At 34.7% G+C, this 109,552-nt stretch overlaps 2 protein-coding genes across 6 annotated transcripts; both read right to left on the bottom strand.

Moving 5' to 3' along the window:
- Window positions 1-10,855: 10,855 nt before the first annotated feature.
- Window positions 10,856-17,450, bottom strand: LOC126810763 (trace amine-associated receptor 2). The gene is made up of 2 exons (XM_050536013.2): window positions 17,293-17,450; window positions 10,856-14,451 (listed from the first exon to the last, which is right to left on the bottom strand). Exons 1-2 carry the CDS (start codon window positions 17,303-17,305, stop codon window positions 13,514-13,516), a joined length of 951 nt encoding a protein of 316 aa, XP_050391970.1. The 5' UTR covers window positions 17,306-17,450; the 3' UTR covers window positions 10,856-13,513.
- Window positions 17,451-26,006: 8,556 nt separating this feature from the next.
- Window positions 26,007-85,908, bottom strand: LOC126810756 (uncharacterized). Of its 5 annotated transcripts, none has more exons than XM_050535994.2 (18): window positions 85,778-85,908; window positions 75,324-75,546; window positions 49,963-50,055; window positions 48,528-48,662; window positions 44,285-44,398; window positions 40,051-40,130; window positions 39,701-39,806; window positions 38,458-38,515; window positions 38,092-38,186; window positions 36,770-36,919; window positions 35,648-35,795; window positions 33,664-35,226; window positions 33,106-33,168; window positions 32,536-32,658; window positions 32,010-32,184; window positions 30,625-31,661; window positions 29,601-29,659; window positions 26,007-28,169 (listed from the first exon to the last, which is right to left on the bottom strand). In XM_050535994.2, exons 2-18 carry the CDS (start codon window positions 75,468-75,470, stop codon window positions 27,570-27,572), a joined length of 4,746 nt encoding a protein of 1,581 aa, XP_050391951.1. In that variant the 5' UTR covers window positions 75,471-75,546; window positions 85,778-85,908; the 3' UTR covers window positions 26,007-27,569. The 5 variants fall into 5 exon arrangements, with proteins under 5 accessions (XP_050391951.1, XP_050391953.1, XP_050391952.1 ...); XM_050535998.2 differs by having other exon boundaries at window positions 28,033-28,169; window positions 30,887-31,661; XM_050535996.2 differs by lacking the exon at window positions 29,601-29,659 and having other exon boundaries at window positions 30,887-31,661.
- Window positions 85,909-109,552: the final 23,644 nt, after the last annotated feature.

The following is a 109,552-nucleotide window of genomic DNA, read 5'->3' as shown; positions in this document are numbered from 1 at the left end:
TTAATTTCATGTGTGACATATGAACAACAATAGAAAAAATCGTAGACTAATTTAACATGTGACAAATAAATAACTCTTGATCATTTGGAATAAATTTTAGAACAACAAACAAAAAGTACACGAAACACATACAGCGCTTTAACCCATATGGCCACCAAACCCCCTTATAACAAATCCATATCATTTAAATCCATGATAATGTCTCCCCACACCACATTCGAAAACCACACCGCCGCATCCCTACCCCTTTACCATTACCTTAGTCTTTTTGTATTACTATTATAAAAAACACAGCAGTGATCAGCGTCCATGCGCTAAAGAAAATTAGAAACAGGATCATAATATTCAGAGTACAGGAAAACCCCGCACAACATGAGCGCGTCTTGTAATTTGGATTCTGTTCAGATGGCAACGGGTGAATCTTTGCACTTTGAAATACATCTGGAACTCTAGTCTCATTTCGTGGTTCCTTTCTTGATAGTTTCTTTTTTCTGTGATGGTGGACATATAGTAGAACGATGGATGCTATTGATATTAAACAGCTGATTACCAAGAGACCAGTCATATACAAAGATATGTAAGCTATGTTTACTGAATTGGCGGGCAGAGATTCACGTATTGTACTCAGTAAAAACTGTCTCAGAAAGAAGCACGGTCAGGGAGAAGGAAATCTTTTCTCCGCAGTCATCCGGAAGGCAGAAAGTAAACAAATTTAAGAAGGACAGCATCAAGATGGGTATAATCATATTTAGGAAATAGAAAATATGTAAACGATTCAATTTGATATTGACTTTGAACAGGTAGACCCAAGATGTAGAATCAGGTGGATATAGCTCTGTGTGGAGGTAAACACCATTTAATTTCCATTCGCCATTATTAGAATCAAAAAGTTTATCATCTGCCTCCGGTGAATTTGACACCAAAACAACTTCATCTGAATTATACTGAAGTGTATAAAATATAAGAGGACATGATTGATTGTCCTTCGGGAAGTATTGCATATTAAGTGCACAGATAAAATTCAGTGAATGTTGGACTCGCCAAACAACTTGTCCATCTGAATGAACTCGAGCCATATGCCAACTGTCCTCTAATATATTCATTTTTCCAACATATTTAAAACAGGAAAGTGCTGGCCGCCAAAGCATGTCATTTGTTGGTACGTATGATTTGATTCCTCCAAATTCCTCCTCCTTCCACGTCAACAATTCATCTCTCCAAGAAATATTAAATATAACACTAATATGCAAGTTTTGTTTGACGTCATCTAATTCAATGACATTTAACAAATAAAAGTCAATGTAAACAAAGAGTGGCTCACTCGTATTCACTAAAGGTCTGAGTTTCCTGGGATTTCTTTTTGTTAAGTAATCATGAAGTCTTGATAAATCGTCTGTTGAATTCGCTAAAATACCATGAGGTATGAATAATAAATATAAAATTGTTAATCCAAATAAACGAGCTATGCAATTCATGTTGAATGACGTTCTGTATTTCCTGTATAATGTAAAAAGTTGAAGTAAAACTTTCTTTTCTAGTGTAGATGGAAGAGTGGAGTGACTCGAGATTGTATCTTGGTCTCTGTCGGCTTTAACTTACTAGCAGTGATATTTATGATGGCTATGTATTGATTTGATCGGATAAATTCACATATTTTATCTGCTTCAATTTACTGATTGTTAATTTTAAAAAAGTGAAATGAATCCTCGTCATAATAATATTATAGTGAGTCATTATGTGAAATAAGTTCTGAATTAATTTCACGAAGAAGTGGCGGCTCCATGGGTAAGTTAGTGTTGTTTTGTTTTCGTATTAATCTGATTAAAATACAAATCTATATTTCGTTTCGTCTTTTTTATACTTTTGACGGCCTCTACTTCATGAAGATCTGACCGGTTGTTGTGAGAGGTCGCGTCAAGGCTCAGACAAGCGGCTTTTGATACTATGACGTCAGACATTTGATTAACCAATCAGCGTTGATGTTTCAAGTGGGTATTTGGAAATACAGCTTTTGCTTTGTCTTCGCGATTAGATCTATTTCTTAAGGCCCAGATTTGGTCAAAGGTCACGAAATGTAAACAAGGTTAGCGCTAACCCCAACCAAAAATTAGATGTTTCCAAGGCAGTCGGTCTTGATTCAACTTTCTGCTAGTCTCAAGCGCATAAATCATAACATGTACCCTTTTTTAATTAAACAAGCTAAAGTTATTCCACTTTATAAAGGAGGTACCTCATAATTATAGGCCGATATCAATTCTTCCAAATATATCAAAAATTCTTGGAAAACATGTTCAAAAGCATCTTAACAATTATCGAAATAAATATCAACTCCGTTCATCTATCAACAATTAACAACAATCTCCTTTGTGGAGCAATATACTTTGACTTTAGTAAATTATGACATTCATATCAACTTAATGTAAACATTTTAAATTTTCTAGAAAATCAATTCTCTTTCTAGAACCATACTTAAAAACAGAAGTCAGTGCACATCTGTTAATGACATAATATCTGAGACGATATCTATAAGATATACCTTTACCTTTATACCTATCCTCTAAAACTGACCTCTCTTCGGATGACACAGCCGTCTACTGTCAAATAATAAGAACCTAAACTTCAACTTGATACCAATATAGTATTAGCCTGGTGAGATTAAATATATCGAAAACAAAAAACTATGCTAATTACGACAAAACAAAAAAGAAATATCCTCCCTGCTACTTTGAATATTAAATTACGTAATGAACCATTAGAAGTCGTCTCTTCGGTAACAATATTAGGTGTTTTTCTCAATCATAATCTAACTTGGAAAGGTCATATAGAGTATATCTCTAAAAAATTAAGCTAGAAAGTTTTTCAACTCCGTCAAATTAAAAAAAAATATCTTCCAACTCCGGTCCGAATCCATTTCTATAATGCCCACTTTCAACCACATATAGATTATTGTTCCTAAGTGTGGGACCGTTGTGGCGCTAAATCTCTTGGCCGTCTATCTCGACAGCAAATAATGGCATTAAAATTAATCTTAGATGTAAAACATACTGCCGACGTTTACCCTCGACCAGACAAATTGAAAATTCTAAGCGACCTTGACGAAATCTGGAGGTAGCCTTAGGAAATAAATCTAGCCTTGTCTGTTTACCCACAGTTCCGTGCACCGCACGCCAAGAACTGGCCACAACAGACAATTTCATTGGCTAAACCCCTCCCCATCAACCAGAACGCGGGTTATATAAAAACCCTTCTTGATAGAAGTGTGGTAGAGGAACTTGAGGCAAATAAAACGAAATTGAACTATAAAAAACGAAACGAAATAGCATCTTCGATTTTTGTATCATATTCTTTATCCTTCAAATTGTCCAATATTTACAAGATAGAATCTGTTTAAAGCAATCTGTTGACTTTGATGGAACGGAATTGTAATTACAGAGTTGATTTATAGTTCTACAGAAGGTAAATATCGGCAAATGTTTGATATCAGTAATGGTGGTATATTTATTAAGTAATAAGATATTTTAACAGTTAAAAGCTTCAACATCAATAGTTTATATAACTAAAGAATGAATAAACACACAATAATGTTTTTGCTGAAATGTAATATAACTGATTTGCAGGATATGTATTAACCTATCTATTGCATAATCTGTAAAATAAGTAACCTGGATTAATAATGGCTAAAGGATAATAAATAATATTTCGATATCAGTTTTTTTGGTTTGTTTTGTTTTGATTTTGTTTTTTTAGGATACGCATTAAACTATCCATCACATAATTGTATTATTTGTGAACTGAGTAACCTGGACTAATTGTTGTTAATGGGTAATATAAGGCATAGTTAAAGCATTTAATGTTTACACGTCATGTTTATACCTTTTAACGAAATAAGGATCTGTGTAAACCAAACTTAATTGGAACATGAAATGCATATTTTCTCCCAAATTTATTGACTTTCCATTATACCCCACGATAGACGGTGCAGTTCTTGCGCAACTAAAGAAAGAGAGATCAAATTCTGATAATTATGATTAATGCTATTAGTAGCCTTGCCTGTTTGAATAGTTTTTGTTTGTTGGTGATGATGTTACAAAACAACTTCCTCGTGGTATTTCATTAGACAGAAACTTTGCATATAATTTTAAAGGTTTTTTTTAAAGTGGGACCTCGGTTTTCGTCCTATCCGAAAGACTGCGCACTATTCCCTGCCCTCCATCCTGAATCAGAAAGGGAAACCACACTGGAACCTCAGAGCAACTTTACAGCCAACACCAGGATCGAACCTGGGACCCCCTGGTTAGTGACTTTGATAAAGCGTCCCTTTACAGCTTCCCCCTGGGAGATAAACACCAATTATACGAACAAAACAAACCATTGTTAGATTTGTCAAAAGTTAGTGTTGAATCTGCGGTGAAGTAGATAAATTGAGTTCTGAAATTTTTGATAGGATACTGTTTGATATATTTTTTGGAATAACTTTAGTCCTATTGTATATATAGTCATTAGAAAATCTTGTGATAGCTTTTAATTGTGTGTTATAAGGAGGCTAAGAGATTTCAAAATATGATAAAAAAAATAATGATTTTAGATTATGATTAAGGACATCATGCGTCAGTAACTGCAAGAAGCTCCATCATAAAGTAACAAATGTTTCTCATGGCTATGACCCTGGGGAACACTAAGTGATAGCTGCAAATGAGTTGTTAACTGAATTCGTTTGTAAAATATGATGAAGACCATTTTAGAACGGATCCAATTGATCCAGCGTTTGATTCCAGTTGATCCAGTCAGCTACTGTGGTCAGTAATATCGAAAACTGACTATACCCATTAAGTCACTGTGGTCAGTAATATCGAAATCCGTCAACCCGGTAAGTCACTGTGGTCAGTAGTATCGAAAACTGTCTATTCATTAAGTTACTATGATCAGTAATATCTAAAGCTGTCAAAACAATTTACTATGGTCAGTAATATCGAAAGCTGTCAAAACAAGTTACTGTGGTCAGTAATATCGAAAGTTGTCAAACTAAGTTACTGTGGTCAGTAATACCAAAAGCTGTAAAAGGACAAACACTTCGATATTTCCAGAATCAAGACCAGGAACACAGAGTTATAATGTTTCTGTGTTATTAGCTGATCGGAACTTACCGAGAAGTTACAATTTCTATGCTTAACAACCTACACCAGAACACCAGAAGGAAAGATCAAATTTGACACATTAGTAGTTGTGGGTCGAGTGTCGACTTTTTTGATAAGCATTTCGACCACTTCAGCATTGAAGCTTTTGGATATTAATTCAGAATGTTAATAATACTGGGTAAACAGAGCCAGGGGTTTTGGAAATCATATTAAGTTGTGTGGTCGGATGCATGAGTACCTTCTGGTTACGCCCCTTGCTGTTAAAGCTGTTGCACACATAGATACCAGTACCACCAGTTTATGCCTGGTGAAAAGTAGCTTTAAAGTATGGCACTATGAGCACAGCTTAGTAAATCTCAACATTTATATTCATTGTGTGCACGAACTTCAATTTTTAACAAAGAGTAGGAAAAACGATGTAGCTTAATGGGGAAAGTTAGGAAAAGGTGACCACTTATAATTTGAAAAAAAATAGTATTTAATTATTTTATATTTACATTATATTTCATACACACAACAAAAACAAAATGTTTTATGTCGAATATAATCCGTTAAATTAGAAATATAATCCAAAATAGTATCTAATCTTTTTTATTATGTACATTATATGTTTTATACACTGCACACAAAATATAAATATTGTATGCCGTGTACAACCCGATAAATTTGTAATGAATTTAGGTATTCAAAACTATAAAATAGATCATCATATCGTAACGTTGTTCTTTTTACTTCTTATTTCTTCCTCAACCCACAACAAGATCGGAATGGCTGAACTAATACATCTTTTAATTCTTTAAATATAATCCGAATTTTTCTGGTAAATGATTGATTTTCAAAATGATCTGAAAATAAAAACATAAAAGAAATAACACATTAGTTATTGTAGATTACGTTTATAAAAATAATACATCTTTAATATAAGACTTGCTCAATAAACTCTCCATATAAGAAATATCCCCTCAGTGACACACAGGGAGGAGGGGGCAAACGACCACATTCATCCAATTGGCTCACCGAACTTAATTAATGCGGGATATTTATATTTAATTGAATAAAAGTTTATTTCATCTGATTTTTAAATTCTTAAAATGTTTTCTTTCTTTTCTCATATTTATCAATGGGGGGGGGGGGGGGTAACGCGTACTCCATTGATCATAGAGTCTGTCATTGAGTCAAGTGGCATGGTTTGAACTTTGAAACTCGATTATCACAGGTAGACATTTTACCTCGAAAGTGCGAGACTTGAAATTCGCGATGATCGATTAATCTGATAGGCTCTTAAGGTTTGTGAATACCCAATCAAAATATAAGATGTACGGAGTTAAATCGAGATCAAACCTTCTATTGAAGATTGGGGTCAGGTGGTCTAGTGGCCTGTCATTTGAGCCAAGTGTCGTGGTTTCGATTCTCCGCTTGTACGTGACAAATAGTAGGGTCATCTGTCCAACCCTAGGGGTTTTCCCACACTGCTAAAGGCTCCTGCGCGCTACCGATTTATTCAAATAAAATTGAACCATATGTTAGTCCCGAAATGCCATGGTATGTGTTGAGTGGACGTTGAGCCTCATTTCTGCGCCCCCCACCCCCACGATATTTATCAGTACTAATCCCTATACTTGTGTCTTAGGCGATTACAATGGAGACGTTGTTCCTGGTGACCCCCTCAATGATTGACTGAAAATAATCCATACCTGGATCATAGGAGGAAACCGAGCAAGCGTCAACTTCAATATCTACGTCTTCATCATCAAAAAACGGGTTGAGGTGTTCTGGGTATGTTTCTGTGGTTGTCTTTTTGAATAGACGTGGGCTGGTTCTTATGTCTGACTGACTGTAACAGTAAGTAATGTCGTCGCCATCACCAGCAAATGGGTTCAATTCTTGGGGATACGTATCTGTGGTATATTCTGTTGTCACATCATGGTCAGCCACGGAACAGGTATCATCATTAAAATCTGTTTCGCTGTATAGGAATAACCTAGGTGGCTTTAGAGGTGAAGTGTGTGGTCCATCTCTTGCTTCTTTGCGGCAATCCTCTAAGGCAAGCACCTCTAATCTAGGTAGCTTTGGAGGTGGAGTTTGAGGTGCATCTCCTGCATCTTTACGGCAATCTTCTAATACACGCTCCTCTAATCTAGGTGACTTTTGAAGAGGCCCTAAAAATAATAATTTCCAATTTTAGTTTAACAGATTTAGCAATTTGATTAACCGAAAAATTATAAATCTAATAAATAAAACGGAACAACAGTTGATTTTCAACGATAAATATTGGTAAATGACGGTACTTACCCTCTAGTGGAATATCTGGCATATTCATGATATATGGTCGAACAAAAAGTTATTAAAAAGTTCTAAAAGTATCCAGAATTGATGTAGAGCTCTGCAAAATGTTGTTGCTACTCTAGTAGAAAATCTCCTAGGAACTAGTAAAGACAATAGATATACCATAATAAGGCAAGACAATAATGGTGACGTCACAATACCATTACTTGCTTCTGATGTTCAAGCGTTCTTTTACAGATAGTTGATGTGTCTATGGACGAACATCGGATTTTCATCCTATCCCAATTACTAGTATACTTTATTTATTAGTCCTACAGACGCTTGAAACATACAGTCGACAGATAAATCAACTGGGACAGACTTTGGGCCGGACGCCTCTGTGTCAGGTCCCGTGAGGTGCTCCCACTCTAAGGTGGTCCGGGGTGAAATCCCCTCCCCCGAGCGCAAGACATTTTGTTTTTAGAAAAATGACTGATATGTTTCTAGCTTATGCACATAAGCCCCCATCCCTTAACTACACGAGAACATTCACTACTTTACACGCATACTCCTTATCAGCCCATTCCTGTAAATTTGCTACAATGGAAAAGGTTTCAGTATGTGTTATAATAAATTTTATTCTTACACTAAGTACAATAAATATGAAAAATAATACATATCAATGCAAGTTCTCAATTAATACAGAGTTGATTAATTATTTTATTTAAGATTATGTATTCAGATGGTGTACAATCTTTTAAATCTATGTATTCTCGTATAGCATTTCCTATTCTCTTATCATTTTCCTTCCAAGAACTTTTATCGTGACATTCTATTCAATAAACTATTGTGGGTTCTTGGGGAAAATATTGAATACTTCCCTAACCTGTTTTCTCCAGACTACATAACCAGCGGTTGCCAGAAATTTTGCAAGAGATGGATTAAGAACAAGCTAAAAACAAAAGCGATTTTCGAACAATCAGGGGCCATAATGCAGAAAGTTATGGCCTGAAATGCGCAAATATTAAACGGGGCTGAAATCTTTGGGAAATAAAGAAGTATTTTAAGTTTCATCAAAATCGGATAAAAATTGTAACCTCTAGAGGGTTCACAAACTTCGTATTACATACTTTTACACAATTTGCGTATACAGAGCGGACATTTTGTCAGGTAGTTTCATTTCGATTTTGCCGAAAATCGAATTAACCATCCTTATGGGGGTGGAATGGTCATATATTGAAACGGTTTTTAAAATCGGATAAAAAAAAAATGCCGCCTCTAGAGAATCAACAAGCAAAAAATGTGATTTTTCGAACAATCAGGAAGTTCGTTCGGATATGCGCGATTATCCAAAGGAACCAAGATCTTTGTGTTATAAACACGTAATTCAAGATTCGTCAAAATCGGATCAAAATCGTAACCTCTAGAGGGTCCACAACCTTGATATACCAGATGTTTACATTATTTGCGTACGAGGGGTGGACATTTTGTCCGGTAGTTTGGTCCGATTTTCACGAAATTCGTATTTAGTTATTTGTAGATTTGTATGGTTTCAAAAATACCTTATAATTCATATCGTCACTGTTAATATCTCAAATATATTTGGGGTTTTTTAAACTCTGATTAATTATTATTCAATCTTTATATAAAGCTGTAGTTCGATCGTATTTGAATAAAATTATGCATCAAAAAACCTGGGGTCTTAGATTACTCCTTGTTGCCGACAATGTTTTTCGTGTGACGTGTCCGCACAAGCTGTATGGAATTTGTTTTTAAATAAATCTGCTTACATTCCTAATCTATTGTGAACAATGTAATAGAGCAATTAACTACGGCCATGACATTCTATAATTGGAAAATTAACAACGGTCATGAACAGAAAATTAAACTGTATCGTAACCCTATTTTGACATTCAGTTTACACCCGATTACCCACGAATTATTGTATTGTAAACTATTCATAACTCCTTCGCAGCAATTCCTGATTCCACGCGATTGTTTTGCCCAATCACCACGAATTTTATTCGCGACGATCCGTGACAACTGCCATGTGAAAGCGGGGAATAAGACGCAGACAACCAAGTCAAAACTGTATCGTCAGCAAAGACTGCCCCCCCCCCCCCCCCCGTTCCTATTTAAAAATAACTGACAGATATATATTTGAAACCACGCGTTTCTCCGTTGTAGGAGGTTGGGCAATTCTCGAACTTATAGTTACATTTTCCCCTTTTACTGCAGACACGTGAACAGTAGCGTCCAATCAGAAGTTGTGACACTAACACCCTCAAAAAAATATAGCGACCTCCACGGAAATCTTGACATTGAACAACCCTTAAACATTGCGACTCGATTATCACAGGTAGACATTTTAGCTGGAAAGCGCAGATCTTGGAATTCACGATGAATCTGATAGACTCTAAAGCTTTGTGAATACCCAATCAAAATTAGTACCGAAATATGCAGGGTATTAAGCGAAGTTAAAGTGAGATCAAACCCTCTATTGAAGATTGGGGTCGGGTGGTCTAGTGGTTTAACGCTTGAATCATACGGTATGTCATTACGCCAAGTGTCGTGGTTTCGATTCCCCGCTTGTACGTGACAAGGAGTAGGGTCGCACTGCTAAAGACCCTTACGCGCAAGCGAATTATTGAAATAAAAATTGACCCATATGTTAGTCCAGAAATGATCTAGCTTGTGTCGAGTGGGCGTTAAAAAAAACTCCATCTCAACACATGAAACCTAAGAAGCAGAAAGTGACTGAAACAACTGATACTAATGTTGATCATATATTATTATAATGATTGATGATAGTAAATTATTTCAATTTCTTCATTCAGTCTTCTGAGATTCACAAGTCACTACACACTCAGATATACTATTCAAGGATAAACATTAGTTTTCTGAAGCACGTATTCCAGATTTTCAAAGCACAGAATGTTTATCCCAATGCACGCCCTTGTATGTAAGAACGTCAAAATAGGTCTTGCCTCTCCATGGATCATCAACTTCACGCACTCCTGTCTGGACTCGAGATATCGACTCCATTAGCCAAATTCATGACGCCGATGCCCCTCATCTCGCGTCTGATCACAGTTCCTCCGACCAGAGCGTCAGAGAAGAAGTCCGATGTGACTGACAAACGCTACCTGCACTGCAGCTGTACTGTACACACACGATACTCTGGTGAAAGTTGAGATGTACATAAAACGACGAACAGCGGACAGTCTACGCCCAACGTGCAAAACGTACGTTGTGACACATGGACGATTATGCTGGTTAGACATAGATACGCCCAACGTGCGAAACGTACGTTCTGACACATGGACGATTATGCTGGTTGGACATAGATGCAAATAATGTGCGTGATCATTCTAGTTCAACATGTTAACAGAAGTTTGGGAACAGCAGACAAAGAAATATAAATAATTGACCATTTTGTTCGAAACCATTTGGTATAATAGGTTAAACAATATTTTATTCCTTAAACTGAATTGGATTGAACAACATGCAAGAGCTTATACAAGTTCTCTCCAAAAATATGAAATAGATAAATAAAGATATATTTACAATAAGCAACGGTGAACAGTGAGCTACATGCATAATATGTTAGGATAATTTTTATATATTACATTTTGATGTTATATCTATATTAAATTAAAATCCAGGGCAAATTGGACCTGGGTGAATTTGGGCCCTGGGCGAACTGGTCCCAGTGCGAATTTGGACCTCGAACCAATTTGGGCCCGGGGCATATTAAGCCCCTGGGGAATTTGGGCACTGTGCAAATTTAGGCCCGGGGCGAAGCCGGGTATCCTTCTAAGTATAAGAAAAAAACAGAAAAACTATTGCATTGTATAAAATGTAAGAATTGGACCTGGGTGAATTTGGGCCCTGGGCGAACTGGTCCCAGTGCGAATTTGGACCTCGAACCAATTTGGGCCCGGGGCATATTAAGCCCCTGGGGAATTTGGGCACTGTGCAAATTTAGGCCCGGGGCGAAGCCGGGTATCCTTCTAAGTATAAGAAAAAAACAGAAAAACTATTGCATTGTATAAAATGTAAGAATATCTTTCTATATTTTTTATATGTATTTTGGCACTATTTCGAATATATTAGAATTTCTATCTGCTGTAAGATCGGGGTTGCCATATAACCCTAGATCTACTAAAACATTTTGATTAAGGTGGTGTACACTGTACAAACAAAATCAGTGAAAAAACGTAAAAAATTCCGGAAACAAAAATTACCAGGAAAATTTTATCCGTATTAGTTTTTCCTGTAATTTACAGAAATTCCTTCAATTAACATAAATTCCATTTTCAATTACAGAAATAAAAATCCTGGTAATTTTTGTTTCCTGAGCATAAAAATTTCATTGAATTATCCATTGACAATACATTAATTTATAGATCTTATAAATAATGAAAATTAGTTATACATGACATGTAATATACCAAAGTTTACAAAATATGATGGTTAATGAATTGAAATGAATACTATAACACGATAATTATTATAAATGATTATATATGTATATACGGTTACTTATCGTTGCATTTGCAAACAGAAATTATCTGTAAATTCCTGGTCATTACACCGTTTATCCCCTAAAATACCAGAATTCAGTGCATTATAGAATGAAATAAAACATTTTATTTTATGATCAGTAGTGGAATACCACGTTTTATCAGTGAAATAAAATGTGTTATTCCACTGGCTATGATTGTAAAATCATAAAATAAATAGAACATTTGTCGTTTTGTCGTGAATAACATATGTTATTTCATCTCTAAGCAAGAAAGGTAAGTGTCGATATAAAAGGAAAACACGAGTTATCCTTCTATATAACTGACTGAAATTGACGAGTGATAACAGATACACGGGCGAATTTCTGCTCACTAATAATTCCTTCGAAGATCAAATGTTATGTGAGGCTGTGTAAGGATATCTGATAATTCAAAAAAGTAATTGAATGTCGCTAGATAAGGGAAAACGAGAAAAATAGAAATAGTCCGTACATTCTCTTGTTTTTATTCATTCTATATAAAAGCATGGTAATGCACGGACTTTTTCTACTTAGCGAATTATTATGAATAATGGTAAAAAAGTGATGTATCATCGGCGAAAAGTCGTATGTTATTAGTAAAATATTAAATGAGAGATGAGGTTTAACGACCACTCGAGACTCCAGAATAAGTACCGGCATGTAAATAATTTGATTTAAAACCTCCTATATGCATTGTTGTCTATTACTTAATTGGTGTTCAGTCCATTTACATGCATAATATTTTATTAATTCCATATGGTTCTAAGTTTCTAAGTTTCTAATTAAGTCAAAAAATCTATATGCCAAACGCTTTTGATACATGACAAAATATAAGTCTAATGTATTTCCTTATCGAGATTACTTATCAAAACATCATAAATTTCTAAAAGTTGAATTATCTTAGACTTGTATTTATAACAAAGTTGTCTTTTATGTTGTCGAGATAATACATGTTACCCGTGTGTGATAATGACTCCATACCTCTTGTAGTACGTGAGAATGTTAATTTCCAGTATTACTGATTTGACCTTTCGGGGTTTTGATGGTATTTACATGGAAGTACACGTAAATGTTAAAGTTATTATTAGGTTATTACCCCATAATCCAATGGTGGGCAAACTACGGCCCGCACAGCCAGACCTCTCCACTACATCTGAAAATTTTATTATGAGTAATTTTATCTCCAAATGAAATACAAAATCGAAATGGCTTATTGTTAGGCCCAAACTCGAAACAAACTCTATAACTATTCCATAAAATGACATTTTATTGTCCTAATTTGACTGAAATTTTAAATACCTTCTATTTAAGTTATCTATTTTTTTTTAACTATTATAAAGAGAACAGTCAATTCTTTATCTAATCTCCCATAATGTATCTTTAAACAAGCAGGCCATTATAGGGAGTAGGGGTATAAATAAAGTATTCACACCCCTTTATCGGAGACTGTTTATAAAATAATGAAAGGTGTAATATTGTCTTTTATCAGAAATGTGTTCTATATATAGTCGCATAGATTATGTTTGACTAATTGAACTATCTGTAATAATGATCAGCGTCTAGCGTCTTATTTGGTTTCATGTGTTATGTTTTCAGACATTTCAATATTCATGTTAACAGAATTTTTACATCTGATTATTTTAGTCAAACTTTTAATCATTTCTTTACGGCTATATGTGTTAACCAACCATAATACTGGCAAAATGAAGCGTCTTGCATAAGAGCAAAAAATTGAAGTCTGATACAATGCCGGTATATAACGTACAACATCAAAATATTGTAGTAAATAAATGAGAATGGCTGGTACCTCACAAATAATGGTTATTATTGAAGCAAAAATGATGTCAGACGGAACATCTGAAATAGCGGACGTTCTTGTATTGAAAAAGGTTACAATCAACAATAAAGTAGTTATTAAAAGGAATAATATATGCGGTATTTCAGATAAACAAAAAATTATGATGTCATATGGGCTTTTGAAAGTCAAAAAGCAGGGATACAAAGATGTTTCAATATTTGGAAACATTACGGCACCCAGAATTAGGACAGTTTCAATACAGATATATAAAGCCATAAATACAGCCAGTTGGTAACGTGTCTTCTCTTGATAATTAGATACTGTCATCTTTGTTATCCAGTCAATACAAATAGCACCAACTAGAAGGATGCTAATTGAAATTTCGTACATGAATCCAACTTGTGTTACCAACAAGAGAGTGACATTGCAGTAGTTTGACATGGCTCCTACGAAATAAACCAAATGAGCAGAAATCGGCAACAAAACCAGTCCAAGCAGAAAATCACAAATGGATAAAATCAAAATTAAGAAATATTTTGATTTGTTGCGAAGTTCGGGATTTAACGAAATGGCTAAAATGACTAGGCCGTTAAAAATTGTAATCAGAACTGCCATAATGATTTGCAGGATTAAAAGAGGAATGTTCTTCTCATTTTCATTTTCGGGTGCATCGTAGTCCAAGATTGTTGAATTCATATAGTCGTTTACTGAAAAGACAAACAGATAAAATATATGTGGAGATGTATGACGTCAACCACTGAATAGAGTTCTGGACCAGATTCCATGTAAAAGCCTATAACGGTCAAAATGCGTTAAAAATAGACTTTCGTTTCAGTGCCTACATCACTACGTTAGCCGTTTGAATTTTGAAAATGGCCGTCATTTTCGGCCGTTTATTTCCAAACGATTGCGGATGTGTTATAGCCCCTCCTCTGATTTCAGATGAGTTATAAGCAAAGTGTGAATTGTACAAAGTTTGTGGACCCTCTAGAGCCAACAATTGTTGTCCGATTAAGATGAAACTTAAAATATATGTTAAGGATAAAAAAAAGGACAATCTGGTTTGATTATATGGTCTAAAATGATATTTGGTTGACCAAGGGTCGACCATCTTGACAATGGCCACTATCTTGGATTTTTGAATTGCTAATTTCAAAAGAATATCCACATTTGAAATATTCCCTGATATTATGAAGTAATTAGATTCTTATCGGCTTTTGGCCTCTATTATCTGTTACTGACTGATCCTATCACAGGAGTCTGACCTTCTATCCGTATATATACATGCATACACCATGTCCAACCAGACAATATATAATAAAAAAGAACAGGAATGCAATGCCTGTTGAAGACTCGATTTTACCTGCTTTTGCTTCGGCTCGTTTTTTTTCAACAATTCGTAATGTCGGGCAATCAAACCTCTGTCGATTCACTCAGATATGTTTTTTCTTCAATCTAGTCGTTTTCATTTGCATAAATACTCCCACAAAACGATATCATAGCCACTTGTTTCCAATATTTACATTACTTTCGTCCGTTTCCATTTTGTCACGGCCGCCATGCGCTGACGTCACTAATATGGAAATAAGGCTTTTCCCTCATCTCGGTTCTAAGGCTATTTTGGAATCCTTACCGTTTATTTTTCACCGTGATTCTTCTTTGTTCGCCAAAAGGAATCATTTCTTGCCACATCTGATAAAATTATAATCCAGCACTATTTTCATGTAGAATTTAGCGATCCAAAACCACAAACAAGATTCGTTTGAATTGATCCCGCATTATGAAACTCACGCCTGCGCAGACCCACTGATCTATATATATAGATAAGTGCGCAGACGGATGTTAAGGGTTCATAGCTGGACTTAGCCAATATTCCAAATTTAGGAATGGAATGTTACCGTAAACGAAAATTCTTGCCGTACTTCAATTAACCAATCTGATCAAAATACAGATCTATATTTCATTTCGTTTTTTTTTATACTTTCGAAGGCCAACACTACATGAAAATTTGACCGATTGTAGTAAAAGGTCGTGTCGGGGGTCGTACGAACGATTTTTGACCCTATGACGTCAGGCATTGATTAATCAATCAGCGTTGACGTTTCTAGTGGTGTACCCACAGTTCCGTGCATCGGCCGTCAAGAAGTCACCGTAACAAATGGTTTCATTGGCTAACCCCTCACGCCATCCAGAACGCAACTTATATAGCAACTCTTCCAGACCCTAGTGTAGTACAGACAAATACAACGAAATTTTGAACTATAGAAAAAGGAAACGAAATAGGATCTATGTTTTAATCAGATTGTCAATAAACGGACAAAACGGTCAATATTGATACCACTAAAGTTTATGTATACAGCACACATAAACAATTATTGCATAAAATCGATTAAGACATAATTAAGTACACTAAGAATGTTCGTTTACGATAACATTCCATTCAAAAATCTGGAAATGGAATGAAATGAAATGGGGTTTAACGTCCTACTGTTCTGCTCCTAACTGGGCAAATGAAGACGGGCATACGCCATACAGTGTGCTATGAGGGAAATTTTGCAGTTGAATTTCAACTGCCAGGGGATCATTTACGTGCATTCCAATATATACACGGGACCTCGGTTTTTCGTCTCATCCGAAGGACTAGACAGCTGTCCTTGTCAGGCCCTCCGCCCTGCAACACTGACAAGGGGAAACCACGCTGGAACAAAAATCTGGAATATTGGATGAACGCAGGCGTGATTTTCATAATGCCGGATCAATTCAAACGAATTTTGTTTGTATTTTTGGATCTTAAATTCTACATGAAAATAGTGTTGGGTTATTATAAATTTGTGTCGGATGTGGCAAGAAATGAACAAAGAAGAAAATATTTACACCGCGGAGAAAATATTTACACCGCGGTGGAAAGGTTTTTCATGGTTCTTTTTTATTTATCACAGTTTTCACTACGATTTCTCATATGAAGTAAATTTTAAGAAAAAGGTATAAATCAGTGTATGGCACTAACAAGCCACCGTAGAAAAGCCTTATATTCATATTATTTGGGTATAGGATCAGTCAGTAACGGATAAAGGACGGGGCCCGATAAGAATCCGTTGCTAGAGTAACTATGAAGTTATATGCTGCACTAGTGTCGACCATTGATTTTAACAAGTTGGAATTCCTGGTCGAAAGGAGTGATTCAGATTCCCATTGTGGGGCTACAATGTTACACGAAAGTGCCAAATGGCAAATTATTCAAATAGAATTGTCTTGAAAACATTTTGCAAACGTTTAGTTAATCAAAAAGTATATCATCTAATCGTAGAATTAGAATAGGCCTACTATAACGTTAATATTCTAATTCTTTGGTCTCAACATTTAGCTTCTATAAGAGAAATCCCTGCACTGCAGGCATTCGCCAATTAAAACACGTATATACTAAGTTGGACATTCTACCTCATTGCAGAGTCACAGATGGGCATGCGGAGGTCAATAATGCAAGTCTTTTGGATTTAGCTTAACATCTGGTATGAATAAATATGGAATATGTTTTAAAAAATACTTACATTGATAATCCATTGTGAACAAAGATTTTACAGCAATCACAGATTAGTATCGATCAGTAGACTACCCACAGTGGTTCATACAGCGACACCAATGTAAATGTTGGATCATAAATAAATCAGTTTAATATTGAGTAATTAGCAATGGTCACGGTTGTTTGTATAGCTCTTGGTATAGGAAGCAATAACTTCGTAAATGTTAAAATAATTATCAGGTCATCCAGAACTATTAGAAGTCACGTGATATACTCCCAGGAATTACTGTAAACCTCTAAATATTTGGGTACTGTAATACTATTAATGATTTAAAGAAACATTATGGGAGATTATATAAAGAGCCGACAGTTCTCACTATAATAGTTGAAAACTAGATAATGTAAAGGGAATTTGCTGAAAATATCAGTCAAATTAATCCACTCTGAACCGAGAATTTAGCGATTGAATTTTCGGCCTAGTCTCGATCATCATTAAACATAGTCTCGATTATCCACTTATCCACTTATGAAAGTTGAGCAGCAAATCGGATCCTAATCCAGTAAATATCACAGGCTAGCGATGACATCGAGAGTTGATTATGGTCTGGATACGTTAATTAATGTATAATTAATAATTTAGATAACATTTCAGGCCTAAAAATGGGCAGATTTAGCTCTTGCATAATGTACGTTTAATACCACTGGAATCAACATGTTTTGAGAGGGACTTGAACTAAACTTTTGATAGATAAATTAGTTTGAATAAGTTTAGTCTAATTATATCATCAAATCAAACAGTTTTATACACGGTAAGACATCCTTAAAACGAGGTAGTGGTGTAATTTTATCACGTCTTCATTAGCCCAATCGTTGCAGAAAAGTAGGACGTTAAACCCCATTTCATTACATTTCACGTTTCAAATTTCTCGCTTCTTTGTTATGAGAATTTGAATTTTCATTGTATGCACTTTTTATTTCTCTCTAGATTTTAGCACATTACTTTTCACACTAGGCATTTTATTTTATTTAATCAATTGCACCGAAGTATTTCGGGAGGTTGGATGGCTGAATGGTTAGCGTGCGCGCGCTGTATCATAAAGTCTGTCATTGAGTCGACTGGCGTGGTTTCGAATCCCCGGTTGTACGAGACAAGGAGTAGGGTCGCCTGTCCAACCTCGTGGGTTTTCTCTGGGTCCTCCGGTTTCCTCGCACTGCTAAAGACCCCCATGCGCAAGCGAAATATTGAAATAAAATTAAACCATATGTTAGTCCCGAAATGACCTACTTTGTGTCGAGTGGACGTTAAACCCCATTTCTCTCTCTCTCTCTCTCTCTCTCTCCGAAGTATTTCTTCCGAGATATCAACCACATAGGCCTACGATCGATCAATAATTTTCACATAATATAAAACACTTTTCGGATTTCGATCTTTCAGCATTATTCTATCACCAATTTCCAAATATGCCAAGCGCTTTTTTGAGTTTACGTTCACATAATTACTTTGCATTTACAAGTTGATATAATAATTTTGATGGAAATGTAGGTGCCCTGTGCAGCTTCACCATTCCCGGAACTATGTAACGGACTTAAAACTTTATCAATAAATCCAGGCCAATGAAAGTTTCAGGTATTCAGCTACTTCCGTATAGTAGAATAGCATATAAATAAGAAACCTCATCTCTCAACACTCCGTCTTTCGAGATAAGAGATCATCTCTCAAGTCTCAACCCTAATGTTTCGAGATAAGAGATGCTGCTATATAGTTTGTTTCAACTGGCAAACTCCAACGCTAATCACATCAGGCTTCAAATAAGCAAAATTGACAATTTTTTCTTCAAAACAATGATTATTTCTGCCACATCCAACTACAATTAAGCAGAAAAAACCCAGGAGATTAGATAAAGAGCTGACAGTTCTCGTTATAATAAATGAAAAAAAAATAATGTAAAGGGAATTTGCTGAAAATTTCAGTCAAATTGATCCACCCTGAACCGAGTATTTAGCGATTGAGTTTTGGGCATAGCTTCGATCATCATTACTAAATTCGGTACGATAATAAACATAGTCTCGATTATCCATTTTTTGATTTAATCAGAAGCAGCAGACAGGATTCTAATCCAGTAAATATCACGGGCTAGCGATGACATCTAGAGTTGATTATGGTCTGGATAAGTTAATTACTGTCTAATTAATAATTTAGATAACATTTTAGGCCTAAAGAAAGACCTGCAATTGACAGATTTATCTCTTGCATAATGTATGTTTAATAAAGAAATTAATTTTGCCAGGTGAAACTATAAAAGCACTCAATCGTAGCCAAAAACCAACACATCAGTGTATCTCGACGTTTTTAGCTACGTTCTCGTCGCCACGAGAATAGTAATCTGCATCTAATAGGTACTTTACATCTTTGGCCACTAAACCTATTTTCGCCAGTTCTCGACATCTGGATAAGCCAAGAATGTCTGTAATGTTTAAGAATAAATAAATCTAGATCCACAAATAGATTTCTAGCACTGTAGATATTTTTTGCGCCTTCTGGTGGATGTTTATCTTGGGGGACGAGAGGGGCTGTGGGAATTTGTAACAATCCTATTGGTTTCAAATTTATAAACACGTTTCATTAGATTGGACATCATGTTATGCTGCAGAAATAGGTAATACATTAATATATTAAAAAGCCTCGTCGTTTAAACATACATTATGCAAGAGCTAAATCTGTCTATTGCACGTCTTTCTTTAGGCCTGAAATGTTATCTAAATTATAAATTAGACATTCATTAACTTATCCATACTACAATGAACTCTCGATGTCATCGCTGGCCTGCGATATTTACTGGATTATGATCCCATTCATGATTTAATCATGAAATGGATAATCGAGGCTGTGTTTTTATCGTTCCGACTTTAGTGATAATGATCGAAAATTCAATCGCTAAATTCTCTGTTCAGAGTGGATCAAATTGACTGAAAGTTTCAGCAAATTCACTTTACATGATCTAGTTTTTAACTATTATTGTGAGAACTACCTAATCTCCCGTAATGTATCTTTCGCCCGTCCAACCTCATGGGTTTTCTCTGGTTCTTCCCACTGCTAAAGACCCCTACGCGCAAGCGAATTATTGAAATACAATTGAACCATATGTTAGTCCCGAAATGGCCTAGTTTGTGTCGAGTGGACGTTAAACCCCATTTATCCTCGCCCTCTCCTACTCACTGATCCACGGTGGTTCCCTTATATCAGTGATTCTCAACCATTGTGCCGAGAGCTCTTCTTAAGTGTGCCGCGAAATAATTTTGAACGGCACACTAAGAAATTGCGAAAAATCACGTGACCCCTATTGAGTGTTCACTAACGCACTCGGCAAACCTCGGGACCCTACATCTAGCCTCGGCTGTATGACAGTAAGTAATATGCATCTACGCCTATACATTTGCGATGCGGCACCGGTTTACTTATAAGGGAAACTTGCCCGCGTTTAGAAAGAAGTTCTCAAAATTGCGTCGTTCGAAGAGTGTGTAGAATTTTCAGTGCAAAGAAAATCGGATAAACTTGAAAGAAAAACAGCTTCAAACTTTGAAAATTTTGTATGATAAAACATTCTTCAAATACGCCGTCATCAATGACGTCATTAGTCGTCATGGACAACGCCATTGTAATCCGGGAACTTGAAAGTAGTTCTAATGGCGGACTTGGTCATACAGCCCAGATTAGATGTAGGGTACTGGAATCTGTTGAGGTTTGCCGAGTGTCACTAACGAAGTCACACTGATCAGCAGTGAATTTTCGCTAGGCCTCTACAATCACTGATAAGGATGACATCGATGCGACTTAATGAGCCAGAAATATTAACTTTTTTCCTGCTACAAATTAAATTCTAAAACATTTTTTTATGTATTGGAAAAATAAATAAAGGCGTTTGACGTATTTGTAGGTAAAATTATTTCCTATAATTTTAGTGTTAATGGGTTTTAAAATGACTAAAAGGCAGCATTCTCTCCGAAGCAGTAACGTCTTATGTAAGCAATGCACGCGCCATTCAGCCAGTGATTGACGCCGCGTGCTGTGACGGCACGTGTTAGGGCAGTCATCTTTGACAGAGATATTACTAGACTCGTAATTCTCTGTGAAACAGATTGTAACGAAGTGTCCTCGGATGCATGAGAGTTAGCTCCCTTCTGTCAATCACCGTAAACGCTATTTCGCCTTTAGATAAATATTACTTTTTCCACTATTCCGGGGTTAGGGCTCGGGCCCGTAGCCAACTCATAAAATTTGGTGGGGCTACGGAATGTTTTGGAGGCGGAGGGTGTGGCCGGCTAAGAACGCTCCTAAGAAATCATTATTGTTGGCAAAATATTGGGGGGGGGGGGGCTAATTCTTTTTTTTGGGGGGGGGGGGGGGCGTTAGGGCTAGGGATTCTTATAACTAGTTGATTTTATTTACTAAGGGTTAGGGCTAGGGTTTGATATATTCTTTGCTTTGGGTTAGGGTGAGGACTGGTGTTATTTAGTCTATTTTACTGTGCACTAGGAATAGGATGTCGTTCAGGTTTGTGAAGATTTTCTGGTGATTTTCTTACAGATCAGTATAGTGTTTTCTGATGATTTTGGATGCACTTGCTGCTGTTGCGCTAAATGGAACTACAAAAGGGGCTATTGCGCTAGCCATATGAATATCCAAACGTAAGGGTGCTGTTGTTTTCAATTTGTCAATCCCGAATTGTTCTCTTGTTAGCCTAAACGTTTTAATTTCTTCGGTAGTTGAGACCGGTTTGTCTTTTTTGGTGACTATGTCTTACCGGTGACAGTTAATTCTTTCCCTAAGTGCATTTCCTCACGCCCTGTCGAAGACACCCTTGCCAGACGCCCCACCCGCCCCCTCCCCACATGTCCAAGTGTTTCTGATACTTTAAAAAAAAAATTGAACTGACGCTGATAATTTAAAGAAAAATAGTATTTAATCATTTTATAATTACATTATATATTTTATACACACACAAAAATAAATAAATACTGTATGCCGAGTAAAGTATTGTATGTCGAATAAAACCCATTAAATTTTTAATATTTAGAATACATATTTATATGTAGAATAAATATTTAGATTTATATTATATTTAGTTGTACACACAAAATATAAATATTTCATGCGGAGTAATTCCCGTTAAATTTGTAATATTTAGAATACATATTTATATTTAGAATACATATTTATATTTAGAATACATATTTAGATTTACATTATATTTAGTTATACACACAAAATATAAATATTGTATGCGGAGTAATTCCCTTTAAATTTGTAATATTTAGAATTCGTATTTAAATTATATTATTTTATACACACAAAATATAAATATTGTATGCCGTGTACAACCCGATAAATTTGTAATATTTAGAATTTAGATATTCAAAAATATAAAATAGATCATCTCATTGTAACGTTGTTCTTTTTACTTCTTATTTCTTCCTCAACCCACAACAAGATCGGAATGGATTGAACTAATACATCTTTTAATTCTCTAAATATAATCCGAATTTTTCTGGTAAATGATTGATTTTCAAAATTATCTGTAAATAAAAACATAAAAGAAATAACACATCAGTTATTGTAGATTACGTTTATAAACATGTACATCTACTTTCCATATTAGAAATAACCCGCAGTGACGTACAGGGAGGAGGGGACAGACCAACGCGGTCATCCTTATTAAGGGGTCATCCAATTGACTCATGGAATTTAATTAATGTTGTCGATTTATATTTAATTGAATAAAAATAAAAGTTTATTACTTCTGGCTGACTGTAACAGTAAGTAATGTCGTCGCTATCACCAGCAAATGGGTTCAATTCTTGGGGATACATATCTGTGGTATATTCTGTTCTGGTCACATCATGGTCATCCACGGTACAGTTGTCACCATTAAAATCTGTTTCGCTGTATAGAAATAACCTATAGGTGGCTTTGGAGGTGGAGTTTGTGGTCCATCTCCCGCGTCTTTGCGGCAATCTTCTAATACACGCTCCTCTAATCTAGGTGGCTTCTGAGGAGGACCTAAATTTAATAATTTCCAAACCGAAAAATCAATAAAACTAATAAATAAAACGGAATAACAGTTGAATTTCTACAATAAAATATGGGTTATTGACGGTACTTACCCTCTAGTGGAATGTCTGCCATATTTATGATATATGATCAAACAAAAAGTTATTAAACAGTTCTAAAAGTAACTGGAATTGCTGTATAACTCTGCAAGATGTTGTTGCTAGTAGAAAATCTCCTAGGAACTAGTGAAGACAATAGATATACCATAATAAGGTAAGACAATGATGACGTCATAATACCTTTTCTTGCTTCTGACGACGTTCAAGCGTTCTTTTACAGGAAGTCTATGTGTCTACGGAGGAAACCCGGATTTTCATCCTATCCCAATTACTAGTTAATACTTTATTTATTAGACCCACAGACGCTTGAAAAATACAATCGACAGATGATTAATAAATTAGCTGCGACGGATTATGGGCCGGAGGCATATAATTCAAGACTAAAAAAGCCCGGCCCCATCACCACCACCACACACACACACACACACACATCCTAACTACTTCTATGGTGAGGCTGTTCTCCAATTCAGTTTCTGTTGGGGTTTTTTTTTTTAAAAAAAGTAAGAAAAACTACGCTAGAAACATTCACTTCTTTTGGGGCCTCCGAGCTTACAATACACGCAGGCTGCTTCTCAGGCCACTAATGTAAATTTGCTACAATTGAAAAGGTTTCAGTATATTGTGTTATTATTGCAGAGTTCCGCTAACTGTTCGAAAAAATTATTTAAAAAAAGGTTTCTTTTGATAATCTGACTATACACGTACATTATTACAACGAAAAAAAACCTATATTTTTAAGTGCATATTATATATTCTAATAAGAAAATTCTGCCAGGATTTGGTAAATATGCATGGTTTAGAGGCCGAAGAATAACAGAGGAGGTTGGTTACGGTGATACGTTTATAGTATGCTGCTTCAAGTTTGTCTATCTCAAAATTTCATTGGTCAACCTCAAACGGACTTTTTGGAGCAAAGACATGGCCAGTTGTTGCTCTTTTTGTAGTGAAAAACGTTCAACATAACGGAAATTTGGGGAAGATTAGGAGTTGGGAAAAGAGAACAGAATTAAAAATTGGGAAATTATTGGTGGTCTGTTTCCTTTTACCGATCGGTTGGTTACGCCCCTTTAGTCTCTGCATGGTTGAGTGGATTTTTTTTAGCTAAACTCTATGGTGGCTGAAAGCGTCCATTTAGATCGGCGGGTTTCTAGATACCACGCGAGAGTCGCCGTTAAGCCAGCACGACGAAAAAGGCGCCGATCGGCGACTTTTTCGTCGTAATACCTTATCGGCGACCCGCGACTTTCACAACACGAGAGTCGCCGTTAAGCAAGTCGCCGAAAAAGGCGCCGATTTTTTCGGCGACTTTTTCGGCGACTCTCGTGTTGTGAAAGTCGCGGGTCGCCGATAAGGTAAGGTAATACGACGGTAATCGAAGAAAGGGGTTTGATAATACATTTTCTGCCAGGTTTTGGTGAATATTCATGATTTTGAGAGGTCGCGGTTAGGTTGAAATGTAGGGCCGAAAATTGCATGTTTACTTGTCCCTACTTCCAGCTTGTGTTTTTCAAGTTTTTCATGGTAAACCTCATACATGCTTTTGTTCAAGAGTTTGCCACATGTTGCTCCATCTGTGGCAGAAAGTAGGCTAGCCTACAAGTCCTAACTCATCCAAAAGCTCCTCCATTTTATATACAAGAAGTAAAATGTAGCCATTGCGCATGTAACTAACTATAAACTTCCGAGGCTTAACGGCGACTCTCGTGTTGTGAAAGTCGTGGGTCGCCGATAAGGTAAGGTAATACGACGAAAAAGTCGCCGATCTAGAAACACGCCGATCTAAATGGACGCTTTCAGCCACCATAACAAACTGCTATAGAATTAATTCACATGTCAACTTTTTATTAAATCTTTTGAAATGGGAGACCTGGACAGAGTTATCCCCCTTTAGTCTTCACCGCTCCCAACTAAAACGTTCGTCACGTCAAAACGAAAAGTACACTCATAGTAGTCATAGTATAAAGTGGACAACTTGACAACCCATGCATGTAATTTCTTCTGTATAAACTGTAATATGGATAGGCCTAGTCAGAAATCCAAGGCACTCTAACTACACCTTCAGCTATCACCAGAAGGTCCAGAGAAGATTCAGACTGCTTTTTAATTTAATAATGGGGTGTGTGGGGGGGGGGGGGACATTCGTGCTACTGAGGATGAGCATATGCCATGAGGGAATCTTTGCTCAGACATCGACTATACATTCCTATTTCGAATACCACCTGTCAGGGTTTCTTTTACGAATGCGGCAAAGTCGTACAAGGGACCTTGTTTTCTTGTCCCGTCCAAATGACTAGAAGATATTCCTTTTCCGGATCTCCAGCCTGCTCTACTGACAAGGGGATAAGTTATTAAAATCCACAGCATAAGGGGTTGGGTGGCTGAATGATGTGCGCTTTAGATAATAAGGTCGGTCATTGAGTTAAGTGGCATGGTTTTGATTCCCAGCTTTTACTGACTTGTGGGTTTACTCAAGTCCTTCACTTACCCCCCCCCCCCCCACTGTTAAACTGTTAAAGACAAAGTCTCTTCCTCCTCTCTCTCAAAGTTTAAGTTTTAATGAATAAAGTCAATGAATATTTTTAATTATTTATTTTATTTCAAAGAAGCAACAATTTTATTCTAAAGGCATGTAACCATACTATAATATGATTGGTTTATTGAAGGGTTGGTGATATGATACAACACAATAATGGAATGATTCTAGTGGAATGAAGAATTATGTCAGGTAGTTTTTATAGAATGTTAAACCAAATCAGATTAAAACCATACAACATTCAATACTTATAAATTATGAAAGTTATATAATATCAATTATATTTATATTAATTATATTGCATGAAGTATTGTGATAATGAGATTTGATTTTTAAAATCTATTCTGTGTAGGGATTGGGGGGGGGGGGTCGAGAGGTCCAATGTATCTACTTTAGATCATAAGGTCTGTCATTTCGTCAACTGGCATGGTTTTGATTCCCAGCTTGTAAGTGACAAGAAGTAGGGTTGCCTGTCTAGCCTTTGAGTTCTATCCAGGTTCTTCTATTTCCTCCCGCTGCTAAAAACCACCATGTTAGTCACAAAATGACCTAGTTTGTATTGAGTGGACAATAAACCCCATTTCTCTCTCTCTTGTTTGTATGTTCATTTCTATGATAAAAAGAAAGTAGAAATAATTGCTAGAGACATTTGTTCTAAATGACCATTATTTATCTATCACCAAGCTATTATGCTCTAAATAAGGAATGCTTTCCTTGATAAATACACAACTGATTTTGGAGCCAGATATGTGTTTCAATATAAATGATATTTAATGATAATTTTGATATTGGCAGTAGATTTAAATACAAGGTTCAACTACTCTTGCGATGTGCCCTATTAAAAAATGCTGCCTTAAAGGTCACAACCATTCAATAGGAGGGAGGGAGCATATCTTCTTTTTAAAGTATATATGATTTTTTGCCAACACTAATAAAAAATAATTTAGTTTACTCCAATATGGATAGTTTTGGGACATATTAGTCAACAACATTCTAAGACTAGATCATAATAAATGATGAAATACAAAATATATGATCTACAATGTCATACCACATTACAAAATATACATAATATACAAAAAACATCTTTATCATAAATACACAAAATTTCAATAAACTATACAATTTCTTTGATATGAAAATGATAACAAATATATAGAATAATGTTGTACAACTTATAATTTACATCTTTGGTGTACAACATACAATAGGTTTATACAATTACAATTAGACAAAATCATGTTTATTGTGTAATGACCATTTGATGGCAGTGGAGGAACATTAATACATTTATCAAACATTTAACATAAATTCTTATAATGATAAATATATACGATGAAATTCCAACTTCCAATCCTGTACAATTCATTATGGATATTTACATAGCTTTCTATTAACGTGCTCTATTTTAACTAGTGTAAAATTCACAATAAATAATATAATATTCTATATTATATCTTTCAACAATTAAAAGAATAAGAGATACAAATATTTATCTTTCTACTTTAAGATTAAAAATTTAATTCATAATGAACAAACACTTTGTAATATGTCAAATGGACGAAAAGTTGAAATTAAGAAAGTTTGGACTGATGAAGGCACTCTCAACTGGAGGGCATGAATCGATGCATATAAAAACGACACTTAGAACAATAGTTTTCGTCTATTTCTATTCCCTGTTTTTGACACAATTCACAAAATCCTGCACCCGTTCCAATCGGTGGCGATTCATCACTATTATTACTGTCAATGTCTTCATCGTTATTAAAGTGTGAACGTGGTCGACGATCTTCGTCATCACTGTAATAAGCCGGATCGTCCATAAAACGGGATGAGTTTATTTCTGATGAAGACTGATATCCACCTGTTTCTCCCGCCACCAAGGCCAGATTTTCAGAAAAGGTCACAGATTTCCGAGGACGAGAACTCTTATTTTTTGTTTTTGTTAGCACAGATTTAGGTTTTTTAACAGACGACGATTCTGATTTACTACGTACACGATGTCCCACTGTAGGCTTTTCAATATCTTTCGGCACAATAACTACTTGATTTGTCGGTGATTTAGAAGTTTCGAAGCGAGAAGCCAAAGCTCGAACATTAAGTCTCATGGCTTCTGCATCTTCTCCCGACGAATCTAAATTATCATGTGGGACGATATTGCTGTTAAATCTTTCATCCGTTAAGTTTCTAAGATCTGGCTGGCTCTGAAATTAAAAGAAAAAGAACATGAAAATATGTTTCAGAAATCAGAAGATATGAGCATATCGCACAAACCCTGTGCAGTCACTTTAGCCACATGGATCTGCTAATGTATTCAACAACAAAAAGAAGACAATGTGTGAAATTAAACAAATTTTGTGGCAAGCCTTGCTGAGTGCACTTTACAAATTCCATGAAGTATTACTTTTCTAAAACAGAGTAATAAATCTATGCTTTGTAATGAGGTGTTACTTGATTAGAAGCATTAACTAAGCAAATTGAGCAGAAAAAAAAAAAAAAAAATCTTTATGCAAATAAATGAATGAATATAAGTACTGATTTCCTTCTACAAATATTTAGGAAACAAAATACAGAAACCTTATTCACAAAAACTTTAACTAAAATATTTGAAGAATTGCAGACTTTTCATTGGCTAGGACATAAATTATGTTCTAGAATTTTAACCCTCATCCAATGAAAAGGCTGCATTCTTAAAATATTTTAGTTTCAGTTTCTATGAATAAGGCCCCAAAACAAAAGATTGTAAGTAAGCAGTGTATAAAATCTACAAAGGATAACAAATTGTTAAAAATCATTCTTTAACCCTTAAATTTTGTTTTAAATACCAACCTTTGATGCCAGAAACATGTTAAGATAACTATTAATATAAATGTCTGTTGGTTTGTTAGTGGGATTTATATTATCTAATATATACAGTTATATATTAATGTCTAAACACAACAAAAATTCATAACACAACACCTTTATATAGATAATAATTACTGGTTTATAATACTAGCAACGTACTCTTGTCTATTATCTTACTTGATAAAAATGATAGAACCATCATTAAAACACTGCTGGTATATATAGAGAGAAACAATTTACGTCATTTCAGAACCTGCACTTACTAATAGAGTTCAATTTTATTTCAATTAATCGCTTGTGTGAAGGGGTCTTTAGCAGTAGGAGGAAACCGAAGTACACAGAGAAAATCCACGAGGTTGGACAGGCGATTTTATTCCATGCCATAAACAAGCTGGGGCTTGAAACCACACCACTGGACTTGATGACAGACCTTATGATTTAACACATGCTTTAAACTATTCGCCTACCTACCCTAGCCATCGTATAATAAACCAGTTTTGGTAATCTAAAGCTATATAAATGTGTTGGGCCATTACCAATTAATTACTAAAATGCCTATTAAAGACGCAGCAATAAGTTAGTCAGAAAAAATAAGAAAGCAAGTAAGTTAAGTAGAAAAGATTAGAGATAAAAGAACAATTAACAAAGCCAAAGCAATAAATAAGATATAAACAAATTGTTAAATAAATGTTCCAAAAATGAGAAAATTAAATTAATAAAGATTTGCCGAAAATAAATGATAATCCATGCAGGTACGAGATGACAATAATCTCTATACTTATACTTACTGCTGAAGATGCTCGTAGACCCTTATCTGGTTTCAATGACATAGTGTTTGATAGTGAATCTGCAGAAGCAAGCACAAACACTTTCAATTAGCAAAAAATTTGTATATCTTATCCCAAGAATAATAATTTTTAATCAACTTGAAATTATTTCAAGTTTATCCCAAGGGCAGACAATTTGCATTCAGTTTAATAACCACATTTTGTTAGCATTAAAACGGCCAAAAGCTAGCAGCAAGACACAGTGGGGATGCTCGATTGACAGTCTGGAACTATCAAATTGGCAGAATTGACACAGAATAAGTTCCGTCATCTGAGGTGAGTATGAGTAGAATCATGAAGTAATTAAACACAACAAACATGTTTCAGCTGCCGTTATTGGTTATGGTAGCCCGAAATTCCCTTTTTTACTAGTTGTGGGATTGATAGAATTTAATTCCGGAACGTTCAATCGAGTATCCCTACTATTATATGAAGACTTTTTTCATAGATTGATCAAGTTTGGTGTTAAAGGGTTACTGTTAGTAATAACAAGAGTTAGTTAAAGTGATATGTTAGAAATACTTTCATTATAAATAAAGTCATAAACAATCGTATGAAATAAATCTTTCATTTTCATCAAATATATTCCTTCTGCAACAACATGCATCATTATACTAGCGCTATTAGGCCATTCAGGCGCATATCAAGGCATTTACAAAAGTCCATGACTAAATTAGGCTTAGGCATAAAATTCTTATTTCAGAACAAAGAAAATTTGCTAACTTTTTAGAGTTTTATGTAATGGACTTTTGCAAAAATTCACAAAATACAACTTATAGCAAAACAGCAATCAGAATTTCAAAAATTTTAAAAAAATATGAAATGTTAAAATGTTACTTATTAGCTTCATCAAAACTTTACTTTAGGAAACTATGTTATCTTTTCCTGAATGATGACCAGAACATATATTTTTATACTGCTGTTATATTGATTGCTATGTTACTACAAGTTTTAAAAACGTGCTATAAACAGTGTTAGTAGGTACCTGGATTATTAAAGAATGGAGAATCTACAAGTTTCTGGCAATCGGGTTGAGACGTGCAGCGTTCCAATGCTTTGCCGCCATAAACATTCAAACAGTTGCTACTTTTCGAAAATTGAGAGGCAACCATTATGGGTTTTTGTTTTATACACGGCTTAATAACACGTGGTTTATTTCCGCCATTTGTAGTAGGAACACCAGTCGACGACAGTGGACCAGACGTCCTACATGCAGTATTAGGTACTGATCGTTGGTAACTGCCAACCTCTGGTTGTCTCGTATTAGGCTGTCGGTATGCGGCATCAGCTGACTTCACCATTGTCTGTGGTACAGGACTCTCATTCTGTTGTATTCTATTTACAGTTTGTCCTTGTTGAGTATTTCTGCTATTGGTTGAACCGTGTGCTTGTCTTTGGGCTATATTCTTCTGTAGCATCTGTCTTATATCTGATTTACTCATCCTTGGTTGACTTCGCAGATGAGATCGCAATTGCGGATCAGAACCACTATTATCTGAATGGATACTACCATCAATAGAGTTAGTCGTACTAGACCCAGACGATGATCGTGCGTGTTCAACACCTTGATGTAATGATTTTTGTTTGTTTAGATATGATTGATACACTTCTTCTTTCGGCGGAGGACCTCGCGCCGTCCGTCGTGGAAGAGAACCATACATATCACTATTGTTTGACAACGTTGAATCGCGTGAACTTTGAGACACGTGACCTGAAGGAACACATGTTCGCACTGATGAATTACTGTCCGAATAAGAATGATTGGATGCATTTTTTGAATGATCTGAAAGAGTTCGACATAATGATCGTGAATTGTCTGGAAGTCTTGAATGATCAGGTCCCATATTCTGCGTATTGTGAAGGCTCTGATTACTGCTCTGTCTGTCATGTAACGAGTTCATATGAGACACTGGTAGTCCGGGTTTATCCAGATTATCAAGTCTCTCGGAAGAACCATTTGTTCGTCTTGTCCTCTCTTGAGATGCTCTCGAAAGGTCAGAATCAGTACTGTTTATACTTGATCTGAAATGATGGGGAAACAAATTAAAAAAATCAGAAAATGGTACACAGTATATGTTTGTACTGTTTTTAAATGGAATAATAGAGATATTTTATTCAGTCACAAAACGTACAGTAGAGTATGATTTATTTTATAGTTTATAGTATGATAAATTTTATAGTTGAGTATGATATATTTTATAGTTGAGTATTATCTATTTTCATAGTGGAGTATGATTTATTTCATAGTGGAGTATGATTTATTTCATAGTTGAATAGGATATATTTCATAGTTAAGTATGATATATTTCATAGTTAAGTATGATTTATTTCATAGTTAAGCATGGTTTATTTCATAGTTTATTTACTTACCTATTATCAGTAGAACCACGTAAATCATTGACCGGCGAAAGTTTAGAGTCAGATCTGGAGGACAAGCGAACTTTTAGGCTGCGAGATTTCATCAGACAGGAACTATGTCGATTTTGGGCAAAAACGACCATTTGATGCGTAATATTCTTTAAGTTTATAGCACTCTTTAAATAACCTATAATATAAAAAGAAAGTCAGATTCGAAACTTAGAAAATTGAAGCATAATATTGAAGAAATCTTAGAAGGGTTAAATCTGAGCTTAAAAAACATTAACAAAATTTAAGCAAAATATCAAATAAAGCTTTGGTTAAATCAGAGCTCTTATTTCATCCATTTGTGACAGTTAATGACCATCTTATATTTAAAATGCCAAAATGAGAAACCATATTTTATTACAGTTATTGTCCAGCTTTCTTTTAAAATGTCCAACTGAGAAAACATATTTTATTACAGCCCTGCTTACATTTAAAATGTCTAACCAAATTTAGATTTACACTTCTATATACTAATCAGTGAAAAACTTACCAATAGCAGTATCACAATAATGTACTGCCGAGGGATAATCTTTATTAGTTTCAGCTAACATACACTGATCCATTAAATCATCAGCAAATCCAAGTAACGTCTTAAACTGTTCATTTTTCATACCTATTATAGTATATATCAATATATCATACTCATGCTAATTATTATTATATTGTTACAATGTTTGTTATCTAATTAAACCAAGGCTCTAGTTTCACTCGTATTGACCAGTCTTAACTGACTGGCAAAAGGTATTAAATGGTTGGAGAATTTGCCTGTCAGTCAATTTGCATGCCATAAAACCAGAATTTCAGAGAATTTAAATCTATAGTTTTTATGTGTAGACACACTTTAAAATATGTAAAGAGAAATGGGATAATGCTAAAAATCGTCATATTCTTTGGAAAAAATATCAAAATATTTGATGTGCAAGCCCTGGATTAAACAATGAAATATGGGGAATATATCTGATATGCTAAAGGTCATAGCCATGCTGTGTTACAATCATGGGTTCTTTATTTGTGCAAGTTAAAAATACATGTTATTTTTGGAGATTTTTAAAAGTCATACCGTCTTTGTCTAATCCATTTCCAGCAGGTATTGGTTGGGGACATTCTACCTCCACATTATAATCTAAAATACAAATAAACATATTAAATAATACACCATTTACAGACAAAACAGAAACATATCTCCATATTGTGCTGAAAACGATAAAAGGACACTTGTCGAAATGCTGTGCTTATATAACAAAAACAGTGATTTTTTTCTATAAAAATTGTGTTCTGTTCATGGGTTTCTCAATCGCTAAATGTAACTTTAAGGGAAATGCTACTTAAAGATCATATCCATATAGTTTCCTCTCTAAAATACCAAATAGAAACTTATATCTTTACCGTTTCCTCCTTAATACCATTTAAAACTACTTTTAACTTTTAATCTATAATTCATTTGAGTTTATTATAGAAACATTCTTTATATTTAACGTTCATTTGACCGGTATATATTACAAAAATAAAACCCATATTCTATAATTCATTTCAGTTTATTACAGATTTTTAAAATTTATTTTTAACTTTTCATCTATAATTCATTTGTGTCTATTACAGAAAAAAAACCCCAACTTACTTTTGACAGGAACTGGAGGTGGTACTTCACCATTTCTATTTAGTTTCAAATTTTCAAACTGACTAGTTAAATCCTGCTTCATTGAATTGGTGGAGTTTGATTTTGGCATACCATTAACAAGAGTAACCTCCCCTTTATTATACCCAGATGTTTCTTGACTGTAGTTGTTGGGGGCTGGTGTCGGTGTTGGTACAATCATACCTCTTGTCAAGAAGAACTGATTATACGGATCCATGGTAACACTTCCAGTTGAACTAGAACTGTTGCGATCACTGCTACCATAACCGGAATCTTTATGTGAACCCAACGAAACATTATCGTAGGGAATCTCCACACTCAAACCTTTTGAATTAAGCAATTTACTCATCAAGGTATCATCCGTGCCATTGACACTGCCATTACTATGAGGTGTTGAGTGTCTTTGTTGATCTAAAATATTGGCCACCATCTTACGATCAATATAAACGATTTTATCATCCACAAAATCTTCTGGATGAGGTTCCGTGTTACGGGGCAAAGAATTACTTCTCTTTGGAGGCGGAGGTTTCTTTTTATCCGATGCTCGTTTCACCTGAGCAACAGTTTTTCTAACCGGTTTCGGCTCAACTTTGGCAGCAGATGGTCCATCGACCAAATCTCTAGAAGACTGACGCGGGTGAGATCCTTGACTGCTGAGATTACCCATAGAAGATTGTCGTGTCATGGTATTCGGTTCACTAGGACTTTGTTGTTTCTTCTTTCTGGGAAGCGTTGCTATGCCGACTTCTACTGGTGTATGGGTAGAAGTGTTTATGTTCTCATAATTGTGATTACCCGTTGATGGCTTGACAACACGATGTTGATTTGGGTTCACTATGTCTGAGTGAACACTGATAGAGTCATCTAGATTAGGAGGAACTGAAAGTGCCCGCGATTGATAAGGTGGAGGTCCATCTCCTGGTGGTAGACTTGTAGGCTCCATGTGACGTGGCACTTGTCCATTATACCCAGGATGTCCACCATTATAGTCACCCGGTACGTAACGAATCACATCAGCTCTAACTTTAGTGTTACCTTTCTTGAAAGGTTCCTTTCTCTGAGACTCTGCTGTTGATCGTGATATATGCTGAGTGTTTTGTGGAGACATTGAATTTAAAGACGGCCGTCTGTATTGATCTCTGGTTGATAAGGTATAATCATCTACGTCTTCCCTACCGTATGCGTTATACTGTTGTCTATTATTTGGATGTGGATTATAACCGTAATCGGGAATATTGTCCTTTTCAGCATAAGTTGAACTTCCTCCGGGTCGTAATGGTACTCGGTTAGGACGATCAGATTTTCCTGACATGGCTATAAGAAAAGATGGCTGCCTGCGATGATCACTATCAGTACGTTTGGGCACGTTGTTAGGATCTGGTCGATATTCAGGACCAGGTGTTCTAGACCGTCTGTCTGTATCAGGCCTCATGTTGTTACCATCTGGATTTGGCGTCCTTGATCTACGTGGGGTTGAGGAATTCATACTTTTGATACTTTCTTGGGTTCTGTCATGGCCGCTATCACTATCATCCACCAGTGGAACTAAAGCAAAATAAATATATTATTTCATTTTCATGTTGTAATGAATTTTTTAAAAAGTCCATGATATCAATTTATACAAAACAACAGACTAACCAGCATTAAATTATTGCTAACAGCAATATGATAGGCAGGTGGGAATTTGAGGTTTGTGGGGCTAACAGCACTACAGTAGAAGGGTGGGGTGGGCGGATGCTAATGGGATAGAAATCAATAATACCTAATTACTATACTGGGGAAATGTCTTTTGGAAAAAGTATCTTATTGTTAATACATTATTTTGGTTATTCTGAGATTATCTACAGTTATTTTCAACAGTTGTATTTCCATCTATTCTGCTTTGAATAATTCTTTACCCTTACTTAACTGGTGGTATTTCATCCTTAATAAACCTGAGCTAAAACAATTGTTTTTTTTAACTTACCTCCTGTAAATCCTGGAGCCATAACTTTCTTCTTCATGGCTGTATCTATGGGAACAGGTACAGCATTGGGATTAGCATAGAGTAGCAGAAGAGGTTGATATCTTCCTTTAGCACATTTCTCTACGACATTCTCCCATCTTGGTCCGATCTAACATAGAAAATATCAAGACAATTAATAATTCATCTCGTCTTAGAACCATTAACAAATAAAATTATTGTTGTGTATCCACTTTCTCAATAGATCAATTTACTCTGTTTCCACGAATCATCAATAATTAATCAAGGACAAAATTCAACAAATGATATAAGATTGCAACAAATATTTTAAACCAATCGAACAGTCACACATATAGTGTATCTAGTTTTTAACTGGTCAAAATAATTATTCATACATTACTCATCCACTGTTAGACTAACAGTAAAAATATAATGTGGATCATGAATTAATGATGATGATAAAGAAAAACAGATAAACAAGTCCTTGATGAGAATTCAAGATACATTAGATTAAATTCAATACAAGCAGGGCTGGATTAAGGAGAACGTTGATAGGGATGTAACCCCCAAATTAGTTCTAAAAAGACTTTGTACCATAAAAAATTATGTTATATGTTATGGTAGAGTTTAATAAGGGGGACATTAAATGTTTGCATTCGGCTTGCATCGGAATAGCTCCACATGCTTGATTGAGTGCTCCAGCCCCGGTGACATTTTCAGTTAGGAGCCCCATCTAAGCTTAATCCACCCCTACATAGGCACCTTTGACAGACACTGTCAGACACAAATTCAGGCATTGTCAGGTGTAATCCCCCTGCTGCCTGTCATTTTGTCTGGTACACATTTATCTTGTTTCAGTGTTTTATTGATTTAATAAAAACATGTCTGACAAAAAGATAAAATGTCAGGTAGGCCTACTAGTTCATAATTAGTGCTTGATATTTTGTCAGGTAACATTAAAATTGTTGTTTCCAGGTCGGAATATATATATTTAATTTGTGTAAAATCTATTATAAGGTCCATGTTAAAATACAACCAAACTGATAAACATATCCTTATAGATGTAATAGTAGGCCTACTCGACAAATACACTGATACAAGCACACGAAAAAAAATTCAACTTACCTCTCGAACTGTTGCATCATCAAAATAAATCCACACTTGTTGTTTGCTGTTAAAGAGGAAAGTTGAATAATGTTTACCATAGTAACAGACCACACCCACTAAATGCAATTTAGGTAAAACTTTTACATCCTGCATGACTGTATGGAAAACCTGAAATTTAAGAACAAAGGAATTCTCTTTATATGGTATCAACAATATCAAACAGAAATAGCTCATGAAAAGCTAAAATAGGAATAAGATATCATGTAACATCCAGTCAAATATAAATACAATACAATATTGCTACACGATTAAAGATACCTATAATAGATAGTTTACATAAAACATTAATAAATGCTATAAATCCAAATATTAAAGATTCATTATGTAGAATTAGATACAGAGCTGGCCGTTCTTGTTATAATAGTTCAAAAATAGATACTGGTAATGAAAAATGAATACATTGAAAATTACAGTCAATTTCTGAGCGAAGTTATAAATGTTTGAAGTTTTGAGTAGAAATAGTGCAGATAGTCTTGATTGTCAAGAAGCATAAATACATCAATGAACAAATTCTCGATTTTCCATTTTAATGTTTAATAAGGATAAGGCAGACCTTGTCCAATTCACTTAATAAATCAGCCATCTGAGATAGAATAAGCCAGTAGGACGTTAAACCCCCATATCATTTTATTTCTAACATAATGCCTCTTTAAAATAAAGCAGTAGTTATAACTGGTAATCAGTTTATGTAATCAAAGCTTAATTTGTGCAAACTGCAATCGTTTAGAAACTACGCGCAATATTGATTTTCATTATTTATATCAAACAAGTCAAAGCATTCATGACAATCTAACATGTTTAATTACTGTGTATTTACTTGATGTGTGAGTTTTGAGTAACGGACACTATGTTATAGATTTAATACAGATTTATTTATTCGCAATAACACAATTTGATAGATTTACTACTTATTAGTTTATTACATGCAACTTTTCAATACTCTTACAGGCATCTTTGATGAAATGAAATGAAATAGCGTTTGACGTCCTACTGTTCTGCTAATGAAGATGGGCATACGCCATACAGTGTGCTATGAGGGAAATTTTGCCCAGACAGCGGCACTATGGCCTACTCTTATATCGAATCTTTAACGTGCACACCCATCGAACAAGGTGCCTCCATGTTAGTGAGCCAATAAAGCAAGAAGAAGTAAATCTATAAAATTATGCTATTATACTTCTACTTCTAAATGTCATTTAAGGATACAGATTCATTTACTCTCATTTCAGCCTTTGATTTGAAATTAACAAAAATAACAGACAACTGAAGAATGAACTTACATCTTGTAACAGAATGGTGGTGCCAATATTCCTGGCAACTTCTGTTGTCATTTCAGCTGTAGGATGGTCGCATTCCCATACTAAACCTATACTTACTATAATAAAAAAATTAAATAATTTTAATAATTTTTCCATCCACTGATATTCAGTTTTTCTTTCCTTTTCTTTTTTCAAACAAGAATTTATATGATAACATATTGTGATTTTCATTATTGCCACATGTTAGTTAATTATCATTAAGGACATTAAGTGACCACAGAGGAATTATCTAACTGTATGCAGTTAAAAGACTGCCAGCATTGATTAATATAAATACCATACTGAATTTAGTTTCACTCAACAAAATAAATTATTTTATTTTCTTACCAACATCAGGACAGTTTAATAGAGTTCTTTTTAATGGAACCTTTTTACCACAATTACCCTGAAATAAGTTATAATATTGTTGATGATAGAATCAATAGCAGATATATTCTAGGATTTTATATTAACTGATCAAAATCAAATGTGGGCGTAGTGACAGCTGATTTTGCATGGTATATATTTAACACTAGTTGAACAATATGTTTATGAAATAATGGATATGAGAATCTGTCAATAGCATTAAAAATTACATGATTGTTTTCCATTTAAGTGATGGTATAAAAAACTCAAACGGAGGTCCCAGATTTATCTCATAAAGTTTCTTTCCATTGCGAACCCTACAGACCTAAGTGAGAATGTTTGGCTATTCCCTTTTATTTTGGCATAAACCTTGTTTTGCCCAATATTTCCATTTGTTATAATGCCCTACAGTTAATTATGTTATTAATTACGTCTCCAGGGTCAATACAATAACTATACATTATTATGAATACAAAGGAATAGTACATAGAGTATATTTATTAATCTATATCTTCTATTTTCTCTAACATAATAAAAAAAAAAAAAAAAGTATGTTAGTGGAGCATGAATCAATAATATTATATTAAATAGAAAACTTTCTACAAAATCAATAAACCTTATTATACAAATGTATAATTTTATTGGGTATTTCTATTCAATGTTAAAAGCAAGCCTGGAAATAAGGCACCTATCACAGACATTGTCAGGCACAGATTCAGGCTTCTTCAGGTACAATCCCAATGGTGCCTGTCATTTTGTCTGGCACAGATGTGTTTTTTTTTTTCTGCATGATTTATTAATATATCTTAATACATGCCCTGCACAAAATTCAAAATATCAGGAATAAGTTCATAAGCACCTGATATTTTGTCAGGTACAAATAAAATCATTATTTCAAAACCGGCTTAACAGCAATTTTACCATGAAAGGGAAATGAAGTCCCCCTTTATAGGCTGAATAAAATTGACTATCAATTATTTCCAGCATACGTTTTTATGACGACTACCTGTTTTCCGGGTGTTGCAAGGGTAGAGCCTTTTGAAACTTCCTTACTGGAGTTTAGTGAAACCTGAAGTTGTATATCGCTGAAACCGGAAGTGTTAGTGCAACTCCACCAGACTCAAGATGCCCAGAATTTCAGCCTTGGAGCAGTCCTTGTGTAACTGCCAATCTCTAGCAGACAAGTGACAGTCACAAATATATAATAGAGATAAAATAAACTTACTGGACAATCACGAATATCTCCCAAAGTACTGGCATTGCGTAAAAGTATTCCAAATCTATCTGGATGTAGTATATCACCAGTTTCCTGCATAGATCTGGCCTGCGATCTAAAATTTAGAGCAAAATTATTTATGCATCACAAAATTATCTACAAAACAAGTTCATCACTATAGTCTTTTGCAATGTTAAAAAAATGTTTCCATAGTAAAATCAAATTTGGTTTGCATTTATTTTAATGAACTGAATCAATTTTGAGGTGAAAGACAAAAAAGCAGTGTATTTTATGCCCCAAAACTTGCACATTATATTGATTTCTTTTCTCTGATGAAATGAAATTTTTTGTAAACTTACACAAGAGCACTAGATGAAATATAATGAACCATTTCATGGAACTTTAAAGGGTTAGAACTGGCACCACATGAACACACAACCTGGAATAATAAAATTAACATGACATTTTATCGATAACTCAATAGATCAATTAAATAGTGTTATTAATAACTGAAATAAAAAAACATAATCTAACATTAAATAAATAGTCTTGTGTCCATAATATTTCTTCTTTTATGTCTCATTCCATAATATGACTTATACTTGGACGGGGGAGGGTTGGATGGCCGAATGGTTAGCACGTGCGCACTGGCGTGGTTTCGATCCCCCGGTTGTACGTGGCAAGGAGTAGGGTCGCCTGTCCAACCTTGTGGGTTTTCTCCAGGTCCTTTGGTTTCTTCCCACTGCTGAAGACCCCTACACGCAAGCGAATTATGGAAATAAAATTGAACCATATGTTAGTCCCGAATTGACCTAGTTTGTGTCGAGTGGACGTTAAACCCCATTTTTCTTTATACTTGGACATAAATACTGTGCAAAGTACCAATACTAAGAAGAGGTTATCAGAACTGTGTATTGATATTACAAAGTTTATGAAACTTATAATACTAAACTGGTAATTAAAATTTAAGCCTGATTCCAATAATTTGGTTGCATGTAGGGGTTTTGCTCACAGTGGGCAAAATCCACAAGCAAAGGCAGATGACACTTCTCCTTTTCACGTACAGGCATATGATAGAAGACATATCACTTGATACAATGGCAGACCTTATGACCTAAAGTGTATGGGTGAGAACAGCTCTCATTTTGTAGTATAAATGTGTAATAGTTAAGGAGTATAAGGTAAGGATGTGTATAATAATGAGTCTTAACGAGGGAGAGTGTGTATAAGGTAAGGTTGTAGGTATATGTCAACATGTCTAGATAGTGATGTATGATATGTCACTAGGTTAACTAGATACTATCTATCATTCACACCTGTACCTCACCTTTACTAGCCTATATATACATGTACATGTATCTACATTTTTGTACCTGATCTTACTATCAAAATCCACCTCAACTTACTATTAAACATATACTATATTACTAAAATGAAGTTTAACGTCCTACTTTTCTGCACCAATCAGGCTAATCAAGACGTGTGTGTGAAATAGCTTTATTTAACGTCCGCTTCCACCGAAGTGATATCGCAGACAATATCAAGACATGCCATGCAGTGTGCTTATGAGGGAAATTTTGCAAAGATTGCAGCATTTCTATTCATAACAGAACACAACACAAGGTATATATGCAGCATTTCTGACAACTCCTCATCGAATTCCATCTGTTTTTCGTACTAATTAAACGACTAGACACTGTTCCTTGCCAGTCTCTCCTGACACAGTGAAAGGTACCCTAGAAAGGCACATCATCACATCATTTTGAAATTATTCCTTCTGTATCTACAAATTTTTTCTCTTTTTCTTTTTGTTTAATTTCCTATGTTGCTTAAAATTGTAACCATACACCGGGAATGACAGCATTACAGAAAAACAAACTGATTTCTTCTGGGAGGTTTTGGAATTTTATAAAATGTGCTAAATTTCTTATGTTATACAGTGTAGTTTCTTGAAATTCTTACATGTCTGTAAATTACTTTTATTAAGTTAAATATGATCACACAATGTCTTTGCTCCAAAATATATAAATAATTAATTACATACATGTGCAATATAATTGCGAAAAACATGCAAGGTAATTGAATAAACACTTTGTCGAAAGTTCAAGACAACAAAAATATATAAATTTAACTGCAATTCATTTCCTTTTTGTTGATATAAAAAAAGACGTTTTGTTCAATTTAATTAAAACTGATTGATAATAAAAGGCATATCCTATTTACAAAGTTTAATTAAAAGGAACAGGTAAATCTTAATTACAAGGAAATAGAACTTTACACAATTATAAATAATACAAATGTCTATAGTGGCTAAAAAATATTAATTGCAAATAAATATGTAACACGTTGTTTCCTCCTACATGTACGGGTGGCTGAATTGTTTAACATAAGCATTTTAGATCATAAAGTCTGTCATTGAGTCAATGGCATGGTTTCGATCCCACACTTGTATATGACAAGGAGTTGGGTCGTCTGTCATGGGTTTTCTCCAGGTCCTCTGGTTTCCTTCCACAGCTAAAGACCTTTACGTGCAAGTTAATTATTGAAATATGATTGAATTATATGTCAGTCGCAAAATGACCTAGTTTTTATTGAGTAGATGTTAAGCCCCATTGCTCTCTCTCTCTCCCTTACTATTCTTAGTCATGTATGCATGTCTTAATTAGACCAATCGGTGCAGAAAAGTAGGATATTAAACTCCAACTCATTTCTTCCTAGTCATTTATTATGAATCTGTGAGAGGGAATGTTATAATTGATTAAGACCTCTTACATATTTATTTTAATTACATGTGGTTTGTGATATATTTCATCATTATCGCAGGTATACATGACACATGAGAAAACCATTAATTATAAACATACTTGCTAATTAATATAATTTTACACATTTAATAAATCATCCACACCATAATTAACCCAAATAATCTTGGACCCAAATTCTTACTTATATATACTCTCTAGTGACCAATGAGGATTGAAATTACTTCTCTAGAGAGCAATTTCATATCATAAATATTTACAGCCGTTCTGAAATTATTAGCTTTTTAGCTTTCAAACTTTAATAATTGATAGTTTAGATTTGTAACATAATATTATAATAGCAAATGGGTTTGAGGTTAAATGAAGTGTGCAGTTATGGATGTACATGTACCTAACTATCTCATCAGAAGACAAGAGACCATCTTTTCCCATTGATTAGACTAGAGACAATTTAATTAGCACACCTGACATCCTAACAATCAATTTCCTCTCAACTTCCCACAGACTTTCATGCCTGACTTGCTTAATTAGTCAAATTATCATTCTTGTCAGTTTGAGCACTGAACAGAAACAAAGATGGCTGAACTACAATGATATCGGATATTCGATTTAAGATTTAAGAGCACATTGCTGTATATTGTTTTTTACATGAATTAAGAGAAAACACTAATTTTTAAAAAAAATTGACAGCCGAGTAAAGTGGTTTTAATATGTAAAGAACGACATATTATCTTATACACATGATTTATTTTTTGTATTGCACTGATCTGCTTCTTCATAACAGGATATTTAAACGGAAATAAATATGTACAAGCCAGGATATTTTGTCATCATCGATCAGCTTTTAATCATCATAATTGTTGAATGCATAATAATTTGGAAAATTTAACAGTTTAAACCCTGGTACTTGCAATATAATTGAATAATACTCCAACACTATTTTGGTAACTAATCAATTTATGAACTGGAGTTTTCAAACATTGTATTTCGAAAATGTGGAAGCTTCTAATGTGCAGATGACGACAAAATAGAATATTTTAACTCCACACAAACATTGGACGAGGTTCCTGTTTATAAATTAATAACAAAAATGATTTTTTCTTTATTTTAAAAAGTTTTACCAGATTACTCGTCATAAAGTTCAGCGCACCTTGCACTATCGATTTTAGTCTATCAAAAACAATTTTACACAATTACACCTGTTAAATTTTATTTTAATTATCAACACCTGTTCATGCTATTCAATTATTCAGTAAAATTATTCTTAATTTGGTAATCTGGACTTTGTGTAAAATTCAAGATTTTAATACTACATTTATTGGTAAAACTTATTCAAAAGTATCGTCTGTAACTAATTTATTACGCACTGACACATTTATAACTAGTCATTAAAAAGTAACAAGTAGTCTATTATAGAGGTGTAGTTGAGATCCTAAGCTTGTACATGACAAAGAATAGGGTCGCCTGCCTAACCTTGTGTGTTTTCTCTTGGTCTTTCGGTTTCTTCCGTCAACTAAAGACCTCTGTACACAAGCGAATTATTGGAACAAAATTGTACCACCATGTGTTAGCTCTGAAATTACCTGCCTTGAGTAATTGTTAACCCCCCAATTTCTCTGTCTGTCTCTAATATATCGACTCCTAAATATTTAGTTATACATAAATTCTGTTCGTATTGGACATTAAAGATGGTAAAGTTTATTTGTAGAGTTTGGTATGGGTGGAGAAGAGACAGGAGTATTGGATTTTGTTTGGCAACAGGTAGAAATAGACCGTCTGTAGTGAAGGTGTAACACAGGTTGGGGCGTTAAAATAAACAATAACAACAAACCTGATCTACCACTTGCATAGCAAACTTCTGATGGGGTAGACAATGCGGGGCATTACAGGTATCTTCTTCACAGCTTCCTGCAATATGGAAGTGGATTCTTCGTAGGATATTTTCCTGCAATAAATAAACATGGTTCGTCATTACTTATGTGTGTGTAAATACCTAATGTGGCCGAAAAATTTGTTTTTTAAGATCGGAGGTTATGAATTTCTTTGTGTGATTAATAACAGTAGAATGTCTGGCCTTAAGGGAAAATATTTGTGTAACTGTGTAAAAAGATATATGTGTCATCATCTAAACCTTATATAAGTCAATTAACTTACTTAAACATAAAGACTTAATTACCAAAAGCCAGCTAAAGATTAACCTATACGCTAATTAGGCCATAGCCTAACGATATCAATTGTCATTGAGAGGCAATGATCAATATAAAAGGAAGGTAGTAACGAGAAGTGTACCTAATTGATTAAACAGACTTCTGGATTAAAATTGGGCCACAAAAAATATCTAGGGTTACCCAAAGCCATGTACATATATATATATATATATATATAGAGAGAGAGAGAGAGAGAGTCTGGTCAACTGTTGTTTCAATGGTCCTTTTTTTATTTTATCTAAACTTGGTACTATGAAATTACAGGTTCTTAAACAGTTCTGGCCTCTGACCTAATATATCTTATACAGAACTATCGTTTGGTTCATATTTACTGATACTTATTACTTCCTATTTGCTTTGTTTTAATGTTGATCCATTACAAAATGGCAACCATGGCCGCAGTTGGCCAAACTCTCTTTATATATAGATCTTGGTGTACTTATATTTGTAAGGTTAATGTACATGACATATTTTTTATTTCAGATTGAGATAAAACCCATGTTGTTAGTCTGTCAGATTATCTTCAAAACAAGCCAGTATTTCAACAAATGTATTTCAAAATATATTAGATAGCTGCCAAGAGTCTGCCAAAACAGGACGACAACTTTAAATTTAGAAAATAAACAGAGAATATCATGTTCTTATTGCTGCCAAAACAAACAGTTTAGTTTCAAAACAGAAAACCCCCACAGTGAAAAACATGTCTAATGAGCAGTCGATATGTCACAACACAAACATTCATGTAAACAAACACTTTTACACACAACATAAACAAGGCCACCAAAATCGATGGATTGAAGTTCAAATCATAACCAGTTCTTAAAAGCATAATGATAATCAAAAGTACTTAATATATATTGTGAACAAAAAAGAAGACGGAAAATGATAGTGAAAAATGAATTAAATACATGGTTGAGGTGCTCGTTATCATCATTGTTTCAATGAAATGGGGTTTAAACGTCCTACTTTTCTGATCCACCTGGGCTAATGAAGACGTGCATACACCATGCTATGAGGAAATTTTACCCGGACAGTGGCACTACAGCCCACTCTTTTGTATTTCAACTGTCAAGGGACCTCAGGTTTTTCATCCCATCTGAAGTACTAAAAGCTGTTAGTTGCCATGTTGTATCAATGAATTAATGAACATGTACTAACAAAGAGAACTTGCGGAACATTCTATCAATATACAGTGAAGTTAGAAACTCGGGATGGCTTATATTGGCATACAATACTTCATATATTGCCTTTGATGTTTTAGACCACAAGAGTACTAACAAACAAACTTAACCAGGCTATGTACATACATGTATTTGATAAAACTTACAATATTTGCATGGTTTAATGTTTCCAGGAAAATAATCAAGTAGATGCAATCAATATTTTATATATTTGTCGAATACACAGGAATTGATGGGGGGGGGGGGTATGTAAAAAGAACATAGCCCATTAATATTTTTCACAATATTATTTTTCCTTACAATATAATAGAAATATGAATATGAAATATTATAAATCCTTCTTTTTATAATAAAGGAAGCAATCAACTATTTATTTTTTGAATTTATTCATGTCACTAAAATCAGGTGTCGAAAGAAGCAATTAAGCTGTAAGACTCTAAGATAGTGGCCGTCTTCATGTATTCCGTCAGCGCAGAAGAATAGGACATTCAACCGTATCTCATTTGTACAATAAGGGTTAATTTGTGATAGCAAAAGGTATTTTAATTAATTTCAATTTCAATTTCAGTATAAACATAAACTATTTTTTGGAGGGACGGCTGGGGAGAGGGACAATTTTGTTTAGTGGGACAGAGCTTCCATGAATCTTAATTCAGTACTGCCTGTGCTTCAATAAATAACATTACTCAGGTTTGTTTAATGAATTGTATAAAGAAACAAATTTGTACATAATTAGACAAGATCTAGACACAAACAATAAATACAAGATCCAATAACCTCAATCTAAGGATAGACAGTCTGTCCACAGCACACCTGCGCAAATACTATCATAGTAGTCTAGATTCAGATGGTACATAGATAAAACATATATATATGTACACACAATACATGTGCTGAATGCATTCAACAATGATAGATATCAGTCCTATTACCTTAACACAACATTTGGGAAATTAAGACCAAGTTTCGACCCAGCGAAATATATAGAACGACAGACCTGTTTTATTTTATATTACTAATATTAGCTGGGTAATCACAAAATGAAGGGGAAAAGCAAGGAAATAAATATTAGCATAACAATCCCCTTTTTAATTTTTGGCAATGTTTATTTTAAAGGAACACAGAATATAGGCATGTTTTATTTTGCTGGGTTATCACAATTTGAAGAGGAAAGCCAAAATATAAAGACTAAAAAATCCCCAGATTATTTTGGGGTAATTCCTATTGTGAAGGAATTTTTTTTTCTGAGTTATTCAAAATAAATAATAAATTCAATTGAATCTTGTAACTAAAAGGAAGAAAATTTTCTGAACCACCCAAATTAATTGATCTACTATTCAAACGTGAATTGAATTACTATACATGAATTCTATATATTAATAATAACAAAATGTTCTATATTCAAAAATAAGGAAAATTAGACCAATTTACAAACTGTTACGCTCATTACCATATAAGGTACGTTTGTAGTAATGATATGCGAATCGTAAAATTGGAACAATGAATTATTATAAAGTATGTAACAGGTGTTACGAGCCAGCATTAAAATCTATAATTTACAATATTGCTTGTCATGTTACCGTCGTAGCGTTTATATTGATCGCTACTAAGGTACATGTGTATTCTATACTTGTAGTAAGTTATATATGAAATCAAATACTTGATGAACTCTATGAATTGATTGCAGAGCTATTAAAAAACTAAACTGAACGATATTATAAATTATTCATGATTCTAATGATAAGCTTGCATTTTCTATTGTTGGTTTTTTAAAGATAAATTCAGAATTTTTGTATGTATATAAATTACAACTAAACTAAACTAAAATGAATGATGATTATTCATGATAAGCTTCCATTTTATATAATATCAATAACACAGTTCTACTTGCCCTTTTTTAATATAAATACTGATGAATAAATACATTATTCTTACATGTATATGGTATAAATTACAACTCAAATTGTAGAGTAGGCTGTTTGTCTAATATCTGGTTGACAATTTTACACTATTATGTACATTTGGTCCCAGTTGGTGCAAAAAGGTACAAAATTAAACCCCATATCATTTCGTTTGTATTTTTTTGTTTTTACAGTAATGTAAATAACCGATGAATAAATTCAGAACTTGTATATGATACAAATTACAATTCAAATTGTAAGTACTGTTTGTTTTATCTGTTATATGGTTAGCAGGTTTACTGCTTTATCTAATACATGTATATATAATAATATACAGTCTTCTACCCCAGATTAACTTCATAATGTTTTATGTTATCACATAATTAATGAGTTATTATAATAGTAGTGTTGGGTCTTATGTGTGAAGCAGTGTATGCTTGCTTTTTGTCATGGTATGTTTGCCATGTTCCCTGTACAAAGACCATGTAGTATTTTGTCTATTTCTTCCTAGTTGACGAAGAAAGGTAGAAACCAAACCCCATTTTATTTCCCTTATTTTCTTTTTACAGCTTTTGAGTGTGATAGTCCTTTAAGATCTATATGTTATCACCTATGATTGATGAAGAACTAATATGTGCATGTGCAGGTATGACATACCTATAACATGTAATGAATTAGGGCGTAAAGGTAAAATGTTATCAGGTTGGTTATTGTTATGTTGAAAAAGCATCAAGTTACCTTTTGAAATGCCAGGTAACAGATAAACATTAGATACATGTACTTACAAAACATTCTGCAGCATCATCCATGTGTCCCAGTTGAAATCTTTGCTGATTAGCAAAGGTCTCGGCCAAAGCTTTACGTAAGGCATCAGGATGGAGGGAGGATTTATCACTGTATTGAAACTGTGTGAATATAATCTGCAAAAACAAAAATTCAAATCTCAAATTGGTAAAAGGACTAAAGTTTTAGTTCAGTGTTTTATTATTTTCATAAAAGATATTATATCTAGGTTCACTTCAAAATTAAAACTGCTTGGAATGTTTTTAAAAATCAAAACTGAACTAGATTATGATTATAAAATTTCAGATCTAGAATTGGTAAATGCTCTCAAGCTATAGTTCAGCAAACATATATTTTCACAAAATGCTATTTTATCTACGTTTAGATCAAAATCAAAACTGAACTAGGATTTTTTTTTTAATTCTGCTGACAATGACTGCTTCCTTCAAAATTGAAACTGAGCTAGAATTATTTTTTTAATTCTGCCGACTATATGTATTTAGTTAAGATGGAAATGATTGAGATCTATTGTTTGTGATTGATGATATATTAACAGTTAGAACAAAGACGTCAAGCTGACAAAGTCTTCATTAAGTATGATGACAGTTTTACGTTAATTCGAAGCTTTGTTAGCGTTTCACCTGAATTATTGATTAACTCGGCACCAAACAAACCACGACTAACTGAACTAAATCAATATACAACATCAATACAGTATTCAACAACAGCTGCATTTCTTACGAGATGCAGGGCTTCGTTCAATGTGACTTTAAAACACATTTAAATACAGATCACAGTGACACTTCAGTCTACACACTCAACGAATTTTAATTATTTAGGCTCCAAGTCTGGGTTTTGCATAGAAATTTAAACTTTCTATAAAACTGAGAGCACTTGAATTGTATTTCTTTCACAAATTTAATGTACTGACAATTTTGAATTAATAAAAGGTATTTTGTTGCCCAATATTCAATTTCAATAATTCATAAAAAAAATCGCCATTTGTCAGATAAATTAAAGATGTCCCCAATAATTCATAAAAAAAAATAATCATCATTTGTCAGATAAATTGAGATGTCCCAAATCATGGATAAATGTTAAGAGTACAAATTTACTACCTTTTTATAAAAGCTTTACAATGTTCGATATCAAGCAGTAAAATATTAAAAGTTTGCACAACATGACCTGATTGATAGAAATCATGATTCTGTCACGTTTTTTTATTGGTTATTCAGTCAACTTTTCCTGTCTTTCATTGGCTATTTAAATATATTTGACGGCAGCCATTCAGATTGTTGACATTAACCTGTAACCAATTAATAACCACAATAATTTGTCTGCAATATCGCCCTCGGTGGAAGTAGATGTATATCACTAAGCCCTAAGAACGAACCAACCAACCCAAATAATCATAAACAAACAAATTTATCTTAATACCTTTAAAGCACAAAATATACAGGAATTTCCCATACAATTGTGACCATTTAATCTGCGATAACTTCTCCGAAATACATCTAAATGCCAGAAAACCTGAAGTTAAAAAAGAAAATAACATTAGTTTTATCTTCATAAATTGGTCATTTTTATTTTTATGTGGTAATATAGACACAATTATAGTATTAAAAGCAAAATATCAAGAAAAATAAACCGCAGAGAAACCTAAATAACAATTTTCTGTATGTTTAATAGACATGTTACGGTCAATAAAGTTAAATATCCCACAGAGCAATGTAAATAGAAATATAGAAATGGAGGTAAATAAATGGTTTTTAAATGCTCTTCAGTATTTCCTTTAGTTATGCTTCATTACATAAATCTATAATTTCGGATATAAAAGGGGTTGTGTGAAATTGTTTTCATGTTTTTATCTGAAGATCTACTTTATAGTCAGCAGAATGGGTTTTGGAATGTCACTGGACTACTTCAGTTGATGTTCAATGTATCAAAAAAATTGACAGAGGAAAAAGGTTGATACATTTAAGTCCTGAATGTGGGCGGTCGAGTGGTCTAATGGGTGCGCTTTAGATCATATAAGGTCTGTCATTGAGTCAAGTTGTGTTGTTTAAATCCGAAGCTTGTATGTGACAAGAAGTAGGGTCACCTCCTCAACTTTGTGAGTTTTCACCGGATCTTCCAGTTTCTGCCAATCATCCATGCAAGTTATTGAAATGAAAAATGTACCATACATGTATGTTATCATGTATTTTAGTCCAAAATGACATAGTTTGTTTTAAATGGACTTAAACCCCCCCCCCCCCCAACTCTTTCTTGCTAATAAAAAGTGTGAATGGTCATTTCATATATGTTAGTCCAATATAACATAGTTTGTTTCAAATGGACATTAAACCACCATCTCACTCTTGATAATGAAAAGCGTGAATGGTCATTTTATCAAAAAATATACTTAAATGCACTTTTTAGTACAATGAGTTACGGTATTATCAATATGGCCCATTTTTCTATATATTTTAACAAGTTAGAAGAAAATTGACCCATCAAGACCTGAATGTTTTGATAGCAAATCAACCTGGTAGAAAATTGATCTCTTTTTCCACCCTGGTAAACATCTTTTTAACACGTTTAGTCCATGATAGAATAATAATAGTGAACAATCATTCTGACTACAGCTTTCAATAAATGTGTTTAGAGAAAAAACAAGACCTATATATTTATAACCATCTCGGATATTAGTAACGAGAGGTATATAGTCATTTACACGTCACACAAGTTGTCTTCTTGTCTACTTATCCATTTACCCATATGAATTAGGAGGCAGTCAGTCTTCAAAGATAGAAAAAAAAGCCAGAACAAGTCATTAATTTTTGTATCATTTTGCTTTGTTAATTTCTTCATAATCCACATCATTCACAGGTTCAGATATCAAGAAACATCATCTATTTAGTCATTTAGAGAAAATTTCTTTTTGTTAGAGATAGAGGATGCCCGGGTTGTGGCACCCTCCACATTGCCAGTGATCCCAGGTTAATTTCTTCAGGATCCACACCATTCACTGCATTAAATTCAATGAATGAATGATGCAATGACTGAATGAATGAAGACTGAATGAATGAATTAAAATCAATGATATTTCTGGTAATGTCAGATCATTAAACAGAAACAACTAATTAGGAAATGACTTGTTCCTAACTGTCACAAGTTACCAGAATTAAATTCATTGATTTTCATCAATTAAATACGGTTCTGAACTTTTAATGCTCTCGGTCTATAAGAAGATGAAAGGGTCTGTCTGATTGGCTTATTATGAAATCAGATCAATTAATGAACGAATGAAACATATGGACAGAATGACTGAAATCCAATCAAGTATATTGGATGGAACTCTTCAACAGGTACTTGTGCCGACATCAAAGGGAAAATAATAAAGACAAGAGTTCCCCTTGTCATCACGTTGCAGGAAACCAGCTCTTATTCTGATCTTTCCAATACGGATGTTACACACCTTTGATCTTGGCTGACCATGGTTCATTATTCCTACGAACTTCTTTATCCTCGATGACGAAGGTATTAATGAGAATATCTAGATAGTTTAAACACGCAGCATACATTCATATTAATATTCTACAAGTTAAAATATCCAATTAACTCGTGTGTCAAGGAAATGAAATGAGGTTAAATGTCCTACTGTTCTGCTCCAACTCAGCTAATGAAAATGGGCATATGCCATACAATGTGCATTGAAGGAAATTTTGCAAGGACAGCGGCATTGCAGCCTACTCTTATATTGAATTCCAACAGTCAAGTGATCTTTTGTGTACACCAATGTGTACACGGGATCTCATTTTTTTTCCCCATCCAAACGAATATACGGGGCAACCATGCAGAAAAAAAAATCCTGATGAACTTTCTGTGTCATGGTGGTGGAGAAGAAGGTCAAGCTTTAGAAGAGAGAACCAAACCTGGAAATAATGATTCTACATGTAGTTGTACCTGACAATCCATGAACTAATACCTGACATTTAGAACTTTGTGCCAGATAATACAGAGTAGAATAGTCAATACCGCAGTTTCTTGAAACAAAATAAAAGATTTGAACAAAGAAAATACTGTACCAGTAAATAATTGATGGTAATGGATGAATCGTTTAGTTTTGTCCATTTCAACATTTTAGTAATTTTCAATCCAGGTATCCATAAATTAATGTTTCCAGATCACATCATTATAGCTGATATCAACAGGGAATTATTACAATAATATCAACCATTAATGTAATCATAAATTAATATTTCCAGATCACATCATTGTAGTGGATATCAACAAGGCAATATTACAATATCAACAATCAAGGTATTCATAACTTAATGTTCCCAGATCACATCGACCGGAAATTATTACAATATGATCAACAATCCTTTTTTTATCTACAGACATTATTATCCCATAAAAATATATCCATTTTGTTTTGTAAAAATCCACATGTACAATATCCTTGATTAACAAATAAAAACTATATACTGTCACTATTAACACAATTTCTAGAGTACCGGTAGGTGTGTTCCCTTTGAATCTAGTTAAATTACACCCCCCCAAAAAATGTCATTTTCTTACAGGTATTTGTCAACAGGAAAATGAAGTCATCCAAATTGAAATAGATATGTACGCTAGTTAAATAGAAGAGGCCGAAAAACTCCAATCCTTCATGTTTTTAGTCAACTACAGTTTAAAGCTGTCACATGTGTCATAATAACGTTCAATTTTCAAAGTGTTGTTTTGTACTGGGGTTAGGGTGTCAACTGTGTTTTATCCACTTTTTTACAATAATCAATTTTTTTACAGTTTTCTAACATATTTCTTCACACATATTTTATATAGCAGAATATAATACACAAGTAGGAATCTACAGGTACAGGTACAATTCAGAATCTTAATGCATCCAATTGATTTCTCTGTCTTAAATCTTTTATGATTTATAACATATTCCTTCACACAGTTATCTGCTTATATATATTATTACTGTATATTATATTGCTGGCCGATTAAAATACACAGGTAGGTTTCTACAGGTACAATGTTAAAAATTGAGAATATGTATCCATTTGATTTCTTTGTCTTAATTCTTTTATGATTTCCTTCTATATTTTACACCAAAATTACATCAACTCCTGTACGCTATTGGATTACAAAACAACTATAAACAATGAGGTCACCAAATCTCACGGTCCTCAAATAAGGTCTCCAGAACAAACATCTGAATATCTCCGATGCTGTACAGGTAGAAAAACACACATGATCTTCCCGCCAACAAATTCACCTCCTTATTAATCATAAATCCTGCCTTGCGTTTCAAAATGGGCTCATATCGTTCCTGTCAAAGTTTGAATTACTCAACGTTCCACCTCTCATAAAACTATGGAGAAGATAATAATAAATTGTGTTTAAACAAATTGAGGAACAAATACTATAATAGTATTAACTTTCAAACTTCCGTTCGTCGATAGCGTCACTGTATCCCTACTCATGAATATCTTTTAAAATCAATCTTAAAGAAAAGGGCGCAACTCTACCTTCAAACTACTGAAGGTAACAAAGCCCTGTACCAGTATACCTTATTCAAAACTGTCTCCTTCAATTACCTGTACACTCCCTGAATTTATTACAATGAACAGAATCGCTTATCAGCTGAATATTGAAGTTTGATTGAATCCCCTATATACAAAATTTATTCACTGATTTCAAAGAGGTTTGAAACATAAAAATAAAAATTAAAAATCAAGAATAATCATTTAACATCTTAAATAAATATCTGAAATAGGAGTGGTGTAGACAAAATGTTATTTCATTTGACAAGGAATAAGTAAAACCAACAGACATATATTTAAATCAAGGGATTGACTGCACTTGGTTTCAAAGTATATTCAAACTTCAACCCAACACTGTTCCTCCTTGCAAAATCAATATTTCAGTTTTTCCAGTAAATATATTGCCTGTACTGTTAAGATACATTATGGGAGATAAGATAAAGAGATGGCAGTTCTCGCTACAATAGTTAAAAACTAGATAGTGTAAAGGTAATTTGCTGAAAATTTCAGTCAAATTGATCCACTATGAGCCGAGAATGAAGCGGGTGAAATTTTCGCATAGTCTCGGTCATCATTATTAAAATCATTAATATAAACAGCATAGTCTCGATTATCCACTGTTTTGATTTAATTATCAATGGCCGTTAAGCAGCATATAGGAATCTAATCCAGCCAACATCGAAGGCTAGCCTTGACATCGAGAGTTAATTATGGTCTGGATAAGTTAATTAATGTCTAATTGATAATTTAGATAATATTTCAGGCCTAAAGAAAGACTTGTAATAAGCAGATTTTGCTCTTGCATAATGCATGTTTAAGAAGAAGAAGTAGGACATTTTTTTTTAGTTTCAGTGCTAATCGTAATTTGCATTTTTCAGACAAGATCTGATTTTTCTAACCAAAGCTTTAGGCATTGATTGATTATTTAACAGACAACAATTTAACAAAATATTAAAAAAGGTTAATAATCTCCAGGGATGGATCTAATCGCATGAAAAAGGACCAACACACACAAGTTTACTCGCTTGTTTATATCGTCTACAGAGGATACCAAAATTTTGTGAAATTTTTAGTTTATTATATCTTTGTAAATGCAAAATCCCTCAAATGATAATCTGCGACTTGAACAATATTTTTTATAAGACACCAAGGTTCTTACAATATTAACAGTTGATTAAATATATAAAGAATTATCTCTCATCATATTAATAAAAAATTTATACAAAAACTTCCCACCAAGCTGTTCAACTTCTGTTGGTGTTTGTTACCTTGGGGTATTAAAAACGATTTCCCATTCAATAGATTAGTCAAGATCCACTTCCTTTCATATTGCTGACTAAGGTATTATATTTCATGGTTAGCAAACATTATACAAACACAACCATTATATCCCCGATAAGAACAACTCGGGCCTTGTTCAACTTCAAAATAAATTAGGGTTTGACATGATCACATCATCTCAACCACTCCCCCCTTAGACACCCATAAGTTTTTCATCCAATATCAATATTATTTAATTGAATTTAAATATAAAAGAGTGAGGGGAACATGAAACTTGTATCATCTTGCATCATATTGCTTTTTATTATAATTTTTATCTTATCTATTCACTGTAATGAAATATTTGTTAATAAGTTTTTGATGTATATCACTAAAATCATAAATTGATTTTAAATTCTAAAACATGTACAGCCGCTATATTATTAAATGACATACACATATCTGACTTGTACTACTGATTAATGTGTCAACTTAACTAATAGATACCGGGGTAAGTCAATTTTCTCTACCATCAAGTTACAATATAAAAGTTTGCCAAAGCCAATAAATATCAGTGTTGCTATATATTTAAGGACAAGATTGCCAAAACAAGCATGGTCTACCCGCATTGACCTTCACAACAGGTATACCCCGTCCACCTGTCTTTTGTTATAGCAGGAAACGACGGAAGAGGGAGTGATCAGTGATGGTTTTTTTTTAAAGGTAAAGAAAATGGATAATAGATGTTTTAGATTATCATCAATGAAATCTAGATGATCTCTTAGTCAGACAACATAATTCTATTAAGCGCTTTCCCTTTAAACGACTAGATGTACAATGATCTATTATAAGTCTCATGGGTGTACATGTATTTACGGTAAAACTGGATAGTAATTAATTTGAAATCTATATGCAGGCACCAATTATAAAATATATTTGATATAAATATATCATTTTGTTAACAGAAGCTTGGAGAATTAGAAATATGGTTTAACATGCACTCAACACAAACAAGGTCATTATGGGACTAACATATGGTACAGAATTTATTTCGATAATTTGCTTGCATGTATTGGTCTTTAGCAGTTGGAGGAAAACGCATGAACCAGAGAAAACTCACTTTCACATTTAGATAAAGGTTTGTTACAAAGTAATAGAAAATATGTTACAACATTGTGTAACAGTGTGTCAGATAAATATAACTTCAGGTACAGTACTATATTTTATGTGTAATCGAAACCCATCTTTAAAGCAAGAAGCTAAAGTAATCCAAGGGCAAAATGTACATCATCATCAACAATCAATGATTTCCCCAACTGAAGCTAACTAAATCTCAGTCAAGTCTTAAAACAATCCACCCATGTAAATTGAGTTTTAGTGCCACAAACACTTCAACATCATGTAATTAGGTACAAACAAACACACTAACAAGTGGTAACAAGACTCACTGAGAGAAAGAGAGAGAGAGAGAGCTTAACTTTCAATTGACACAAACTAGGTAATTTTGGGACTAACATATGTTTAATTTTATTTTAATAATTCAATTGGGTGTGGGGTCTATAACAGTGCTAAGAAACCAGAGGACCTGGAGAAACCCATGGGAATCGAAACAATGCCAGTTGACTCAATGACAGATTTTATGATCTAAAGTCATCCAACACCCCACATTGAGAAAATACTTGCCCTGACCATTTTACACCTGGATAGACTAATATGATTACAGGAAAATTTTCAGATAATTGTTCCCTTTCATATACTCCCATATTCATCATATTATTAGAATTAAGGTACCAGCTGCTAAGTAAACCATTAACTAATTGTTTGAACAAATCCGTTAAATTAATTAAAGGCAAGTTGTTTTTATATGTATATATAAACTAATATTGATAAGCCTGAAGATTATCATATTGTGATATCTGACAGATCTTCCACGGACAAATAAATGTTCATTTGAAATTTGCGCTCACTCAGATTGGAGAGTTATAACATCTTATAATAATGGTAGCTGTCAAACTATTATTACTGACATTATGGTATGGAGTCTCAACGGGTGCTAATTACTCTATTTTCGTTCACTTAAAAATGTGTGAAGATGAAGCGAGCAGACAGAAAATAAGTAAAATATCATCAACTCTCAGTGAAACCATCTTCAACCAATTTACCAGTAATTTGTCTGCTTTAAGTGGTAATTGATAGTCTTTATCTACATGTTGATGTACTTCGTCATAATCGTATAACTGTACACTGTAACATATAGGCCCGTTCAGATACTTATAACTGTATAACATACTTGTATTTAAACTGGTTTAAAAACGGCAAGGTTAATAACGCCTGGGCACATGTCGTCTTTTTTCTAGAAAGATAACTTTCTGCATGTGCCCAAAGCTGAAGTTAGGGTTTTAAGCCAAGATAAAACAGCTGGGTAGAGAGCTGGGTAGAGAGATTAGGTTTATTAAACAGGTTTATTTGCCCCACCTACTGACGACTAAGTAATCTGGGTTAAGGATTGCAGGTTTTTTAAAACTAGTTTAACGTCTGAACCATCTGATGGTGAAGGTATGCATCTTGATAGAATTGGGTGGCAGCTGTAATCCATTCCAATCTGATCTACATGTATACATATACCACACTACTGACTAAAATAAATCTCTTGATTGTTCTAAAAGTAGTAAACTAGAAATTTATGTAATATCTTCCCTACACTTAACATGCCAGCAATCTTTTATGACAGTTGTAATGCTAATGTAAAATTTCTTCTTGTTTTTCACGGTATCTTTTTGTGCAACCACATGTTGTTATATGGATATCTAGAATAGAAAGGTGCAATCAATCATCCTGAAGGATATAATTTCCGACTTTCTTCTTTTCAAATAACAGGTCTAAAAGAATGAGTCATGCAGGTTGTATCTGTTTATTACATGTACATCAAAGAAGTCATGGTACACTGTATATATTCATCGAGGAACAAAGAAAAGGAGAATTGAATTCACACAGGTGAAATTAAAGAACCAAAACATAACTGTAACTACCAACCAAGCCATGATACAGCGTTTGTTTTTGATCTTGGTGTATATGCACAATATATACAGGAATTTGTTTTAGGTTGGATGTTTGGTTGTCAGCAAAGATGATGTCTTTTATTACTAATACTATAGTACTTTATGGACCATGGACCAGGAACCAAGCATGATGTCATCACAATCATTTTAGAAATTTGATTTCATATCAACAATTGAAGTCTATTAATTGATGTTCAATTGTCCAAGGAACAAGCATGCCAAATTTCATGACAATCGTACTTGAATTGGTGGAGCATTGGGCTTTTATCAAAGAGAGTCGCCTCCAAGAAGAAGAACAACAACATGAACAGCAATAATATGAGAAGTGCTTTGGGCCCAGTTTCTGTCCTAAAAATAAACTTATAATCTGTATAAGACATGTTTTGCATTCAATGTGTAGAAATATTTAATCAAAATCATGTATTCAATACCAAAGCTTGTATTCAATATAAAATCTTTTCATCAAAATCTGTTAATTCAAGTAGATACATGTAAGTGTGGCTGTACATAAATTTGCCTACTCTCCCTGTATTTAAGTGCATAATACATAATTCATATTCCAGTCAGTCAATACTTGAGTTATTGAACTACATCTCAACATAGTAAACATAATTAATTTATATTATTAGCTATTGCATTTCAATAAAATCCTTGAAGAGTCCAAAAAAATTATTTCTAAAAAATTTAAAAAATCAAGGTAATACATATTATTATGTAATATTTCCTTCAGTCAATAGACGTACCGGTACTTTAGTTATTAAACAAGATCTGAAGGTGGTGAACCTAATTAATTTATATTAGCAATTGTATTTCAATAAAAACCCTGTACAGACCCAAAACATTAAAAATCAAGGTAGTGAATAATCCTTTCAGTTATTTTCTTTATTAAAAAAAATCTATGTCCCTTTGTGTTTTAATAGCGGGTCATTTTTTGTGTTAAAGATAAAAATCTTTGCCTGTATATACATCACGAAACAGCAGGAAATGAAAAACTGAACTGTCCAGTTGTGGCATTTTTACTATCATGAAATATTAATGAAGGACAAAAGATAATTTTCCCCAGAGTGAAGTAAGCTGTAGTTTTTTGTTATTATGTTGATAGTGTTATTGTTTTTAAAATAATGAAACCATAAAAGGATGGGATTAATTCAATAGACCATTGTTAAATCTATTATCCTTACCATCAATGATAAATGTATACATACAAGGTCATAATGCATTTGAAATGATGGCTAAACAAGAAAACAACCTGTGCGAGAGAGATAGAGACAAACTAGTTAATTTTGGGACTAACATGTGGTACAGTTTTATTTGAATAATTCACCTGCTTGTAAGGGTCTTTAGCAGTGGGAGAAAACTGGAGGACTTTCAGAAAACCCACTCCTTGTCATTTCCAGCAGAGGAAGGGAGGAAAAATATCTGGACATACATGTACTATAGTTTAGAAATAAAGCATCTGTCACAGACAATGCCAGGCATAAATTCAGGAATTGTTAGGCACAAAACCTCTGGTGCCTGTCATTTTGTCTGGAACAGATTCTTCTTTTTTTGATATTTTCAATACATGTCTGGCACAAAGTTAAAAGTGTCAGATACTATTCCATTAGTGCCTGACATTTTGTCAGGTACAGCTAAAACCATTTTTTGCTTCAGGTCTGACTATAAACCTCAACAATCACCAACACCAATAAGAATTTTAATTGAACATTCAACATACTAGTGTTGTTTTTGATTGTTCTTTAAGAGATGAGATAGTTTCTAATGACCTTTGACAGAAGTACTACAGTCGCCAGTCACATCGACTAAACATGGCGTCTGTCAGAGCGTCAATTACGTGCTTGTTACAGGTAGATTAGGCACAAAGTATCATTATATGAATTATTTTAAAGCTTTGTGCACAATGCTATGTTGATGCCCAAGTTTGTTTCTGGCTTTATGTAAATGTCACCTGTTTGATAATGACATTCCTTCTCAAGGTATAGACTACTATTGTTTGTCTTTTACTCTTTTGTTTAGTTAACTTACAACTTTTTTTTTATAGCTAAGTTCACTACAATTTAGGTACCTTTGCAAAATTTCTACACTTGCATCCAAACTAATAACCTTTTTGTTCTAATGCTACAATTTTCATTTCTTAAAGAAAGAAGATCCTAGAATTCGACCAAAATTTACATACATTCTTATTTTAAGTGCTAGCATAATACAGGCCTATACGACTTACTACCTGTTTCGATGTGATTGGTCACATATGCACATAACCTTGTAAGATTTGTTATGTAATAAAAAAAACTCTTCTTCTTGTATCTACATGAATAAATACAAAAATATGTCCAGGTAAAAAAATCAACCACTTTACTTCATCATGATGTACATCAAATGATAAGCTACCTGTCTGCCCTCTATAGGCATCTTCAGATGATGTTAATAATGTATATAATTAATTAAACATTTAACTATACATATAAACATTCGTAGAATAATACATTAATTAGATTTCCATGACAATGGATTATAAATAATATCAGGTGAAAGGCAACAAACATAATATGACATAAATTTAGATAGTCTTCCTGGTATAATTTGACACTAGTATAGTACAGGAGTAATGAGATGAAATGAATGTCAATGGATCAATTATATATCTATATATACTTTGTGTAACGGTACTTATATTATTATGGAATAAAGACTGACATTGTATATATAGACAAGTATAAACAGGTCAAGCAATAAATTAGAATTTACACAAGGCCACAATTTTTACCTTTACAATTTAACTAGGTCCACTAAAAAGATCAAATTACAACAGTCAACAATAAAACTTTTGTTTTCATCCATTGTCTTTCTTCTATGGTTTGAGGGGTGAAATATTTGAACAATAGTTCTTTGTTACAGAGAGGAAGGATCTTGATACCAATCTAAAGAGAAAATGTACTGTTATTTAAATAAAAGAATCAAATGAAAAGTTTAATTTTATAGGTTGATTGGATGTTAATACAAGATGAACACGATGGTTTGTTAAGTTGATTAACTGGGTACTGATGTTGTCCATCTTGTATAAAATAATATCGGTTGGTCAAGTGTTAACCATCATCTCTCTATCAAAATATAGACCTTTATATCCACAGGCAGTTTAACACATTTCTTTACCAATAAACTGTTTCTATAGAAAATAGCCTGAAGCTAACAACAACGTCTATTAAAAGATCATCTATTAAACCAATAACATTACTGAAATATAGCTATCAACTTAACTATTAACATTTCAAAGTCTGAAAATAAGGCACCTGAAACAGACATTGCTAATTGTCAGACACAATCCCTCTGGTGCCTGTCATTTTGTCTGGCAGGGTGGTTGAATGGTTAATGGGTGCGTGTTGCTTCATAAGGTCAGTCATCGAGTCTTATGGTCCTTCAGTTTCCTCCAAATGTTAAAGACCCCTACGCGCAAGCAAATTATTGGTATAAAATTGATCCATATGTTAGTCCCGAAATGACCTATTTTGTGTAGAGTGAATGCTATACCCCATTTCTCTCTCTCTCATTTTGTCTGTCATGTAAAGGATTTTTTGTTTTTTAATGTTTTTATTGATGTTTTTAACAAATTCAAAATTTCAGGTACTTCATGTAGTTCATTAGTCTGGTACCAGGTCATTAGTGCCTGACATTCCATCAGGTAGAACTAACATCATTATTTCCAGATCTGCTATTAACGCACCTTTTCTTTATATGTTAAACAATCAGGAAATGAGAAGAACGATAGGAATGCAGTGATTAAGATCTTTGGTTGAGTAAGAAAAAAACACCATAGTTCAAAGTCATATCAAGGTATGATTAGGATTTGTTTGTGACTAACTAACTTTCTACTGCATCTAATACAATTTAAACTCTCAGTTGTTAAAAGTTGGCTACAGGTACTGGTTACCGGTCCGTATCCATATTGACCATACTAGCCAGTGGTCAGTTAAACTCCTGGTATGGATTACCTCAACACTCAAATAACAAACACCACGTCTCCCTGATTCAACATTACATTACAGTGCCAAGGTTTTTTAACAGGAACATGTGTGTTCAAGATTTTTTCACATGGCCACCAGTTTGAGAAGTAAATGTACGGACAGTTTTCTAATTAGAGAACAAATTTGGTGAATACCGGAAGATTGCTCAGATGGTTTCCAAATTCATCGAACAAAATGACAAGATCTACAGAAAGTATTTGACAAAAAGTGAAATACGTCACTATCATCATGGTCTAAAAAGTTTCTTTTGCTTGTGATCAAGTACTACCGACTGAGGTTAACTTACTCTCAATTCAAAAAAAGAAAAACAGAAATGGGGATTAATGTCCACTCAACACAAACTAGGTTATTTCAGGACTAATATATGGTTTAATTTTATTTCAAAAATGAAAACTATGCCCCCAAACCGCCCTCAATTCAAATAAATCCCACAACATAGATCAATACAGACTTAATACATGTCCCATGTATTTTAATCTACAATATCTATTAAATATAGGAGAGAATTCGTCTGTCTACTAGAAATCAAGCAACCATATAATTGAACATCTTTGATCTTTCGTACAATATTGCATGATGAAATTCATTAGATTCCTAGCTTATGACTTATTTGACGACATCCTTTATAACTTACACAATCAAACGGTAATTGAGTAGGCATTATATTTCTATTTACTGTTTGATCTCTTACAATCACGGCTACATGTAGACGCCAAGATCACAATAAAATCAAAACAGAAGGAATAATTGAAAATATTTTGAAGACATTGAGATCATAATAAAATATTAACTGAGAAAAAAAAGGGACGAAATCACAATTCAAAGGTTACTTACGAAGGACAAGAATATTAAACAACAAAATTAAAATATTGTCATGACAACACTGTTTTATTAGTTTTGAAAGACAAATAAAGTTGTATGACGAAGCTGTGCTGAATTTTAAGTGTGTCTATGAAATGTTCAATTGAACCAAACAATACCAGGATACCAACAACAGTGATTTGACCAGTTCAATTTGATACTTCGTTAAAATGGAATGAAATAGATATAACCAACTGGATAAAATAGAGGCTGAACAATTTGAATAGACTGGACAATAAACAGGTGAACAATAGCAGACGATAGATGGTCAACAATTGGTGTCGCGAGTACGGATAATGGTCCAATTTACCTGTGTAAACATACAAGGTTTAGTTGGTCGTTGACTATTGTATTTCAAGGTCCAGGTTGTATTGAGCAGGGCACATTGTAGAAAGTTTTTCATTTTAACTGTTTTTGTTAGTTTGGGGGCGTTAAAGAAGAAATGCTGGCACCAAGGTGTCATTCAATATAATATTTACCAATATTAAACTTTCTTCTAGTCGCTTTCTTCTGATATAAAATGAGAACAAAAACATGGTGATTCCACAAAACACTATTGAAAATGCTGAAACACGTTTTTAATAATTCAAAAAATACCTGAATGCACCACTGAGGCAAACGATGTCCTCATAAGATGATAAGTAAATACACTTTAATCACTAAGTAGGATTAATAATAATAATGATTAAGGTGAAGCAATCCATTTAGAAGCTATAACCTTTGACAAAAAAAAAATGTTTCCACATCGTATAAAATTTGTTAATAACCAACAGGTGTTTGTATTATATCCAAAAATTTGGTATATTACCTACTTTGCAAAAGATACAATCATATTGGAAAATTATTCAATATCAAAATATACTAAACTGCCCAATGGCAATAGTGATGAATGAACACATCATGTCTTACTCATACCTTCATGCAAATAGTTATCAATCAGTAATTTAATTCAGACTGCAAATTATTAAATATTTAAATATAAACTGCGATAGTGATGAGTGAACACACCATGTCTTACGATCATGCAAGTTCTAATAAATTATTAATTCAATTCATCTCATCCAATATTCAAACCTTAAATTTGATCTGAACTGACTGATAGACCCTGGTTTGTGGTTTACTCTCTTTAATGATACTCTTGAAATCAGATACAGCATAATTTACATTTAATACTTGTATCTTAAGAGCATATTCAATTCAATGAGGGCAGAAAATGTTTGAAAAAAACAAAGTTCAAAAGCTTAGAGGAAAATTCTCGGGAGGAAAACACAATGCATTGAGGGTAAATTTTGTTGCAGCCTTTCATTAGAGAACATCCAGACAGGAATCACATGACATGTAAATGATAGGCTCTTCAGATTGATAAATGATACTCTACGAGGTTTAAAACCTACTTTAAGCTTTAAATCATTGGAATCAGTCGAGCGATTTTAATAGAAATGTTGTGGAGATTGAGGTACAATTGATCAATGGTCTAAGTAAAGTAATCGAGAATTTTGGCTGGTTGAACACAAACATCAAATACTATAAGGTACATGACTTTAGACAAATAGTGTTCAGAAGTATAGATTTATTCGAGCGAGAGACAGACGCTCTGGGATTGGACCACGATGACAATAGAGATGACACAAGGCCAACTGATTGGTCAATTAAACAAAGGTGTGTATCAGGACGCGAGATGTCAGTTCCGACACCAAACTGATGCTGTATGAGAACAATACAGGTAAAACAGAGAATGAATGGAGATGCACAGGTGATAGAAGAATAGTTCAATAATGGCAATACCCCAGATGAAACAATAGCTTTACTTGACTTATTGTATTCACTCTATTCAAAAAATTGACCCATGAATTAAACTTTGTTCTGTCTTACTTGATGATTCATCCTTTAGGCCAAACCAATTTTATTATCAGTTCTTCAGAGTAAATAAATAGCCACTTGAATCTTGATGTTTTGTTTAAAATTTCAAAACTTAAAAACTTACAACCAAAAGATGTTGAACAGTGCATCTAAGTACTTTTGGTTTTCAAATTAATATTTTTCCCAAAGAAATAAGAAGCAAATTTTAACAGTTGTGCCCAAAGAACATAAAATTGAATTGGTGTGACCACAACTAAAGTTTATCAAGTTAAATCAATAAGACGCATCTTCAAAAGATTGATTTAACCACGACGCTGATAATTCAAATGACCAAATTAATTAATAAAATTTCAGAAATCGAAATGGCAAATTGAAGAATACAGAAAACTGTTTATAATTAGTTTGTAATCATTATATTATTGGTAAGTTCAACCACCTGAGAAGGTCATAGACACGACTATGAGCCCAATGACCCAAGTGATAGAAATTGAAGAGAAACTGGAGACTGTCCATCAGATAGATAACATCTTAATAGAGAGTGTGTGTTGAAATATTTATAGCTATTGTTAAGGCATGTGCCACAGGACATCTGGTTTCCTTAATTAACAACATCAATCCATCCATGGATCATTTACTGTTATTTTTTCCTCATCTTAGCAACCTTGCTGAGATTAATTTTGATGGTTAATTTAAGATGTGGAGGATAAATCACAAGTTTTAATAAAGACTGGACATGTTTGACAACACCTGTAGTGTTCGATACTCAGAGACTTAAGTTAACATAATTGGTTATAGTACCCACCCTCTGTGTTCCTAATGATTAATCATAAAAAATATCAGACCTTTTTATACCAATCTGTGCCAAAAAAATGAAGATTTATGGAAGTTTCAGCTTGACAAGGGGAAAAAAAGTCGTCTGAGATTCATTTGTCAATTAGATGATTTAAAAGAAATTTATTTATTGGTCACCTACAATATACCATTCTAACTACAAGTACCCATATTAAATCTGTCATTTATTGCGCTATAATAATAATAAATCAACATTTCTCTTTTTCTACCCAATTTTAATATTTTTACAGGTCCCAGCTGTGACCATGTTTGACCAGTTACTCTAAAGATATTTTGTATTCAACTGAACTCTCCAAACAGAAAGGTCAACAAAAACATTAATCTCTTTGTTAATCTGGTTTTATTCTGACACCTGTTGTTCAAAGCTACATTTAAAATCAATAGACTTGGCCATCAAGGTAAAGATGCTTCATGTCACTTTATGTACATGTATGATAATGTTTGAGAAATTGGTCATGTTTTAGATGGGTGTAAAATTGTTGTTGTGAGCTATTGTTTGGTTTAAGTTAAAATAATATGAAATGTTTCAAGCCTGATTAATGGTAACATTGTTTATAAACACCTGTTACACACATATATATCCAGGTCATGTCATTTGGTTAAGAGAGAGTTAAATGTCCACTAAACACAAACTAGGTCATTTCATAACAAACATCGAACATATATTACCATTTTATTTCACTAATTTACTAATTCTTTAGCAGTGGGAGGAAACTAGAGGACACAGAGAAAACCCACATCGTTAGGTAGGAGACTCTGCTCCTTGTCATGTACAAGTGTGGGATTGAACTATGCCACTTAACTCAATGACAAACCTTATGATCTTAAGCATATTCATTAAAGACCATTCGGACACCCAACCCCATACACTGGCCTACAGGTACTGGAAGAAAATTTTATTTTCGACATGCACACTAGAGCCTATAAACCACCCACAACAAAGTTTTTTCTTTAAAAATTGAAAATAAAACTATACTCTAGCAAAGTCCTGAAAAAAAAGTTTACAGGCCAACCCCTAAAAACTGAATGATTTTTCTACATTATCCAGGCACTGTGGTCAATATTGTGTGTTCCGGATCTGGTAATTAGACTATCTAAGCTAACGCATTCACCTGTCATTATAAGACACGATAAAGCTTTTAATATTGTAGAAGCCGTTAATTATATCTATATTGTACATGTATATATACTAATCAAATGGAGATGAGAACAGAACTGGTCAGATTAAAAACATCGGACAAAAGACAGATGGGGTTCAGTTGGCATCTCTGACACTATAAAACATCTATTGTATGTGTTGGCTTCACTCAAATGTCAGTTTTTATACATACAAGCTTTCAAAAACAATCGCGTTATTGGCCCAAGGTTACCAAGATTTAAATAAATATCCAATAACCTCTAAATATTAATTATTGCCCCCCAAAAGAATTGGTTGTTCGGGAGAAAAATATTTAACAATATATAGACTTCCAAATTCATAAAATTGGGCCACATATATTTTTAATGTGAAACGTGTCAACATCTATCAAATGTACGCTCAAATATTCCCTCCCTCCCAAAAAAGATCATTATTCATGATAAAAGTGAACAATGGAGTCTAATCCTAATATATTGGAGGGTATTAAGGTAAATCCCTCATTTATTACAAGGTAGGTGAAGATTGTATTTAATCCTATATTGGATGTACAGACGTATTACTGGGAACGGCAGGACGCAATACACCTGTCAATAAAACCCTTCATATAACAGGTGATTTCTTCCTGCAAAATGAAACGCCATTTCCGTTCAGGTTGCAGGTTTTTGCTGAGTATTTGTTGAAATAGGAGTCTAAGAGCATGACTAATTTGTCAGTATACAGCCTAAAGACATGTATTATCAAGGGAAAGCAAACAATGATCTTCTTAGTATTAATTATTCACGATGCGCTACATTTTACCTGGTTTTCTTCATCGGTTGCAGGAAGTTCTAATACATGATGTGATGATGCAATCATTGAGGCGATCAAATATTGTGTGCGATTACATGTATTATCTTTTAATTATTTCCTATAGCCTTGTTAGCACGATGTTGGAACAGTGAATGCTACAATGTACTTGAAATAAATTACAATTCAATTTGCAAGATTTCCTTTATTTTAGCCAGAATAGCAAAAGATTGGGTAGTATTTCAAGAAAAATAAGTATACTTTTTTTGTGCTTTAACTCAACAGTCAAGCTTAAAAATGCACACTAAACCTTATCAAAATGGCAAAATAAATCTATTAGGTAGAATTTCAAGAAAAATAAGTATACTTTTTCTTTTGTGCTTAAACTCAACAATCAAACCTACATGTAAATATGCACACTCCACCCTTAATATTAAAAGGTAAAATAGTTAAAAATACATTATTCCTTCAGCAACATGTCACTCACACTTACTATCAGAGTGTAAAATATATAAATTATAGAGAGTCAGGTAGAGATATGATTATCTGAAGGGTGAACTGACAACTCAGGTGTTAATGAAAAGAAAATAAAAGTTCTCATCTCACACTTCATATCACACGCCACTAAAACTGACCATCTAGAACTCGATACATTCCTTCATTCTTGTCTTAAAACTCCCATCAATAAAATTATCAACCCTGATTCAGCGTGGATGATCAAATTAGTTCATGGCCATTATTCAATGAAACAGGTAAATGAATCGAATGATATATTTATTGTAATTAGCATGAGGCGTTGAAGATTGTAAAATTATACTTTGTTACTTTCACACGGTAAAGTTCATGCATTTTATCGGTTTCAACTTTACATTCTTATTAATTTCTTTTGATGTTCGGGTTACTCCAGGTTTATTCTGTTCAATAAGAGCAACCATGGGTACATGTAGTTTCTAAAACAATGATTAATAAAAATGACTGAAAATTAATCTACTATATTTCAACTGTCAATTGTTTCTCTTTGAATTTTATTGAGACCATTTTCAGCTTCAGTTTGTTAATGCTAATATGAATCATAGTAATCTACAGAATAAAAAGGTGTGCTGCCACCAGATAGGTTTCAAGTACAGTTCTCTAATTGACAGGTATGAGTTGACTATCTCTTCCAATCTAGTTTATTCTGAAAACCACTTAATGAGCTCAAACTCTAAACAATAAAATCTCTAGTTGAAAGATAACTAGAGACCTATTGTATAATATAGTATTGTAAGGTGGTCTATCATGTAGATATGTATATTTGACAAACTGTCCTATTACAATACTATTTAATAAACAAACAATGACTTATCTTAAACTTGTCTATCAAATATATCGTTAGATGTTATAGATATGTATATAATGAATATTGTATTACAGTTAGGTAAACTCTGGGAGGTGGATATATTATAGTTCGATTGACATACATACATGTATATTTATTTCATATAATTACATATTTATATGAAAAATATGTAATTATTTGATCTCAAGGTTTGAGGTTGGAGTAAATAATAGTCTTTTGTAGATATTTTGATTTCTAGGCACTTCTGTTTTGATACATCAGTAATCTATGGCAGTGGAGGTTATACTACCATGGTCATTTAATGTCCACTTCTACATGTACATGTACAATAGTGATATCGCAGACAAGTAATCTACAGTAACAGACTTAAAACCAGCAAAAGTATCCATATCCTACTAGGTAAACCCATTATTCATTATGGCCAATTTGTTTTATCTGGTAGGCTCAGCCAACCGAGCATTGCCAAAATGCCTGTAATTCCAGTCCACCCCTGGTAATCTACATGTATGTATACAAGAGCAGGGATGACTGTATTTTACTGCATCACAAAGGCTGAAGGACTTTTATAAATAATTTAAGACCTGTGTCAAGATGCACTGCTCTATTTGATTAAATACTGTGTCATTCAACCATGTGATACACAGTAAACAACTACCCTGTATTTCAATACAGTTAACACTGAAAGATGCTACATTGAATTTTTTCCCATTAAAGGCATAGGTCGTCTGTTATGACTCATGTATGGCTGTTGACGTATACCACCCACCTTTTGTCATTTACTAAAGGATATGTATATAGCGAAACTGTTATATACATGTAAATATATTGTATACTCATCGGCTGATAATATCAAACAATAATTACATCAAACAGTATTATCCTCAAGGTAAAAATATCACTTTTGAAGTCAAATTCATTTTATTTTATCTATATTTAAAGTAAGTGTGTGTGATTTGCATTTTATAGAAAATATCTAATTTCTCACAGCTTAATCTACATAAATACATGTATGTTACTTAAGAAAATAAAATCAACATACATGTACATGTATCAATGGTAGATAATCTCACACCCGGGATGCAAGCAGATTAAAAACGGGTCTATCAATTAGATTTCGAGAAACAAACATGTCCACTGTAAAGATGGTGGTGTACCGTTTAAATAGATTAATGGGATTTCAATTCATTATATCCTTGTAAATACTGAACAGACTGAGCCATTTTTGACTCCTACATATTCATATTAAAGATTCAACTTTTACAATATTGTAGGAATTCCTATATTACTCAAATCATTCTCAGAGACTTTTAACCTATGTAAGTGGAGTGCAAATTCAAATTGTTTTCTTTATTCTCTTGCCTTCTTTTAACTTCTCTTACTCAATGTTTTCTGGTTATTTTCCAACCACTGAACCAATTATCACCATAGATGTGTTAAATTCAACACCATTAGATAAACAAAGATGGCCAGTTCAGAGAAATATAGGTGTTGGGTTCCTGTATTTATCAGTTACCTCTTTAGTAAAAGGTCAACACCATACCGCACAGTTCTGTTACCTGTCCTTGCATAACATTGGTGGAAGGCCGTTTGTGCAGTCATGAATAGATCAGATTAAAAAAAACAGTAAGATAGATCCCGTTCACAATAAGCTATTGAAAAGCTGATCTCCAGGGTCTGAAACTTGGCGTGATTTTCCCACGATGTTTTCAAGTCTACATAAAAGTTATCTTGTAAAAGATTTTCAATGAATAGAAAAAGAAGTATTGTCTGTAGACTAATACAAACTAAGGTTTACAATATGGAGGGTGTCAAATTCCCATCATAACCCAATGCATAAATAGAGCATGTTGAACAACAGGTATAATATAGGTATAATATAGACTTTATTTATATAAACATCAAAGGGTTACAACGGATAAAAATAGATATGCTCCAAAATCTATTTAAACCCCGCTAACAAGATATTTTTTCGAACAATAATGTGATTTTTCAAATTGAATATTGTCTTTGACAGAAAGTATTAATTTCTTTGATTTACAACCTAATCATATTCTCTACAAATTAAAGGGAATTTTGTGCAGAATTTTTAGAAAGGAGTGGGAGTAATCTTTTAAATTATTTAAAGTGGTGGATGGGGGTGCAACTCCAAGAAAACTAATTTCATCAACATAAAGATCCCCCCAAATAATTGTTTGGGTTAAATTAAGTCAGTTACTTCCAAATACACTGTAGTAAGATGCCATGTTATAATGTACAGTATATCACAAGTGAAGGTGATGCAATGGCATGATTTTTCATGTGGCCCCTGTCTCAAATGGAAAAAATCATGTGGTCAGTGCTACTGGCAGACTTTGATCTTTTTTACATAATCATTATGCTCAGTCAATATTATATGTCAAACATATACTGTGGTTCAGCATGTTCTTAGAGGAAGCCCTACAGACCAACCCAAACCTACCAGGTTTCGTTACCATATAGCATGCAAAGTCTGTGGTCTTCCTTTCAAAATTTGAGTACATGAATGTACACATGTAACTAATGTCTTGTAGAGGCGTGACACATTCCAATATTCTCTTCATTCAAATAACATCTTTTGAATAAAAGGTTAAAATGGCCAGACAAGACACAGATCTACATTTTTCACCTATAATCATGGCTTGAATGAGTAGCCATTGTTAATGTACAATATAGTAGTAAAACTAATCAGAGATTTGTAAAATCTAATTTGTCAAATCATTTAACATGACAGAGGAAATGTAATGGTTGTGTCACATGTTGCGGGGACATCACAATACCAAGCACACCTGATGTATGGGAAATAATAGCTTATGTACCTTGTGCCATTAACATGTCATAATGTCATGACATAATTATTATGTTTGCTCTTTCAATCACCCTTTGTTATCCTTTTAATGAATTAAATTCACATGACTGGTATAACCCTAACAAGCTTCATTGTAGTAGAAATTTTAGTTCTGAGTTTGATTATGATTAACTCATAAAAATTTTAAAGCATTGATGAATTAAACCTAACTCATTGAAGCTACATGTACTAAACACTTGGTCATTATATAGTGTGACCTAACAAAAGGTTGTCCTAACCCTAAATACATGTGCACCTAAATTCTTCTAAGTTAAATGTTTTTTGCTTTAACAGTAAATCTTGCCATGGTGTGGTGCACGTAAATTCATTCCAGCAAGCCAGTAAATTACATGTGTACATGTTTTCTCTATATAAAGCGAAAATCTTGCAACAAAGAAATCCCTAGGACTGGCAACACAACTTCTTAAATTTGATATGGGCTGAAAATCGCAGATGACAAGACTATGAATTTAATTACATACAGTCTAGGTAGCTAAACTTATTCAGAAACCGTCTAGGTAAAGTGACGCTAACTGTCATTCAAATAAACATGATGTGAAACATCTTGAAGTTACCGGGTACTACATTAATGTCATATGTCACCAAAACAATGTGATATATACTTAAAACAGTTCTAGTATTGTTCGCAGTAATTATAGAGATATCTCCATTCAAGTTCATCAAAGTTTATCACTTATAAACTATAAACAGTACTTTATCTTCTTACTCGGTTTTCACACAAAACAGTTCGTAATTAATGATGATTGATTTTTTTCTATGTTTTTTCGAAATTTTAGTAACAAAATAAATCATATCTGTAAATGATAATTGATGTATTTTTAAACTTTTCAAACATTTTACTACCAAAATAAACCAACAAGTAAGTGTAAAGTTTATGTGATGCATGTACATGTATTTCTTCTTGGTTTGTTTTAGATGACCCTGCAAAATTTCCACAAATTTATCACTGAAATCCCACACTTTTTCTAATGAATATGTTTTAATTGGGTTGTTTATCAGGCCATGTGAGAAACCAGGCCTGGAATTGACCTGGACTTACACCACTCTAATCTACTTCACTTAATAAGCTATTGTTTTAAGGGTTATCAACTAGAACAATAGAAGTAATAGAGATAATAGAAGTGGTTAAGACACAAACATGTTAATTATCTGTAGTCCTGTATCCTATGTTTATACAGCTTTCCACAAACTATTATCTTTTAACTGACCCTTAAAACTCAACCTTAATATCTCATTCTTTACTACATGTCAAGCAAGAACATAGATTCTGGATTAAGAGTATGGGAAATTTTCTTTAATCTCCTTAAAGAAAAAATTAATTTGCATGACTCTTTTAAGAGAATGTGTGTATACATGTACATTTGGAATGGAAAGGCATACATGTCTCAAATTTTGTCCATAATCGAATTTTTATGCATAAGTGTTTAATGCCTATAGTTAAATCAAAACTTATTCTTCAAACACCAATCAGCAAAGTCAATCAGCAAACAATTCAAAAGTTCCTCTTAAAAGGATGTGTTGCACGCAGATTAAAATTGGCCCCGACGTGCGATCACACCAAATCAAATGTAGCCAACAACCTCCCAGTATGCGTACACTTGCTTTATTAAGATTCAAGATCTGCATCTACTTGGGGAAAAAACCTGATTAAACCTAAAATAACATCAACTTCAAGAAATTTATTTTATCAAGTCCATCTGAAAGGCACCGCCCTATGTATTGTATTCAAAGTATTTAGGGACCATTAAAACAATCTTTACAGAGACTGAGCTCTAAATCTTTAACTAAACTCATACATTACTGCCACGAGCTGACATGATGTTTAAATTTTCATACCAGAGACTAGCGGCACTTTTATTTGCCAAGATCTAATCTGTTAAATCATCATCAACCCCACTTGATATACATAATCAAAAGGACCGAGTGGCCAGTCTGTCTCTGGACCCTTTTAAAATACAGAGGTTGAAGGTTGGGGTCAACTGTTCAATTACTAAAGAAGAAAATGAATTAACAAAAGGAGAAACCCAGTAAAGATGACCGGTGAACTTGATTGAGGTTGGTGACAGGTCATATCAGACTTGATGTACAGGTAGGGACGTAGATAAATGTAAAATAAAACTATTGTAATGCAGCAGAAATCAATTTGCCATCTATGTAAATGAGAATTGAACACTGATACAAGAGAGAGAGAGAGAGAGAGAGAGAGAGTTTAACTCCACTTGACACAAACTGTCATTTTGGGGCAAACATGATCAATCTTATTACATGTACATGTACAATAAATTCATTGTACAGTGGAAACAGTGGAAGGAAACCAGGGGACCCTGAGAAAGCAAGTCTGGGATCAAAACCACACCACTTGACACATTGACAGACCTAATGATCTAAAGTACATGCCTCAGATCACTTGCCTCCCCCAACTGATTTGAAAGTGTATATATATAGGCTATATATACCCATATTTAGACTGATAAATATTAAGCTACTACACTGTACATGATACATGTACACATATGGGGTATAAACATTATAGCTTGTCTCTAGCCAATATGATTAATCTTATAGTGGAAGGCACACATGTATAAAACAAAGAAAACTTTTATTTGGCAATGTGTATCATTTGATGAAATGTAAATATGTGTGTTGACAATCTGCTAATCGACAGGTTCAGATGTGCTATCAATAGACGCAACAATTTGAGAGAACCCCCAACTGAAATTAGGGGTAAATGTATTGAGTGATTTGGATGAGAAAACAAGCAGATGAACATATCTGAAACAAATGCCACTGGTTTTTATTTGATTGACGTGTTTAGCAAATTGTTTGTAAATGAATTCTTTTAGCAGAGAAAATTGTCCAAGCACAGATAATGCATGTGGATGTAAACAAAAGTCGAAAGGCCTAGGCTGAAAACAGAAAACAATAGGCCTAGATTAGTTAAAAGATTAGTATATGTGTGCATGCATGGATAGAGGGAACAGAAGGTATATCAATATGGCACCTGTCAATGATATTGTCAGGCACTGATTCACTCACACTGGTGCCTGTCCTTTTGTCCTGAACTGATTTGTCTTTGATTTGTTTTTATTGATATTTTTAACATATGTCCAACACAAATTCAAAATGTCAGATTCTAATTCTTTAGTGCCTTAGATCACTGATATTTCCAGGCCTGATTAATATATTGTTCGTAGATTGCTTACCTGTACAGCACTGTTGACGAAGCAGTTATTTTCACCCGGAGCATTGCGTAAACCTTTAGTTGCAGATATTGCGATACTATTATGTCTGTCCCATGTATCATATTCATAATGCGGATGAATGTTCTTTATATAATCCAAGTCATCCATTTTGACTAATAAATTAAAGTTATAAACAATTAACTATTGGCATTTGTATACTCCATTATCTCTACATGTACATCACCTGAAACATAGAAAATATTTATTATTAGTTATGCGTGACGTGCTACTGAAATCATATAACAAATTAAGCCAAAGCAAGAAATCAGTGACTTGAGTCTTGTGAACAATGTTTTGTTTAAAATTTCAAAGAAATGAAATGAAATGGGGTTTAACGTCCTACTTTTGTGCACCGGCTAGAATGAAGATGGACATTTCAAAGCCCAAGTAATTTTGTTTTTAAATTATCTTTTTTCACCAGAGAAATCAGATGCAAAATTTTAATGGGTGTTCCGGAGAAATATAAATTCAAATTACTGTGTCCTAATTTCTGAGTCCAGAAAAAGATAATTACTAACATGCTATACACATATAATTTGTTTTACATGCACATTTACACAAATAATATCCTTGCATATCTCCAGTTTTCAATGGTCTGAATGGAGCAGGAAAGTACCAATAGGACCTTAACACAATTCCATTTCATTTCCTTGCATATCTACATGTACTGCTCTAGGTAATACCTCCTTTGGTCTTGCCAGTGATTAAATGCAGATTTTGAGTGCAGACAGAACATTTCTATTTAAATTGACCTTAAAAATGTGCAGGTGAGATTCAACCGATTTCTTTGTTTTTGTTCATTTTCTCCAAAGTTAATTACCAGTGCTCTATCTACCACAACGATTTTTGCAGATACGCAATTAGAAAATACTTTTAACTTTAATTTAGAAAACTGGCTGACATTTAGATTAAAATAACTGACACCTACATGTTCGTTTCTTGTGAATTACATTTATAACCAAGTCTATATTACATACGGCATACTGACTCGTGCACATGTATGTATATGTCTACATGTAGTCAAAGTTTCACAGTCTTGGATTTTCAGGTAAATTATTCCACAACAAAGTCGGGAAATGTCTATATATTATATTAGGCATAACCGACTCATGAAAGGTACATGTACATCTGTCTATCTACATGTATATGTAATGTAGATGTCTATCTCTGTACATCTGTCTACCTAATGTATGTACTTCTAATGTACAAGTACATGTATGTATGTCTAAATAACACATCCTGTAACAAATACTTATAGACCTTCTCCAACGTCATGCTATGCTGACCTGCACTATTCCATAGATTCTTCCACCCACAAGAAGTTAATTTGATGTAGTCTTGGAAGTATGTTTCCAATATACATGTACATGGATGTCTATCTTTTATTTCCCGTTGTTTTAAATTATTATATACAAATAACTGACTCAATATCAATAAGATATCTATATAAAATATCAATATTCTATATTTAAATGTTATTGTTTAATTAGATCGACTGACTATCGGTATCTATTTAGGTCAGTACATGCATTTATCTAGCTGTATGTAATGTTACCTCTCTTTATAAGATAATTAATAACATACATTTATCATAACTGACTCAATATTAGAAGCATATCTACATAATAAATAATTAGATAGTCGATATTCAAATGTTAATAGATTTACATATTATATGTAATGTTGCACCTAAAATGATTAATATGTTACATCTCTTTTTAACATCATTTCAAATTAAAATATTGTGCAGATCAATCTTATATATACATTGGTTCCTATCAACAGTGGTATACGGGGCAGGACACAGTACTCCCACATGCACTCAAGTGATGAAAAATTCGGAAAAATTGGTCATATACATGTAAAGTCAGGGTGGGTGATTAACGATTAACGTGCGCTTCCACCGAAGGTGATATCGTGATATCTCAGACAAGTCTTATTTTTCATTTTCATTACATCTATCTTAGCGCATGCGCAGGTGACTTTTCCTGTGGGAGGAAACCGGAGTACCCGGAGTAAACCCACGAGGTTGAGAAGGTTCCCCTATCTCCAAACCACATACGCTCACACCAGGGATCGAAACCACAACCGCAAGCCAGAGGTGGCCGGCCAGCTAGATGTCGAAGCCCGGCAGTCTAGACCACTAGGCCATCCCAACTTTTATATACATGTACACTCTACCAGTACATCTATTCCACTGAACAAATTATGAACATTAGGTGTCAAATACAAACAAGAATCTTCAAAATTAAAACTCAAGAAAATTTTGCACCTTGACTGGTCTCTGTCTACCTAAAACCATACGCCTGTCAATACAAACAGCAATGAATCTTTTTATCTTGAATAATACATTCACACCGTTTCTATTGTGAACTACATAACCACCCTATAACACACTTTTAAATATTTAAACATCAACTGTAGAAGCACTATTACCTTGGTATAGTAGTTCTACTAATCTACTACTGTAGTAGACTTCTCACCTCACCTTACATACTATAGTATACTAATATTATCTACCTTACTGACATACTCAACTCAACACCATACAATAGTTATCACTAGAATGTCTTCAGCTTCAACTCTTCACATTCTTTACATACATATACTCCAACTTCTAAACAATATTGTTTAATTTATCACTGACCCATTTATATTAAAAACATCCACTGAATAATACTATATCCATTAACAATATTTTAGCTTGGAAAACAATGTACCAATTTCTTTAAGAAACACCTTCACAAGCTGCATGTAAAGGTATATCACAGACGTGTATAGTGTTATTTGAAAAATAATACTTTATCCATTAACAATTGTTTTTTACGAAATAATTCTTTCAAATAAAATAATTCCAACACAATCACAAGCTGCAGGTACGTGTAGAAATATCACAGCAGTTTTACATATGTTAAATATTTGAAAATTGTACTAGTTTACATTTATTCCATTTAAGAAAATAAACTGTCTACAAGGTAATGGTATGTTGATCTATGAAACAATATTTCAAATAAAATCATTTCAACAATTTCACAAGCTGCAGTAGCGAAATCACAGCGGTTCAACATATGTTAAATATTTGAAAAATATACTATAGTTTACAGTTATTCTGTTTAAGAAAATAAACTGTCTACATATGACATATGTATATAGATCTACAAGTATGTAGGCGTAGATACCTGCTATCTGCAGTTATATCACACAGTGTATCTCGTAGGCTGTCAATATCATCTATACACAATAATATCCACATACAATACTAAAGGCTGACTGGTACAACCTGTGTACTTGTGTGAAGGTGGCACACCATATCACACACACATGTATCTGTTAACCATATTTTAAAAACAACTCCTCTAACAATAGAACTATAAACATTACTTACTAGTTCCTACTTCCTACCCCTATATAAATATATGTAATTAAAGACAAGCAATATTAAATTGCGAGGTTGACACAGCCTAACATTAAGATTATAAAAATCCAAATAATAAACAAGACTCAAGTTTAGTATATAAGTGAGGTGCCTCCATTACAAACTGTCAAGTTGACACCTGAAGAAAGCTAGATCAATATTTAAAGTAAATAATTGTTTTAATATATAACCAGCTAATCCCTCCTGTAATCAACTATGTCTATTAAGTATATGGGGCTCTATTCATTATAGGTGTAAGTCAGCAGGATTAACAACCAGACCCTTTTACTTAGGCTGGTGACCAGATTAGGGAGTGTTAAAAATATATGTTGTCTAAATTCCTAATGGATTTCTCACTTTCCTGTTTATATTTCATAAGTGTGTATATGGATATTTCAAGTATAAACTACATCTATTTCCCAATTAGTGCAGTTCAATGCAAAACCACAAATTCCGATTTAATACTGAGCTTATTAAAGATTCAACAACATCTATTCTAATCCTGCATGGTTACGTTTATTAAAATAATCTTTTCGAGAACCAAAAAATACTTTATCTGAAAATCATCCCTCAAAATATTTTCCTTCAAAACAGATCATGCAAAAAGATGGGATCTAACAAAGTTGGTGTTGACTTCAACCTTTCTCGATTATTATTTGAATTGAATTGAAATTATATTGCCATTTTTTTTATTCATTTCCTCTCAAGCAAAAAAAACTACAATATCTTTAATAACATCTTCACAATGAAGTGTTACATCAATAAGCTATGAAAGAAAGCAAAAAAGTTCATAAAAATCTCTCAGAAAGTAATAACATTCTGATAAAAATCTTGTTAAATTTATCTACACCTATGTACACTGAACATCAATAAAAATATATGAACAAAGAAACTTATTTTCCTACTAAAAGATTTTATTTAATCAATAACTTTATTGATCATAAAGCTCTACAAGGCTTTGTAGATTTTCTCTTCATTTTATGGTCCAGGTAAGAAATCAGTGAAGCGTGTCAGCAATGATGTTATATTTAGCACAATCCTGTTCTGCTTCAGCGAATCTGTTTTGAAGGTAAAGTCATAGCTTTTCATATCTGAATTATTTAAATTTTCAAATATAGTTTGATATTTTAACCACAGTTTTACAGGTTTGAAGAGTGAAACACTTAGACAATAAAATTTAAAAACCCCAAGCCACATAACATGCTTTAAATAGTCCTTACCACCTCCAGCAAGAAAATAAATTTAATTAATTTTGAAATACTGGTACATGACATTCAAAATAACCATAGTCCCTGCTAATTATCAAATTAATTAATGCTGACTCACTTAAAGTAAAGTTGCTCAGAACCAATAAGTACAACTCATGAAATAAAACATAAAACACCTGTATCTCAGCAACTTTGGCTCAGGTTTTGTCTACACATTTACCAACCTTCATATCATCTGTGTCTGGTTCAAACAGCTTGGAGATAATATCAAAATTTTAAAGAAATGAAATGGAATGGAGATTAACATCCTATATTTCTGGACCGATTGGTAATGAAGACTGAGAAATGTAAGAAAGTAATTTATGTAATTGATTGAATAGAGAAAAAGATAGGACTTCCATTTACTACTGATAAATATCAATAATAGGAATCTAAAGCACATGTCAACCCACATTAACAAACAATTGATTTATTACAATAAAACATGCAATCATCTTTTCACAATGGCACCATGTATTAGAGATTAGAAACAGATTCTAAAAGACTTTTATCACGAAACTGTAGTCCAGGGGCATGAACAGAATGGGAGCAGAGGGCAGGTTCTACATGTATTTCAGGAGGAAGGGGGCATTCAATCAAAGAGTGAAATTAAAATTAATGTTCTCTAATTTGAAAAGGGAAAAGATGACTATACATGTGAATTCATTGGTCAGCAATTTATCAACAGGATAATTCAATCTTATAAATCGGTAAACTATCATCATCAGGTATAGTATACATGTACCTCAAACTATTAATACTTTTAGTTTGGTTGAAATAAGTTAATACATGTATACACGGTGAATTATCATTTGAAAGAAAAAGAAGGCTATATGCATTCACTGGTCACATGATATCCATTTTATAAACCAGTAAACAAGTCGCCACCAGTTATGCATGATAATCAAACTATATGCATTACGCTAATCTGGGTTTTGTATACAGTGAATTAAACTTCACTCATGGTGAATAACTTACACAAGGTTTATACCATTTACTTATATACACCTTTCAGGTATATGACTTTGCAAAAGGCACTTTCAATATGATTCAAAGCTACCTGTACACACAGGATCCTATACTTGACATTATATTTAAATGCATGCACAAATTACCATAACAATGAAATACTCCTCACTTTTCAACAACCTATTTGCAAATATTATTCATTATGTAAATTTTATACTAAGCTTCATCATGGTTAAAACATGAGTGTATGAACCATTGGGGTGGGGGCTGGGGCACAGGGGCAACTGCTTTAGAAATTATGGCAAAAGCAGAAAAAACATATTGGGATAGTGATAGAAAAATGATTAACAAATTAATAATGACAAATTACCAGCTACTGTACAGTACTAGTCAACCAAATTCTTGATAAACAGACTTAAATTAAGAATGTGTGATTTACATGTAAGCTGCTTCAGTTATGCTGCTCTAAAGATGCGGAACACTATAAGTGATGCACTGAAAATTACCTACTTTTCGAAACTGAAACTAAAAACACACCTTTACCAAATTGAATTCAATCGTTGATTTGTAAATTTGTTATTTTTGAAATTTTGTGTGATTGTATGTGTAACTGTTTTTATTATTATGTAAAGTGCCATTAAGCAACATTTGTTTGGGATAATCTGCACTATATACATGTACATGTAAGTCATAAGTTACGATTTTAAGTTACATCTTAAAACCACATCTCTCTCACTCTCTCTGTAAGCAGTTTCAATAGAAGTTTAACAGTTCTTTATACTAGAGGGAAAATATAGGATTCCCAGAAAAAAAAACAGCTATAAAAAGCACAGAGCTGATTTCCATAATCATTAGTGATGAGATTTACAGGCCCGGTATAACACATCCCAAGGGTGGCATTCATCTGGGTATATCGTCTGTTGTCAGGATAGGACCTGGAGTCAAAGGTCAGATCTGTGGCATGTGTGTTTACAGATAACAAACCCAGGAGAGTCATAATGTCAATATGGATAATATTAGTGAAGTGATTACATTATTAGAACTACCAGATAACTCATTCAGTAGAAAGTACCCCCATCATATTTTATAGCCTTACTTTATTAATACTATCAGACCAGTACAGGGTCCAGGTAATGGTCAATAAATAGACACAGTTGATTTTATAGACAACTAGCACACATTGAAACAAAAACCCAGTCCCTGATAAACATTTCTATGTACATGCATACATGTACAAATGTATTAACGTCATCCAGGTGTCCTCAAAATGTGATCTGCTCTGAATCCATGTTTGTTAACAGATTTGCTCTGAACATGTTTCTTAACTAAAAGTATCATTGCAATCAGGGTTCTTTGAAAACCCCAAGATTCCGCATGAAGTTGCTATTACCTGGTACTCATTACCACCAGAGCTCTTAAGAAACCAGGGAAAGGGATTACTGCATGTACACTGCAAACATAACACAAATCTGAACTTTTTTTTATTATAGAGCATAAAGCACAATAAAAGAGAGTAACAATCAGATTCTACTATTTTTAGCAGTTAAAAACTCATCTGGTTTTGACTGTTTATTAACATTAACAGTGTTTTTATTTTGTGATAAACGGGGAGCTAAATGCGCCTTAAGCATCAATTTTGATGGATCTGTGTGCAATATAAGAACTCACTATTATTAAAAATATTCTAACATTTTTCTTATTAAATCATAAGTATTTTAAATGAAAACAAAAGAGAGTAAGAACTGGATTTTACTATTTTTAAAATATTTTAATGTTTTCCATCTAAAAGCATTAGTATTTTAAATGACAAATATATGAGTAAGAATTGTATTTTACTATTTTTAAAATATAGGGGTAAGCTGGATTTAACTCGTGCCAAGAAATCAACCGACAAGAAATCTAAAATTGGATCAGTCAAGCTTTTTGTAAACAAAGTTTCAGCCACAGAAGATCAAACCCAAGAGATTTACTTGAACAACCGAAGGGAACATCAAAGAAGAGCTGGCTGACTATGAATTAGAGACGTTTCTCTTAACCAACACATTGCCAACTCAATTCCAAATTTCTCAGAATAAACACTGCAACATAGTGCTTACACTCTCTTTTTACATACATTTACTTTTGTTTACTGCCAGATTTAACTTAATTCAATATTAAAACTTTGTTTATTCCTGTTGAATTTCAATGTGCTCATTACAGAAGCTTTAAGAGCTAAAAGTAAATTTAAATTAAAGGAAATAAATAAATGACTATTTATAGATTACAAGAGTATGAACGGGAGAGGAGACTACAATTTCTGAATACTAATTTGATTTCTAGGTTGTTTTGCAAAGATAATGCACACTACCAGAGTGAAGCTTGACATACGTGTATAACAGTGTCTAGTCAATCGGATGGAACAAGAAATGTATGTGTTAGCATGTTAGTGTGTAAAAGAACCCTTTACAGTTATAAGAGTAGGCTGTAGCACCACTTTAATGGCAAAACTTCCCTCATAACACACTCTTTATCTATGTGTAGGTCCTTCTTCATTAGCCTATAGTCAGTGCAGTGAGGTGAGATGTTAAACCCCATTTCATTCAGGTATAACTCCATTTTATCATACAATATCAAAAATACAAAATCCATTAAAATGAATGAATTATTAATTTCTGATAAAAGAATTGATATTTCGAACTCCTGGGGTGCCTAACCCATCATAAAGGTCAATGAGTTGACCTACATGTATTAAGAATAAAATTGAATCAATAGACCCTTTATGAATAAAACTGAAGATGTCTTTAAACAAGGGATTCCTGTGTTCATGTACCTTTATGAAAATCAATTGATGAATTTGAATGAAGATGATGTGACTTAAAGAAGGTATCACAGTAATACAGGTATGACCGCAATGTCTACATACTTGCTGTAATTATAGTAGTAAGTGATCGCCACAATTACCAGTCACTCATAGAATAAAATTAGAATTGACCAACAGAATTGTTCTAAAATGGGTTAAATCAAACCATCATTTCAGAATGACTCAATATCTTGATTAGAAACTTTCAGACAGACTATTGAGGCAATGCTCTTACATTTTTGTGTTTGGCTTGCATAACAGTACTTAAACGAAGTCATGTTTCGGAGACATTGTGAAAACTGGGACTTTGCCTTTAAAGAGTTCATATTATCATCGTGTGATACAAACAATACATCTTTCTCAACCTGATGGACTATAAATGACAATATGACAATATCATTTTCAAGACATTAATTTTAGCATAATTGTACGACCATATGCTACTGTCAAATATTCCTAATGCACATTTTCTAAAGAAAGCAAAACACATTAGAGAACAATGAGCTGTTTTGAAAGACAAACAAAATAAACCAATCAAATTATATTGATGTTTTTAACAACTTTTAATAAAAATAAGTTTTGTATTAAATTGACTCTCTTTGTTCTTTGAAATTAATCAAAAAAACAATATTGTCATCAGACCAGGTTCCATCCATATTACCTAACTAATCAATAACTACATGATGAAACTGTGTATAACAAAGAAAAAGATATTAATTATTTTATTATTGTTCTCATTAAAAGGAGAGTAAATCACATACTCCCTGTCTCTCATTGATACCTGTTGGTTTCCACGGAAACACAACCAACACCAATCAATAGTAAAAATTACATTTCAAATCACATTGCAGTATTATATAATTTCATATTTTGTCTTTCAGCAATCATATTTGTTTTCCCAAAAAAGCAAAAAAGGGTATAACCTCAGCATCATGTATATAAGGCCTACTGTGCATTGTTTTTTCTAAATAATATATGTTTTAATTTATAACTACTATATAGACATTATTAATACCTATTTTTAGTATAATAAATATAAAATCAACAGAAAAGCAATTAAAAGCTTTCCAGCAGATAATAGTCACCCACTCCCATTTAAAAGAAGAACTATATATATATTTTTTTAAATTCAGGATTACAGGTATTTATTTAAATATGCCTAGTTCAGTCATATATTAATGTTAGGTATCGAATGAAACCACTTTCACTACGCAACTGTAGTCTATAATAGTTATTCTTGTCTAGGCCCGTAAGCGTGCCTATATACAAAAGATATAGGTACTAAACAAATATCAATAAAATGAAAGGGAGCCGCCTCAACAGGTAAAAGACGCCGAAAAGGGACGTGTTGAGACATTTTTGGCCCGCGGCCAATTGTCAGGTGCATTGTTTTAATAGCTGTTAAATTGACAATTGTCGGTATTTGTCAAAAGGTAATTAAATCCGATGCGCAAAGAATATTCAGAATGTAATCTCCAATAACCACAATGAAATTGTTCTCTAAAAAGGATTGAGTTTTCATTTCACTGTTGAAGGAGATTTGTTTATCGCTGGCTGGTTTCCAAGCTTTGACAAACCCCCCTAGAACCGGCTTCATTACCTGCGTCGTATTGTTTGTATGCAAAATAATAAAAAATAGTCCGGCAATATTTACAAATACAGAAAATGAAACAGATATAAAATACAATAAAAATTCAAGAAGACGACAGCGGTTTTGAAAATAAAATATCATATTTTAGTATTCACGACATGTTTTGGTCAAGACCGGGTCGTGTAAATTTAAATGAAAATCAGAAGCACACCTGAGTAAATGACAAGGTAGGTCTACTACGTCACGACTCTTCACAAAATGAGGTTATGTGCACTTCCCGTCTTTGGACAACGTGACACCGATTTTCTCACAAACAAGACGTCGCAAAATTATAGAAAAAGAAGAAAAACTTACTTTCTGATCAGCTTCACAATACAATATTCCCAAAAACAACTGTAAAGTTTCACTTGATAAAGATATTCTAGTTTTAGTTTAGTCCGTAAGCACAACACACCGATTCAAGTAAGTCGCCATTGGATGTCAATCGCAAATGAAAGGCGGAGTAATATCACGTCTACTATTTGAGTGACTCACCTTCGGCGGATAACCATGGAATGTAAATAGGTGAATCGCATCCGCCACAACATAGATCCCAGTTTTAGAGGAAAATTGATCTGTATTAGAAATGCAATTAGATCCAAATAGTATAAAATGGAAATATTTATATCCACGGTTTAGAATGTTCATTAAATTTCATTAAAAACACAAGCTTGAAAATGTTTTTGTCAAGTTTTTCACCTGAGATTTTCGGGTCCCGTTATTTTGACCAGGTCATAGTTCGCAGTGAATGCTCGAAGTCTCGTGGCGTGCTCGTTTTCCCCGCGCGCTCCGTTCCAGTTCAGCGGGTTTTTACTTTATAGCACGGTATGACACATTTATTTACCAAAGAAAATAAAAATAAGTAGAACCTGCTATATTTAAGTATACAGCTACTTTTTCTACCCGACTGAACACATTTAGGCTTTTAGAATAATTAGGTAGCCAACCCTATTTTTTTTTCAATGTTGTAAACACTTTTACTACTGTTTATAGACCAAACCAAAATATTTACTTCAAATCATTTATAATACAGCGTTGTTGGTGGTTCGACCAGAACCCATTAAAAGGAATTTAGTTTTATATAAATTTTAAATTCAATAAATATATTTAAAAAATCATTTAAAATACCCGAAATGCCAACATCTTTTGGTTATATATTTGTCATGAACTTCCAGACACTTTGGTTCTGACTAATAGAGGACGTTAAACCACACATCATTTCATTTCATTTCTGGTTCTAACTGTTTTAATTTGTTGGTTGAACAAATATTTGATTCAAAAAGATACACAAGTCATTTTAGCCATATTTTAACCTCAAATCAACTGGGTCGCACCTTAATAGTCCGAACATTAAAATGTCGTGCAATAGTTTTAAAAAGGGATACGGTCTTTTATTTTTTTTAAGAATCTTTAGCAAAATATTTTTCTTGCATGCTCATACCGGTAACCTTGTAAAGGTGTATTGTATACGAGTATTGAATTATTTTTGTCAGGTGGAGAGAAATCAAATTTGATCTGTGATATGTTTGGACCACGAACTAGGTCCCAAACCCATCTTCTTGTTTTCGCTGGTCTTTCTTCTAAAAAAATGTCTTAGGTCCCTCCAATTCATGTACGATCGACATGGTACTTGCTTATCCATTTGCCCATTGTCTTGATTGACGGATTTTTATATGACGTCACAATTCCAAGATGACGGATATGAGGTAATGCTCGGTTCCTGGTCCATGGTACACTCGTTAAGTTCATTCTTTCTGAACTTTAGGCCTACTTGTAATTAATACCACTTCTAATAAAGGAACAAATGTGGATACAGTCTGAAAAGTTAAGTACACTAATGCCAGTTGTTTTGGGGTTTTTTCATATAAAGATTGACAAAGAGGAGTTCAGGGCGTGCAATATAGTGGTCTTTATAGTAAATGTCGTAAACTACGACCAAGGGTCAATATTTCACGGTAGGTGGAGAATCACCCCTCTGCGTTGACAGACATCAATCATCCATGTCGAGAAAAATGTTTACCCTCATTCAGATTTATCTACAAGACGTGGTGTTGACTAAAACCCAACACTCCAATACACCGCCAGACAGTGGTTGCTGGATTAAAGTAAGTCGAAATAAATAGTGGGAATTATTTAAGTCATTATGACATTGACAAAATCGTTAAATTGATTGGATGACCAACGATGTAGGTAGATGAAGAGATATATAAATAACAAACCTCCCCTGGCGCAGAACGGCAGAAGAATCGTCTGTAGTCCTTCAGAGGGTCCCAAAAGAGAGGTCCCGAATTTTTACCATTGGCAGCACGTTAACGATCACTGATATTTTGAAATCCAAATAAGAGTGGGCCGTATATCTGCAATAGTGTACTCGCGCCCTGTCTTGTCCGCGGGGATCACGGTGGCTAAGTGGGTAAGACGCTTGCTCGCTAGACTGGAGGTCGGGTGTTCGATCCCTGCATTGGCTGAGAAAGTTCATCCAAATTTTCCGGCGTGGTCCCCCTTGTCAGTGATGCAGGACGGAGGGCCTGACGAGGACAGCTGTCTAGACGTTCGGATGGAACGAGAAACCGAGGTCCCGTGTACACATTGACGTGCTCGACCTCGTAAAAGATCCCTTGACAGGTTGGAATTCGATATAAGAGTAGGCCGTAGTGCCGCTGTCTGGGCAAAATTAGCCCAGTTCGGAACAGAACAGTAGAACGTTAAACCCCATTTCATTTCCTGTCTTGTGCGCGGCTACAATTGATACGCTATTCGAGGCTTTCCGCAAGTAAAATTAGGTTCAATTGCAAAATTTTCAACACATATCATCACATTTTGCATGAAAATATGTAATTATGTTACAAATAGTGAAGAGTTGAACACTGAAATCTTAATCTTATCTTACCGAACAGTTTTTTTTTTTTTTTAAAGTGACATGAAATCACGTCAGTCTTCTAATTCTGGTTCGGCGGCCATTGTAAAATGTACAGAAATTTCACGTAGCAGTTGGGTTTTATCAAATCATATAATTATGCGGTAAGGTTTCACCTTTATTTCAATGGGAATTGGTTTATTATATGTTAAACCATGTGCGGTACAGTTTGGGGTCGGTTTAGATGGAAATTAAGTAACCTTTTTGTCATCAAATCATGACAAAACCTGCTCTAAGGAAGTCCTTAAAACGATTCACTACTGTGGCTGGGGCAAGACGGAAGACATCAATAGTGGAACCTTCTCTACGGGCCGTAGCGCGGCTGCCGGGCAAGATTTTGCGCAGCATACACTGCAGTGCCTTTGTCCGCATTCGATAACTCGATTGGCATCATTGGTGCAGGACGGGGGTGGAGTGGGGACTGAATAACACCGTCTAGTCTTTCAGACGGGACGTAAAAATGAGGTCCCGTGTGTACGTTGACAGTTGGAAGTTGAACTAAGAGTAGACAGAGCATGTATATGCACGACTTCGTTAGCCCAATTCGTGCAGAAAAAAAGCGAGACGTTAAACAACAAATAAAAGAACTGTGCATTCTAACAAATATATGTTTTCCGGGGAATTTATAAGAACAATATTATTTGTTTTGATATAAACATGCCATTCGTACCTTTATATTAAATACGGTTATTATATTATATCTACATAATATCTATATGAACTATGCCCGGTATTCATATACATTACAATAATATCAATAAATGTATATATGTAATTAGTATATTTACAGTAAAAGGTATTCAATATATTACTACATTGAAAAGTTGACCGGGTACTTTTTACTTATATAGTTACTATAAACATAGTGTCAGTTCACACCTTGTTGTCACGGACTAAAGTTATTAGACTTTAAAACATGCCGGGGGTTTTCTTAAGACTAAAATTTAACTGCACCCTGTTTTTATTAAAAATACAACAGAGCTATTAAGCATGTATATACACATGGCGTTACCGAGAAATACATTATACTTTTATGTATAATCCCTGATCAAAAGAGAAGAAATTAAATGGGGTTCAGCTTCTTCTGGTCTAATGAAGACGGGCATGCGCCATGTAGTGTGCTATGAGGAAAATTTTGTCCGGACAGCGGCGCTGTGGCTATACTCTTATTTCGATCTCCAGCTGTCAGGAGTACACGGGACCTCGGCTTTTTGTCTCGTGCCAGGTCCTCCACCCTACACCACTGACAAGAGGGAACTACGCCGGAAAATGATCAAAAGAGAGTGACGAGAACCAAAAATAGTTTATCAAGTGTTTTAGCCAATTTTGAAGCATAGAAAAGAAATTGCGTAGTAGTGCGCAAATTATAAAAGAAAAACGGCGTCTTCTTCAACTCTTTCTTTTTATAAGAACCGTTATATTAAGATATTAACCATAATCACACATGTTTTGCAAAACCACACAAAAGAAAACAATGTACGCGCAAATTTTAGTCCATATACAAACATATTCTAGTTCTCCGTCAATCTCAGATACCGCCGTATCACTTAATAAAATGGGCCACCTCATCTGTTTTTATTTTCCAAATCAGTTTTGTTAGCCATGAAATACAGCTTAATTTCAAGTGTACATACAAATTAGAGAGAACATTAACCGTAATATCTATTCCAGAATTTAACCATGTTCGATCCCGGTGCTGGCTGAAAAGTTTCCCCGGAATTCCCAACGTTTTTTTCTCTTTGGTAGTGGTGCACGACGGGGGGAATGGCAAGGACAGTGTCCAGTCGTTCGGATGGGACGGAAAACCAAGGCCCCGTGAACACGGTGGCATGCACGCAAAAGAACCCATGGCAGTTGGAATTCGAAATAAGAGTAGGCCGTAGCGCCTGCGTATGCCCGTCATCATTAGCCCCGAGACATAGGACTTTAAACCCCATTTCATTTAATTTCACTTTAACGAAGCTATTGTGTCGCATCCTGTTAAACTCACCATAAACTTATTCAAATAACTTGTTTCATAAATCATATGTTTGTTATCCTACACCAGTGTTTAACTTCGCAATGTCACCTTTAGAAAGTTATAAAAAACTAAATGTTGATATATTTCTGAGTTAAATTCATGTCTGTCTTTTGTGGAGATCGACGTATGTTTGCCACATTGTTGACGCGCCCTCAAACATTATTTCTTTTTCTCTTTATAGGACGTGACTTATCGTGCCCCCTTGGTATTCGAGATAATTTATTCAGTTCGATTTGTACATTTCTAAACAATAATTCAAAATTTCAAATCTATTAAATACTGACTCGCTAACCAAGACGGGGGCCGCGGTGGCTCGGTGAGTAAGGCGCTGTTTTCCTAATCTGGATGTTCATGGTTCATTCCCGGCCGGTGTTGACCGTGAAAGTTCCTCGGGATTCCCGGGCGTGTTTTCCCCTTGTCAGTGGACGAAAAAACTAGGTCTCGTGTACATGACAACGTGTACATAAAATAACCCTTAACAGTTGGAATTCAGTCGCTGCCAGGGAAAAATTGACTCATAGGACACTGCATGGGGTATGACAGTCTGCATTAGCCCGGCTGGAACAGGGAGAGTAGAACGTTAAACCCAATTTCATCTATTCTATACTCACCATGAGGTACCGGGTTCGACAACGTGCATTCCCAACGACTAGACAATTTTCCTTGTCAGACGATCCGTTCTGCACCACCGACAAAGGAAAAGCTTGAGAAGTTGCACCTTTATTTTGGTAATATATTATAAGTTATACTTAAAACTGAATATTATTTATTGCTGACTCACAAAATATGCTAACAATAATAATCACCTTAAAGAGAATCAAGTGCACGAATTAAAAAAATATAATTGATTTTAAATAATATCGTATTCAAAATAACTTTAAACGCACGTAATTATCGGAAATCTAAGAACTGGTCTACTTTGTGAAATAAAATTTTCACGGGAGTTGTTAAAAAAACGCACAATGAATCTGGTTGAGCTATGATTTTCATTTTTTTCTTATCCAAGCCCTGCAGACTTGCTGAAACATCTACATGGGTGGTACATTGACTTCCTGTCCTGATCTCTATGGGATCAAGTGTACATCATCCACGCCAGATTCTGTTCCACAACTTACCCCTTGGTCTAGTCTATGCTCCCCTGCCGAATCTACAAGTTACATGGTGATAATGACTCTGGTGGGGGGGGGGGCACTTAAAAGTGCACCCAAATGACAAAATGTGCATGAAAATGTATCCAGCTACCTTTAAACTTGATCATTCCCCACCCAAAATCGCCACCATCTTGAATTTCCCCCTAATATTGACTTGGCGGTATCACTAATTACCAATATTGGATGGAAATGAATTCAGCTATCCCGAAAACTACACCAAACTCGACCATAATATGTAAATGGTTGAAAATTGGAATTTTCCGGACAAAAAAAAAAGAAAAAGAAAAAAGTGTTTATCAACAATATCAATAAATGATTTATCTTGTATTGCATTTTTGTTGGGCTTCTCTATTATTTAGCAAAGGTAACAGCATTTAGTTATTTTATAACATCACCAGAACAATTTACGAACTGCACATTCAAGACCATGATTTGATTTAAGAAAAATTCGACAAAGTTTCCATTATTTGTTTTATTTTTAAAGAGAGTTATAATGCCACTATGGGTGATGTGTGTGCCTGTAACTTCCTTAAGAAAAAAGCGATTTCTGAAAACTTGTAATATTGATCGGAGACATCACGGGGTATCAGGCAAACAGTTTTCCTACGAAATAAAAAGGCATAATGTCCCTTTAAGAGTATCTGCCCTGAAAAGTTTTAGTCATCCGCCACTCTCGGCAAACCTCGGCAGATTCCGTTAATCTACATCTAGCCTCGGCTTTATGACGATAAGCGAGAGAGAGAGAGAGAGAGAGAGAGAGAGCGAGAGAGAGAAATAGAAATGGGTTTTAACGTCCACTCGACACATACTAGGTCATTTCGGGACTAACATATGGTTTAATTTTATTTTAATAATTCGCTTGCGCGTTGGGGTCTTTAGCAGAATAAGGAAACCGGAGGACCCGGGGAAAACCCACGAGGTTGGACAACCGGGGATTCGAAACCACGCCAGTTGACTCAATGACAGGCCTTATGATACAGCACGCACGTGCTAACCATTCGCCCCCCCCCCATGACGGTAAGCGATATGTACCTACGCCTATACAATTGCGATGGGGCACCGGTTTACTTATTAAGAAAACTTGCCCTTTCAAAAAGAAGTTATCAAAATTGCGTCGTTCGAAGCGTGTGTAGAATTTTCAGTGCAAATCGGATAAACTTGAAAGAAAAACAGCTTCAGACTTTGAAATATTTGTATGATAAAACATTCTTCAGAGGCGTCGTCATGGGCAACGCCGTTGGTAATCCGGGAACTTGAAAGTAGTTCCAATGGCGGACTTCGTCATACAGCCGAGGCTAGATGTAGGGTACTGGAATCTGATGAGGTTTGCGGTGTGCCGATACTGCCAAGAAACCTTTGCTTAAGTAGGCGGGTGTCCAGATGTCCATAGGCGGGGGCCGCCCTACCCCACTCCGATCGCACAGGGCATAATTTTGTTCTCCTAGTCACTCCAACCTACATTCTATACATGTATGCATCAAAACGAGAAGAAAAATTGTCTCAGAATTTCTGATTTTATCATATTCTCGGGTAATCCTTCCAGGCCCCACGCCAAACTCGACGCTGTCTCCACCTTGGATCCCCCGCTACTCAAATTCCTGAACACGCTCCAGGTGATCTAATGTCATATATACAAATTTACTTCAAACTCAACTTTTTACAGTAAACATTAACACAACATAACTTTAATGATTTATGATGACATGCACTGAAAACTAAAAGAGATTCTCAACTGCATCATAATTGCTCTCCCTACCAGTTTCCTCCAAGTGTAATTTTCTGCAGTCGGCATTAACACAGTTGTAACACTGCATGTTACTAAGACCTATCGAGTTATTTCATTATTTATTCACTTATGATAAAAAGATACACCCATTCATTCAAATGATTACTCTATTTATTATTCAAACATGGCCAACACCCAAGATCTTTATCGTGCTTTCCAGAACAATGGATGTCACCTGATTGAAACCAGCTCCAAATGCAATGATCTACTATAATCCCAGCAGTTACGAGTATGTGATTTCCATAATCCTGGAGTAATTTCTTTTTCCACGACATATAGACCCCCCCCCCACCACTACCAAAAAAGACATCTAATTTCGAAAAAGATTGTTTCAACCATCATCACAAAACAATCAAGTAAAACAGAGCCTTTTTTACTCTAGTAGCCGGATACAATTATTTTCTTTTGAAAAAGAGGTAAATATAAAAAGTTGAGTAAGGTGCAGGGCCGTAACTAGCTCAGAGCAACGAGGGGGGCGGGAAGTGTTCTCAGGGATGCTGTAATATTGACGGACAATGTATATCTATTTTTTTAATGGTCGAAAATGTTTTCACACAGGGGGGGGGGGGGGGACCGAAACTTTTTGCTTTCCCCCCCCCCTAGTTACGGGTCTCACTAACCAGAAGAACCTGGTTTCGATCAAAGTGTTCGCTGAGAAAGTTCCCCGGGATTTTCCGGTGTGGGTGTCCGCTGTTAGTGGAACAAGATGAAGGGCCTCGCAAGGAACGGTGTTTAGTCGTTCAAATGGGACAAAAACCGCGATCCCGTGTACACTTTGGCGACTTGTTGGACACGTAAAAGAATCCTTAACAGTTGGAGTTCTCTCATAATACACTGAATGGAGTATGCACGTCTTCGTTAGCTCAGTTGCTACAGAAACGGGGATCACGTGGCTGAGTGGGTAAGACGCTGGCTCGCTAGTCTGGAGGTCGGGTGTTCGATCCCTGCATTGACCGAGAAAGTTCATCCCGATTTTCCGGCGTGGTTTCCCCTTGTCAGTGATGCAGGACGCAGGGCCTGACAAGGACAGCTGTCTAGTCGTTCGGATGGGACGAAAAACCGAGGTCCCGTGTACACATTGGCGTGCACGTAAAAGATCCCTTGGCAGTTGGAATTCGATATAAGAGTAGGCCGTAGCGCCGCTGCCCGGGCAAAATTTCCCTCATAGCACACTCTATGGCGTATGTCCGTCTTCATTAGCTCAGGTTAGGAGCAGAACAGTATAGGACGTTAAACCCCATTTCATTTCATTTCATTTCATTTCATTGGAACGTTCAACCTCATTTCATTTCTATAGCCCAAAAGCCACGCAATAAATATAGTGTGTGTTATATAATAAACTTTATAATATTTCTTAGGTAACAAATAAAATTGAAACCTCGAGAAAAGATTAGATTTTATTCTCCGCACGTCGTAAAATCTTCATTAGCCCAGTTGCTACAGCAAAGTTGAACGTTAAACCTCATTTCTATTCTGTAGCCCTAAAGCCACTAATAAATACAACCCGTACTATACAGTAGACTCTACTAACCTAATATTACTTAGGTAACAAACAAAATTCAAACCGCGAGAATAGATTAGATGTTATTCTCCGCACATCGTTAAATTCCTCATTATTATTCCGAGGGGCGTCACCTCATAGACCTCCCCAGTTATATAAATCTTTATACGTCTATCTTAAATTAGGCGTTTTGAGCTCGAAAATACAAAAGTTACATACACTAAAACCAATGAACCGTGACACCACAAATACTATATTTATTACCTTAATACAAGGTTGACACTTGACACGATAAATTAGGACGGGAAAATTGAAAAAAATTTCAAGTTTTCTCACACTATTTTTTATTAATTTAACTGTTGTATACAGGCAAACCTATGTTTTATCCACGGTTCGGTATTATTCTCACAGATAATTCACGCCTTTAATCCCAACCTCTATAATTAGGTCTTTGTTATTCAATCAACATTCTCTTTATAGACTCTGAACAGTTATTCTGTATTCACACCAAAAGTCAGAGGTGTCTAGAAGGTTAGGTCTAAATGTTAAGGCCAACTGCAGATTTGGTCAAAGGTCACGAAATTTAAACAGGGCTATCGCTAACCCTAACCCTAACCCACAATATTGCAATATGATTAAAATACAGATCTATATTTCGTTTCGTTTTTTTATACTTTCGATGGCCTACACTACATGAAGATCTGACAAATTGTAACCGAAGGTCGTGTCAGGGGTTGTACGAACGGCTTTTGACCCTATAACGTCAGACATTGATTAATCAATCAACGTTCTAGTGGTTTACCCACAGTTCCGTGCATGGCACGCCAAAAAGTCGCCGTAACAGAATGTTTTGTTGGCTTATCCCTCAACTCAACAAAAACGCTGGGCCCTTATTCACGAAAACTTAAACAAATATACAATCGAAATTTTAAGAAATACTGCAATTCGATTGGCTGACCAGTAAAATCAATTTGCATATATCCAATGAAGTTGCAGTATTTCTTAAAATTTCGGTTGTAACTTAGTTTAAGTTTTCGTGAATAAGGGCCCTGGTAATATAACAACTCTTCCAGATCCTAGTGTAGTAAAGACAAGTAAAAATAAATTTTGATCTATAAAAAAAGAAACGAAATAGGATAATATGTGCTTTAATCAGATTGACAATATTGTAACAATCACGTGCCTTAACCCTTTACATCCCGCGACCTTGACGAAATCTGCAGTTGGTCTCTGCGTGATTATTATGATCTAATTTTGGATCTAGATGGTGTTGTTGAAGATTATAACTTAGAATGTAACATACCTAAATAAACAAGTACGAGCGTACTATGGACCAGGAACAGAACATGGTGTCAGAAGTAAAATAAGTAATGTTGCTGTTGCAGTGTGATAACTGTCAGGTCACTCAGGTGTCACTAGACTATATCGTTTCGTTTCATTCCATTTCCTATGCGGTGTAGTTCAAGTAAGAAAAACCGAAACGAAATCGTAATCTAATTTTAATTAGACTAATCGCTGTTTTAACAGATTCAATTCCTGTACCCAAGGTGAATATGACATGTAAGAGACTGGAATAAGACAGATAGATGCAATCATGGTACTTTTAGATCATACAGTCAAATGTTGATTTCAATATTAGCTAAAGCATCAATCATCTTGTGTACGACACTCACTCGCGATAGAATGCAATTTAGAATTTGTAACTTTGGTGCACAGTCATTCATTTGGGAGCAAAAATTAAACTCGACAAATGCCATTAAACCTTTTTGTAACCACCCAAAGATTGCATGAAATGCCACACATTAAGAATACTGTTTTGGCTTCGGATGGTTCCAGAAATGGTCAACAGTCTGCATACGAATGTGTACATGTATTTGGAATAAAGGATGGACAACTTCGGTGTTTAAAACGCCACCCAAGTGTACCATGCCATTGGTCTATCTTAACACTATGCACAGTAGTAGAAATGTCCCCATCGTGGGAGTTCGGCCACCTTCAACCGAGAAAAGGTCATTTTCTAATAGTGTCTGTCCATTGTGTGCAGACGTGTACAATAAGAAAGTTAATATGTAAAACTACTCCATGCGTATAAACATTGATACTTGATCAACTTTCAGTAGACGTAGATAAGGACTGATAGTGTATTGTTGAAGTACCCAGATCCTATTACTAGTATATAACGAATAACCACTTGTTGGTGTGAACACCGTTTTTTAACACCACAAACCAGTTGATCACCTGGGGATAAGATTCAGTGAGAGTCATATCTTTAAAGAGAAGATTTACCTTAAGGCACAAACGTATCATTTCTTAAGCTGTTAAAATTGAAATGTTTACCTGGTTCGATATAAAATTACAGATTTAATATCACATCAACCTCCATCGACCGGAGAATAACTACTTATCGCTTTACAATGAGTGAGAAATAGGAGAAATATATACTATTCAAAAAAAGTAGGGGATATTTGATTTTTAAGTGTTATTAAAGTCACCTAATGAAACTGACGAAGAAACAAATGACAAAATGAAATGAAGTTCACATTCATCGATTTATTCCAAATGATCGTTAGACTAAGTAAGGCACAGACTGACCATTATAAGGGTAAAATGATACCCGGGGTCAAACAGCAAAGTTACCACAGCATCACAACCAAGTCAGTAACGGGTAAATCCTCCTCTGTTTGCCAAACAAGCATTGATCCGACGTGGCATACTCCTAATGAGACGTCTAAGGTCATTTTGGTCCAGATTGTCCCATTCCTGTTGCAACGCAGCAGCAAAATCTTGGACATTGGCAGGACGTTGTTGACGTTGACGTAACCTCTGTCCAAGCATGTTCCAGACATGCTCGATGGGGGAGAGGTCGGGACTCAGTGCTGGCCAAGGTAATGTGGTGATGTTCTGTTGTTGGAGGTAACCTGTAACGATCCTGGCCCTGTGACATCTTGCGTTGTCATCCTGGAAGATGAAACGGCGGCCATGACGTCGTGCGAACGGCACAACATGGACTGCCAAGATGTTGTCCCGGTAGTACTGACCTGTAACACGCCCTGCAACAACATGTAAAGCCGTTCTTCCAGCAACAGTGATGCCTCCCCACACCATAACAGAACCACCCCCAAATCGATCATGTCTGATGACGTTAACGTCTTGGAAGCGCTCGTTTCGACGACGCCACACCCTCCTACGTCTGTCCAAAAAATCAACAGTGAACCTTGACTCATCTGAAAACATCACATTGCTCCAGCGTCGATTATCCCGGTGTTGACGATCCCTACACCAACGACGTCTTGCCTGAATGTGATGATCTCTCAAACAAGGGATCACGCGAGGACGTCGGGCGCGAAGGTGACCCCTATGCAGTCGATTCCGAATCGTCTGGCCACTCACTCTCACACCAGTGTCTGTTTGAAGACGAGCGCTGATCTGATTTGCTGTGATGACACGATTTCTCAAGGCCAAGGTACGGATAAATCGATCCTGGGCTTGAGTTGTCGCCCTTGGTCGACCTGAGCGTGGTCTGTATTGTACAGATTATGTGTAACACGGTATCTGGACCATAGCCTGCTTATGACAGACTGAGAAACATTCATCGTCCGCGCCACAACCGCCTGTGTTGTGCCGATCTGTAGCATGCCAAGGGCACGTAACCTTTCATTTTGGGTAAGCCGACGCATATCAAAATTTGTTTTCTGGTCACTAAAACAATTAAACTGATGTTTCCACCCTGGAATTCAATGCCACAATGACTGTAACATTCAAAGTCGGGGTCGTGCAAATCTTGGGTTGGACCCCCATGATGATCCCAAGCATCACCTGCATTCCATGCGGTAGCTATTGGTGCGTTTGGGCGTCACTTTTAAATTGAAATGTTTCTTCTGTTAGGTTCTATAGTGACTTTTTTCGTAGTCATTTGCATATTTTAGTATTATGCCCCCAAAATCAAATATCCCCTACTTTTTTTGAATAGTATATATATATATAATACAAAGACAGCGTCATCTTCTTGCTCCCGAAACGAGTCTGCTGCATCTAAGATCACTTTCAAAATACAACTACTGACACATATCGATTATTTAAATGACAAAACCAATACCAAGGAAACTGATAGATACAGGGGCGCTGGAACAGCGGAGCTATGGATAAAAATGACACGCTGCCATTAAAAGCATGCGGGGCAATTGCCCAGATGCCCTTAGATATTTGCCGACTGTCGAAATCCTACGAAAAGTCTCTTTTTGATTGAATGTAGAGTCAAGATTTTTGTTCGGCGCCAAATCTTGTTTCTCGTGGACTAACTTGCATTCTGATCCGATGGGTTTGATTACTAACCGGCTAAAAGACGTCAGATTTCATCTTCTCTGCCCCAATTACTAACCGGCTAAAAGACGTCAGATTTCATCTTCTCTGCCCCAACATTTCAAAACTCTCTTGAGAACGGAACAGTCCGACCCCTCAACCCAGTCAATCCGCGGATCCCAGCCCGCCCCCTCACACCTGCGCCCCCCCCCCCCCCCTCACACCTGCCCCTCGGACCTCCACATTTATAATTTCATTGATATCGCTTCGTCATCATCGTCGCGGTGGCGAAGTTCAACACATTAAGATGGTACTTGTGTCGAGGATGTTGTTGATAATGAGCAAAGTAAAGATTCTCGATCTCAAGGGAGAGAGAGAGAATGAGAATGGATGGGTTTATCGCCCACTCGAAAAACTATGTCATTTCGGGACTAAGATATTATAGTATAATGTTCTTTAAGACCCGAACAAAACCCACGAGGTTGGACAGGCGACCCTACTCATTGTCACGTACAATATTGGGATCGAAACTACGCCACTTGACTTGATGGCCTAGAGCCCACTGTATGCCGTTAGCCCGTTTTCATTTACCCAGTCGTATAGAAAAGTAAGACGTTTAACTCTATTTCATTTGTAAAGCGCATGCGTTAGACCACCCCGCCATCACTAAACTAATAATTATCTATATATCAAAAACGGAGATTTCTACTATGCAATAAAAATATGAAGACTTTTCTAAATCATGTAATGGTTTTGCAGCCCCATACTCACGAAGTCTGTATGCTGTTGTACAGAGACAGTTATATTATTCAAGCAAATAAAATAAAACCAAGAACGAACAATCCAAACCAATAGATAAAAATTCGATATCCTAAAAAAACGGTATAGGCAAAATGGTGTAATCAGCAAATGGACTGTTCACCGTGTACAAAATAACACCGTGGGATTGTAGAAAACTGACCCTGTTTTCTCTGTAAGATGATCTATGAAGATGCCTTTAAACCATGTTATCCATTGTATCCCCTACAAAGCTATTCAGTCACACCCTTACACATTGTACTATTTTTTACGTTGATCCATCAGCTCACTTTCTAGTTTTAACGGATTACCATCAAACTCAGTGGCGTGTTAAGGTTTGTGATGTCATGTCATGACTCAAAATGAAATTGGGTTTAATGTCTTATGAAGACTGCCTATTCTTTAACAAAACGTCACATCTGTATGACTGTGCTATGTGCAATATCGGCTTTCTTGGAAGTCCCGTGTTCGATCCCGATGTTGGCAGAAAAAGTTCATCGGGATTTTCCAGCGTACTCCCACATTAGAGGAACTCACTGATAGAACAGGTTCTGTGGGTGGATGAGCTTCATGTGAAGAAGTACATATAGTGTCATTTTAAAACCCCGCGTTTTTATTACCTGGTCCAGTCTTTATTCCCTTCGTTGCTTCGGAAGCCTTGTCTTTGGAAACATCTGTATTTTACAGACTGAATATCAATCCATGATGTTATATTTGTTACTTGAACTGCTTGTAGTGTCTGTCCTTGGTGATGTTAGAGATGTATGGTGCTATTCTTTTCAAACATGTCCATAATTTTAGACAGCCCGACATCGACATTGTTGTTATCCACCAAATCCTTGCTCGTATTGTTATATTTTTCACCTGTGTCTATTATGTAGCATTTTGTCTCGCTGGTACATTCTCTCACCTTGTCCATTGTTGTGCACCTTTTCCTCTTGTCTCCAGTTTGACATATTCCACCCTTGTGCAAGATTCTAAACTTATATTCATCATGACTGGATCGTGTGATTGGTTCAAGTCGTTTATCCACCAGGATCAAGGATCAACAACTAGTGTGTCAGCATCTTGGACCCTCTTCCCGTAACGATATCTCATTTGTTTTGCTTTCTTTGTTAGTCGTACACGACCATTCCCCCCGTTTTATACACCGAACTCTCACATATAGTTTCCTACAGAAATCCGCCTCTTCGTCCGATCTTTCTACGCTGTCTTACAGAATGATCACGCTATTCCTGCAGTCATCTTGGTCGGAATGTAGATTGTTGATGTATCTAATATAGAAATAAGAAGTATATATACTAAATTAAGGATTTTATCAAAGTGTTTCACATAAACCTTGTTACAATCTTACATGACACATCAATAATATTTTCAGCTGTTTGGGATTACTTTAGTATTTTATTTTTCAGAAAAAGAAATCAAAAAGTATTTTATACTTGTTAAGATCTTCCAGACTAATTATAATCTGTCTTTGCTTCATTACCTCAGCAATGGTCCAGTTTAATCTTTGGTTCTAATGTGGTTTGGGCGTTTTCTCCCGTCTTTTCTGATTGGGGACTTGATTTTCTGGTGAAATAAAGTTTTTATTCAATTATATTCTACCCCCCCCCACACACACACACCCACCACCGCCACCCGGGCCAGTCGCCCCTCGTCCCCTTCTCTGCGAGCCACGGATCAAACTTCCAAATATTAAACAAAAACTGGAGGCCGAAGCTGAGGTGGTATTCAGATTTACTGTTGAATAAGACAAGTGTTTACTTAAGCTAAACTCAATCTATTTACAAACTAACAAGTTCTCCTGTCCCATATATAACACATACATTACAACTGAAGATATACACGAATGGTAGGATTATATTCTGACAAATTTAGGTCAACGTAAATGATTGTAAGTCTTTTTTACGGTGATATATCAAGTAACACACAATGTTATTTGCATTACAGATACACGTAATATGACGAATTACTGAAATAAAATGAAGTTACTGAAAAAAATGAGGTTACTGAAATAAAAATGGGTTACTGAATTGATAAGATGGGTTAAACTTCTTACTTTTCCACACCAACTAACGACCGGGATACACTTTAATATAACAGTGGCGCTACAAGCTTTGTCATCTTTATTAGCCCCGTTGGGGCAGAAAATAGGGCGTTAAACTCCATTTTATTTATTCTTATTTTTATTTCCAATTGTCAGGGTATCTGTAACGTTCTGCCAATGGCAATGGCGGAACCTAGGTTTTTCGCCCCGTCCGAATGACTAGACAAATTTCCTTGCCAGACTATTCGTCCTGCACCGACGAATCGATTAATTTGTCGGTGGATCGATTAGTAAAGCCTAAAAACCCCACTGAAATATTTATATTTGTATACAACCAAGTATAGAGTTTGGGGAATCAAGGCAAGTCTCTTGTGAAGAACGAAATAACTCCCTCTTTAAACTAAGATCTGTAGAGCGTTTACAATCAATGCACGGCTCTGAATTACGATAATGTTACTTATGACTTGGTGAAAATTCCCAGCAAGTTGGAAACCAAACAATCTAAAAAAAAAAAACCCCCAAAAACAGCAACTTGTAATGTAGATCGCCCATTTGAATTCTATTTTTTTTTATTTGATTTGAAGTCCGTAAGTATATCTGTATTGAAGGTGTATTTGAGAAAAGTATAATAGATACCGCTGCACTTTAGAAGGCTTATGATTTAATTGGGTGATCAAATCTAAAATGAGCAATGTTTTGCTATCCATTTCAAATACGGCAGATTGTTTTTAGCGTGTGTTTTTATTCAAAAACCGTTTGTCCATATAGTATACGTTATATTTGACTAATAAGATATACCCCCGCACCTCCACACACACACACCACCACCACCACTTCACACACAAACACCATGTAAACCGGAGATAAATTGTAGCGTAAAAAATAACCAATAATAACGTCATTAGCAATGGGTGTGTGGGGAGGCCCCGGATGAAACCCACAAAGTTTGGCAGGAAACAATATTCACTGTCACGCCACTTGACTCAGTGTTAGACCTTACAATCTAAAACGCACGCGTTAAACAAACATCCCTCAACCCCAGCAACCCTTAAAGGAGTATACCTTTCGGATGACATTTAGCGATTGAACATAATATAACACAAGACAGTTCTATGGATAATACTCACTATATATATTAATGATTGTTAGTCATAAAAATGGTTCGTGTTATCTTAAAAAAAAAAGACTTTTTATTAACAAGTTTGATATTTATCCAAACTATAGAAATTAAAAATTGAGTATATAAACGTACGTGTCGATTACTATAGACTATTATAATGAAATGTAAATAAAATGTAATTTGATAGCCAACTGTTTGTAGTGTTAACTTACTATTTGAAGGATGAACCGTGCGATAACCTTGGATTTTCGCCACGTTTCCAGTAGGTCACTGATAAAATTCATTCATTCCTATGTTTGTTGCCGATTACGTGATCAGCCCACTAAACCAATAAGCAGAACGTATACTAGTACGTTACAAATTAGTAACACCCAACTTTCATTACAGAATAGATCTAAGTCATGACTCAAATCCACTCCAAGAAGAATATTGAGTACTGAGTTTTATCTAATTTTTTTTTTTTTTTTTTTGGTTTTATACTTTTATTCAGATTTGTATCCGTAAAGGGATTGGGGGGAACACGCATAGCCCATATTGATCCCTTCTCCCTGTCAGATATAGATGCATGTATTTACATATTAGAAATAAATAATCAATGTACACGTGAAATTATGATTACAGTGATTGTATTACAGTTGTCTCTGGAATGGATTTAAATTTTTAGAAATAAGCAAGCAATGTACAAGTGAAAATATGATTGCAAATCTAATAATAATTAGTGCGTTATAGTTATCCCTGGAACCGTCTGGGATTTCGAAAAACGAGTGGACAGTTTTAAACATATTGAGTGAGTCAATGTGTACACGGGGCCTCGGCTTTTCGTCCCATCCGAACGACTATACATTGTCGCTTGTCAGGTTCCACGCAGGAAAATCACGATGAACTTTCTCGGCCCATTCAAAGATCGAACACAGGAGCCAACCTTCTACTCACTGAGCTACCGTGGCTCTCCAATTTTATACGACCAGAACGTATACCAGAATACTACTAAAACCCAATTATCATTTATACGACCATGGTATACTACAAAATAGTGACACCCAATAGATCTAAGTTATGATTCATATTCAGAACTGATTGGCATGCAGCAGGATCACTGACGGCTTAAGATCTTGATCAGATGCAAATCGTGCCAGATCGTAGCTCAACCAGATTGACTGTCAGGGAATCCATCAGAACTCTAAACTGGCCCAAAGGAAGATGAGGGGATATGCTAGTTTTCTTTGGTACAATGATAAAATTTGTTTATCGCTCTCGCAGGTCACAGTGCAAAAGAACATAGTCGAGAAGGCATTGAACTAACATATATCCGCTAAACTTCTCCAACAAATAATTGTGTTACCAAGAAAGAAGTAACTATTGTGAGGTATAAAGCTGTCAAGCTTTTGTCGGATATAAGCCACAATGAATGATAAATGGTCAATGTAAATTATTATTATATAAGGCGATAACTATCTCAACACTATCACTATTAGTATAGATAAAACTCTATTTTATCTCCAGCAAGCAAGGTCCAAGATCAACGAATAAGCGCCTGAATTTGAACTTCAATTCTCCCCTTACCAAGACGGTTGGTGCAGAAAAGTAAGACCTCACACCCCATTTCAGTCATTCGTGTAGCTTTTGTATATAACTTTCTTTAGGTTTTAACAGTCGACATTGCAATCTCTTTGCTTTAAAATTCAAACACACTTTAAAATTTCAATACCTTATGTAAAAATTACCTTCCTATGTCACTATTCAGGGATTTCTTTTTTTAAATCGAAAAAATCGCACTATTATACTTTTTAAAAAACCCGTGTTATGTGTCACGCCATTTGTAGATAAATCTTCATGACCTTTAACATATCATGCAAATTGAAATGAACGTTGATTACAGCAGCTTCTTATGTGACGTACAATTGGGTTTGCTCGTTTTTAAAATTTAGTTTTTTATGGTCTCATTTCTTCTCTCTTATTATCATGCTAACTAAACATCGACTTTAAAATATTTAAAATTAAATTTAATCCAATTTGCTTTTACAGTGATTTGCTTTGATCTTTTGGTTAAAAACATGCCTCGTGGCAGACAATTATTATTACATATTAGGTCGACTGTTTATCAGTGCAGATTCATACTAACAGTATATCTAAATGAGATGGCGTCCATGGCCAAATCACTCTGCTAGATATCTTCTTGTTCTTCTGCTTATTGGGGCGACGCTCTTCGAACAAAGTCTGAGGCTCTGCCAAGTACGACCGACATCAATCTTGGGACGCTTGCTCTTTGGACAATTGGGCATCGATTGACGAACTGGGCCATAGTACGTTCGGACTTCTCATACAGATTTAGTAAACCGCAAAATCATATAATTGCGATGGATTTTCTTTAACTGCATAAAGCCAGACAGCTATGTGGTACTGTTTGTCACACATTTCATCGATTAAGCCAGGCGTGCCGAAAGGTTCTGTACTGGGTCCACAATAATATAATATTTCAAGTGACGAAGTATTATATCAATAAATTTACTAATGGTGTTGGTTATTATTGATTATGTTACAGACGAGATTATCTCTTCACGTGCTAATCTTTGTTCTTCGTGAAAAGCTGATGTCGGGCCAATGAATTCAAATAAGGTATCATTATTGTGTATAATTATTTAGCGGAAGATGCGACGAGGTGAGTTGGATTAGGTAGATTTGTGTGTAACCTTTTAACGGAAGATGCCATCTACATGCATAGCAAGATGTGGAACTAGTAGTGCTGATTTGCGATAGTTTAGGTAGAATTGTTTGTATGACCCCAAGAATTGTGTGTAACCATTTAACGGAAGATGCCATCTACAATCCTCGGTTACCCAGTGTACTCATTCCGTTCTACTCCACTATACCCTGGGTTAATCTATGGGGGGGGGGGGAGACACGTTTTCAAGTTATCCGCCCTTGATAATTGTGCTATTTTTATCGACCAATCCCATAAATTGTTATTTGAAAAGGAAGTTGGCAAAGGGAAGTAACTCTCATCGGACAATGTTAGGAGTTGGCCAATTCTAAATGCGTTATTATTAACAGCCAATTATATATTATGTTAATGAAGACCAGACGTTCATATAATAATGTTGGGTCATTAATTTTATTTAGAATCGTTCATTCGTTCCCGTAATTTTATGTCCACGTGATATCGTTGCCAAGTTATTGTGAATCAAATTGCCAAGTATAAGTCCAATAATAATAAACATAACAGAATGACATATTTCAGACAAAGAACGAATAGTAATAATAATAACAAAAGTCAAACATATAGATGTCAAACATATTTGAAATCAACAACACATACTACAGATTTTGATAATACAATTAAATATAAATAAATTATAAATATATACATTATTTACATAAATCATTCAGTAAATGGGCATGAATATGGTTATCTACCCTTATAAAAACGAAGGCGAAACGATTGGTTTGTAAACTGTTTTCTGATTGGTTCGTAGATTGTAGCTACATTCTAGGCCAGGGCAGATAATTTGAAATCGTGAAAACCCTATGGATTAACCCAGGGTATAGTGAAGTAGAACGGAATGAGTAGCCTACACTGGGTAACCGAGGATGGCCATCTACATGCATAACTAGATGCGGAACTAGTAGTGCCGAGGTGCGATAGTTTAGGTTGTATGATCCCAAGAATTGTGTTTAATCTTTTAACGGAAGATGACTCGAATAGCAACTTGAGGAACCAGTAATTTGCTACAGGTACGATAGTAAATGTAGAATTCTTTTTCAGATTCTAAGAATTTAATAAAACGCGTTTCAAAACTTAAATTATTTGTTACATGGCCCTGTTACTGTCAAGTGACCAACATCTGTTTGTGAGGTGACCAAGGACAAGCTTAGAAAGCGAAAACACTTGATAGAATAAGATACTTATTGTAATAAAAACTTCTATCATAATATATCATCTTATTATTGATATTGATGTGTTTTATCCAAATGGAAAACAATAGTTCTGGTAAGAGGGTTATTTGTCTGATCCTATATGAGCAGCTTATCTTCTATTTGTTATCAGATCTTCTTGTTTTCTTCTTTATTGATCTAAGCGACCATCTTATTCTCTATTTGTTTTGTCGAGTTTACCTCCTGCTTTGTACTCTATATATATCTACTATATTTTTCACTGTCTTCAAAGGAGGTGGAGGAGGGGTGGTCGCGTGGTGTATCTGTCATTGAGTCGAGTGACGTGGTTTCCCAAGCTTGTACACGGCAAAGCTTGGGATCGCCTGCCAAACTTCAGGGTCGCCCGGTTTCCTCCCTCTGCTAAATATCCCCATCAGACGATAAAATGTCACGCGGCAGATATATGTGATCCCATTGGTTGCAAGTTTGATCCCTACTGCCGCCTGCCTAACCTCATGGGTTTTCTCAGGGTCGTCCTGTTTCCTCCTTCTGCAAGCGAATTATTAAAATAAAATGTTCCCAAAATGAAATATTTCTCTCGCTTTTAAATATGTTTAAAGGGTTTAATGTCCACCCTACACAAACTAGGTCATTTCGGGCCTAACATACGATTCAATTTTATTGTAATTATTCACTTGCGCATAGGGGTCTTCAACAGTGGAGGAAACTGGAAGACCTGGAGAAAACCCACGAGGTTCGACAGGGGACTTAATTCCTTGTCACGTATAAGCTGGGAATCGAGACCATGCCACTTGACCTTATGATCTAACGCGCACGCTTTAACCACCCCCTCCCCCTCCCTTGACATTTAATAACCGTGGGTTTATACTGGCGATTAAAAGTGGTGTCAAAAAACGGAGTTACAACGCGAATGTACTTCCTGGATATACAGGGATAACCATGATAGAAATAACCACATTTCGATTACATTCATGACAAATGGGCTAAGCTGCTTTATGTCTTTAATACTTATTAAAATGATTAAATGAATCATTTCGCGAATTATATTTGTTTAGAGTGCATTATGTTGTGAAACTGATATGAAAATTACAAAAGTTGGGTCAAAAAAAGCAATGAAATATACATCCCAAAGAGCCAGGTCATCCGATATTCAAGGGTTGTCGCACTCTAAAACAATGTGTATAATTTCAAAGGTATCAAGGACACCAAATATTCAACTGGCTTCTTCGTTTCATGAATATAAACAGTGTGCATATTTTTAAATCCTCTAGAGCGTCTACAGGGTGCGAATAGACCGACGGACAGGGGCGACGACAATAAACTACAACATTTAGGCCTATACCTGGGTGTAAATTCAACTGGTTTCTTCGTTTCATGGACACCAACACTGTGCATATATTTAAAGCCTCCAGGGCGTCTACAAGGAATTATAAATTGCGAATGGACCAACGGACAGACCAGGTGATAACAATAGACTAGCACATTTAAATTTTGGCGTATCCAAATGATTCTGCCGCTTCTGGGGCCAAAAGATGGCTAAAACAGAATGTTCTCAGTTTATTGTTAAAGTACATTGACCTGCTCGCTACCATTTATACTACTATAACCTAAGATATGAGCGCTAGTATTTGATATTACTTATCTCCTATAAGAATATAAACCCTTTAACAAATATTTATTTTCTGCTCTGACGTAGCAGTTAAGTATAAGTACTAAGTCAATATTTATGACTGTCTTATTTTCTACTTCTAATTTCTACAGTAAATAAACGTATGAAGTCGTCTCCCTCTACAAGTAATTCTGATGTATAGTCAATGTAAACATTTTTTTTTTTACAAATATTGAATCACGCTGGGTTGTGAACGTGTCGCCTTCTCATCTACACACTTTCTGTATTTCTGTGAAAACAAAGAAATAATGCAAATATTAATTTTTCAACATGGTGTCAGTATTGGTGAAAAAGTGAAACTTGTCATGAAATCACGATTCAGCTGTTTATGATAAAAGCAGCGAACATCAACTTACCCGGTTGGTACAGAAAAGTAGGACGTGAAACCCCATTTCATTTCATTCTATTTCATTTTATCTTCCAGTTTAACCCAGTTATACTATCAGAATACCAACGTTTCTATCGACATTGTTCTATGTTCAACACTGACCTCCAACACAACGTTTATATGTCTTCGTCCCCTTTGGCTCAACCTGGAATAAAGAAACAACATCGAGTCCGGAACCACTTTTTCCAAACCCCCATGTTTCCTCACACAGCTAAAAAAAACCTACGCACAAGCGAATTATTGAGTACCTAGTTTGTGTTGAGTGGACATTAAACCCCTCATGTGCGGGAAAGCCAGTCTATTCTTGCAGTTGAGACGAAAAGCGCAGGTCCTGTGTACAAATTTGAAAAACGTCATCGGCCTATATTATCCACAGACGAGAGGAAACAGTAAACTAACATCTGATAGTGTTTCGGGGAACCGCTTTGGCTCAGTAAGTAAGACGCCGGCTTACTGTCCATGAGGTATTGAGTTCGCTCCTCTGGATTTTCGGGCGCCGT

The sequence above is a fragment of the Patella vulgata genome, chromosome 2 (assembly GCF_932274485.2).
Source record: "Patella vulgata chromosome 2, xgPatVulg1.2, whole genome shotgun sequence".
Classification (NCBI taxonomy): domain Eukaryota; kingdom Metazoa; phylum Mollusca; class Gastropoda; family Patellidae; genus Patella; species Patella vulgata.
This window is presented reverse-complemented; position numbering and strand designations above follow the sequence as displayed.

Bases quoted from the DNA above. Each gene is read 5' to 3' on its own strand.
- LOC126810756 (XM_050535994.2), bottom strand. From the start codon at position 75,470: ATGGATGACTTGGATTATATAAAGAACATTCATCCGCATTATGAATAT. The intron at 36,920-38,091 runs GTAAGTTCATTC...CTTAAATTTCAG, and splicing joins CCACCATTCTGTTACAAGAT to GTTTTCCATACAGTCATGCA. The intron at 32,659-33,105 runs GTATGACTTTTA...ATACTATAATAG, and splicing joins AAATGGATTAGACAAAGACG to GTATGAAAAATGAACAGTTT.